The sequence below is a fragment of the Thamnophis sirtalis genome, unplaced genomic scaffold (genome assembly GCF_051295495.1).
Source record: "Thamnophis sirtalis isolate CommonGarterSnake01/CBP01778 unplaced genomic scaffold, rThaSir2_p1.2 scaffold_13, whole genome shotgun sequence".
In the NCBI taxonomy this organism is placed as follows: Eukaryota; Metazoa; Chordata; class Lepidosauria; order Squamata; family Natricidae; genus Thamnophis; species Thamnophis sirtalis.
In genome coordinates this window covers 22,283,307-22,418,076 of record NW_028261393.1, presented here as the reverse complement: position 1 = coordinate 22,418,076, position 134,770 = coordinate 22,283,307, and the positions used below count along the sequence as shown (strand labels likewise).

Here is a 134,770-nt window from a genome sequence, read left to right as displayed (position 1 = left end):
CTTTGTGGCAGCCCCTGAGATATTGGGACACTGCTATCATGTCTCCCCTGGTCCTTATTTTAATCAAATTAGACATACCCAGTTCTTGCAACCGTTCTTCATATGTTTTAGCATATAACATAACATGTTAAACATAATAACATATAAGAAACTTGGGCAATAGAAATAGCGCTTAGACTTATATACTGCTTCACAGTGCTTTTACAGCCCTCTGTAAGCAGTTGACAGAGTCAACATATTGCCCCCAACAATAATCCTTAATATTTGCATTTACATCAAGACTTATGGTCTCAAAGTAGGAAGTCTTACCTGAATGTCAGCTCCCTTAAAGTCAATTGGACCACCCAATTCAATTTCTATGATGGTTGCTCAGCTTTCAGCAGCATCTAGGAGACCTGGAGTTCAGACCTGTTTGAATGCTTGGATGGGAAGCTTACTCACCTGGAAATCCCAACTTGTAGGCTAGGAAAGTAAAGAAACTTTCCAGAAAAAGGATAGGACAAACCATCTGCACAGTTGCCAAAAAAAAATCCTATGCGGGCCTTTCATGTAGGATTTGAGTTTGACTGGAGGAATTTAAACAAAATTCGGCTTCATTTTTAAAAGTAGTGCAATTTATGGTCCAGATTCTCAGAAGCTGTTGAAACCCACACCTGAAATACTGAGGACAAAAAGTGCCATTTCATCACTATCCTACTCTCAACTGCTGTAGGGTTTGGAATAAAAAAAGAGAATACCATAAATCACTTACACCTTCCAACCACACTCTTATTTCATAAAGTGGATATTTGCCTAAGCGTAGCTTCCAAATCCCAGCAGTTCCTATGGAAGGTGGTGCTGCAGAGCTGCCAAGCCTCCTTTCTTCTTAAAAGACCCTGGAATCAACTGAGTTATGAATGATGAATTATGACTGCAATTGAACCCAAAATTTCTGTTGCTAAGTAAGATAGTTGTTGAGCTCCATTTTGCAACCTTTCTTGACACAGTCATTAAATGAATCACTGCTATTGTTAAGTTAGTAACACGGTTGTTAAGTGAATCTGACTTTGCTTATCAAAAGGTTGCAAAATCTTTGACCTCAGGACACTGCAATTGTCATAAATATCAGCCAGTTGCTAAGTGTTCTAATTTTGATCCCATGGCTGTTGGGATGTTGCAACAGACATTAAATGTGAAAAATAGTCATAAGTTGAGACTACTAGTAATGTTAATTGATTTGGGTTTGGTTCATAATGTATTTGTAAATCCTACCGTTCTGGTTTGTAAATCAGATTTATGATTGATGTTTGCTCTTTGGGTGGCTAACTGTTAATAAAATGCCATTTATTCCAATTCAATTTAATTGCTGTCATAGACCAGTACAGATAATAAACAAATTAAACTTAAGATAGAATTAAAACACATTTGTAAAATAATCTAACATCTACATGTGAGGTCCAGGATATAGCCTCTATTCAATTACAATGAAAAAGTAAAATTATATTAAGTATGATAACATCTAAAGTTACAATGGAGTAATAGTATCGAAAACTATTAGTGTCAACAAAGTAAAAGGGCTTCAAATTTAAACAAATTATAGTTACAAAGAAAGCATGAAAGGTAAAGATAAAGATTCCTCTCGCACATATGTGCTAGTCGTTCCCAATTCTAGGGGGCAGTGTTCGTTTCTGTTTCAAGGCCAGAGAGCCAGCACTGTCCAAAGATTTCTCCGTGGTCATGTGGCCGGCATGACTAAATGCCAAAGGCGCACAGAGCGCTGTTACTTTCCTACCAAAGGTGGTCCCTATTTTTCTACTTGCATTTTTGCATGCTTTCGAACTGCTAGGTTGGCAGAAGCTGGGACAAGTAATGGGAGCTCACTCTGTTATTTGGCGCTAGGGATTTGAACCGCCAAACTGCCAACCTTTCTGATCAACAAGCTCAGCATCTTAGCCACCGAGTCACCGCGACCCTCTAAAGAATGCATTGGGGGAGATTAAATGCCAAATAAAATAATCCTCTGCCAAACAATTAAGATGTAAAACCTATACTAACCACACATCTGATAAATGAACAACATCCCAAGGGTTCCTGCTAATCTTGTAACCCTATGCCTGGAAACAGAGTGTTGTCTGAATGCATTCAGTTATGGCTTTTTCATCAAACCATAGTTTAGGGCAAAGGGTGAAGCCAGCCATTCTGTACTTATGACACACTGCATGAAAATAACACTGTGCAAATATCTTAAACTGAAAGACTTTCCATTTGAAATTTGATTTCTAAATTGCATTCTTTGAGTACGATCTGTTTACTTAAAAAAATGTTTTAAAGCAAAGCCAAAAACACTCTTCTTTCCTGCAAAGGTCAATCTGGACTTATTAATTCCAGTAAATATTTATGGCTCCAGCCCATGGAATTTCATATGGGTTGGCCTTCCCTTCCTTCCTTGTTTCTTCTTTCTTTACTCAAGAAAATTGCAGACTTTTTGGCCTGGGGAAATGACATCTAGTTTAGTCATGCCTGGCTTATTTTTTTAATCTTAATTATAGGGAAAAGAAGAGATCCAGGTTCAACCCATTCAGGAGTATTTGGAACAATAGTTTTTTTTTTTTTTTTAAACAACCAAGATGGTACCCATGAGTGGGTGACCAAAGCCCTACCATATGTTATTGGACACAGAAAAAAGGGTGGGGCTTTCCATTGAGCAGCCAAAGGCATCATCTTGACTTCTATTTCCATCCATGGATGCTCCTGAATTCCACATTTAATCATGGAAATTTACTGGTGACTTTGAGTCAATCACTGTCTCTAGAAGAGATGTTCTGAATCCAGCCTTAAATTCTTGGAAGAACCATCAATTATAAATTATACAATCCCTCCAAGCTGGATGCCCTCAGATCAGGGGTGAAATTCAGCAGGTTCTAACAGGTTCTGGAGAACCTGGAAATTTTGAGTACCATATTTTTCAGAGTATAAGACGCACCAAGATTTTGAAGAAGTAAATTAAAAAAAAAGTTTTTGCACTCTGCAGACCTCCCAAAAAGGGCCCGTTTTTTGTGAAAAAAGGGCATGCATAGCCTTTAGGAGGATTGTAGAGTGCTTCTGGGGGCTGTGGGGGGGGAAACAAGCAAAAAAGGCCCATTTTCACTCATTTTGCCCTCCCCAGCCCCCAGGAGCACTCTGGAAGCCTCCTAAAGGCTATGCATAGCCATTTTGGTGAAGGGCTCAGGGTTTCGGGAGGCCAAAAATGATGTATTCAGTGTATAAGATGCACCCAGATTTTCACCCTCTTTTTTGAGGGAAAATGGTGCATCTTTTACTCCGAAAAATACGGTAGCTTGGAGAACCTGCAAATACCACCTCTGACTGGTGGGGTGGGAATGGAGATTTCGCAATACCCTTCTCTGGCCACACCCATAGAACCACTAGGGAAAAATTTGAATTTCACCACTGCCTCAGATGTCTTAACAGTGAACTTCCAACAGTGTGGAAGTTTCACATCCCCAAAGGTCACAGTTTACTCTCCCAATAACCCTTGCATTTCCCTACTACCAAATATTGGATAAGAGATAATGAGGACCCAAACTCCTAAAATTATTCCTGGACCAGGTGGCTCAGGTTAAGAAACAGACACTGCCAGGTTTCCAATAATGCTACTTTATTATTGTTATTCAGGATTAACATACTGTAACCACGAATGCCTGTCCAGTTTTCTCTTATTCCATCTAATATTGAACAATATCAAGATAACATTATGTATTTGTTTGTTTTGTTTGCTTGTCAAACATGTACAAGATAACAATATAGGTATGAACATAAACATGAACAAAGGAAGTAAATACAGATAAAGGGGGACAGTAGGATAGGGACGGTAGGCACGCTGGTGCGCTTATGCATGCCCTCTTTACAGCCCTCTTAGGAATGGGGTGAGGTTCACGGTAGACAGTTTGAGGTTGAATCTGTGAGGATTTGAGGATGTAACAATGAAGTCGGGTAGAGCATTCCATGTGTTGACCACTGTTACTGAAGTCGTATTTTCTGCAATCGAATTTGGAGTGGTTTACCTTGAGTTTGTATCTATTGTTTGCCTGTGAATTATTGAGGTTGAAGCTGAAGTAGTCATTGACAGGTAGGATGTTGTAGCAGACAATTTTGCACCCTATGCTTAGAATTATGAGTGTCTTTCTCATGCCTGATTTGGATTGTCTAAAGGTAATTCTCGACTTACAACGTTTACGTTGCTCATGACCAGTCCTCACACTTACAAACTGTTGCAGCATCTCCACTGATCAGAATTCGGTCGCTTGGCCCTGGCATGAATGTATGATGGAGTGTTGCAGTGTTCTGAGGTCATGTGATCACCCTTTGGGACCTTCCCAGCCATCTTCTGACAAACGAAGTCAATGGGGGAAGTTGGATTTGCTTAACAACTATATGATTCACTTAACAGCTGCAGTGATTTGCTTAACAACCATGGCAAAAAAGTCATAAAATCAAATGCAACTTATTTAGCACCACCAATTATGGTCATAAGCCAAGACTATCTGTAATTGCTTCTCCGACTATTTCAATGGTTTCTTCCTTCCTTCCTTCTCTTAATGGCTCTTTCAGATTTTGCCCAAGGACACCTCCAAAGTATTTTATAGATTACAGGGTACTGTTGCCAGCTACACATCTTTCATCAGTACCTCTTGGCATTGGTGAGATCCAGGATCTAGTCCCCACTCAACCCTGTAGTTATTGGGTGATTGGTATTGAAGTTGATGATTGTACAGTAATGGTATGTTTGAAGGGGGTCTGTAGGTGCGGGGACAAATTCAAGATGAGATCATAAGATCTTGGTCACCACCTTGATTTTTTTTGACCCTCCTCCTGTTGATGTCCTTGGAGTCATTTTTCCAGAAGAAATTGCTGCTTTCTGCAGCTCTTGGTTCTTGGCCCTTGTGAGATCATTCCATACAATTCATCTTTTTCTTTTGTAGTTTTGATTTTGGAAAGCCTGCCCTTACCACTCTTCATCTCAAGCCAAAATCTGGGGAAACGCCGAAGGCTTCAAGTACACAAAGAACCTTGTTGACTTGGGTGGACTCTAAAAAAAGGAGAGGGGGTGGAATGGAATTTTAATTTTAAACCAAACGACAGGCAAGGTCTACCTTTTGACAAGGGCTAAACCCCAAGGCCAAGTAGTGTGAGAAATCTATGCTTTGTATCTGGATCTATTCAGACCGGGGGATTTTCAATGTTGTGATGTATGTGAGGTGTGCTGAACTAAAGGATGGTTGGAACATAGTATGCATATTGTCTTCTATTCAATCAGGCCCAATTCTTGAAGACTGCGGGAAATATCCCTGTAGTTTTCTTGGCAAGATTTCAGAAGTGGTTTGCCATTTTCTGCTTCCTGGGGCTGAGAGAGAGAGAAAGTGACTGGTCCAAGGTCACTCTGCCGTCTTTATGCCTTAAGGCAAAGCTAGAAATTATGCTCTCCTGATTTCTGGCCTGATGCCTTTTTCACGGCACCAAATTAGCTCTCTCGTATTAATTACACAGTATTAATTATAGAACAGGGGTGTTGTAAGTGTGTCATGCCAGTGGCCTGCAAAAGATTACTTATTCCTCACAAGCTTCACAACCATCAGCTATGACATAGCAATGTTTAATTGAATAGCTCAACAGCATGACATATACTGTATCTCTGAGAGTTGGTTGTCAATGACTTACAGATACAGGCTGTCCTATTTTTCCAAAGAAGCAGGCATCCCACAGAGGAGGAGGAGGAGGAGGAGGAGGAGGAGGAGGAGGAGGAGGAGGAGGAGGAGGAGGAGGAAGAGGAGGAGGAAGAGCAGCAGAAGCAGCAGAAGAAGAAAGAAGAAAAGGAGGAGGAGATTTGAGTTCAGCTCACGGGCAGCCTATTTTTTTCCTTACATTTGTGTGCACATTGAAATGGTCACCAGTTACTAGATGGGAAGAAGATTCAGATCAACCCCAAAAGCACTGTTTGGTTTGTTTTTCAATATTTTCCTCCAGCTTTTCAAAATCGCCTCCCACAGTGTCTTGTATAAAGCAAAGCATGCAACGTTGCAATTTTTTTCCACTTTAAAAACAACAGTAAAACTATCTCACAAATCAGGCTGACAGTTATAGAAAACCATTTTTTTTAAAAAAATCAACAATAAGCCAGCCATTCAAACCAGAACATTGGCTCCACATTCAAAATAATAACTCAGCTCCAAGTAATTGGAATTCAAACTGATGAGGAAAATCTTATCCAACTTTCCATTAAGCGTAACTTCCATACGTGTTGTGCTGCAGTTGACCTTAAAGCAATCGGTTTTAGATATGAAAATGGCACGAAATGGAAATAGGCTCAAGTGAGAAAAATAACCAGTGTGATACCTCTGCCATTGAGGATCTGAGAGAGGCAGGGTTCAAATGCTATCTTTGTTCTCATCATTCTGTGTGACACACAATAAAAAAAGGATAGAACTTCATTACACTATCACAGCAATCTGACTGACTTCTTTTTTAAAATCATACAGTTAGTCCTTGACTTTTGACTGGTAGGCAGGCGATTATAAAAAGAGTCACACATGACTGGATCCAATTTTACAATCTTTTTCATGGTGGTCATTAAGCAAATTCCGTAGTCATTAAGCAAACCCATAGTTTGTGATGGGCTGGTTTTGCTGGAACACAGAACTAAAAACTGGTTTCCAGCAACACTTGTGTAAATTGGAGTCATGTGACACAGGGCACTGCAAATGGTCATAAATATGGGCCGATTGAAACGTGCCTTACATCACCTTGGGAGAGGGGACATTGGAACATCAAAACTGGGATATAAGTAGCTTTTGGAGGGTCCATCATAATTTTGAACAGTTGCTACGCGACTGGTCAGAACTCAAAAACTTTCTGTGCTCTTCCTTCATCTCTGTTCGGAATTATTTTCACAGTGTCCACAATCTATGGGGGATCCCATTAGCCTTAAAGATATGGAGTATTTAGACATGGATTTCATAGGACAGGCCATTCTCATAAGTGAGAAGAAGCTGCAATACTTTCTTCCTCTAACGATTAACATTGGGACATGTATTTTGTTGATTACCATAATGAAAATGCTTGGGATTGGTGATTCATGTCCCTATTTAGGAAGAGAGGCATTCCTGTAAAAGAGATAAGCTATGAAAGGAAGTCCCAAAGATGCTTTTTCAAAAGGCAACTGGACTTCATTTTTCCTTGAAGATTTCTCGCTTCTCATCCAAGAAGCTTCTTCAATTCAGAACTGAAGAAGGTTCTTGGCAGAGAAACAAAATGTCTTCAAGGAAAAACAAAATCCAGTTACCTTTTGAAAAAGCATATTTGGGACAACCATGATCTGGATGGCTGAGAATGTCCATAGACACTAAGAAATGAAGGCTACTAAAAGATGAACTTTTGCTATGATTTCCTTGCAATGACAAAGGAGCTTGCATATCCCAATGTCTCTATAAGTTCCACTGTTGGGATGATGGATCACAGAAGGAAATAAAATCCCCCCACCGGTAGAGTGGCAAACAAACCTAATGGGGCTTTGAAATCAGGTCTCTGTCAAGATGATATCTAAAGATAAGGGCGGACGGGGGATAGTATGCAATGAGCTGGTGAAGAAGTGCAGAGGGAAAACATATATAGAGGTAATGCTTGTGATGTCCTCAAAAGTGAAAGTGACATCCTAAAAGCAGAAGGACTAGTTTGATCTTGCAAGGAATGTATCCTTGGCACCTGAAATCTTTGAACAGTAAACATTGGCCAAATTGGTGTGATAGGACAGAAATGTGAAGAGTGAAATCAGATTGTCTAGCAACACGCAAACTGGAATGGGAAGGAATGGATCACTTCAAAGGAGAAAATTATAGATGAGAAAATTATAAAAGAAATGGGGAAGCCTCCGTTATTCACTTTGTGCCTTCGTAAGTGCTTGGATTCAATGTTCCAAATCATGGAATGATCTTGAGTCCAATCCAAGGAAAGCCAATCAAGAATAGAACGATTCAAGTCTACATAGATTCAAAGAAAGCAAAAGATGGACTATTCTATGGAGACCTGCAACGTATTGGAAATACAGATTAGAACAAGGACCTTCATACTAATTATAGGAGCCTGGAATATAAAAGCTGAACATAAAATAACATCTGGAATAATGAGAAAGTTTTCCCTCAATGTACGAAGCAAAACAGGAGTGAAATGAGTAGAGTTCAGCCAAGAAAAGTCAATGTTTACAGCAAGCACTGCCTTCCAACAGTCTAAAAAAAGTTCTACACATGGACAACACTGGATGAACTTCAAAATTAAATTGACAGTGTACTCTGCATTCAGAAATGGAGAAACTCTGTTTATTCAAGCTACATCTTGGGTTTTTTTTGACACTCCCACTCCCACATCCACACCAGTGGTGGGATTCAAAATTTTTTACTACCAGTTCTTTGGGCGTGGCTTGGTGGGTGTGACATGGCTTGGCAGGTGTGGCAGGAGAAGAATACTGTAAAATCCCCATTTCCTCCTGATCAGCTGGGACTCAGGAGGCAGAGAATAGATGGGGGCGGGGCCAGTCAGAGATGGTATTTGCCGGTTCTCCAAACTACTCAAAATTTCCTCTACTGGTTCTTCAGAAGTGGTCAGAACCTGCTGAATACCACCTCTGATCCACACCAACACTGTGGCTGTCCAAGGCCCATTTCATACATTGCATGGTTGAAAAGTGAAGATTCCAGAAGAAAATCATTCTCTCAGCTGAATAGTATCTGTGACCAAGGGTTTATCTAGAAGAAGAGCTTCAAGGGCCCAGTGGGCACCTAAAATGTGATGGGTGAAGTCACTCCATCAGATTGCCACAGAAGCTTCCTGGGTGACTCTGGACAATTTCCTATCTCTCTCACTCCAAACTTCCTCATTGAGATGCTGTTGTGAGGATAAATGGAAAGAGAATATTCCATGTACATAAATATAGATATAAATAAGGAAATAAAGGAGGGGGGAGAGAGGAGAGGAGAGGAAGAGTAGGAAAAGTAGGGTAAGCTAAGCTAAGGTAATGTAAGGTAAGGTAAGAAAGGAAAGGAAATTAAAGGAAAGGAAAGGAATGGAAGAAACTGTAAAATAAACTTGCCCATTTCAATAGTAGTGTAACTAGGAATGCTGCACAATTGTATTTTCTCTTTATTCGTTGATTGATTGATTACATATTATTCTTTCCCTCTGGAAGTTAAGGGCAATGCATGTGTGGGGAAATGTTTGGTTACCCTTCTATAAATACATAGCTTGGGACGTGGTGGCTCAGTGGCTAACACGCTGAGCTTGTTCATCAGAAAGGTTGGCAGTTCAGTAGTTCGAATTCCTAGCGCCGCGTAATGGAGTGAGCTCCCCTTACTTGTCCCAGCTTCTGCCAACCTAGCAGTTCAAAAGCATGTAAAAATGCAAGTAGAAAAATAGGAACCACCTTTGGTGGGAAGGTAACAGCTTTCCGTGAGCCTTCAGCGTTTAGTCATGCCGGCCATATGACCACGGGGACGTCTTCAGACAACGCTGGTTCTTTGGCTTTGAAACGGAGATGAGCACCGCACCCTAGAGTCAGGAACGACTAGCACATATGTGCGAGGAGAACCTTTACCTTTACAATAAATAGCTTGTATTTCCTTCCTTCCTTCCTTCCTTCCTTCCTTCCTTCCTTCCTTCCTTCCTTCCTTCCTTCCTTCCTTCCTTCCTGTTTTACTGGAATTCTACTCTCCAAACCCCTGAAGCCACTCTCTGATCGAGGCAGTTGCAGATAAATAAATGCAACAAAAACAAGGATCTCCTTTGATGCTATCTTCTGGGTAGCAACCTTGTGAAGGAGGCTAAGCTGAGAGAGATTGTGACTGTCTAACAGTGTACCATGAAATTCTAGGATCCAAAGATGGGTCTCTCCACTTGTGGTAAAGGTAATGTAGGAGATCAGTAGACAAGAGTATGATGAGCCAACCCTTTTGTCCTTGGAAAGAGCAAAAAATGAAGTTTCTAACCTTTTTTTTTTTTATATTGTGGATCATTTTCAAAATGTTCACAAGGAGCAACTTCTGTCCAGATAAGGATACTCCCTCCTTAAAAATCTGTCAAGATGCAGTGAATTCTTACTCCAGTGACCTCTAAATTTTGGCGATTACACTCGCCAAAATATTTGTATTTCGAGGATTTTAATGAGCACTCCCGTCGGGAAAAATTAAAAATATGCAGAGGCCAATGGTCTAGATGGGAAGGAGCAATTTTGCAAGATTTTTCACCCTGCAGAGGGGAAGCTTCTTCATGTCTGACTGAATGCTGGGGAATGGAAGAATGGAAGCCTAACCCTAACTCACTCTACAGTGAGAACTGAAGAAGCTTCCTGGATGAGAAGTGAAATGTCTTCAAGAAAAACAACAACAAGGAAGTCCAGTTTCCTTTTGAAAAGGCACCTCTGGGGACAACCATGACTCGGATGAGTGAGAATCATCATAAGACATTTAGTTTATGACATAATACAAAATGCCACAAAGGATTTCCTGGGCTGATGGGCTGATGTTTGACTGTACTGGACAGTTCAACATGAGCTGTTTTCAAGGCATAAACACCTCTGAATGTATTCCAACTGTTCCAATAAAGGCAAGTAGATTAGAAGCCGTCTCTCTGTTAAAGGCAGCAAGGAATTTGGTTGTCTAGTTGTCTATCAAATTATGTGTACAAAGCAGGGCAATTACACAGAGAAACCTTATTTAGGAACATGAGGAAATTCACAATGGATGAGATGAAGAAGAAAAATTGTTGTTAGCTGCGAAGTCGTGTCCAACCCATCATGACCCCATGGACAATGTTCCTCAAGGCCTTCCTATCCTCTACCATCCTCCGGAGTCCATTTAAGCTCACACCAACTGCTTCTGTGACTCCATTCAGCCACCTCATTCTCTGCCATCCCCTTCTTCTTTTGCCCTCCATTTTTCCCAGCATGAGGCTCTTTTCCAGGGAATCCTTGCTTCTCATTAGGTGGCCAAAGGATTTGAGTTTCCTCTTCAGGTCTGGCTTTCTAAGGAGCAGTCAGGGTTGATCTCCTCTAGGACTGACTGGTTGGATCACCTTGCAGTCCAAGGGACTCGCAGGAGTCTTCTCCAGCACCAGAGTTCTTTGGCCCTCAGCCTTTCTATGGTCCAACCTTCATAGCCATACATTGCAACTTGGAAAATAGTATAGGAATTATATGTTGACAAATTAAATCCTTGTGTGGGTTTCTTTTTCCTTCTTTTTCCCACCCCTTCCCTTATTCCTTGTAGGTTGTTTCTTTTCAACTGTGAGCTTAGAAACTGGGATTCATGCAGATAGTCCTTGACTTGCAACTATAATTAGGGACAGGATTTTCATTGCTAAGCAAGGTGATTGTCAATAAAGTCATGCTGGATTTTGTGATCCTTTTTGCCATGGTTGTTAAGTGAATCTTTGCAGTTGTGAAGTGAATCCTGCAGTCATTAAGTGAATTTGGCTTCCTTCATTGACTTTTCTCTGTAGCTGTCTGAGAAGGTGGCAAATGGTGATTATGTGACCCCAGGACACTGCAACCATCATAAACACAGGTCAGTTACCAGGCGCCCAAATTTTGGTTGTAAGTCATTTTTTCAATGCCATTATAACTTCACATGGTCCAGTGGTGGGTTTCAAACATTTTTAGAACTTCTTCTGTAGGTGTGGCCTGCTTTGTGGGAGTGGCTTGCTGGCCATGTGACCAGGTGGGAGTGGCTTGCCAGTCATGTGACTGGGTGGGCATGGCCAACTTGTAAGCTCACTTAACAACGCTCTTCCTTAGCAACCAAAATTTTGGCTCAGAAACTCTGGCATTTGAAGCACGCAATTCTTAAAGCTGTCAAGTTACAAGATCCTTGCACCCCTAACCCTTTAGAAAGAAACCCCCCAGGGGTGTTCAAACTTGACAGCTTTAAGACTTGTGGACTTCACCTCCAGAATTCCTCCTCTTGCTCTTCATCTTGATGATGTGCAGACAGGCAGGGGGAGGGAGCTGGAACCGGTTCTAAACGGCACTGTAGATTTGTGGAACCTCTTCTATAGAAGAGGTTAGAACTGGCAGGAACCCACCCCATACATGGTCACTATTGGAATGGTTGTAAGTAAAGAAACTACCTGTATTCAGCTGATCTGGGTAAGCCACTCTGAGAGATTCTTAGCCCCTCTTTTTTTTATAGCCCAAATGGGCTCAGAGGTTTTGGCTAAGCAATCACAAATGCCATGAAAAGCAAGCAAAACTATAAGAAAAAAATGTATCAGTCCGATTTATGCATTGCACGAATCTATAGTTTGTTTGAACAAGCAATTCATTGGTGGGTTGCTGCGGGTACGGCCCGGTACAACTGTACCAGTAGTGGCTGGGAGCAGCTGAGAGTATACCGGTATGGTGGCTCATTTGGCCCACCTGCCCGCCTGCACTCTATAGCTGTTTTGTGGGAAATGGCAAAGTGTGCACATGCGCACAGCGTACAATGCCTGCGCGAGCCCCAAGAAGCAGCTGGTTGCCCCAGGAGCGGCGGATGAGTGCCTAGCACATGTCCGGTGCATGCATGAACAGACTGCAAGCAGCGTACTGGTAGCGATGGGAAGAGCAACCCACCACTGAAGCAATTGAATAAGTCACAACTGGTCAGAATTATGTGATCGGCCATGCCGACAATTCAAGATGGCAGACAGGGCTTTATGGCATTGTGTCTGCCATCTTGCTGGTTTTAACACCCTCTTTGGCTGCTGCTGCACCAGGGATGGTATTCAGCAGGTTCTGACCAGTTCTGGAGAACCGGTAGCAGAAATTTTGAGTAGTTCGGAGAAGCGGTAAAAACCACCTCTGACTGGCCCTGCCCCCATCTATTCTCTGCCTCGTGAGTCGCAGCTGATCAGGAGGAACTGGGGATTTTGCAGTATCCTTCCCCTGCCACACCCACCAAGCTACACCCACCAAGCCATGCCCACTGAACCAGTAGTTAAAAAAAATAATCCCACCACTGTGCTGCACACATGTTAAAATATAAATAATGGTTTAAAAATGCTCAGGACTTTAGACTGATGCTCAAATTATATCCCTGTGGATTCTAACCACATTTTATGGCTCAGGACAATATTTCTTAATCTTGGCAACTTTACGATCAGAGAATCTTCCAACAGGCAAAATTCTCCATCCATCTTCAAGTTGCCGAGGTTGAAAAACATTGGCTTAGAGTGATGCATGAACTCAGCCACTGAGATTCATTTAACCAACCTTATCTAAAATATATCTTGGCTTAGTTCAACATGTGAATCCTGCCAAGGCCTTTTCCCAGGTTAATTTCAAGGCAAACTTCATCCTTCAAAGTTTGGGTTTTCAATTAGTCCATCCTCTCTTGGCACATTAAACATCTCCTGGACACAAGCCCCATAATCCCCAGCGATGTTGCCTAGCCAGCATGACAGAGTGGTGGGATGCCATTTGGAGAAAGATGAATGTCAGCATATCCAGCCCAGCAGTTAGGTGGCTTTCCCATGGCTATCCTTAATATACCAAATCCAGCTGTTTATTAGAAACTGAAACAATGATGGTCAACTTCAGGGATTATGTCATGCATGTTAACTGTACATATTTTCCGCATGGTTGACCTTCCCCGCTTAATTTGGAAAGCAGTGTTGCCTATGATGGATTGGTATTGGTTGAGATACAGGGCCAAGGTTGGCTCACTGCTCTGGACCTCAACCTTGGCAGCCTTGAGTTGTGTGGACTTCAACTCCCAGAATATCCCCAGGCAGAATGAGTGGCAGCCATGTCATTCTGCAAGGTCTGCTGGGATTGTAATTGCAACCAAAGATTGGGAAGATGCCAACCTGGGAGCTGAACTGGAAAAAGCTGGAAGCCAAGAGCAAGGAAGCCACACTTCGAATAATGCATTCAGTTTTGGTCACCACGATGTAGAAAAGATTTGGAGACTTTAGAAAGAGCACAAAGAAGAGCAACAAAGATGATTAGGGGACTGGAGGCTAAAACATATGAAGAATGGTGGCAGGAACCGGGTATGTCTAGTTTAATGAAAAGAAGGACTAGGGGAGACATGATAGCAGTCTTCCAATATCTCAGGGGTTGCCACAAAGACGAGGGAATCAAATTATTCTCCAAAGCACCTGAGGGTAGAAGAAGAAGCAATGGGTGGAAACTAATCAAGGAGAGAAGCAACTTAGAACTAAGGAGAGATTTCCTGACAGTTAGAACAATTAATCAGTGGAACAACTTGCCTCCAGAAGTTGTGAATGCCCTGACACTGGAAGTCTTTAAGAAGATGTTTGCTAGCTGGTGCTCTTATGCACGCCCTTTAAGGGACCTCTTAAGAAACACGTAAAGTCCATGGTAGACAGTTTAAGGTAAAAGGTATGGGGGTTAGAGGAACTAACAACAGGATCGGGTAGGGTGTTCCACACATTTACTACTCTATTGCTGAAATTATTTTTCCTGCAATAAAGATTAGAACGGATTATATTTAGTGTGTATCTATTGTTAGCCCTTGTGTTATAGAAGTTGAAATAAAAGTAGTCATTAACAGGTAGGACGTTATGGCAGATTATCTTGTGCACTAAGCTCAAATCGGAAGGTAGACAGCATAGTTCAAGGTTATCCAGGCCTAAAATTTCAATATACGAAATTTTATGACGAGCAGAGGCGTTGAGGCCTCTTCTTGTAAAATACCTCTGGACCCTCTCTAATGTTTTAATGTCCGAAACGGAGTGTGGGTTCCATGCAGGTGAGCAGCATTCAAGGATAGGTCTGGCAAAGGTTTTGAATGCCCTAGTTAGCAGCATAGCGTTACCAGAGAGAAAACTACGTAGAATAAGGTTGATAAGTCTGAATGCTTTTTGTCAATGTTGTTACAGTGAGCTCTGGGGCTTAGATGTTTTGAAATGAGTACTCCTAGGTCTTTGACAGAGTGTGGCTCATCTTTTAGATCGTTTCTGCCCAGCTTGTATTTGATGTTCTTATGTAGTTCAGAGAACCGGTAAATACCACCTGCCCCCAGCTGATCGGGAGGAAATGGGGATTTTGCAGTATCCTTCCCCTGCCAGGCCTACCAAGCCACATCCACAGAAACAATAGTAAAAATGTTTGAATCCCACCACTGACTTGCGGGGCCAGTGCGACGTGCAATAAATTCACATGGTGCAATAGGACTGCGTGTTTGTTAGTAGGATTCACTGGGCTAGGGATTTTGTTTTGTCTTTCACTGTGAGTTGTCTTGTGTTGGGAGTGTGTGCACGAAGGGAGGCTCAGCCAAGCTCATTGTACACATGTTTGCTTTGACAATAAAGGTTTGAATTGAATTAAATGACCTCACAAGATTCCATTTAAATCATTTACTTCTGCTGTTTTGAATGAAATGTCTCGATCTCTCTGATTGTTCAAAATACCAGAGCTGGGATGAAGTCCGCTCTGCGTGGCCCTGGGAACCACTGTCTTCATTGGCACTGATGTTCCCCCCAACCTCATTTGTTTAACTGGGGAGTGTCTGGATGGACAGGGCCCAACGCTACAGGCTGCGATGAAATCCAGATCCCATTCTCCTCTCTCTCATCTCCTGGTTCAAAGAAGCAGCTGGATCAGATCAAGTCTGATGGGTCCTTGGTGCCTTGTCTTGTTTTTCTTGGCACCAGACACCAGGCCCAGGGATGCAAGGATGGATAGATGGATGGGCTAAAAGCAATAGGTGGACATTTATTTTGGATCCCCCTGGGACGAGCTGCGACTGACTTCATTGGATGCAATCGAGTAGCTAAATTGTTGTGGGCTTAAGTTAGGATGAGGCAGTGAGGATGGGCAAAAGGAGGACATGGCATGTTGGTTAGGCAGGTGCAGGTGAGGCAGACCACAAGTATGTTCTCAGTGAACAATTGTAAAGTGTTAAAAACCCATTGTGTTTCTTGAAGTAGCCTGAGATTGCCTGAAATCTAGATAGCTCACAAAAGCTTGTGCCATTTATTTATTTATTTCTTTGCTTGTTTGTTTGTCAAACATGTACAAGATAACAAGTATAGGTATGAACATAAACATGAACAAAGGAAGTAAATACAGATAAATGGGGGCAGTGAGACAGGGATGGAAGGCCCGCTGGTGCGCTTATGCACGCCCCCTTTCAGGATCTCTTAGGAATGGAGGGAGGTGCACAGTAGTCAGTTTGAGATTGAAGCTGTGAGGGTTTGAGGATGTGACAACGGAGTCAGGTAGAGCATTCCAGACGTTGACCATTCTGTTGCTGAAGTCGTATTTTCTGCAATCGAGTTTGGAGCGGTTTATCTTGAGTTTGTATCAATTGTTTGCTTGAGTATTATTGAGGTTGAAGCTGATGAAGTCGTTAACAGGCAAGACATTATAGCAGACAGTTTTGTGTACAATGCTTAGATCGAACCGCAGGCGCCACAGTTCCAGATTGACCAAGCCTGGTGGCATAAGGGATTCTATTGTGAGCAGTACTCTTCTGGTGAAGTACCCCTGGACCCGCTCAATCATGTTAATGTCTGATATACAGTATGGGTTCCAGGCAGATGAGCTGTATTCAAGAACTGGTCTGGCAAAGGTTTTGTATGTCTTAGTTAGCAATACAATATTACCAGAGACAAAGCTTTGCAAAATTAAGTTAACAACTCTTAATGCCTTTTTGGCAGTGCTGTTACAGTGAGCTCTGGGGCTTAGATCGTTTGAGATGAGTACTCCTAGGTCTTTGACAGAGTGAGGGTCATCTACGAGATCGTTTTGGCCCAACTTGTATTTGGTGTTCTGATTTTTATTTCCAATGTGTAGGACAGAGCATTTATTAGGTGCTTTATTATCAGACTCCTGAGAATTTCATGGACAGGCAAGAAAACAAACCAATCAATCATTGAAGAAATGAATCCACTCAAGGCCCAAAAGACCAGTCTCAAATTAACCTACTTTAGACATGTAATACAAACACCTAGGTCTCTGGAGAAGGCTCAATTTCTGGGAATGGTGGCAGGAAAGAGAAGAAGAAGGTGACCAGGAGCAAGGTGAGTGGATGGGCTCAATTACAGTGCTATGGGCATAGCATTGTAAGAGCTGAAAGATCAGGTTAGGGACAGATCCTCATGGAGAAAATCTATCTCCCTGGTTGCTAGGAGAACAACTTGATGGCACATCAATCAATCAGTCATCCAAAAGTTTTCTTTTGGCAGTGGATGAATGCAGCTGCTTGGCTTACAAATAATGCAATGAGACATATTGCATGAAGAGAGATGCACTCCCCTTTGTTTTTAGTATGCCCCATCCTCCATGAAAAAAACACGCCAACACATTAACCCTGTTGAAATTTAGTCTTCAGCCAAAACAGCTCACACTGTTTCCTGATGTGTTATATTTCTTCTGGTGTAGGATATCTACGACCTAATTTGCCAAAGACCACACTAGCGGTGGCGTGGGCAGTCCCGAGGGGCTTCCCCCACCACAACACTCCTATCTGTGGAGGCCAAAATCTGAATTTTTCAGTTTGCAAAGCTTCTTCCATCTGCAAAATCTATTCCGTTAGCTAGCAACGCTATTATTTCTTCTTGGTTCAGAATCCCGATTCTACTGATGCTTGTCTTTGTTACAAATCAACACTCAACTTGAGTCCCTTGGTTTGGACAAGTACTTGGTAACCTTATGAAGTGCAGGCTGAGGATGAATTTGCAACCTCTCACTTTTATTAATAGAGGCAGCGTCACTTCGCCTATCTGTAGGAACCAGCTACGCTCCCAACCAGCCTTCCATGACAGCCAAAGTGCTGTCATGGAAGGCTGTAGCCCGTGTCATCCATCAACTGCTTGGTGATAGCTTTTCCTGAATAGAGCAAGAGGCATGTCATCACCAGGTTCCTCAAAATAGCCCAGCTGTTCTAAGTTGAATATAGCTCAGGCCTTTGATGATTGATGATATATTCGCAGTGGGTCACATAACACGTTAAGTCAAAACGCATCTGGTTCTGGTATTGGCTTGACCTACTTGATGAGCTGAGCTATTCTGGGTTGGAAACCATGGCTTACAGCAGGAACAGGAAACATTTTTTGAGCCCAGAACTGTACTTGGACTGAGTGGTACACCAGAATATGCTGAAATAGGTAGATTCAGCATGTGTCCTGGATTTGATTTCAGTTTGCTTTCACTTACGTTTAACAATAGTGGACCATACGTATACCTCAGAGTTGAATTGTTGGAGTCTAAGTATGTATGCGTTTATTATTAGAATGTAAATGTTCTGACTTAGGCTTCCCAAGAGCATGAAGCAAACTCCTTGTCCCGACAAAAAAACCCTTTTATTAATTGATTGTGAATTCTGCTCATTCACAGCCAGCAAAGTCTTTCATGGGAGTCACAGACCTTATCTGACTTGGAGAACTTCCAGACCGCTATCTGCAAAACTTGCCAAGGAGCCTTGGAGGGTCATGAACCAATTAATCGAACTAATTGTCTCCTGCAAACTCCACTCCCCTTTCACTCCTCTTTTATTTCCTCTGGGAGGGGCCATTCATCTGTGGCCTTACTCCCAAGTCGATCTCTGTTCTTTAGCTGTTCCCTTCATCTGGCAACTCTGCGCATGCGCACACTGAGAACAGGCTCCTGCTGTTCTTCTGCCTCACTGATGTCTGACTCTGAAGGTAGCTGATAACTGCCAGACGGCCCTGGCCCCCTCTCTGCCTCTGACACAGAGCCCTTGTCAGAGCCTTCCCCAGACTCCAGGACTGGCCCATGTTCCTCCCCAGCCTCCTCACTGTCCAAATCTGCTGTCAGCTCTGCACAATAGTATAATGACTATATGAATGTATATTACACATTATTCTGGGCAACTAATAAAGAATTATTAGCAGACTAAATCAATTGAAACAACAACCCAATCGACCATCACCGAGCAACACCTAAACTCAAACAACCTAATGGGCTCACCATAAAATATATCTTTTTCCTGGGGGGAAGAGCCAGATTTTCACCACTTTAAGAAAGACCAATCAAGCTGGGCCATTCAAATCTTGGGTGGTGTGATGGTTCCTGCAGCTGACACATTGACAGAGAAGACCTACTTCCTGGGATACATCAGATGTCATTGCTTAATGGATGGGATTGCATTACCATGAGCAATGAAACAGGACTATTTGTATAGATTGCATTTTCCCACAATTCTTTCCAGAATTCAACTGTGGCCTGCTTTTCTGGTTTTTCACTTTTGGTGTCACTATTCACATTAAGACTTTGATAAAAATGCCGTTGGTCTGATCGAAATTGCTGATTTTGTTTATATTGGATGATTCGTGCCTCATATCTTTCAATTTTTCTAGCTGTTGCTGTTATCCGCTGTTTTACAATCTCTACAGCTTCATTGATGTTTCTTGTATCCAATCTATATCTTCTGATTAGCCGATCTATGGTTTTGTTGTTTTTAAACGATATATTCAGGTCTATATACAAGAATCTGCTCAACTAATAGGAAGCACTAAATTGGCAGTAGATAAAGGTCAGTGGAATTCAAGTGGGATTGAACATGGATCTCTTGTGGCAATGCAAGGATTCTAAACTGATGGTGTGTTTTACTCCGCCCCGCCCCAGCCTCTCCTACACAATGCCATTTCTATGAGAACAGAGATGACAGAGAGAAACCATGGAAGACAGACAGCCCTTCAAATAACCTGACATGCCTTGAAATAATTTACAGCACTATAAATGATACCCAGACATCCACAGGAAGCCACTGCATAATGGACAGTAATTCTGACACCTTGTAGAAGATCTGCATTAGTCTAAAATCTAAAATGCAGCGGTGAAATTTATTTATTTTTTACTACCAGCTCTGTGGACATGGCTTGATGGGCATGGCAGGGGAAGGATACTGCAAAATCTCCATTTCCACCCCATTCTGAGGCCAGCCAGAGGTGATATTTGCCAGTTCTCTGAACTACTCAAAATTACTGTTTGGTGGATTATGATCCCACAATTCAATGTGAATGGGAATACAATATGATGTGTTGAACATACTGTCCCTGGTGGCTCACTGAGATATTGCATATTCATTGGGAAACAGAACAATGTAGCGAACCTATTTCCCCCTGGTGGCTGAATTGGGTATTGCAGGCTCAATTTCAAAAATATGCATTAAAGCTGTACTGTATAATTGACTGTACTAAGGAGTTGAACCTATACACTTTACTGTCTATTGATGGTTCACTGAGGTATTGCAAGATGATTAGGAAAATAGGACAATGTAATACAATTAATAGGATGTACAGTCTTGCCCCCCATCTTATTAAAGTATTGCCAATTCATAGAGCAATATAAGTCCATGGACACCAACTGACTGTCAGAGCATATGATGAAAACTCCTTACTTTCACAACACAAGGACAGACTTAACCATATTTTTCATTGGGAAACTGTAAGAATCCTAAGCCAAGCTAATTCCAAAAATGCTAGAGAATTTCTGGAAGCCTGGAATTCAAAGAAATCAACAAGCACGTAGAGATAAACAACATTGACAGATCATTCAAAAAGCTAAAAAGGAAACAAAAAGACCAAAACACCACCTTGTCAGTAGTCAACATGCAGATAATCAGAGATTAACATCAAGATTAATACTAGACCAATAGTCAAGCAGCAAACAATACCTTAACCAAGGAATTATCAGCCCAGACAAAAAAGCGAACAGTCAAGAAGAGCCTAATTAAACCAGTGTTTCTCAACCTTGGCAACTTGAAGACGTCTGGACTTCAACTCCCAGAATTCCCCAGCCAGCTGGCTGGGGAATTCTGGGAGTTGAAGTCCAGACGTCTTCAAGTTGCCAAGGTTGAGAAACACTGAATTAAACAACCAAGAACATTTCCACTACCAGTGACAGGGTAAGTCACTTGTATATAAACAGAGAGTGAATCCCATTCTGTACAGCTACCACAGGTTAATTTAAGGAAAATACACATGCAAAATACGCTCTGCTCATGGATAATACAGGACAAAGTGAAAATCACCGATATGGATTGGAAAACTGTCAATAGAAGAAAATATTTATATTAGCTCAGGGTTGAACTGTGAAGCACAAAAGTTATACATTTTTAAAAACCAGGATCAATCAAGAGTTCGTATGGCAATGCATTTTTTTTGTCATTTAGCATTTTCTTTTTAAAAAGTCTCTTGCTTCTTATTGCGAAAGATTTATACGATCTGAAGAGAAACCAGAGTATTTAATTTGGGAAAAGCTTTAATAAGATTATATCTTAACTAAGCCTATATATGTTTACTTTTCACTACTATATCTTAACCAGATATAAGCTTTAAAGTAATTGTGCATTAGAATGTACTTGCTGATAAACAGTTTGAGTAAATAAGGTTCTTTAAACTATTTTTGCTAATTTCAATCATGATAATTGGGGATCACCAATTATACATATGTAATATTGATGGAGTGTTTTACTGATGGGATACAAAATGTGTTGTGGGTGGATTTTTTTAATGACAATGTTGAGATATATACCTCCAGGATTGGATTGGCACTGAAATTCTTATTGCAACCTTCCCACTTGAAATAAATTATCCTTCAAAAAAAAATTGCCCTAAGAGCAGTTCCCATTATTTGAAGCCTTTCCATACCATCTCACCGTTGCCATGGTCCCCTGCTCCTCCTTTGTAAACAGTTGCAGGGGATGCTTTCTGATTGGCTCCTGGAGAGTGTGGTTGCCTGGCAACCTCCTCAAGTGTGCTTAGCAAACTTACTGATAACAGAGGAAAGCTGCAGGAAGCAGAGGCCAAGTGGAACAGAGGCGGTGAGTTGAGGGTGCCAATTTAGGGGAAGAAAAGCTTTCCCCCTTTTACCCCAATAATGCCAGATCTTAGAGTTATTGTTCCTTCGTCAGCAGAATGTAAGTGTAAGAACTTTTCTAACCAAGAGTTTCTCTATCTTAGCCACATTAAGATGGGTGAATGATGGTTGCAACCCCATTGGTGTAGTGAATGTAGGCACTTCAATGTCGGAATGCATAGCAAAGAAAAATTAATGTCCCTTGGATATTACATATCAATCATGTGAATCTGTGGAATCTACAATCCAAGAGTACGTCTTCGATTAAAGCTGAAAGATGTTCCTTAAAGTGGCTTGCTAACCAAATGAACTTTCTCTAGAGAAGGGCAGAAACGGTTCGCATCCCATTACTGGTAATGTTACCTGCTGTGGCTTTCATTATTTTTGCTACACAATTTATTTGTATTTAAATGGTTTAGGCAACCTAAGAACAAATGTACAAGTAAAGATGCAGTAAAAAAATGAAATGCTTGATATTCACACTGTATATTGAGCACAGCAGTAAAACAAACCCATATATTTAACTTTTGTAGGGTTTTGCTTTTGTGATTTTTTTTGATACTTTGCCTAATATGCATGTGCTGTCAAAATAGTTAACAGGGAAATAAATTGAGATGATGGCTAACTTTGTTTAATGTCTCCTGAAAATTTTCATGAACAATCTAAACATAACTGTTAAACATGTGTATTAAGTTGATGTAAGTGGAATAAAATTTTTTATGAATGGACTTTTCAAAAAAAAAAGATGGGTGGACTTCAACTCCCAGAATTCTCCCAACTTTATGCTTGCTGGGGACTTCTGGGAGTTGCAGATCACCCAATCTTAAAGTCACCAGGGTTGAGCCTTGCTGTTTTAATCTGACTGATTTTATGTTTTTAGATCTTTTAATATATTTTTTCTAGCTTTGTATGCCACACAAACTCAACTGGAGTTGGATGCCTAGTAAATTAATAACAACAACAACAACAACAACATCATCATCATTATTATTATTATTATTATTATTATTATTATTATTATTATTATTATTATTATACAATTGTATCACAGCGGCCAGTTATTTTGCCGGATTTGGCATTGATTACTAGTCGGGCCCCACCCAGGGGCCTAGGACGTCGTAACGTATTTTCGTAATATGTGTGCAGATCCAAGCAGTGCGGCTTTTTGCATTTGACTGAAGGTGATTTTGTCAATTTTAACTGTTTTAAATGTAATTCCAGTGCTTTTGGAATAGCACCCAGTGTGCCGATCACCACTGGAATTACTACTGCTGGTTTGTGCCATAATAGTTGAATTTCGATTTTTAAGTCCTGGTATTTCGCATTTTTTTCATATTCCTTCTTGTCGACCCTGCTATCACCTGGTATGTTCTTGATACTTAGGCATTCTGCAGTTGGATAACATCAAGCATGGAGAAGTAAAAACTATTGTCAGGCGAGAGTACACCAACAGAGTTAGGAAAATTTTGAAATCTAAATTGAATGGTGGAAATACAATCAAGGCCATAAATACCTGGGCAATACCAGTTATAAGATACACAGCTGGTATAGTTAACTGGACACAAGCTGATTTGGACATTTTGGACTGAAAAACCAGGAAACTAATGACAATGCACTACAGTTTACATCCACATGGTGATACTGATAGACTATATCTGCCCCGAAAATCAGGTGGCAGAGGATTATTACAAGTGAAGCAAACAGTTGAAGAAGAAAAACATGCACTGGCTGATTATTTAAAGGAAAGTCAAGAACATCTATTAATCGAAGTAAAGAACAAAAATCTACTGAAGGCCCAACAGATGAAACAAGAATACAGAAAAGATGTGATAAAATCAAGAATGGAGAGTTGTCAGAACAAAGCACTGCATGGCCAATTTCTGGAAAAAATAAAAGATAAAGTGGACAGTGAAAAAACTTGGTTATGGTTAACAACAGGTACATTAAAGAAAGAAACAGAGTCACTAATCCTGGCTGTGCAAGATCAAGCTATCCGCACAAATGCCATTAAGGCCAAAATCGAAAAATCCTCTGATGATGCCAAATGCAGACTTTGCAAATAAGCTGATGAAACTGTTGATCACATACTCAGCTGCTGTAAAAAAATCGCGCAGACTGACTATAAATTGCAGCACAATTCAGTAGCACAAATGATCCATTGGAATTTGTGCAAAAAATATAATATTAAAACAGCAACAAACTGGTGGGAACATCAGCCTGAAAAAGTCACCGAAAATCAGATGGTCAAGATCTTGCGGGATTTCCGCATACAAACGGACAAAATACTGGCGCATAATACACTAGACATCACACTGGTTGAGAAAAATAAGGTCACAATCATAGACATCGCAATACCAGGTGACAGCAGGGTCGCCGAGAAGGAACATGAAAAAATCGCAAAATACCAGGACTTAAAAATCGAAATTCAATGACTATGGCACAAACCAGCCGTGGTAATTCCAGTGGTAATTGGCACACTAGGTGCTATTCCAAAAGCACTGGAATTACATTTAAAACAGTTAAAAATTGACAAAATCACCATCAGTCAAATGCAAAAAGCCGCACTGCTTGGATCTGCACGCATATTACGAAAATACGTTATGACGTCCTAGGCCCCTGGGTGGGGCCCGACTAGTCACCAATGCCAAATCCAGCAAAACAAGTGGCCGCTGTGATACAATTGTATAATATCAATGGATAATTTTCATGAGCTCTGTTTGTGGCATCACTGAATTTATGAGATGGCTATATCTATTTATATTGCATCCCCCCATTTCTTTCTGTTTTTAAAAAATAACTTTTATAGAAGTTTTTCAACAGAATGAAAAAACTTTGAATTAAAGAAGAATAAAGAAAAGTAACTGGAAGGTGGAAAGAAATTTAGAAAAAGGAAAAGAAAAGTAAGATTCTACAGAAGAGACTTCTGAACTTCTTAGCAGCTGTTATAAATAGATTTATATTTTATCTTCTCTCTTCACGGTTAGCTCATAATGTCCTTCTTTCCCTAAGCTGCCCTTTCTAATCATCGGACCCATAAATCACAACTTCATTTTTCTCTCTTTTTTCAGTCAAACGTCCGTAAGAGGTTTCCAGTCACAAATAAATATGGTTACTGATCTTTCTCTAACCAAGCAAGTTAATTTTGCCATCTATGTCACTTTCACTATGCATTGTTGTGGGCATCTCAGAATCTTTCCATTTTTACTCATATAGAAATCTCGCAGCAGGGATCATATTAAAAATAAACAGTAATATGTGACTCATTTTTAATTGACTGTCCAGTAATCCCAGGGTTTGGCTTCAGTTGAAAATTGATGTTTAAAATTCTTTATTATCTTTCTATATATTTGAACCCAAAGTTTTCTGGCTGTTTTAGAAGTCCACTGGGTATGATCAAATGACCATTTGTGTGATGTTTCCGACATACATTTGAAATACCTATACGCTTTCTAGAGAATTTTTCTGATTTCCTGTCCCTTAAATTCATTTCATCCTGATTTTTGCATGAAGTTTTCCCCCAGTGTCAATAGATTTTTGCCTGCTTTTCTCCATACACACATAGCTATATACCCGCACAATCGCACATGGACACACACATACATAGACACAAAGAGGAGAGAGAGAGAGAGAGAGAGACTTTTGGTTTTGCATACTGCATTCCTGAATTAATGCATGTTTAGACATTCTTTTTACTAATCTGCTGATCTTTTGATAAGAGAACTGAACTTGCAAAATATAGAAAATAAACAGATTTCTCTTCCATTATTCCAACTGAGCATGCCAAATTTGACCTGATGATTAACAACAGCTTTGTCTTGAATATACTACTTGCCATTAAGTTGATACGTTGAAGAATATTGGCATGCCACCAGTTTCACATACGTACTTAAACAAGGCAAGTTTCATGTCTGTGAAAACAAGGTTTCATATTTTCCTTATGCGAAATATTTAAAAATGCCTTTAAATAATGCTTGCCCAGGAAGCAGGAGGAGAAGCAGCAGGAGGACAACGAACAATTTGTTCATTTGCAAAATGGGTTTGTTCAACAAACTAAAGTTTGAATAAACCCATTTTAGCTACAAACCATAATGTAAACAATGTAGTTTGACTGTAATCAATATGCTTTTTTTTAATAGCAGGGAACCGTCATGGCCACTCTGAGTTTAAAGCCAGGCCAGAGGTTCACACTGCCAGATTGGCATGTCAATTCTGACCTCCTCTCGACCAATGCTGAGCGCCAACGGTCTGCTTCCCACCAGATCAGGCAAGAGGCTCGGATCCTTCGCAATGAAACAAATAACCAGGTGGGCAAATGCTGGCAGGGGAATTCTGGGAGTTGAAATCCACATGTCTTGGAGAAACAATACAGTAATTGTTCAAGGGTATCTGTGAAGATCTGCATGAAATGAGTATGCTGCCCAAAATCTACTCATTTGTGAATTGGGCAGTATATAGATTGAGAATAAAAAACAGAATAAGAATAAGAACAGAACAGAATAAGAAATATAACAGAACAAAACAGAACAGAATAGAATAAGGAATAGAATGGAATGAAATGGAATGAAATGGAATGAAATGGAATGAAATGGAATGAAATGGAACGAAATGGAACGAAATGGAACGGAACAGAACAGAATAAGGAACAGAACGGAATAGAATAGAATAAGGAATAGAATAGAATGGAATGGAACAGAACAGAATAATTTATTGGATACTGTAAAACCCCCATTCCTTCCTCACTCCAGGGGAAGGTTACTACAAAATCCCCATTCCCTCCCGATCAGCTGGGACTTGGGAGGCAGAGAATAGATGGGGGCAGGGCCAACCAGAGGTGGTATTTGCCAGTTCTCCGAACTACTCAAAATTTCCGCTACCAGTTCTCCAGAACTGGTCAGAACCTGCTAAATTTCACCTCTGGCTTGTTAAGAACTCTACCATTTAGAGAGTGTCAATGAGCCACGGTGACGCAGTAGTTAGAGTGCAACACTGCAGGCTACTTCTGCTGACTGCCTGCTGCCTGCAATTTGGCAGCTCAAATCTCACCAGGCTCAAGGTTGACTCAGCTTTCCATCCTTCCGAGGTGTGTAAAATGAGGACCCAGATTGTTGGGGCAATATGCTGATACTCTGTAAACTGCTTAGAGAGGGCTGTAAACCACTGAGAAGCAGTATATAAGTCTAAGTGCTATTGCTATCTTCAAGCATTTGACTGTGGAGTTAGGACATTGTATCTTTAGAGGCCACATTCCCTCTTTAATACATTTCTTTGGTTATTTCCTGTCACTTTCTCAAGAACTGAGCTATCTGAATAGTGATTTGAGTTTTTTTTCTTCCTTTCCCAGACCAAATGGGATGAGTTCGACAACCGCACACGTCTTAATGAGCGTCTTGACATTGTCAATCGATGGAAAGAAACTCTGGATAAATGCCTCACCGATTTGGACACTGAAATCAATAGCTTGATTCAAGTACGTGAAGGTCTCGTGTCTTCCTCACCCCATCCCATTCTCTAGGAAACTAATAGCAAACCTCCCATATTCTGAAGTTCATTCTAAAGTCACAACACCAAACCAGATCATGTATTCCTTTGGAATAGGGTCATACGGGAAGTTTCATGCTGAAAACTACTGATGTGAACCATTGCTTTCTCAGAAGTGGCCACTTTAAGTTCAGAGCATTTGCACACTTCTGTGTGATGACCCAGGGCGTGGCACAAAGGCAACACAGCCAGAGAACTGGTATGAGTCCCTTGATTAACACCATCCGTGCCCCCAATGTCCCTTTCAACTCTTCCACAAACCTGTAACAGTCTTTGGCTGAAAATACTCCAGTCCCAAACTTTGTAAGCAGAAAACTTCCAATGATAAATCCAACAAGGCAAGATAAGGTAATTAATCCAGCAGGGCAAGCAAGATAAGGAGTTCCAGAAGTGAAGTAGCAGGGCAGTAAATCAAACCATTTGGGAGGATGCCAGGAACTCAGATAAGCAGTTAAACTCTGTTCCCAACAACCGCCCCTCCCATTTGCCTTTCCTTTAAACTCCATCCCCAGGTGTGCCTTGCAAAGGGAATCGGGGCCCTTTCCTCCCTCATAAGCCATGCAACCCACATTGCTCTCTTCTGCGTTCTTCCCTGTGCACTCTAGGATGAGGAGGAGGTGGGCCTTGGTCTTCATCTGAACCCCCTCTCCCTTGTTCTACCTCTCCCCTGTTCTGCCCAACCTGACTTTGCCCTTCCCCGGTTTCTTCCACAGTCAACAGAGCCACTCTCCCGCTCTCTGTCAGATGTTCATCTTCCTCTTCGGATTCAGACTCTGATGGGGGCATGACACTTCTGGTAGGAAGTGTTGTCTACAACTCCCTCTTTGCTTCTGATGCAGAGCACTCGTCTGAGCTTTCCTCAGCCCCCAGGACTGCCCCTCCCCAACCTCCTCACTGTCCAAGTCTGCTGCCAGCTCCGCTGGCCACCGGTGGGCCACAACAATGCATTGTATTAGAATGTTGTTCCTAATATTGAGCTTCATTGTGCAGTGAACTAATTGATGAGACTTATCTACAAGTGTAAGCTGAGCCTCAGCAGATACTGTATTTTTCGGAGTATAAGACGCACCAAGGTTTTGAAGAGGCAAATTAAAAAAAATAGATTTTGCACTCTGCAAACCTCCCAAAAAAGGGCATGAATAACCGTTAGGAGGCTTGTAGAGTGTTCCTGGGAGGTGGTGGCAAAAATGAGCAAAAAATGGCCCATTTTTCGCAAAAACAGGCCCATTTTTTGTCACAAAAAGGGCATTAGGACACTTATAAAATGCTCCTGGGGGCTGTGGGGGGCAAAATTGAGTAAAAAATTGGCCATTTTTTGCTCATTTCTGCCCTCCCCAGCCCTCAGGAGCTCTTTGAAAGCCTCCTACAAGCTATGCATGACCATTTTGGTGAAGGGGCGGGGTTTCAGGAGGCAAAAATGCTGTATTCAGTGTATAAGATGCACCCAGATTTTCAGCCTCTTTTTTGAGGAGAAACGGTGCGTCTTATGCTCCGAAAAATATGGTAATTCCCACAGAAACGTTTATGAGTCTATTGTCTCCTACTGTTTCTCTCCAACCTTGTTCTGGCTGATCCTCGGAGGGCTGCCTGTTTCTCCTGCTTATTCTATCTATGGTGACCTCCCTTTTCAGATGAAGGAGGCAGCAGAACATGCCCTCCAAGCTAAAAACCTGCCGTTGGACGTGGCCATTGAAAACCTCACTTACCGTGAGAGTCGTCGGGCCATTGATGTAGTGAAGGACCATGTGGAGGATGAGCTGCACAAGGAAGTGGAAGTGATTGATGCCACCAAGAGAGACCTTCAGCAGAAAGTCAGCGAGGCTTTTGAACAGCTCTGGTAAGTCAAAAAATTCTAGGGGGCAAGCAGAAAGTAGTTATGGGGATCTTAAGGTAGTTTCATGGACTGTGTCTCATGAAGACAAAGATTGTCTTTGTTCTAATGCAGTCTTGGTTGATTGGTTCTCAGCCTCTTGCAGGAGGCCCGGCAGCAGTTAAATTTTGATCACCGAGGGAAGAAGGAAGCTCTGGAGATCGACAACACCTGTGTTTCTCTCAGTGTCAACTCTCCCAATATCTCCTACAAAGTCAACCCCACTCGGCTGCCAAATGGGTAAGATTAAATGTCTAGAACAGAGGTCTTCAAACTTGGCAACTTGGCGGCTATGCTAGCTGGAGAATTCTGGGAATTGAAGTCCATAAGTCTTAAAGTTCCCAAGTTTGGAGACCCCCAGTCTAGAAAAAAGAGATGGAAAGCCTGACCAATAAGAAATGAATGAATGAATGAATGAACCATTCTGGTGAATTAATCTGACTTCCTTTTGGTTCCATTCAAATGGCAAATGGGATTTCTACATTTATGGTACCTGGTGGAAATCCATCCATTCTTCTAACAGTGTGTTTTAGGCAGCTTCTCTTCTGTGCTATTTTAAGTCTTTGGGTATTTTTATGACTCTATTTTATTTCCAGCCGCGAATCACACTAGCAACACACACAGCAACATACCCCTCATCGGTTAAAACCCATAAAAGTAGTTTATAAGTGGGTGAGATTTTCACACCGTGCATAATAAATGCCTTAGTTATATTCATTCAGACTTTTATGGCCTTGAGCAAAAATTCCTTCAACCTGGAAGTTCTGTCTCTCATTCCACTTTGATAGGATTTGCATGGGAAAGTATAAAAGGATGCAGGTCTGCCCTGTTTCCAGTTCAACAGATTTCCCATACTTTCCCAATTAGTCAAATCTTATATATTTGTGTATTTGGATTTATATGGCCACCCAACTCAAATAATGCCACTTTGGGCAATTTACCCAAAATGGCATAAATAAAAACAACGACCAACAATCAAATCAATAACAGATGATCTGGCTCACACTACCTGCTGTCTGCTGAGAACTTAATTCATCCATATCCAAACAATGAGCGAATAGTTATGTTTTTAAGACTTTCTTCAAGGCCAGCTCAATCTGAGCCAGCTGAGCACTAGAGAGATTACTCAAAGTCACTGAAAAGCCACCCCATGTAGTTCCCAGGAGGGGACCCCATCTCGGTCCACCCTATCAGAGGCAGTTCCAGAAGTAAGCCATGTAGGGTTTACAGCAGTGATGGGTTTCAAATTTTTTTTAGAACCTATTCTGTAGGTGTGGCTTGGCAGTCATATGACCGGGTGGGAGTGGCCAACTTGTAAAATGTGGTGAAACTCATTTAACAACGCTTTGCTTAGCAACCAAAACTTTGAGCTCAATTGTGATCATAAGTTTTCTTTCTTTTTCCTTTCTTTCTTTCTTTCTTTCTTTCTTTTTTTCTTTCTTTCTTTCTTTCTTTCTTTCTTTCTTTCTTTCTTTCTTTCTTTCTTTCCTTCCTTCAATTTTATATATCTCTCTCCCTTTTTCTTTCTTTCCTTCCTTTCTTTTTCTCCCTTCCTTCCATTCTTTCTTTCCTGTGTGTCTATCTCCCTCTTTCTTTCTTTCTTTCCTTCCTTTCTCTTCCTTCCTTCCTTCTTTCTTTCTTGTCTCTCTCTCCCCCACCTACTTTTTCTTCTTTCTCTTTCTTTCTTTCTCTCGCTCTTTCTCTCTTTGTCTCTCTCTTTCTCTCTTTGTCTCTCTTTTTTCTCTTTCTCCCTCTTTCCCTCCTTTTATTCTCTCTTACTCTTTCTCTTACTTTCTCTCTCTCTCTCTCTCTCTCTCTCTCTCTCCCCCCATCTCTCTCACTCACACACACATATCTTCCAGTTGATGAAAATTTCTGTTTTGCCAGCTGGGAAGCTGACAAAGAAGCCATGTTTTCCCTGCCGCCTGCAGCCCTCGGAGGAAGGAGGCAGGGAAGTGAGCCCCGGACCTCATCTCTGCCTCCTTCTTTGAGAGCTGGCTTTGGGAACAGCCAGCTTCTCCCATCACTGTGCCATTCACTAGCCTTTCACCCAGAGGCTCTACCAGTGGGGCGCCTGCCATTTCACCTCCCGAGAGAAGCTCGGGAGAGACGCGCAAATGGCCGCAACTCGAGGCTCCCGAGGAGGACGCTGGACACCGGGGGTGGTGGTAGCACCTGCTGCTGCTCCTTCTGCTGCTCCCGGTAATGCAGGCTTCTTGGAGAGCATTAAGCTGCAGGCACAGTGGTGCACCAATTCCAGCAGTTGCATTTTGCCTTGAAATTTGCTGTTCCAGCAACCTGAAGGGGACATTCTCCAAGCGGCGCTCCCACCCTTAGCTGGGAGCGAGTGAGGATGGCTGGGCACAGTTTGGCACCTCCTGGCTCCCCTCAGATCATTGAGGGGCCTCACACACCTGCTCGCTCGCATGGCCTGTGTGCTTCCAGCAGGAATGGGAAGTGCGGGGATCTTAATGTAGTAGGGCGGGAGAGGCTGGAGTGGAAGGTTAAATAAACACATTTGGCTTCGCTTCCTTGCGTGGCAAGAGAGAAAGTTGCCTGAGACGCCGCTGGGAGAATGTCCCCTTTGGGTTGCTGGAACAGCAAGTTTCAAGGCAAAATGCAGCTGCATCTCAGGCAACTTTCTCTCTTGCCGCACAAGGAAACAAAGACAACTATATTTATTTGGTTGGTTGGTTCCCGGATCATGGGAGGCGATCTGACAGCGTTTTTTATGCCCATGGTGACCCATTTTGTTGCTTGCATCTCGCTGTGTGGCTCTCGCTCGAGATTTCAGCTGATTTTTTTCCAAGCAGCGGTCGCGGCTGCGGGCACCGTGGAACCTCCCACTTCAGCCTCCCTTGCCCTACTACATTAAGATCACCGTGCTTCCCATTCCTGTTGGAAGCATGCAGGCCACGCGAGCGAGCAGGCGCACGGGCCCCCCAATGATTTGAGAGGAGCCAGGAGGCACCAAACTGTGCCCAGCTGTCCTCACTCCCTCCGGGCTAAGGGTGGGAGCACCTGAGATGCCACTGGGAGAATGTCCCCTTCGGGTTGCCAGGACAGCAAATTTCAAGGCAAAACGCAGCTGCTGGAATCGGTGCGCCTGCAACTTAATGCTCTCCAAGAAGCCTGCGTTACTGGGAGCAGCAGGCACCACCACCACCCCCTGGTGTCCAACGTCCTCCTCGGGAGCCTCGAGTTGCGGCCATTTGCGCATCTCTCCTGAGCTTCTCTCGGGAGATGAAATGGGATGTGCCCCGCTGGCAGAGCCTCCGGGTGGAAGGTGAGTGAAGGGCACAGTGACGGGAGAGGCTGGCCTTCCTCGAAGCCAGCTCTTGAGGAAAGAGGCAGATATGAGACCTACGGTTCACTTCCCTGCTGGGCAATGGGTGGGGGCTTTCTCGCACACCTTCAGAGAAAGAACGAAGGCATGCGAGAACCCCCCCTCCCCTGCCCACTTCCTGAATGTGTGAAGGAAGGAAGCTTCAAGCTCATTTGCCCTCGGTTACGCGACCTCTTTTCGTTCTCTGCTGCCTGAACGAGTGAAGGAGGCAGACAGAGAACGAAAGGAGGTCGCGTAGCTGAGGCAAAGGAGACTGCAGCTTCCTTCCTTCACACGTTTGGGCAATGGGGGGGGCTTTCTCACACGCCTTTGGAGAAAGAAAGAAGGCGTGCGAGAAGGCCCCTTCTACTGCCTCTCAGGGGGGGGGGCGATTGGTGAGCCAGCCGATTAGTGAGCAGCGGGTGGAGAAAGCATGGTGCGGATGGGCGGGGTGAGCAAGCAAGCAAGCGGTGACCGATGGACGGGGGAGGAAGCGAGGGGGGCAGGTGGGAGGGAGCGTTCTTGTACTGTGCCACCAGATGAATGGGTTCCAAAAGGTATGCTAAATTTCACGAACAGGTTCTAGCGTACCGGTGAGAACCTGCTGAAACCCACCCCTGGTTTACAGATAGTGACTGATAACTTGAATGAAACTCAGAAGGTGACACAGAGTTAGTGAATCTTGCAAAGAAGTGATGTTACGTGTGTTCTGACCTAGGCTTCCTGAGAAAGCATAAATCACACTCTTAGTCCCCCAAACCCTCTTTTATTTATACAGCTGTGAATTGTGGTCATTCACAGACTGTAATGATTCACAAACAGAGAGTCCAACTCTTGTGAAGAGTCCTACAGATGTTGCCACAGTCTTTCAGGATAATGTTGATAAGCACCCACCTTTATCTCCCTTGAAACGCTGCCAGAGACCTAATTGCCAATTAGTTTTGCAAGGTCAAATGGAACTTCTCAGAGCTTGAACCAACCAGGTAAACTAATTGCTTCCTAAAAAGGCTCACATCCGTTTGCTCCTCTTTTGTGTCTTAAGGGAGGGACCAATCATTTCCAAGCCTTACTCCCAAGTCACCCCTTTTTTCTTAATTGTTCTTGCCTTCTGGCAGCTCTGCGCATGCACACCCTGGCAACAGGCTCACACTGTTCTTCTGCCTCGCTGATTTCAGACTCCAGAGGCAGCACATCATAACCAGATGGCCCTGGCCCCCTCTCTGCATCCGACACAGAGCCCTCGTCCGAGTCTTCCCCAGACTTCAGGACTGGCCCATGTTCCTCCCCAACCTCTTCACTGCCTGACTCTGCTGCCAGCTCCGCAGGCGACTGGTGGACCACAACAATGTGGCTAGGGTCTAAGTCAACCCATCACAGCCAATTGGTCATGTCCAACTTCCATGGGACAACTAGCCATAGCCAACTCGTAGTGGGACAACTCTCTGCAGGTCAATTCAGTGCTATATTAATCATTTCATTCAGTTACTTTTAACTATTGTAATTCTTGTATTTCTGTCTTGATTTTATTTTTGTTATTATTGGCCATGGTTCCATCAAAATTAATGTAACTTTTGTATTGGTTGAGTTGTCCATAGCAAGTTGGCTGTGGTGAGAGGTCCTGTGGCGAGTTGTCCATGGTGAGTTGTCCCATTCCGACATGGCTGTGCTGATTTTGCACACGGACACACTTTCTTGTCACATGTCGAATCTTGGGAATTTTGAGTGAGGGAAAGAGGGTGTCTGCTTGAAAGTGGCATGACTTTGAATGAAATAACCAAACCAATAGAACATGTTTGGCTTTTGTAGAACAATCACCCCAGAGCAGTGGGACCAGTTCAGCCAATACAACAAGGATCGGGCAGAGGCAGAAATGAAAGCTGCCACAGAGTTGAGAGAGGCCATCGCTCTCACCATTGCACAGGTTAATAATAGTTTTGCTTCTAGATAACTTAACAGCAAGCAAATTGTTTCAACCACTTCATAATAGTAATAATAATAAGAGCTTGTTGATTAGTCACTAGGTCACATCAGAATACAACATACAGAACAATAATAAGACCATGTGTAGCAAAGTAGAGTAAAAGCAGAAGTAAAAGGAAATACAAATCTTATTTAGAAGAAGTCACTTAGAATAACAGAGTTGGAAGGTCTTCTAGTCCAACATAGATATCCAACATCTTCTTTAAAACTTCCAGTGTTGGAGCATTTACAACTTCTGGAGGCAAGTTGTTCCACTGATTAATTGTTCTAATTGTCAGGAAATTTTTCCTTAGTTCTAAGTTGCTTCTCTCCTTCATTAGTTTCAACCCATTGCTTCTTGGCCTGTTTTCAAGTGCTTTGGAGAATGGTTTAACTCCCTCTTCTTTGTGACAACCCCTGAGATATCAGAATATATTTCTGTGTCCTCCTCCTGCAATTCACTCCAATCAGATTCATACTTGCAGATCTTAGTTGTACTGTTTTGCTCAGAAAAAGGGTCGCGTTATGGATAACATTTAGGTTCTGATTAGACATGAAATACAGGTAGTCCTCAAGTTATGACCAGAATTGGGGATCAGAATTTCCATTGCTAAGAAAGATACTTATGCAATGAGTTACACCCGATTTTACAATTTTTTTTGCCACAGTTAACTGAATTTCTAGAGTTATTAAGTGACTTGGTTGTTAACTGAATCTGTTTTCTCCCATTGACTTTTCTTGCCTGAAACCAGCTGGTGGCAACAATTTTAAGTACATGATGCCAACTGCCCAAGTTTTGTTCACGTGACCAGGGGGATGCTATGCTTGTAAGTAGGAGGACCGGTTGCAAGTCGCTTTTTTCAGTGCTGCTGTAACTTGGAATGGTCCATACATGAATGGTTGTAAGCTGAGGACTACCTGTATGTTGCTTTACTATATGGATCCCCAAAAGTTTTCATTTAATACAGTATTTATCAAATTTGACTACTTTAAGACTCCCAGAATCCCCCAGCCAGCATGAGCTGAAGTCTACGCATCTTAAAATGGCCAAGCATCAGAAACACCAATCTAATCTGCCATCCTACCTCTACTTCTATCTCCTCCCTCCCTCCCTCCCTCCCTCCCTCCCTCCTCCTCCTCCTCCTCCTCCTCTCTCTCTCTATCCCCCCTCCTCCCTCCTTCTCCCTCTCTCTCCAATTCAGTTGGCATTCAAATAAAATACAAGCTATATCAGTGATAGCAAATCTTTTTGGTACCAAGTGCCCAAACCGGAAGGCAGGTGCATGTGCATGCATGTACATGTGCCAGAGCACCGGAACCTATAGACCAGCTGGTTAGCGCATATATGCCTGTTTTTTGGGTGGCTTTGGCCATTTTCCGGGCTGTGTTCAGACTGTTTTCAGACCATTTTCTGGGCCATTTTCAGGCTGTTTTTTGGCCTGAAAAATGGCTTGAAAAACAGTCTGAAAATTGGCCTGAAAATGATCCCAAAATGGTCTGTCTTTTGGCCATTTTTCAGGCCATTTTCAGGCTGTTTTCCAACACTCCAGTGCCTGCAAAAACCAGCCGGGTGGCATGCATGTGTGCACGGGAAACCAGAAGAACAGCTAGTGACGGTGCATGTAGCCCCAGAGAGGGCTCTGTGTGCCACCTCTGGCACGCATGCCCTAGGTTCACCATCAGGGAGCTATATCCTCTGTCTGTAAGAGGAGCAGTGTCTAAAGTTTAGACACCCTTTCAGAGAGACCCTTTTTCTTCATTTCATTTCACAAGCCTTCCCGGTTAAAGATAAAATGTTAAAACACCAACCTATGAGGATAGAACGATATGCTGAGATGTGGGATTGGGCAGCATTAAATTATACATTTGGAATTCACCTTTAGAAAAAACAGAATAAGAAAGTTTTGGAGGGGCATTAGAGAAACCTTTCTGAAAATTTCAGGAAAAAAAATGCTAACAGGGATGCATTATCTCATAGTCTACTATTTGGGAATAAGAAGGATTGTGGTTTTTTCACCTGTTCTTGATGTGTGATTTTTGATAATAACTGAATAATAATTGAAACTGAAAGACTTTGGGCCAGTCACTCTTTCTCAGCCCAACCTACCTCACAGGGTTATTGTTGTGGGGGAAAATGTAGAATCCAAATCAAATAAATAGTATACATAAATATTGTCATTGGTGTACTAGTTCTATGTCTTGAGAAATAATCCAGAAAATGACAAATTACTCTGTCTGTGTGTGTGTGTGTGTGTGTGTGTGTGTGTGTTTTCTTTCTGAATTCTCCCCAATGTTTAAATGGATATAGCATTATTCCAGCAGTCAATGCTTTAAAAAGAACAGTGGTAGGTATAGCGATATGTGCATTTAGGACATATATAATTCTTAATTTAAATATAAAAGCCCACATCTAAATTTTAATCCATTGAATGATTTCAGTCAGTTCTCGTTCTCTGCCAAATTCATTTCACAGAACTGGAAATTAAATGTGGATGTGGTAGGAAAAAAACCCTCCACATGGCAGCTGTACTGCTGCAAAGCAGACTCCACCCATTTCTAATGTGTATTTACATAACAATAGGCGGAGTTTCAATTGCATCATTGCAATTTCCGTCTTGACTTTCTGACCACACCAGAGGAAGACGGTTGCGGATGAGCGAAATGGCTGTTTAGCCCTATAAGGAGAAGAATCTCCCACACTTCTTTAATTACAGTTTCTTTGTCTACCTCTTTTGACCTGAGTTTTTCCTTTCTAGACTGACAATGAGTTAGAAGCTCAACGTGTTGCTACCGAATTTGCTTTCCGGAAGAGGATCCATGAACTGGAAAAAGCTCTTGACGAGCTAAGATGGCAAGAAAAAAACGTTAGTCTTCATCTCGGGCAGGAGACCAATCAAATTTGTAAAAAGATCCTTCAGAGTTGGCATGTGTTTAATGAATTTGGGTCAAGATGAGGTTCTCCCAGGATGGTAACATGGATTAATTTCAGAGAGATGACCAGGGGATTAAACAAAATATTGTCAATTCACATAATTTCCCATAACATTTCCTCTTCCTTCTTGAGAGAATAATACAGGAAAGAGGGAAGTTGAATTTGAGAACCTGTTGCACTTCTGGTCCTTCTTTTCAATAGGAAGGGAGCAGATTCTTCTTGATTTGCACATTCCCTTCCCCAAGGAATACAGAATTGAAGAATTACAGGCAGTCCTCGATTTATGGCTACAGTTAGGATTGAAATTTCAGTAATTAAGTGATGCATTTGTTAAATAAGTCATCATGTCATCATCAGACACGATTTTGTGACCGCTTTTACCATAGTCACGTTAAGCGAGTCACGTGGTTGTTCAGTGAATTGAGCTTTCCCAATTCATTTTGCTTGTTGGGAGCTGGCCTTGCCAATCGTGAACATGTGACTGCAAGAAAACGCAAGTATCGGAAATGCAACCTGGATTGCTAAGTGCCCATATTGTGATATTGTAACAAGCGTGGTGTAATGCTCTTTTGTTTGAGCATGGGTTTGCAAAGGCTATTGTAACTTGCAACCATCATTAAATAAGTGGTCGTAAGTCAAGGACTACCTGTACTTGGAGCCTCTGAAGATAGGCTAGGAATATGTCAGGACATACTCCAAAGCAAGAGATGGACCAGTGTCCATATAATATATGTGGGTAGAATAGAATAGAATAAAATAACAGAGTTGGAAGGGACTTTGGAGATCTTCTAGTCCAACCCCCCTGCTTAGGCAGGAAACCCTACACCACTTCAGAAAAATGGTTATCAAATATCTTCTTGAAAACTTCCAGTGTTTGAGCATTCACAACTTCTGGAGGTAAGTTGTTCCACTGATTAATTGTTCTAATTGTCATGAAATTTCTCCTTAGTTCTAGGTCGCTTCTCTCCTTGATTAGTTTCCACCCATTGCTTCTTATCCTGCCTTCAGGTGCTTTGGAGAATATCTTGATTTCCTCTTCTTTGTGGCAGCCCCTGAGATATTGGAACACTGCTATCATGTCTCCCCTGGTCCTTCTTTTCATTAAACTAGACCAGTGTTTTTCAACCACTGTGCCGCGGCACACTAGTGTGCCGTGACATATTGTAAGGTGTGCCGTGGGAAAAACACTTTATATATAGTCAATATAGGCACAGAGTTAAATTTTTTAAACATTTTCTAATGGTGGTGTGCCTCGTGATTTTTTTCATGAAAAAAGTGTGCCTTTGCACAAAAAAGGTTGAAAAACACTGAACTAGACATACCCAGTTCCTGCAACTGTTTTTCATATGTTTTAGCCTCCAGTCCCCTAATCATCTTTGTTGCTCTTCTCTGCACTCTTTCTAAAGTCTCCACATCTTTTTTACATCGTGGCAACCAAAACTGGATGCCGTATTCCAAGTGTGGCCTTATTAAGGCATTATAAAGTGGTATTAACACTTATTGATTCTATCCCTCTGTTCATACAACCAAGAACTTTGTTGGCTTTTTTGGCAGCTGCTGCACACAGCTGGCTCCTATTTAAATGGTTGTCCACTAGGACTCCAAGATCCTTCTCACAGTTACTACTATTTAGCAAGGTACCACCTATACTGTACCTGTGCATTTCGTTTTTCTTGCCTAAATGTAGAACCTTACTCTTTTCACCAAGCTTCTTGGATGAGAAGTGAAACATCTCCAAAGAAAAACAAGAGTGTCCAATTGCCTCTTGAAAAGGCACCTTTGGGACAACCATGACCTGGATGACTGAGAATCTCCATAGGCCTGCAGAGGTGTGAATATCAACTCCCAGAATTTCCCAGCCACCATACATAATCATTGCTGAGAATTCTGGGACTTGAAGTGTCCCAGAAGAATTGCCATATGTACGTAGTATTAGTTTCTCCTGAAGAAAGGAGGACCAAATCTTTCTTGGTCCTACCATAGGAGCTCCTGCATGCAAAATTCACCCTAACATGAGCTGTAATCCCATTCCTATGCCTGCCTTTTACATGGAGTTGGCAGCATTTTTGAATCGCCAGGAAAAACTCTAGGGAATTGGTCACCATGCTATGCTCTATGCTCTTATTTGTATGGTGTTTCTGAAAGCAAACCGTGATTGTGTCTCTTCCAGACCTTGGAAGAAATTGCTGAGATGGAGGAGGACATTCGACGTCTGGAAGAAGATCTCCAAAGGAAAATGGCCAGTCTGAAATTGGCTCACACTCGCCTAGAGACTCGGACTTACCGTCCCAACATGGAGCTTTGCCGTGACCAGGTACAGAATGCTTTTAAAGCTAGAAAGGCAACAGTGGGGGCCAGAAATAACAATTGCTCTGGGTCTCCGATTATGCACAAAGGTGGAAAGAAAGCATAACATTTCCATGAAAGAGATGCAGATCCCGGTAGAAGAGACTGTTTGTAGCTCAGGTTTGAACCGTGCGGTCCTTCGTGCTTTCTGACCTGGGTTGTTTTCTTGATGTTCACTGATGACGCTACATAGTTTGGTAATGAAATGTCTGCAATGAAACAACCCAGCTCAGAGAGCACCGAAGACTTCCCGAGGGCTTTTGTGGAGGATTCTAGTTTGGCTGAATCCTAGCATCCACTTAATTTAGATGCAAGAAGATTGAGGGTGGCTGTTTTCTGCACAGGTAATCTTCACTTAATAATCGGTTGTTTAACAACTATTTGAAGTTACAACCACCATGGAAAATGAGCCATGATGGCGCAGTGGCTAGAATGTAGTACTGCAGGCTCTTTCTGCTGCCTGCCAGCTGCCTGCAATTTGGCAGTTCGAATCTCACCAGGCTCAAGGTTGACTCAGCCTTCCATCCTTCCAAGGTGGGTAAAATGAGGACCCAGATTGTTGGGGGCAAGAGGCTGAGTCTGTAAACTGCTTAGAGAGGGCTGTAAAAGCACTGTGACGAGGTATATAAGTCTAAGTGCTATTGCTATTTCTCCCTTCCTTTCCTTGGCCCTGGTGGTGCAATGGTTAGAATGCAGTATTGCAGGCTGACTCTGCTGACTGCCAGCAGTTCGGTTCTCACAGGGTCAAAGTTGACTCAGACTTCCATCCTTCTGAGGTGGCTAAAATGAGGACCCAGATTGTTGGGGGAAAGAGGCTGACTCTGTAAACCGCTTAGAGAGGGCTGTAAGGCCCTGTGAAGTGGTATATAAGTCTAAGTACCATTGCTATTGCTACTTTATGGCCCCTGAAACACCCCTGGCCATTGTAAGTTCCCTCCCCCTGGTCATGTGACTACATGTCAGGTGGGTCAGCTTTCAGACTGGTCACAGTGTTCTGTGGTCATATGACCATGTTTGTGATTTTTTTTTTGCCACTTTCTTGCATGTTTGCCATTTTGTGGGGGGGGGGGGAACACCCAGAAATAAATGGGTTTGCTTAATGACTGCTGTGTTCACTATGATTGCCACAAAAAAGGCTGTAAAATTACTTCCAGTCATGTGGCCACCTAGACTTGTGATGGCAGTTTAGGTGAAGACTACTTGAGAGACAAAGTTCTTTATAGCAGGAGGTGGTACTGTGCAAAAAGTTATATTTCTCTGATCAGCCTGGCCGTTGCTATTTCTGAAATCTGAATTGCTTGCTTTCTGTCTCCTTAATTCTAGGCTCAACATGGATTAACAGATGAAGTTCATCAACTAGAAGGCACAATAGCTGCATTAAAGCAGAAAATGGCACAGTCACAGTAAGTTGTAGTGTGTATTTTGGTTCTAGTTGCACCTTAGGCGCAAAGTCTGTTCCGTGACCTTGGGCCAGTCACTCGCTCTCATCCCAAAGAAGACATTAATGGCAAGCCACTTCTGAAATCTTGCCAAAATAATTCTAGGCAGTCCTGAGGAATAAAAAAACCCACAAAGGAATACAACATAATTCCTGTGTATATACCCATTCGTGCATAAGCCAACTTTCGAATTTTTAACCAAAATACCGTGAAAAATGCACCACCTGTAGAGAAGCCAATGGTGAAAATTAAAACATGAAAAAGGTGGGAATCATATTATCTGCAGGTGGTGGTATTTTGGTTAAAATTCAAGGCTCAGGTTATGCATGGCCTTATCCACAAATACAAACGGTAAGTATGATTAACTTGATGAGTTTTAACATCTTTGCATGCAACATACTTTAAAAAGATGGAGAACCCCAACCGTTTATGTAGTTGCAAACACGTAGGAATTTTCGACCAAAGTAAGAAGATTGTGTAAGGGTCAGAAGTAGGTTCCTACCATTTCGGACCTGTCCAGCCGAACCGGTAACGCAGGCCTGCCACGCCCCTGAACCGGTTCTCATATGGCGGCACCATCTTTGATTTTAGGTTCTGCACATGCGCAGAACAATTTTCATTGCACAAATTTAATTTTTTTCTTTTTTTAACATTTTGCGCATGCAGAGACCTATTTTTGTGCAAATGCGCATGTGCACGGAGCAAATTTTTTGTGCCACCGAACTGGCAGTAATACTGACAGCAACCCACTTCTGGTAAGGGTACAGCACAGTGGTGAGATTCAAATTTTTGGCTTGGTGGGTGTGGCTTGGTGGGCGTGGCAGGGGAATTCCACTCCAGAAGAAGGATACTGTAAAATCTCGATTCCTATCCCACTCTGGGGAAGGTTAGTCCAAAATCTCCATTCCCTCCCGATCCGCTGGGACTCGAGAGGCAGAGAATAGATGAGGGCGGGGCCAGTCAAAGGTGGTATTTAACGGTTCTCCAAACTGCTCAGAATTTCCGCTACCGGTTCTCCAGAACTGGTCAGAACCTGCTGAATATCACCTCTGGTACAGTCGTCTGAGAGAATGTTAAAACATCAGCTGAACTGAAGTCATGACAGATCTATAATGGTATTAATTCAAAGCCAATTATATGTTAATTTGGCTTTAGCTTCCAAATAGAGGTGGGGGGCTGTGATTTGGTGATTTGGCTTGTGTCATGCTACAATTTACACCACGTCTGACTTTGCCTTGTTTTTGTAATGTAGTAGGATAAAAGGTATGTAAGCTGTGGTTCTGTTTTTGCTCAGGGCTGCTCAGGAAGCTGCCAATGCTTTTCTGGGAACCTGATCTACCCTGTAATTATTTGCTTGCTTAATAAATTTATGTTGTGTCTTCAAAGTGATTTTGATAGCTTTAGACGATTCAAGTTTTAGCCACAACATGGCCAAAGCTCAACAAGGGAAGGAGGGAAAGGAAGGAGGAGGCTGAGGGCCTCAAAGGAAACTGGATTATATAAAATAAATCAGTGAGATTGGAGGGCTTGGATTTTATTTCCACTTTATTTTTCAACTGCGATATAGTTAAGGGTTTTAGTGCACCTTTAGTGCATTTTCTTCTGAGCATGGCAGGAAGTTGTGAGTTCAGTTTTCAGCAAAGGTCAGAGGGGATGCCTAAGGCTGCAAAAGGAAGATGTGTGGGCTGTATGCGACCCTGCGGCTGCAATTGCCCACCTCTGCAATAATTACCTGTGAAATAATTAAATCTGATTGCCATTCAAATCAATACACATCTTGTTTCTATGATTGTGGGCCATCTAGAGGTTCCTCTAGGTAAGACGGGTGACATAAAAGATAAACAAAAAGAAACAAACAAATAAATATTTATTAGCATATGCAGTGTTGAAATTCAAAATTTTTTTTTACTACCGGTTCTGTGGGCATGGCTTGGTGGGCATGACAGGGGAAGGATACTGCAAAATCTCCATTCCCTTCCACTCCTGGGGAAGGTTACTGTAAAATTCCCATTCCCTCCTGATCAGCTGGAACTCGGGAGGCAGAGAATAGATGGGGGCGGGGCCAGTCAGAGGTGGTATTTGCCGGTTCTCAAAATTTCCACTACTAGTTCTCCAGAACCTGTCAGAACCAACTGAATATCACTCCTGAGTATATGGCATTATTACAATAGACAGAAGACCACAATGCTATTGCAGAGTAGCAGTTTGGCTTGCCAAGGTACCATCCCTGTTATAGGACACATTTGCATGCTTCCAAGGTGTCCCACTTCTAATACAGTATTTATCAAGCTTGACTACTTTAATATGTGTGTACTTCAACTCCCAGAATGCTCCAGAAGCATGAGTTGAAAAGTGTATGCATCTTAGGTGAGCTGGCTTTGCACCAGAGAGAAAGATGAGCAGTTCTTCCTACAGTGTCAACCAAGGCCCCCTCCCTTCCTAGGAGCTGCTTCACAAATGCGCACTGTAAGCAGGAAGGTTCAGAGCTGTTAGGAAACTGACTGCCTGCACAGAGCACCAGCTCACCTCCTTATCACTGAACTGGTACTTATTTATCTACTTGCATAGAACATGTTTTCAAACTGTTAGGTGGACAGAAGCCGAGGAGAGTTATGGAAGCTCACCCTGCCACACAGTCCTAGGACTCGAACCGCCAGAGCAGAAATCATCTCCAGTGTCATAAAGCCACCGTGCCTCAAACTAACAAACGAACAAATTAAATAATTTCATTTGGTCTATTTTGAGAGATGTATAAAAGCCTGTCCTACTGTCTCTAGATCAGTGTTTTTCAACCTTGGCAACTTGAAGATGTCCGGACTTCAACTCCCAGAATTCCCCAGCCAGCGAATGCTGGCTGGGGAATTCTGGGAGTTGAAGTCCGGACATCTTCAAGTTGCCAAGGTTGAAAAACACTGCTCTAGATCCATGGTAAACAATAGCTAGCAGTGTGTTCACAGACATCATGTTGTCTTCAACTTTTCTCTTTAAGGGGAAGTGTTTTTTTTGGTGGTGGTGGGAAGGGAAGATCTTGCAATATCATTTTGGAAATCGTGTTTCTCACTCCCTTTACTAGTTTCAGATGTTTTCCGTTTCCCTCCCTTGGCAGTAAATATTAGAATAAGATTAAAATGGGAAGATTTACAATGTTTAGTTCACCTGGAATGAAGCTGCAACCATCCTCTCTTCATTTTTGCAGGGATGCTCTAGATGCCCTCTATAAGCACCTGTACCGCATCCAGACAGATATTTCCTACAAGATGAACTCTCTGGTGCTGGATAACAAATGCATGGATGGCAGGCGAAAGCTGACGGTTCCAGCTGAGAAATTTGTGCCAGAGGTGGACACTTTCAACCGCACGACCAACCGTACTCTCTCGCCCCTCAAAAGCCGGCAACTGGAGCTGGCCTAGGATAACTGAGAACATAGTAGACCTTCCCAGGATTGACCTCCAACCAAGCCAGGCTACGGTCTGCATTGGGTTATAATGACTCAAGTCATCTTATCTTTGCCCCTTCCCAGAGTTGTGTATTTGCCCTTTATTTGAGTCTCACAGCTTTGGTATATTGCATGAAAAAAAAGTTGGATAACTAATTAAAAAGGCTGCCCTTGGTGCTGTCAAGCCATTAAGATTCATGAGTGGTTTTTGATGTAACTTGAGATTTCTGACAAGCTTGCTTCAACTTGTGCACAGCTAGACATTTCATCAGTGCCAGGGGGCTGGAGAAAAATCTGTAGGAGGGGAGCTCCTGAATTTCCATCCCATTTATTTTCTCTCCCTTCTAAAGAGGAGGTTAATTTCATCTACTTAATTAAGCAGGATACTGAAGTACTTCAGTGTCCAAATTTTACAATGGGTTTGCAAGAAAGCTCCAACGATCACAGGGACCTGGGTTGAAGTGGTTGGTTGGAATCAGGAAATAAATTAATTCATTTCCCTTACTTTCAAGGGAAAGTAAGGAGGAAGGAAACAATTTACGAGGTAAGAATACACAGGAGTTTGACTGATGAGTGTTATACAAAGAGAAGACGAAACCAGATTGAATCTAGAAAGATCATGTAAAGCTCAAAAAAATGGAAAATACAGGTAGTCCTCAACTTACAACCATAAAGGTAAAAGGTAAATGTTCCCCTCGCATATATGTACTAGTCATTCCCAATTCTAGAGGGCAATCCTCATCTCCGTTTCAAAGCCGAAGAGCCAGTGCTGTCCGAAGACGTCTTCATGGTCATGTGGCTGGCATAACTAAATGTGAAAGGCGCACGGAACGCTGTTACTTTCCCATCAAAGGTGGTTCCTATTTTTCTACTTGCATTTTTACATGCTTTCGAACTGCTAGGTTGGCAGAAGCTGGGACAAGTAACGGGAGCTAACTCTGTTACACGGCGCTAGGGATTTGAACCACCGAACTGCCAACCTTCTGATTGACAAGGTCACATTTTAGCCACTGAGCCACCACGTCCCTTTTTACAACCATAATTGAGGCCAAAATGTATGCTGCCAAGTGAGTTTTATCCTATTCCACGACTTTTTTTGCCACAGTTGTTAAGCAAATCATTGCAGTTGTTAATAACCAGGCTGTTAAGTGAATCTGGCTCCCTCAACTGACTTTGCTTGTCCGAAGGTTGCAAAAGATGCTCACAAATGATCTGAGGTCACTGCAACCCTCACCAATATGAATCAATTACCAAGCACCCTAACTTTGGTCCCATGACCTCGAGGATGCTGCAATGGTTGTAAGTGTGAAAAATGGTCTGAAGTCACTTTTTCAGTCAGGTATAACTTCAAATGGTCACTAAATGAACAATTGTAAATGGAGGACTACCTGTAATAATTTATAGAATAGAATATGGAATGGAATATGAGTTATGAATAGAATAGAATAAGAAGAGGAATAGGAGATAGGGGAGACTAGACTAGAACAGAACAGAATTAAGAATAGCAATTAGAATAGAATGGAATAGCAAATAGAGTAGAGTAGAATAGGAAAAGAGGAATAGGAGATAGAATAAATATGAATTATGAATAGGACAGAACAGAACAGGAGAAGAGGAATAGGACATAGAAGAGAAGATAGACTAGACTAGAAAAATAGGAGATAGCATAGCATAGCATAGAACAGAATAGAATTCTTTATTGGCCAAGTGCGATTGGACGCACAAGGAATTTGTCTTTGGTGCAGATGCTTGGTACTAAATACTAAACACTTGGGACTATACTAAAATACCAATTTTAGTAGTAATAAGAATTGCAATAATAATTTCAGTTAACGGAGGAGAAAAAGGAGAGCGCGCCTTCTAATCCCTATTTTCCCTCATTCCCATCTGGAGGCCGGAGGGGCAGCAGGTAGACGAGAGTTGGGGGAAGGGGCGGGGCTTCGTGGGACTGCGCGGCTCACCTGGCGCCGCCGAGGGCGGAAGAGGAGGAGGAAAGGGGCGGGGCCTCTGCCTCAGCGGCCCCGCCCCCTCGCGCAACATGGCGGCCAAGGTATCTCAGCTGACGCGGAGCCGCTGCCGGGGCTGCCTTCTCGGGGCTCTGCTGGGCGACTGCCTGGGCGGCGACTTCGAGGCGCGGGAGTCGGTCAGCGCGGCCGAGCTGCTCCGCTTCGTGGTTGCCCTGCGGCCGTTGCAAGGACCTGCTGCCGAACCCGGCGAGGAGAGCGGCGGCGGCAGCAGCGGGGGCAAGTTGGAGGGCAGCCGTGTTTCGAGTGAGCAGGGCGGGGCGGTGTGGGGGTCGCTGCTTCGCGGTCTGGCCTGGATCCTTGAGGGGAGCCGCCCGCAAAGGTGGCACGAGGATCCCCCGCCCCCAGTTAGGACGCTGTGCTTGGATTCCTCCCTGCGGGAGACCCCCGCCCCCAATAACATTTTATTTTATTTATTGTGTCATTTCTTTAGTTTACTTTTACATTTCCATTGTTTTCCATTTATTATTTCATTTCCTTATTTTGTTTTTCATATTTTAATAAACTTATTATAATACTTATAATAAATATAAGTATACACAACACACATACACACACAGTATATATTTATTGTAAGTATTATAATAACTGCATACATATAAATTATCTGACTATCATCTATTGGTCGGTCTGTCTATCATCTATCTGTCATCTCTTTGTCTATTTATTTATCGTCTATCGTCTGTCTGTATCTATTGTCTGTCTGTCTATCATCTGTCTGTCTACCTTTCTATAATTGTCTGTCTGTCTGTCTGTCTGTCTATCTCTATCTATCTATCTATCTATCTATCTATCTATCTATCTATCTATCTATCTATCTATCTATCTATCTATCTTCTATCTAAATAGATAAATATAATATAATAATCTGCGGGATGCCATCAGTTTGGCAGTTTGATTCTCACAGACTCAAGGTTGACTCAGCATTCCGTCCTTCCGAGGTCGGTAAAATGAGGACCCAGATCATTGGGGGGCAATAGGCTGACTGGCAACCCTGAAGCCTCCAAAATGACCCCAGTCAGGTTGGATTCAGAGTTGACAATGACTCTAGCAGTAGCAATAACACTTATATACCGCTTCATAGTGCTTTTACAGCCCTCTCTAAGCGGTTTACAGAGTCAGCCTATTGGTCCCAACAATCTGGCTCCTCATTTTACCAACCTCGGAAGGATGGAAGGCTGAGTCAACCTTGAGCCTGGTGTGAGATTCGAACTGCCAAATTGCAGGCAGCCGGCAGTCAGCTGAAGTAGCCTGCAGTACTGCACTCTAACCACTGCACCACCTTGACTCTGTAAACCGCTTAGAGAGGGCTCTAAAGCACTGTGAAGCGGTATATAAGTCTTAAGTACTATTGCTATTTCTTTATTATTGTGGTTAGGCCTAAAACTGCTGCTTTAATTCTTGTTCCCTTCATAGGACGGGAAGGGCAAGGTGAGAGGGGGACCCTTCCAGATAAAAGGTTCAGGCTGCTTTGGCTGGCTTCTCCACTGTTCTTGTAATTACAGCTAACTAAAAAGGATAAAAGTGTGGTGTGGTTACATGTGTGGCAACATTGCATCACCAATAGGGCAGGAATCACTGCATAGATTTGCAAAGCGGAACAATTAATTGCTGTGGTTTCTATCTTACCAAATAAATGTTTCATAAAAGCTTGCTTAAATTAGTAATGTAGTACTGCATGTTAAATAATTTTGACTACTGTTACAATATTCACGTCAGTTTGCCAAATTTATATTCATTAAACAAATTGGTAGACTTATCAATGTGAAAACCACCTCTTTATCGACAAGGAGAAAGTATTATATCACTATTATTGGTGACATTACCATTATGTTATTTAATCACGTTTTGTTTGAAAATTAGGTTGCAGTTAATATTAATGCAGTATTTCCAGATTGCATTTAATAAAAAAATGTTTCTTAAATATCAGCCAAACTTCTGAAAGCATTATTAAATTTTATTTAAATTATTGAATTTTTTAAAAATTATAATTAAAATTTTTATATTATGATAATTCAAATATTAAAATTCTGTATTTTTAAAATCAAGTAAAACATAACATAATTAGGACTATGGTGGCGCAGTGGTTAAAATGCAGGACTGCAGGCTAATTCTGCTGACTGCCGGCTGCCGGCTGCCAGCAGTTTAACAGTTTGACTCTCCCGGGCTCAAGGTTGACTCTGCCTTCCATCCTTCCGAGTTTGGTAAAATGAGAACCCAGTTTGTTGAGGGCAATATCCTAACTCTGTAAACCACTTAGAGAGGGCTGTAAACCACTCTGAAGCAATAAATAAGTCTTAAGTGCTCTTCATTTTGCTATAATTAAAATTGATTATATTTTATTAAACTTCCAATGTTTAACATGGCAAAATTGTAGCCTAGGAAGAGATGAATTGAGTCACTTTGTGACCACAATGCTAGAAATAATTTACCCTCTTTCACTTTGTTCAGTTTTTTTTCCCCTGTGATTTACTTTACGGCAAAATTATAGCAACATTGCTGTTTACTTTTAAGGTGAGGTAAGGAGTGAACATGGAGTTTATGGACTGTTTTTCAAGATTCTCCGTTTTGGTTAATGTATGTTTGATTCAAAGCCTGTAAGGTTCCCTTTGAATCTTCATATTAAATTCAGGAAGATTTTTTTCCCCCGTGTCCAGACATGCAGAGGCATAGCGATGGAGTTACATATTTACTCGTGCCTCTGCATAGGTAGTCCTTATCCCCAGTTGCTTTCCAACCATTATAAATTATGGCAAGCCTTCCTGGGGTTGGAAGTTCCAATGACACCACCTCACACAGTCATGTGACTGCATTTCAGATGCTAGGCAACTGGGTTACATTTATAATATAGCAACAGCAATAGTATGGTATGGTATAGTATAGCCTTTATTATCATTGTACATGTATACAACGAAATTGGTTTTAGCCTCACTGGTGCAATCCATGGCAACAAATACAAACAACATAAATAGTATAAAGAATAATCCCTATGCAAGTAATTAGGAAAAGAAAAAGAAAGAAAAAAACTAGTCACACGTTTCCGTATGTGTATGGAGTGATTGTGGTGGTGTTTGAATCCTTAACTCCACAAGGTTAGAAACTATTTTAAAACCTATTTGTTCGGCCGGCTATGCTTCGATGTCTTCTGACCGATGGTAGAAGTGTGAAGAGAGACTGACCAGGGTGTGAATCTATTTATGACCATTTGCAGCAATCTTTGAAAAAAGAAACAAAATATGTGAGTTTGCATATATACTCTCCATGCATAATATATATTGCTTTATTGTTTGCTCCTCAGACATCCTCTATTACAGCGATGACACAGCCATGGCCCACTCCATAGTTAGGTCCCTGTTGGCCAAGCAAAATTTTGATGAAGTGGATATGGCAAAGAGGTAAGGCATGTGGCTGTTTTCAGACAGAGGAAATACTATTGGATTAGGTAGAAGTATGAATTTGATAATGGCATGAAAACTTAAGTTTGTGCAATCTGGCCTTATTCAACTTTGAATATAAATGAGGTTTGCCTTAGAGAGGTTTGCTTGGTATGATTGAGAAAATGAAACAGGCCTCTCTAATCTCAAGGAATAAGCAGAATCGCATTCCCGTAGACCTCCTTTGCATAGGCAGAAAACAGAGGAATATTCCAGATACTCTTGAATTCTCTTCAGCTCAAGTCCCATCTATTGCTGTGCCTGTATTTTATGAATCCAGGTGGAAAATAATGTTGGAATAGCTGTAAAATACTCACCAGGAGTAGAGTAAAAAAGGTAAAAGTAAAGGTTCCCCTCGCACATATGTACTGGTCGTTCCCGATTCTAGGGGGCAGTGCTCATCTCCATTTCAAAGCCGAAGAATCAGCGCTGTCCGAAGACATCACATGTGGCTGGCATGACTAAACACTGAAGGTGCACAGAACGTTGTTACCTTCTCACCAAATATAGTTTCTATTTTTCTACTTGCATTTTTACATGCTTTCAAACTGCTCGGTGGGCAGAAGCTGGGACAAGTAACGGGAGCTCACTCTGCTAAGCGGCACTAGGGATTCGAACTGCTGAACTGCTGATCTTTCTGATCAACAAGCTCAGCATCTAAATCCAATACTCTATTAGTATTTTACTAATGAGCATTGGCTTTATCCCCACACAACACGCTTAAACATGAACTGCCAAGTGCCAGGGAAATCAGAAGAGACTCATGACTGATGATGCATTTAATTCCACTTTCAGGCTTAGCCTGGTCAACTACATGAGAAAGCTGCTTTTTAACCTTATTTATTAATTTTTTATGCTGCCCAGTCTTGTGTGTTATTCAAATCCAGGTGATTTTAAACTATCAAAATACTAGAATTAATTACAGAGCCGTGGACATTGCCTTGATGAGTTAGTATGATCAATTAATATTCCCCTATGTGGATAACATCCTTAGGGCTTGATCTATACCCGTGATGGCGAACCAATGGTACGCGTGCCACAAGTGGCATGTGGAGCCATTTGTCAGGGCACGCAAGGCATGCCCTGTTATCTGGCCAGCGCACATGCATTGGCCAGTGACTTCCGGTTTGCTTGTAGGGTCGGTTTTAGCCCTCCAGAGCTTTCAGGGAAGCCTCCTGAAGGCCCCTGAAAGCTCCAGAGGATGAAAAACGGCCCTACGGACAAACCGGAAGTCACTTCCGATTTGCTCGTAGGGTTGTTTTTTGCTTTCCGAAGCCTTCAGGGAAGCCTGAAGGCTCCGGAGGGCTAAAACTGGCCATACGAACAAATTGGAAATCCATTCCCGAACATCCGGTTTGCCCGTAGGGCTTGGTTTTTCGTGCTCTGGAGGGCCCCCAGGGGGGGGGGGTCATGGGGGAGGCTGTTTTTGCCCTCCCCAGGCTCCTATAAAGCCTCTGGAGCCTGGGGAGGGCCAAAAAACCAAGCCAAAAAGGGGGGGAGCGCTGGTTGTGCACGCATGCATGCTGGGGTTGTGCGCATAGCATTATGGGTGTGGCATGCCCGCACACGACCCCCCCCCGCGCTCCCCTTGCTTTTGGCACACGAGCCAAAAAAGGTTCGCCATCAATGATCTATCCTCTTTCATAAAGCCCTCTTCTTAGTGTCTTTCCAAGCAGATGAATGCAAATGGGACTATTTTGTAACCAAAGTCTTCTCCCGGCAGGTTTGCTGAAGAATATAAGAAGGATCCTGACCGATCCTATGGAGGTGGTGTGGTGACTGTATTCAAGAAACTGCTTAGTCCTAAATGCAGAGATGTGTTTGAGCCAGCAAGGCAGCAGTTTAATGGGAAAGGTTCCTATGGGAATGGTGGCGCCATGAGAGTGGCTGGCATTTCATTAGCTTACTCTGACGTTCAAGATGTAAAGAAGGTGAGTTAATTGTTTTTTTGATGCCACACCAACTATTTACACAGCATTTGAAAGCATTTACATACAGCAATCCTGTTTGATGCAGCAAGCTAAGATAGGCCTTGGTGCTGGAGTTGTCTCTCGATTTATATCCCCAAATTACATACAGGTAGTCCTCGACTTACAGCCTCAATTTCTGTTGGTACATGAGCCATTTGTTTAGTGAGGTTTGCCCCATTTTACGACCTTTCTTGCTGTTAAATGAATTACCACAGTTGTTAAATTAGTTGCTAATTAAGTGACTGTGCCTTCTCCATTGACTTCTTTTGTCAGAAGTCACAAAAGGTGATCACATGACGTCAGGACACTGCAACCATCATAAATATGAGTCAGTTGCCAAGCATCCCAATTTTGATCACATGACTGTGGGGCTGCTGCAACAGTCGTGTGTGAAAAACTGTCTTAAGGCATTTTTTTCAGTGCCGTTGAATGGTCAACTAAAGGAATGTTGTAGGCCAAGGACTATCTGTAGTTTGGAACCACATATAAGGGGCAGTGCAGGAATTGTATTCTTTTTGGTTTGTTGGTTTCAGTTTTTCCTACTACCTGAGCTTGGTGGTTTTCTATTAAAGTCCTATACTTAGATAAGAAAAACCAAAAGGACACATATAAACTGGGTGAAACCAGGTTTAATAGTGGTGACTGTGAGAAGGATCTTGGAGTTTAAGTGGACAACCAGCTAAATGTGAGCCAGCAGTGTGCAGCGGCAGCCAGAAAAGCCAATGCAATCCTAAGTTGCATTAACAGAGGTATACAATCAAGTTCAAATGAGGTACTAATACCACTCTATAAAGCCCTAGTAAGACCACACCTAGAGTAATGCATCCAGTTTTGGTCATCACACTATGAAATTTTTTTGAGACACTTAAAAAAAAAGTGCAGAGGAGAGCAACCAGGACGATTAGGGGACTGGAGGCTAAAACGTATGAAGAACGGTTGCAGGAATTGGGCATGGCTAGTCTAGTGAAGAGAAGGACCAGGGGAGACATGATAGCAGTGTTCCGATATTTAGGGGCTGCCACAGAGAGGAGGGTCAAGTTATTTTCCAAAGCACCTGAAGGCCAGGCAAGGAATAATGGATGGAAACTGATCGAGGAGAGATTTAATCTAGAAATAAGGAGGAACTTTCTGACAGTGAGGACAATCAACCCATGGAACAGAAGTTGCATTCAGAAGTTGTGGCATTCATCGCTGGAGGCTTTCACCCTGGACTGCCATTTGTCAGAAATGCTGCTTGAGCGTCTCTCTCTCTCTCTCTCTCTCTCTCTCTCTCTCTCTCTCTCCCTCCCTCCCTCCCTCCCTCCCTCCCTCCCTCCCTCCCTCCCTCCCTCCCTCCCTCCCTCCCTCCCTCTCTCTCTCTCTCTCTCTCTCTCTCTCTCTCTCTCTCTCTCTGTCTCTCTCTGTCTCTCTCTGTCTCTCTGTCTCTGTCTGTCTCTGTCTCTGTGTGTGTTGGACTACATGACCTATAAGATCCCTTCCAACTCTGTTAATCTCTTAAACCTAAACTTGGTAACATCATCAATAAGAAAACAATCGAGCTCAGAGAGCACCAAGTCCTCTTCATTTAACCTTGAGCTACAAACATTCTCCTTTATTGGACTACTACTACCATCATGGATGGTCTACCAATATTTCTGGGAAACTGAATGCCTTTGTAGCTACCATTAGGTGTGCTTGATGTGGAAATTCTCAAGGAATGCAGTCTTGTGAAGGGTATGTCAACGATCCTTTTCCTAGCAAATCCTCTCAGAGAAGGAATAACATTAAAACAGTTGACTTCTAATGCCAAGAAGTCTAGCAATGGCATCAGATGTAAACATTAGGGAGCAGTATTAGAACAGGACACAGATTTTCTGTTTCAGAAGAGGCATAAAATTAGCCGTTAAGGAATGCTGTGAAAATCAACAGTGTGTTAAGTTACGAAGGAAATTTAGACACGTTTATGAAGGTGTTCATCCCAGATGTCCAACAAATTAAGTCATATTTTGGACATTGCACTTTTCCTTAAGTGCGCATTCTGCATATCTGGCCTTGTTTTTAGGTGTCCATCTGACAACCAGCAAGTTAAACATGCTTAACAGATGTACATAACAAGTAGAAACTCTTCAGATCTGTTCCTTACATACTTATAGTCTGTTTGGAGCTGTTTCGTTCAGATAAGAAAACAGAGCTACTTTTATCTATATGCCTCCCATAAATGGATTCCATCCTTTATTTTTGGTTGAATTAATTTTCATCAGATATCATAGCCTTTCACAGTAGGATGACCAACACAGAAGTTCTCGAATGAAAATCTGTTTATTTATTGATTTGTAATTCATTTTCCCTGCAAGGTCAGGCAGACAAATATAAGACATATCTCCTTAATGAGGCCTATTCACCAAGCTTTGATTAAGACTTTACTGTCTTGACTAGTTAGCTTGTACTTGGTATACAGAGGTGGGCTGCACTTACTTTAACAACCGGTTTGCCAAAAACGTGAGCGCGCGCACACACTTTGCACCTGCGCCATCTGCGCTTGCCCGCAGCACTGAAAGCAAGTTTTTACCGATGGGGGAGGCTTCTTGCACACCTATAAGGTCAACCACGGTTAGTAGAACGGGTGAGGCACACAAATCAGCTTGGCTGCAGGCGGGGCGAGTGAGCCGGAAAGTGAGATATCTAGGACCGGATAGCGTTGGGGCAAGGGGCGGGGCCAAACGGTGCTGCGAACTATCAGTTCAGGTGAACTGGTATGAAGTGGTAGCAGCCCACCATTGTTGGTATATGTGGAAAAATCATTGGTATGTTAGAACCAATGAAGCTGGAAAAGAGAAATTTAGAAAGCAGTTGCCACAAGATATGATAGCAACCATCTCCAGGGGGATTGGACATACTCATAAAGGATGCATCTCCACTTAGTTATTAGTCTTTCCTCAGAGGAATGGCGCCAGGAGAAGGAACTTTTGTGTGTTGCCAGTGGGTTTTTCTCATTCCTTGGGTCACTTAAGATTAAATACAACATGTCCCATTTATTCAAAGATAGAAAAAAAAAATCTTTGGACCCAGTACATGTTTCCCTAATAGCTCTGTTACTGCTTCCTTAAACAAAGATTATGCTTATAAATTTATTTAAAACATTTAAAGAATAAAATTAATCACTATATTGTACAGAAATAAAAAATGATAAAAGAGGATAATGGATGGGAAATAAAATATCAGTAAACAAATAGTACAATTATAAAACCAAAACCGCCTTTTGTTGATTAAAGTATTAACTGAATATGTAAAACTATATCATCTTGAGTGAAAGTTGTAAATTGCTGTGAAAATCTAAATCTTAATACAGGTAGCCCTCGATTTCCCACCATAGTTGAACCCAAAATTTCTGTTACTAAGTGGGACAGTTCTTAAGTGAGTTCCCCCCCCCTCCATTTCACCACCTTTCTTGCCACAGTTGTTAAGGGAATCACTGCAGGTCTTAAGTTAGTAACACGACTATGAAGTGAATCTGGCTTTCCAATTAACTTTGCTGGTCAGAAGGTCGCAAAAGGGGGTCACATGACCTCTGGACACAACAATGATCCTTAGTGTGAGTCAGTTGCCAATAATCTGAATTTTGATCACATGATCATGGGGATGCTACAAAGGTAGTAAGTGTAAAAAATGGTCGTTCGTCACTGTTTTCAGTGCCATTGTAACTTTGGTCAATAAACGAACTGTTGTTAGATGAGGACTATCTGTAGTTGTATGGATGTCAGCCTTGTTTGTCATGATCTAAAAGAAATGCACATGATCTCATGAAAAACAAAGAAAATTTAAAAAGACTTTTAAAAAATCAGCAAAAACATATTTAATTCTAGACTCGCTCCCATTGTCCCTGACTGGTGATTGCAACAAATTATTTACAAAATTTAAAATTGCTTCTGATGATTATCTTTATAGGAAATATTCACCTGTAAAAATCATACTTGACGTATCTGAGTTTTATGCGATTGTCACTACTTCCTATGTGCTGCCAACAGCAGCCAAAACAAATACAGGCCGTCCTCAACTTATGGCTACAATTGGTAAGAGAGCTTCTGTTGCTAAACAAAGCAATCACAGCTGCACCCGCTTTTATGATCTTTTTTGCCTCTGTTTTTAAGCGAACTTTACAGTTGTTAAACGAATCTGATTTTTCCTATTGACTTTGCTTGTTGGAAGGCAACAAATGGTGATCATGTGACCCTCTGGGATGCTGCGACAATCATAAGTACAAGGACTGCTCATAAGTCACTTTTTTCAGCGGTGTTGAAACTTCACCTAGTCACTAAAAGAATGGTTGTAAGTTGAGGACTTATTATAAAGTTTTCCTAGTTCTTCTAAAACAGTTGTTTCCTCCCTCCCTCCCTCCCTCCCTCCCTCCCTCCCTCTCTCTCTCTCTCTCTCTCTCTCTCTCTCTCTCTCTCTCCAGTTTGCTAAACTGAGTGCTGAGCTGACCCACGCAAACTCCTTGGGTTACAACGGAGCCATCTTGCAAGCCTTGGCAGTCCATTATGCTCTCCGCGGGGAGTCAAATCGGGACAAGTTTTTGGATCAGCTGATAGGCCAAATGGAAGACGTAGAGGCTGATGACAAGTCTGTGGCTGATGCACAAATGTAAGAACAGTTGTATCAACCTTATCGCACGAGGAGGCAGCACACAGAAATATTTCACCTCTGTGTCTTCTCTTCAGGCTGGGCTACGAGGACCGTCCCTTCTCAAAGCGTTTAAAGAAGATCAGAGAGTTTCTGGAACAGGGTTCTGTGTCCAGATCGGATGTGTTACTAGAATTAGGTAAGTGCATTCCTTAATAGCATGAAATTCATGAAATTCTCCATGGTATCGACGGGAGAATCCAGGATGGATAGGATGGGTTATTCTAGCCTGCTAACTCCTTGACTGAATTGAAAGTCAGAAGACACGCCTCCCTGGTAACGCTCCTCAGTCTTTCAATTCAGTCTCAGCCCGCAGGATTGTTTCTCATGAGCTCTGTGTGCAGATAAGTGTATTTTTGATCAAACCTCACTCCTTTTTTTTCTGAATAGAAAGATTTTGGACAACTTAGCCAAGCGTGTTTGCGCTGCGGGCGCTTAGAATGACTTTCAGAGCAGCATTTGACAGCTTCGGTGCTTCTCTCTGTTGACAACTCTTGCTGCAGGTTATATTGGGCAGCGGCGAGACTTTTTGGCACCCTTTTACTTCAGAGCTAGTTTTGATCGCTCCGACACTTTTCGCTGTGACAGCTGTCGCCCCAGTTCATTCGGGTGCAGGCAAGACTTTTTAGCTTATTGTCTTGGGAGCCGAGTTTGGCGATCAGCAGAGGCTGCCTTTAGAGAACCAGAGCCTCTCTTGCTTGTGCCTGCTGCCTTTTATATATGTAGCAGCAAGGAAATTTGGCAGTTTACAACTTGCCTAATTTTCTTGAGGAGTCGCTGGCGCTGAAGACTTATTATAAAAGATCAATTATTGAGCATTCCTTAATAGCAGAGAATCATGAAATTACCGTATTTTTCGGAGTATAAGTCAAACCTTTTTCCCTCAAAAAAGAGGCTGAAAATCTGGGTGCGTCTTATGCACTGAATACAGCATTTTTGGCCTCCCGAAATCCCGCCCCTTCACCAAAATGGCTGTGCATAGCTTTTAGGAGGCTTCCAGAGTGCTCCTGGGGGCTGGGGAGGGCAGGAATAAGTGAGAAATTTGTGAAAAATGGGCCGTTTTTTGCTTGTTTGGGGGGGGCTCCCGCAAGGAGCACTCTGCAAGCCCCTAAAGGCTATTCATGCCTTTTCTTTTGGAAAAAAAACAGGCCCATTTTTGCAAAAAATGGGCCATTTTTGGGAGGTTTGCAGAGTGCAAAATCTTTTTTTTTTAATTTGCCTCTTCAAAATCTTGGTGCGTCTTATACTCCAGTGCGTCTTATACTCCAAAAAATACGGTATAAGAAATAACAAGCTCTTCATAGAAGAAGGGCGGTAGCATCTTCAATGGAAAATAACTTAGATGTGATACCATCAGTCAGCAGCATGATGGACTAAGGAACAAAACCTTAATTCCTGCTCATTATGCAGTGATTGCTGCAACATTTATGTGCCTGTGAGAAAGATGAGATAGAATGTAATTAGGAGGCATGAAGTTTGAGATACATAATAACGATATAGTGTGCTTATTTAGCCTACTGAAGCTCACAATAGCAGGGTGTTGCAATAGTTCTAGGGAAAAAGTGTTTTAAGATTCACATAAGTTCCTCATTTATGTATTAAATTTATATGCCACCCGTCTCCACAGTAAGGTGACTCTGGGTAGCATAAGTTCTGCATTTAGAGGAGGTTTATCTCCTGTTATGTTTGGAACATAATAATATCTGTGTAACATTGGCTTAATAGACAGCCAGTTTGATCTAGTGGTTTAAGGTATCAGGCTAAAAACCGGGAGTCTGTGAGTTCTAGTTCCATTTTGGGCTAGCTGGGTGACTTTGGGCCAGTTTCCTTCTTTCAGCCCCAGGAACGAGGCAATGACAAACCACTTATGCCAAATATTGTTAAGAAAAACTGCAGGGATTTGTCCATGCAGTCTCTTGAGAATCAGACACGATTGAATGGGAGAAAAATAATGTCATAAATATACTTTTGGACTTCTCCAGAGCTTTGGTTACGTTGATTGGACCTTTTTGTAGATACTTTTAATGGGCCCCATTCCTAGTGTTTGGCTTTTTCTTTACAATTCCTGTGAAGGTGGCATTTTCACCCCAGTACAAACAGTTGTGGACCTCTTGCCTGGCATTAAAATTGCTGCTGCTGAGGGAAGAGCATAGAGGGCCAAGTCTTAGAAGTTTATTTCTGTTGTACAGAACAGAAACGACTCACAATAGTTTGTTAGTCCTTGACTTACAACAATTTGTTCAGTGACAGTTTGAAATTACAATATCACTGAAAAAAGGGACTTATTGTTCTGACTTAGGCTTCCCAAGATCATGAAGCCGACTCCTCATCCCAATAAAAACTCTTTATTTAGGTTAAAGGGAATTCCTTTCCAGCAAAGTCCCAGCAAACAGTTTTTCATGGGATTTCACAATTACAGACCTTTATCAGGCTTAGAGAGCTGCCAGACCGATATCTTCCACGCTGTAGCAGCAATTACTTGGCAAGAAGTCAGGAACAGATCTTCACCCTAATGAACTGAACTCATTGTCTCCTGCAAACTCCCCTCCTCTTCGCTCATCTTTATTCCCTATGGGAGAGGACATTCACTGTCCACTGTAGTTTTACTCCTGAGTCGACCCTTGTTCCTTAGCTGTTCCCTTCTCCTGGCAGCTCTGCGCAGGCGCACATCGGGAACAGGGTTCAGCTGTTCTTCTACCCCACTGATCTCCGACTCCAAAAGCAGCTGATAACTGTTGGACGGCCCTGGCCCCATCTCTGCCTCTGACACATAGCATTCGTCAGAGCCTTCCCCAGACTCCAGGACTGGCCCATGTTCCTCCCCAAACTCCTCACTATCTGAGTCTGCCACACAGCTCCACTGGCTGCTGGTGGGCCACAACACTTATTGCAGCATTCCCCTGGTCACATGATCAAAATTCAGACATTTGACAACTGACCCATATTTATGACGGTTACAGCATCCCAAGTCATGTGATCCCCTTTTGCAAATCTTACGACAAGCAGTTGGGAAGCCAGTTTCACTTGACAACCATATTACTAACTTAACTGCAGTGATTCACCCAACTCTGGCAAGAAAGATCATAAAATGGGGCAAAACTCATTTTAACAAATGTTTCACTGAGCAACAGAAATTTTGGGCTCAGGTGTGGCTGTAAGTTGAGGACTACCTGTACTTCCATTCTTTCAGTAGTCTTGGAGGATTTATTTCCAGGTCATTCCTGGGAAGGTAAACAAGACTCAATGGGCATTGGTGCATATATAATATTTCTTTTTATATGTCTTTTGGTTCACTTTTCATTCACTTGTGGCAGAAAACTAGATAGCAATAGCATGTAGACTTCTATATCACTTCACAATGCTTTTGTCAACTCGCAAAGCATCCCTGGCCTGCTCTCAATAGGCAGAGGAGGGGGAACTGATAGAGCAGCATGGCAGCCACAACCAGAAGCACATTCCTTGCATACCTTTCTCAAAGCTGTCTCCCACGTTACCTGCAACAGCCGGAGGGGTGTGTTCTCTACTGCCGGTGAAAGTATTCCATTGGACAATGCGATTTATGACACACCCTGGGGTCAGATGGGTGGGAAACAGGGTCATAATTGGGCCGTAAATTACGTGTTGTCAGAGTTGGCTTCACTTGGGTACCTGCGGACATGTTGCTTCTAATAAATAATTTGGATTTCTGTTGAAGCTTGGGTCGAGGCTTACCTAAGTGGTTTAGAGTCAACCTATTGCCCCCAACAATCTGGGTCCTCATTTTACCAACCTTGGCAGGATAGAAAGCTCATTCAGCCTTGAGCCTGGTGAGATTTGAACTGCCAAATTGCAGAAGTAGCCTGCAGTACTGCATTCCAACCACTGTGCCACCATGGCTCTGTTCTCTAAAAGTAATTGGAACCTTTTGATTCAATGCAGGCAACGGCATCCAAGCCCTGCATTCTGTCCCCACTGCAATCTACTCGTTCCTGCGTTGCATGGAATCTCACCCTGATGTTCCTGATAGCTACAACTCTCTGCAGCGGACCATTATGTACTGCATCCTACTGGGTGGGGACACGGATACGATCGCAACCATGGCAGGAGCCATTGCAGGGGCGTTTTATGGGGAAGAGCAGGTGCCCCAAAGTTGGAAAGAGAGCTGTGAAGCCTACGAGGAGACAGAGAAGCTGGCCGATGGCTTGTACGAACTCTACCACCAGCCAGCTTTGAGCCATGAATGAGGATTTGACACCCAGTAATCAGGTCTGTGGTTTTGCATCCAATATTCCAAAGGAAGCAAACCGTGTCCACAATAGGAGAGTCTCTGTTCCTCCGAAGAGTGTCCAGGCCATGGCGATTGGCTCCCTGCCAAAGGTTTCTGCTGTAGGTGCATGTTCAGAAGTGCCCATTCTTTTCAGCCGCATAGTCACTGTTCACCCATCCTTCTCTCCTTTTTGCTTTTTTGTTTCCTAATTATGAAAATGTTGTAATAACATCGTAATAACATCTTGGTTAGAATCTCTGCAGCCGATTGGCTTCATGACAGTTTCCCAAGCAGATCCTCACTCCAGAAGACTTGAGATTGGACTACCGTATTTTTTGGAGTATAAGACGCACTTTTTCTCCCCTAAAAGAGGGTGAAAATTTGGGTGGGTTTTATACACCGAGTACAGCCCCGCCCACCTGTTGGCCCCCACCCTTTGGCCTCTGCCTCCCAGCAATTTACCTCCTTGCAGCAAACGGGGAAATGGGGCTTGCGGAGGCGGCAATAGGCTATATGGCAATTCCTGCAGCCTGAAACGGGTGATCATCGGGAGCCCTGTGCTTAAACTGAAAGTGAAATGGGTTGTTTGTTGTAAGGAGGCAAATTGCTGGGAGGCAGAGACAGATTTTTTTTCTTGTAATCAAGCTAAACTGAAACAGGCTGTTTGCTGTTTACTGCAAGGAGGTAAGTCTATAAATGCCTATAGAATGTTCAAATTTTTGGACTTATTTTTTAAAGACTGCTTTATTATTGTTCTAGACAACTTAACAAAATGAAAAAGCTTTTTAAAATAAACGCTTGATCTGAAGAGGCCCAGTGCTACTGTGTCTTCTTTTAAATAGCAGAGAATAACGTATACTTCCAGAAAGCCACGTTAATTTTAACAGCATCTGTACAAGTATAGTCTGAAATGTAACATCACAAACAGTCTGTACTGTTTGCTGCAAAGAGGAAAATTGCTGGGAGGCAGAGGCAGGTTTTTCCCCCCTTGTTTTTCTCCCCAAAAGCTAGGTGTGTCTTATACTTCGGAGCATCTTATACTCTGGAAAAATACGATAAGTTTGGACAAAGTCAAAGGACAAATATGTAAGTTTGCAGTTCATCTAGTTATTAGATTGAGAGTTATCAGGCCCAGCTGCTTCTAAAGGCAATTGGAACATGTGTCTTTAATACCAGAAATGTATTAAATGTAATGCTGGCCTTAACAAATTTTACCGCTTTTTTAAAAAACTAAAAACGGATCGATGTGTCTCTGCTGACTTAATGAGTAGAGTAAGTAACAAGTTGAGTCGGGGTATTTTGTAACACTACTTCCTGGCCAATCAGTCCACCTCTGGTAGTACCAGGTATATGGGATGGTAGTGTTAATAGAGGTATTAATCCCATTTCTGCAAACTCTCAAAGTCACTTCAATAGTGAAATGGGCAGCATATACATTTAATAAATAAATAAATTGAGGTACTAAGGAATTTACTACAGTCTACCTAAAAATGCATTGGATGGGCTGATAATGGAAGCCAGGAAAGGAATACTGGGTTGATCAGGTACACACTGTTAACTACATAGGCAGATTTGGGGCCTCCTAGAGTGCCAGTTTTGTTAGGACATATCAGTTGTTAATCAAGCTTAAGCATTTTGGCAGCTGGAAAGTGAAAGTCTAATTTGTAATCAGTTCTACTTAAGGTTAATAATCAGGCAGGGCAATCAAATTAATAAGCAGTTAACAAACTATGGGGACTTTAACAAAAGTAATTGAGGCTAATGGCACACAAGGCAATCAAATTAACAGTTAATAGTCTATGGGGAGTCTAGTAGAGTCATTTCCATTAGGGAAAGGTGAAGGATTCTCAAGGGGAGGAGTGGAGAAGTGATTTATTTTACCCAGTCTTCAATTACTGAAGAAGAAGGGGAAAAAAGGATAAAAACTCCCAATTGTCACAAAGGAAACAAATCATATCGCTAAGATAGACGTGCACAATTTGGCATTCATATATAGTATGAATGTATGTATGCTCTAAGCATGCTAAATTGGGCCATTAATACAGAAGCATTTTAAAAACAGAAAACAAGAAATTCTGAACTAAAGATAGAAAGGAAAACAAACCGACCCCATTCCCATCATCCACTGATCATGTTAACTGGTTTGGTAAAGAAACGTCTCCAAGAAAACAAGCTCAGAGAACACCAAGGACACCACAAAGTCAAGGTGATGAGAGATTCAAAGCGATATTTTTCTCTTAACAAAGTACTCCTTTTATAGAAGACTTCGGGCAAAAGTATTATTAGCCCATGTAGACTCACTGTGGGACAAAATAATAATAAAAAGCTGGTCAAGAGATCATAATCCTAAAGAGATTTTTTAAAAATTGGGAAAAGCCAGGCCAGGTGTGTAGATTTGGCTTTCTCCTGGCCTGAACAAACTAATTGACAAAATGATGACTTCCCCAGAATTCTTTTCACTCCTTGTTTTGATGAACCAAAATAAGGACTGTCCCAAGTGTGTAGGCCATCTGGTCCTTAACCAGAGGCAATTGCATGCATGTTGGCTTATAAACCATCTGCTTTTCTTTGTTTTTTTTCCCCTTTCACAATGTACACCTGAAGATGGGTTGCTCTGTAGATAAGATGCCAATATGTGTACATGTATTTGCAGGGGATTACTGGAAATAAAAATAAATCTCTGTAAAATAAGATTTATTGAAGTTGGATCAATACAATCAAGTACTGTAGTTTCAGTTCAGAAGTGAAGGCCAGTTTCTGATCACAAAACAAGAGTGCATTTCAAAACAAAATTTACTATGAACAGTGCATGTAACATAAGTATTTACAAAATTTGAAAAAAAAATCCTCTATATAGTAGAAACAAAGATACTAGCACAATTTTTTTTAAGGATATCCCAATGGTATATGAAGATGCACATTGTAAGGATTTTCCAGGCCTGCCTTTTTGGCTGACTGACACACTTTGTACAAGTTCTCCCAAATGCCCAAACCCCAATCTTTTCTGACAAAAAGATTACATGCTGTGTATGTCTACAAAGATAAGCTGAAGGTGGTTTGCTGAGTAGCCTCTTCAGCCCACGCTTCATCGTCCTGAATGTGATCGCTGCTTTTTTGTGACCTTTATAATGCATTAACATACAGAAGGGTCCTGCTTTGTATGAGAAAAGAATAATCGGGGTGTAAAACTTCCGAATTTTTTTCCCTGTTTTTTGAAAGTGGAGAAAATGTGGTCTACTGACTTTGTTTTGTGCCTTGTCAGCACACAAATGACCAATACAGGGAGTCCTCAACTTACAGCCATTCATTTAGTGACCATTCAAAGTTACAACAGCAGTGGAAAAAGTGACTTATGAGTTTTTCACACGACCGCTGCAGCCTTCCCATGGTCATGTGATCCAAACTCAGAGGCTTGGTGACTGACTCATATTTATGACGGTTGCTGTGTCCCGGGGTCACATGATCCTCCTTTTGAGACCCTTGGGCAAGCAAAGTCAACGGGGAAGCCCGATTCACTTAACAGCCACGCTACCAACTTACTGTAACAAATGTGGTGGTTCACTTAACAACTGCGGCAAGGAAGGTTGTAAAAGGGGGCAAAACTCCCTTAACAACTGTCTTACCATTAGAACATTTTGGGCTCAATTGTGGCCGTACGTTGAGGACTACCTGTGTACACAGAAAGAGGGGGAAAAAAGGTTTTATGTGCAGTAGAGCATGCTCTGGGCACCTAGAGCAAAAACCTGGATTTATGTGATTCTCTCTTAGAATAGTTCAATTTTTTTCCCCCACTCCAAATTTTGCTAAATGATAACATATTTTCTCTGAACGAATAGCGTGATGAGTAGGACCAAAAGGCTGTTCTCCACAAGAAAATACACTTGAAACAAGAACACGAGCCTCTAAAATTGGCCTTTTGAGTATCAGGCACACAGAAAATGTGCCCTCCCATGGCTCCTTCAATTTTAGCCTGAGGGAAACCAAGGTGAAAATAAAAAAATATTTTGCGAGTGTGCCATTAGGATTACTGTCATCTTCAGGAATTTAGAAAACCACCAGATGGAATTAGAATCATTAGCCTGTTCTTTTGTTGTACTTAAATCAGACAAATCAAATCACATTTTTTTTTAAAGGAAGGAAACAAAAAGGCAGTTGGTAGAATATTTGTAATAACAGATGACCCAAATATTTTTTTCCCCAGCAGTTTTCTTTTGCTGCCCTTTTTACAGTGTGGAGTTTTTCACTCGTGTCAACCTAGAATCTTTGTCACAAAGTGTTGATTGCAATTGTTGTTCTAGTTGAGTTGTTTGAATGTATATATGTTTACAATAAATTTGAAAAAAACATACTAAGCTGCTCTAGCCATTTCAGGATCTATAAAAAGAAGTTAATAAAATCCATCTATGTTCTCCACAATTTATGCAGAAAAGGAATCCTTAGCATATTTTTCATGTGCTATTATTTCTTCGGATGACAGAAACCTCTTTTTTGTATGTAAGGGGTACAAATGGCTATTTAAAAAAAAACTGCAAAAACCCGACTCCCAAACTTTTCTGTTTCTTTCTTTTTAAAAAAAAAATATTGCACTACTCGAAATGTCTTTTAAAGGAGCTAATATTAAGAAAATATTACTTAGCACCATTGTGGAAATTACACTGAAGGGAAACCAGGAATGTTACTTAAAGAAAAGATATCAAATATTGTATGGAGTTTGGTACGGCCACCTTCGTCAACAGTCTGCAGATCCTGAGGAAACACGGAAACAAGGTGTTTGAACAACACAATTCAGTCTTTTATATATCTATCTATATATATATATGTATAAAATTAGCAATATCTGCAGTGATTTAATACTCAGATATTCATAGAAGTATATTTATTTCTTTAAACTACTGCCTTGCACCTGATGGACATTTGACTGGTTTATATAACCCTGGGCTATTAAACTCATGATTTACGGAGTCCGGCTTTTTCCAGCTGATTTCGGAAGTCTCTCTGTATGGCTTTGAAATGAAGAGTTCCTTTGTCATCCCTTTTCTCACAAACACCGAACGGGATGCTTTAAAGATACACAGAGCCTTGCGTAAAAGATGCTCAAAGCAAAGCATTTCACCATTTCAGAATTCACCCTTCTGGGTCTTCGTTATGCCTCAGGCGTCGACCGAAATCACATTTTAAAAGAGCGAAACAAAGAAAGGTGGTGCCTTAAGCTGATTTTTTTTAAAAAAAACAAACCCCAAACCCCACAACGTTAAAAGTGACTTTTGTTGGCACAGGTTCCCCAACCCTTTCAGACTTTCGAGGGCCCCCAAAGATGTGACGGGCAGCATCGGTGGGCTTGCCAGGCCATGCCGTCATAAGGATAAATCAAATTCCGAATCCCCAGGCGGTCCAGCAACAATGCTTCTCTTTCTCGAATGCTCTCCTTGGCTGGGTCAAAGCGATCGTAGCTCACACATCCTTCCCAGTGACTTTCCTATATATTTTTTTTGTTTTTCAAAAAAAAAGACAAGTTTATGACTCAAAGGGAGAAAAGGGCAACTCCCAAACGGCCGTTATGTGGGGCAGAGAAGGAATCCGGAAAAAGAAGAATGGATGTATTCGGTGGAGTAAAGACCGTTGGCTTGGTCTGAGGGCATCTGGATCCAGACTTGGTCGTTTTCCTTGAGTTCAAGCACGGCGCTGCCCGACGCTTGGTCTAAATACCCTTTTTTGTACTCGTCGTAAGTGTAGGTGGCCGGCACGTTGTTTTTGTAAAGGGCCACCCAGACATTGGTTCCTTTCACATGGACGTGATAGGCGAAGTAATAGATGCCAGAAATGGGGCACGTGAAGATGCCTGTTCCTGGGTTATAGCCGTTCTGCCCGTTGTACAAAGTCCTGTCAAATTTGACGGGCATTCCTGAGGCTGGGAAGGGTGAGCTCAGAATGGCGGTGAAAGCTGGCAACATTTGGGCAGAGAGTTCCCCTCGGCCGAACTGGGGTTTCCCTGACTTGCCGTTCCCCAACACTGCTCCATCAACATTTCCGTCGGGCAAATGGTGGCCCTCGAAATCAGGTGACATTCCTGGGACCCCAGGTGGACCCGGTGGCCCTGGGGCTCCTGGGAGCCCAGTGATTCCAGGGTTGCCAGGAACTCCTGGAGGGCCAGAGGGGCCTATCATGCCTGGCTCTCCAACTCTGCTGATTCCAGGGGCCCCCGGGGGCCCAGGTTCACCTTTCAAGCCTGTCAAACCTTGGGGGCCCATGGGACCCGAGGGGCCTTGCAAACCTGGTATTCCTGAAGGGCCTCTGAGGCCTGGCTGGCCTGGGATCCCAGCGTCTCCCTTGGTCCCATGGAGTCCAGAAGAGCCTGGGGCCCCGGGAAGTCCCATGAAGCCACCTTCCCCCTTGGGACCCATTGGGCCAGGCATCCCTGTGGCACCGGGGAGCCCTCTCTCCCCAGGAATCCCCGGCTTGCCCGCAAAACCACTGGGCCCCTGGTCTCCCCGCAGACCTGGGGGTCCTATAGGCCCACTTGGCCCTACTTCACCTTTTGCGCCCGGGAGCCCATGCTTGCCCGGCAAACCCATGACACCCTGAGGGCCAGGGACCCCAACCAGCCCATGGGGCCCCATCTCCCCTGGCTCTCCATCCATCCCAGGCTCCCCTTTGTCACCGATTATTCCTGGCACTCCCGGTTGCCCACGGTCCCCCTTTAAGCCAGGGAGCCCTGGTTTCCCATACCCTGTAGCGCCAGGCAGCCCTGGAAGGCCACGCAGGCCAGGTTCGCCCTTGGGCCCCAAATGGCCTGGCAGACCCGGCATGCCAGCTATGCCAGGTAGTCCAGTGCCATCCACACCTGGAGGGCCACGAGGGCCCATAGGCCCAGGTTGCCCACTGAGCCCTGGCTCACCCGGAAGCCCCAAGTCCCCTTTGTTCCCCGGAGCCCCGGGCAACCCATCCAGGCCAGGTTTTCCAAGGCCGGAAGGCCCTGGAGGCCCTGCAGGGCCAGGCGGTCCCCCATTCCCTCGGGGGCCTGTCAGTCCGGGCTTTCCCACGCCATTCTCGCCCTTTGCTCCACGCTCGCCTCGCAGGCCGGGTTCTCCTTTTGGCCCAGGTTCTCCTCGAAATCCAGGGAGCCCCGGGCTCCCATTTGGGCCTGGTTTTCCATTCACAGAGAGTCCAGCAGGCCCAGGCAATCCCGGTGGCCCTGGCCAGCCCCGCTGTCCTTGGTCTCCTCGTGGGCCGATCTCCCCTGCCGGCCCTGGCATCCCCTTCATGCCAGCCTTGCCTGGAAGTCCCGGAAGACCAGGTTTGCCGATGCCGGAAAAGCCAGGGGGCCCAGCAGGGCCAGGTTGCCCATGAAGTCCTGGTTTCCCAGTGCCTGGTTTCCCCGGATAGCCGGGCGGCCCAGGTGGTCCTCTCGGGCCCGGCTTTCCCTGTGGTCCAGGTTCCCCCTTGAGGTCCATCGGCAGCAGTGGAGGCATATCTGTGAAGACATGAAGGACACGTCACTCAAGACAGGCAGAGCATCTTGGCAGAGGCCAAACAAAACAAGCTTTGACTTGTAGAGAGAGGCAGTCCTCAACTCTTTTCCTGACACAGGGGCAGAGGTGGGATTCAGGCCCTTCAGACCAGTTCAGACGTTAATTTTAATCTGGTTTGCCGAACTGGTAGTTGCAAGGACTGGCTGACCCTGCCCCCCCCCCTGCCCTGCCCTCCCAGGAGTCTCCGTGCAGCCTGTTTTGGATGCCAGGTAAATGCAGGGACCGCATGGAGGCTCTGGCAGGGCGAAAAGCGGACCTACCGGAAGTCCGGAAATGGGCCCATTTCAAGCCTCCAGTGAATCTCTGAGCCGGGACAGGCCATTTTTGCCCACCTCTGGAGCTTGGGGAGAGCAAACCCCCCACACTGCAGTACGGGAAGCCAAATAGGCCACGCCCCCATGGCTACGCCAACCCAGCAACCAGACAGAGAACTGGTTGCTAACATTTTTCAATCCCATCCCTGCCCAGAAGGGCCCTTTGCTGCAAGTCCTGAGGGAACTTGCTGCCAAAGCAAAACTCTCTAAAGCAAGAAGACTCTTCAAAAAGGTCTTCTGGATTGTGGGAAATATTTGGAACCCTTTTGAGCTCAAAATCACTTCGATCATGTCAGAAGGTCCAACGGGAGAGAAGATATGTAGCTCAAGGTTGATCAGCTGAATTCTTGATTGTCTCTGAACTCAATTGTTTGTTTTGTTTTGACCTAATGTGGTAGTGGTAGGAAAACAACCAAGCTCTGAGAGAACATCAACAACATATTGGAAATTTTCTGACACGGTTCTGATTTCAAAGCAGCTTAGCTTTAAACTGAGAATAATCTTTCGAATTTGAGATGTTTCACACACATCTCAAACCTTTGCTAAACCTATTTTCGAATACAGCTCATCTGTCTGGAATCCACACAACATATCAGACATTAATACAATCAAGCGAGTCCAGCAGTACTTCACAAGAAGAGTCCTCCACTCCTCTGCTCACAATAGAATCCCTTATGCCACCAGGCTTGAAATTTTGGGCTTAGACAACTTAGAACTATGCCGCCTTCAGTTTGATCTGAGTGTAGTACACAAAATTACCTACTACAATGTCTTACCTATCAACGACTACTTCAGCTTCAACCACAACAATACACAAGCACACAATAGATACAAACTCAAGGTGAACTGCTCCAAACTCGATTGCAGAAAATACGACTTCAGCAACAGAGAGTGGTCAATTCCTGGAATGCTCTACCCGACTCCATTGTTATGTCCTCTAACCCCCACAACTTTAACCTTAAACTGTCTACTGTTGATCTCACCCTATTCCTAAGAGTTCTGTAAGGGGCGTGCATAAGTGCACCAGCGTGCCTAATGTCCCTGTCCTACTGTCCCCACTTATCCATAGCCATTTCATGTATTCATAATCATGTTTATACTTACATCTGTTATCTTATGCATGCTTGACAAAATAAAATAAATAAATTCATCACACTGAATTTGACATATCTATAGACTTGAATCTCTCTGAGACAATTTGACAATTGTCTCTCTGAGACAATTTGACAATTTCGCAAGATTTCTATATGGTGACAGGACAATTTTAACATTATTGGTATCTCCATTTGCAAATAACAAAATCCAGGAGTATCATAATTTAGCTGTAAAAATCAAAGTCTCTTAAAAACAACAATTAGCAAGCTGGACAAGGGTGTCCGCAGGAGTATGCTTTGTATTTCTGTTCAATAGTGCAAAACTGAAACTCATTTACTATAATGGCTTCTGTCTAAGAAAATTTTTAAATATAAAAAAAAATCACAGAGGAATTGGTAAAAGTTTCATTAGCTCTGGGGAGATAGGCAGGCTAGGCACCCCAACAATAATAATAGCAACAATAATAAGTTTGTTTTTCCCTTTCCTTCATCTCTGTATTCCTATCTTAATCCAGGTCTAAGATCCAGCATCACTTCATAATGTTTTCAAAAGTTTGGCCCATGCTAATTTTTTTCCCTTCAAACCACTTAAGCAAATCAAATGCCAGCAGAAGGAGACAGATGCCATTGGTGGAATTAACTCCAAATTGGCATGGAAGAGCTAAGAATACTTTAAAAAATATTTTTACATAGGAAAAAAAGCCCAAATGGTTTTTTTGAATGATGATTCTTATTAGTGGAAATTTTGAGTTGAACTGTACATCAAACATTTGCCCCAGTTACAGCTCTAATGAAGATCACATAAATATCCCCCCCCCCTCAAATCTTTGTTCATTTAACTTCTTGCACTATAATAACACAGCCAAAACTTGTATGCTTAAGCAAGTTTTTTTTTCCCTTTTCATTTTGTGTTTGGAAAAAGACCTTTCCAAACAAAATGATTTCAATATGTTCTTACGCTTTTTGATACCTTAGAAAAGAATGAGCTTTCGAGATCATCTGAACAAGGCAGCTTTGTCAAGGTGATGTGAGATGAAGGAGAAAAACATGTCACTTTCTCTGGATACCCCTGTGTTCTGAAAAAGCATGGTAGACTTGCAAGGGCCACAGCCCAGAGCTATCAGCCAATTCTGGCCAAAGAAAGAGGGGGAGGAGCAAAATCTGAATTTAGAATCTTCTAAATGTACAGGTGCAGTTTGGTGACTCAGACGTGGTATCCTTCAAACGTGTTGGGCTCTTAGATTCACTAGCTCTCAGTTACCTCAGTTTGAGGAAAGGGTGAGTAGGCAATATGGAGCTAGCTTCCTATGTATCATTCTCATCTCTGGGGAGCTGTTCATGTCAAAGAGAAAAGTTATCAATGCTTCAAATTAAAAACCCAGTCGCTTACAGGTACCGTATTTTTCGGAGTATAAGACGCACCCCCTTATAGATTTTTTTCATGAAACAGAAAAAAATGAAATTAATTACAGTCTGGTTAGTTAAAAAAAGTTACTACCAAAAAAAACTTTTTAAAACCATAGAAGAGGAGGTAATTTTGTGTTTGTATTTATATTTGCTGTAAAGAAAATCTAGAAAATCTAGCTGCTACTTTTTATTTCTTTTCCTTTTTTTTGCACTCTGGGCTTTTTCTTTGTCTTATTTTTTCTCTATTTATATTAATTCATGTTAACTTTTGTTTCCTTTTTAGCATTAATTTTTAAAAAATTGAAAGCTAGTCTGTTTCCATAGCATCCGCCAGGTGGCAGTGTTACTCCAAGACAAAGACTGCATTGCCTTCTTCAAAACCTCTGAATTGGGAAAAGATGCCCAAATACAGCAAAAAGTATTTTCTACCCTCCATCCCAAATAATATCCTTTATTTTATTGTATGAGAAGTCACTGTCCGTGCTTCTCCTCAACAAACTGGACATCACTTGGATATGACATGATAGAGATTTTTTTTTAATTAGACATTTTAAGAAAAGAAATAAAAGTGACAGGAATAAAAGATAAGCAAAAAGAATAAAAGCGTAAAATACAAATGAGGTTACGAATAACACAATATGTTTCATCATTTTAAAAGATTACAAATCACTATTAAGCTTGTAACTAAGAATAAATAGCAGGAGCCGAGCTCCATACAATATAAATCACCAAATGAATGAGAATTAAATCCTTGGGCATTTAGGAACATAAAGGTAAATGTTCCCCTTGCACATATGTGCTAGTCGTTCCTGACTCTAGGGGGCGGTGCTCATCTCCATTTCAAAGCCGAAGAGCCAGCGCTGTCCGAAGACGTCTCCGTGGTCATGTGGCCGGCATGACTAAACACCAAAGGCTCATGGAGCGTTATTACCTTCCCACCAAAGGTGGTCCCTATTTTTCTACTTGCATTTTTATGTGCTTTCGAACTGCTAGGTTGGCAGAAGCTGGGACAAGTAGCGGGAACTCACTCTCTTACGCTTAGAATTTTCCCTCTGTTGCCACTGCTAGGATCTGCCAAGGTGTGTGCTACTGTTCAGTGAGAAAAACCTAACAGAAAATATAAACACCCTGGCATGGACAGATTCTCCAATCCTAGGGCAGCATCAGGCATTTTTTTCTTCTTCTCAATCCTGCAGCTCTGTAAGTTTGTGCTGCCTTTAAGTGTCCTTGGATAAGCATCGGATAAGAACCGTGCCAAAACTGGCCCATCAGCGCTTGTCTTCTATAAAAGAGAAATGGTCTCCTTTCATTATGTTTCAACCTTGATTTTTCTATTCTTTTGTTTAGATTGGCCTATTGGGACTCTCTCAGGCCTTTTAAATGGGATTTTGTTACAGCTAAGAGTTGAGAGGCAGAATGTTGAATTTTATATGTGTTAAGTAAAGTTAACATTTTAACATTCAAGCGGACCCTGCCATCGTGCAGGGATAATACTGGGCAGGAAGTAATGAAATATGATTTTTATCCTATTTTATTTATCCATATATTAAATCATTGTTTTTTATTTCAACCTCATTTTAAATGACATATTTATTCCAATTTCATTTTAAATTGTATTTTATTCCGATATCGTTTGAACTGTATTTTATTCCAATATCATTTTAAATGGTTTTTATCGGATTTTAGTAAGAATTTGTGTTTGGAACTCTGCACTTTGACATGGCCCATGGGATAATCAATAAAGTAAACTAACTAACTAGGAAGGAGTAAGGTTAATATTTTAGTGTTTTGCTGATAATTGGGTTGGAAATGATGTTACTTATATGCCTATTGTTGAGAGATGGAAGATGAAGGGAAGAGAGTGCAATTCAGAGGGGGTATTCAGCGGGTTCTGACCAGCTCTGGAGAACCGGTAGAGGAAATTTTGAGTAGTTCGGAGAACCGGTAAATACCACCTGTGACTGGCCCCGACCCCATCTATTCTCTGCCTCCTGAGTCCCAGCTGATCGGGAAGGAATGGGGATTTTGCAGGCTCCTTCCTCTGCCACGCCACCCAAGCCATGCCCATCAAGCAACGCCCATAGAACCGGTAGTAAAAAAAATTGAATCCCACCACTGATGCAATTGCTTATAGGTAATGCCAGGGATGGGATTCAAAATTTTTAGCAACCAGTTCTCTGCCTGATTGCTGGGTGAGTGTGGGCATGGTGGGTATGGTACCGCCTCCTGCCAATTACCTCCTCGCGACCAATTCGATCACACAGATTAGGCCTCCTCCGAATCCCATCTGCCAGTCAGTGTCGACTGGCGACTACACGGAGGAGAGCCTTCTCGGTAGTAGCTCCGACCCTGTGGAACGATCTCCCCGTGGAGATCCGTACCCTCACCACCCTCCAGACCTTCCGCACAGCCCTTAAGATCTGGCTATCCCATCAGGCCTGGGGTTAGATTGTAATCCGTCCCCACCCGAATGAATGAATGTTGTGCTTTATTTTTAATTATGTATTGTTATATGTTTCACTGTTTGTGTTCCCCCCCCCTATGGATTGTAAGCCGCCCTGAGTTCCCCCAGGGAAAAGGGCGGCCTATAAATAAACTTTCCTATTCCTATTCCTATTCCTATGGTCTACTCGGCCTCCTGCATTATGCTGCGGGAGGCCTTTTTGCCCTACCCAAGCTCCAGAGGCCAGAAACGGGCCTGTTTCTAGACTTCTGGAGCTTCTGGGAGGCCCATCTTTTGCCCTCCCAGAGTCTCCGTGCAGGCCCTGCATTTACCTGCATCCAAAAGGGGCTGCGTGGAGACTCCTGGGGGGGGGGGGAGGGCCAGCCAGTCGTTGCAACTACAGGTTCGGCGAGCCACATGACGAAGGTGGCAAGTCACTCTCATGGGAGGAAAGATTGTGTATTTGCATATGTGTGTGTATAGAAAAATCTTGTACAGGAAGTCCTCAACTTAAGACTGCAGTTGAACCCAACATTTCTGTGGCTAAGTGAGACATTTGTTAAGGCAGTTTTGCCCCATTTTTACAACCTTTCTTCCCACAGTTGTTAAGTGAATCTGGCTTCCCCATTGACTTTGCTTGTCAGAAGGTCGCAAAGGTGGATCCCATGACCCTGGGACGTTGCAACCATCATCACTACGTGCCGGTTTTTTCCCAATTTTCATCCCTGGGAATGCTGCAATGGTCATAAGTGTGAAAAACGGTCATAAGTGTGAAAAACGGTCATAAGTCACTTTTTTCAGTGCGGTTGTAACTTTGAACAATCACTAAATGAAGTGCTGCACGTAGAGGGCTACCTGTACTTTTTTTTTTTGTTTCTACTATTTTTTTAATCTGTCTTTTCCAAACTTTAAAATAAAATTATTTTCAAGAGAAGGAAGAAAGAAAAAACTTGCTAACACTGGAAAACATGGTGCTGGTAGGAAATACACAAAATCCGTTTTGTGTTTAAACATGCTTTGATTCCAGATGCAGGTTTTAAATGCCAGCTAAGCCATTTGGTAGTTAGTTAGCACTATATATCCTGCACAGTGGAGTTTTCACTTATTAGATTACGCGATAAGGGAAGAGAGTGCTTCTCTACCCTGTTACAGCTCTATAAACAGTCATTCCATTCTCAGGAACTCTTTGCCAAACATAGAATTTCTCAGATTATCAAGTTGCTAAAACAGGGAACGCCTCCAAAGTCCCATAAATCAGAAGGAGTCTGGTAGCATCCTATCCAACTAACTTATTTTATGAAAAGGTGTCACGTCCTCACCTTTTAATCTCATTTATCCTTTGGAGACGTTGCCACAAGAACCTCGTGATCTCAAGCATCCAAATTTAACCTTCATCTCTGCAAATGCACAGTCTACACAAGGTGTATGTCAGATTGCTAGATCAGCAGTCACCAACTGGTGGTCCGTGGACCACTGGTGTTCTGTGAGAAAATTTTGGTGGTCCGCCGAAAAATTATTTGCATTTTTATATTGCACTAAGTCAGGGATCCTCAAACTACGCCCCCTGGGCTGTACACGTGCAATGAAGGTTTATTTTGCTGCAGAGAGTAACCCCTTTGGAGTCTTTTTGTGTGGGTTGAAGGGGGCCAGAAATCTGACTTGGGGTCTGCTTCAGCTTCCTGGGGTGGGGCTTTGGGCGAAGACTGGAGGAAAGCACTGCTGGTGGCAAAGAGCTGGAGGGCCTCATTTCATTGGGACTACATCGTGGCCTGGAACTGGCTGACCATCTCAGCCCGTTGAGCCTCCAGGCGCCGTACCTGGCCTTGCACTCCCACAGGTCTTTCCTCTGCTTGGAAAGCCTATGTTCGTAGTCCTCAGTGAGGTGCTTCTTCTGAGCTTCTTTCTCGGTCAGATCCAATTTGAACTGAGCTGTTTTGCCAACTTTTTCTCATGGGGGCTACTTAGCCTCATGCCACTCATGTCGAGGGATGCCTTGCTGGCCTCTACTCTCCCCTCCCCTCCCAGCCACTCCTCCCCTCCCTGCCTGGGCTCCTTAGGGCTCCAACAGGAAGCAGTGTTGGAGCAACTAGGGTGATTTAGGGGACTGGAGGCTAAAACATACAATTAAGGGTTGCAGGAACTGGCCATGGCTAGTCTAGTGAAGAGAAGGACCAGGGGAGACAGGATAGTAGTTTGTTACTATTTGAGGGGCTGCCACAGAGAGGAGGGGTCAAGCTATTTTCCAAAGGACCTGGAGGCCACACAAGGAATAATGGATGGAAACTGATCAAGGAGAGATTCAACCTGGAAATAAGGAGAAATTTCTTGACAGTGAGAACAATCAACCCATGGAACAGAAGTTGCCTTTGGAAGTTGTGGGAGCTTCATTACTGGAAGTTTTCAAGAAGAGACTGGACTGCCATCTGTCAGAAATGGTGTAGGGTCTCCTGCTTGGGCAGGGGGTTGGACTATATGACCTACAAGGTCCCTTCCAACTCTGTTAATCTATATCTAAAGTCATCTTTCAGGATCAATTTGCTTGTGTTTTAATTCTGTTTCAGCCTAATTAGGCCTCCCAAATAGCTTAAACCAATTTAACCCAAAGTAACTACTGAAATCCTTAAAGAGGGTGAAAAAAAAAGAGAGAAGTCTAAAGTCATCCAAACACTTTAGAGAAGGGAATGAAAACTTGGAGCAGGTTGACACTTTGGCAAAACAAAATAAATATATTTGAGAATAAATATATTTGATGATTCAGCAAAAGGCCATGCAGGGAACTGGCCGTACAAAGACAACAAGCTGCTTTGGACAGAGATTTCCACCGTCTGGTGCCACGTGGAAATCCTCTTGTCCTACTATTCAACCACAGGCGACCAGATGGAGAACTTGAGAATGGAAAGTAGCATAAATAATGGCTCTGCACATCATTGGGTTGCGCAAAGGAAACTTTTGGGAAGATGCTATCATGTGAAGATCTTAACGGGGTCGTTTAGGATTAACCTCACTTTTACCTTACTTTTCCTGGTGCACAAATGGTTCACGATTTGATGTGCAATAAAACATTTCCTCGACATCACGGGGACCCACATAGATTGGAAACCGGAGACATTTCTATTAGGTCTAACTACAATGAAGTACAGTAAGGAAATGCTTCACCTAATTTTACTTGTTATCACAGTGGCCAGAATATCATATGCGCAAAAAATGGAAAAACAACACAGTATCGAATGAAGACGAGGGAATAAGGAAGATCTTAGAATGCGCGGAGATGGACAAATTGACTAAGGAAATTCAGGGAAAGGAGGAATCAGAATACTATTTAGTTTTGGAGAAAATGGTACAAATGGTTAGACGATAGAAATAAGAAATCGGGAAATGTAAAATGTATAGTAGAAGATTTCAGATAACAGCGAAAAGAGGGTAGGAAAAATAAGATATACAAATGTAAGAAAAAGGTACACAATATAACAAAGGGAATATAATAGTCTGATGCAAATGATTAAACATAAACAACTAAGCAAAGGAGTAAAAAACAAGGTGACCACAAAGGTAAAATTAGAATGTATAAGAAGGGGAAACAATAACTGTAAAGTTGCACTGATAGGTATCTGCTGTGAGAAGGAACATTCAGTTCCGGGACATTTTACATTTCCCGATTTCTTATTTCTATCGTCTAACCATTTGTACCTTTTTCTCCAAAACTAAATAGCATTCTGATTCCTCCTTTCCCTGTAAGTTAGGTGTATGTTTTTGTTGGTGTGTTTAAGTGTTTAAAATTAAAAATAAAAAAAAACATTTCCTCTTGGTGCTGTTTCTAGTCTTGGAATTGTCCAAGTGGAAAGGATTTCTTTTCACTGGCTATAACAGCATTCAAGAAACACCAAACTTCCTCTACTATTAAATACAATCTGGTGGTTATGACAGCAAGCTACAAAGAGGAAGACAACTCAGTCTGCGAGTTTGTCCCACCTTAGCTAGGAAAGGCAGGTGGGTGATTTTGGGCCAGTCCCTCTCTCAGTCCAAGCCACCTCACAAGGCTGTTGTTGGGGGGGGGCAGGAAAGAGGGGGAAGTGTTGGATATGTTTGCCGCCTGGAGTTATTTATAAAAGTAATAAAGGTGGGATACAAATAAACAGAGCAAACAGATCGGTGAAAACTCTGGGTTCTTATGTCCCTCTCTCCAAATTATGAATACGATGATAGTGTTGCCATTTCCAAAGTCTAATTATACAGCTACTGCCAGAGCTCAGCTCTCGTCTGTGAATCCTGGTGACTGAGAAAAACACAGTCCACATTCTGAAATCGCTCATGGTTCTTTCTCACTGTACGACAGAGGAATCCTATTTCTTAAGTACATGTATCTCTGGTGCAGTGGTGGGTTGCAGGCAGTACGTCCCGGTATGGGCACACCGGATCCTGCCCGGAGCACCGGGTACTGTACCGGTACGGTGCTCCAGAGGGCCCATCTGCACTACGTACTGTGTTTTAAAGCTGTCGGCGCTTACAGGGCCTGCACAACACACTGCTGAGCAGCTGGAGCATCGCGGAGGCTTGCGGAAACGTCATTTGACACTACAACACATGCGAGCACCGCACGTGCATGTGGGTGACGCCGGGGGCCATTCCAACCCTACTGGTTGGAACGGAATCCGGAACCCACCACTGTTCTGGTGCCAAGTTATGCCACTTCATCCTTATACCACCAGCGAACTCATTTTCAAGCTCAGAGACTTCTATTTTTTTTAAAAATCAACAGCTTTATTTCCAGATAGCGGAATTAATGGCAGGAATCAGCTTCCATCTTAAAGAGATACCATATTTTTCAGACTACAAGTCGCTCCAGACTATAAGACACACCTAGCTTTTGGGGAGGAAAACAAGAAAAAAAATCTGCCTCTGCCTCCCAGCAATTTGCCTCCTTGCAGCAAACAGCAAACAGCCGGGTCAGTTTCAGCACAGCCTAATTTAGCATGAGGAGCTGATTGGCCGGTCCTGGTGGTATTCCAGGACCGGCCTCCTGGAATACCACCTATCAGCTCTTCCAGGCTGCGGGGATCGCTGCCACCCATCACTGTTCTTCTCCTCTATGCCTACTTCCTCAATAAATTAACCAAGTGCCTTTCTGCAAGATCTTTGAAGGCAGAAACAGTGAAAAAGGTCAGCATGGGTGAAGACAAACTTTGGTCCTTCCATCTTGAAGGTCCACCAGATGTTAGATCCGATGGTCAACCTTGACCGTATCGTTTTAGATGAAAAGTTCATCTAAAGTTCATCGTCAAGAGGAGGGAAATGGCTAAATTCCAGAAAATAGTAGGTCAAAATTTTCCTGTGCAAGAAGTGAATAGCCACTATAGAGTTTAGTAGCTAAGGCAGCACGTCTGTAAGCCGTGATTGTATGAGAGACGCATGGTGCTTGGCTGGTACGGTTTTACTATGTTTAACCTGTAAGATCCTATTCAAATGCAGAACTGTTGAGGCTTGTCCCTGGGCTCCAGAGCTGAGTATTTTAATACTCAAATGCAGCTCTTTTGTGAGGTAACCAATTCTCTGCTTGCGGATTAGAGGGTAAGTTATATTTTTAAATTTGACTTATTTTCTTCTTATTTAAAAGTAAGTAAAATCTGGGAATTATCCAAACTGGGTGGGGATCCTTTTGAGCATCACAATGCCTTCTAAACCCTCTCCATTCTTTTAAAACATGCAGCCACATTCTACCCAATTAGCAACGTTCTCCCATTGGACGCTACTTGTTTAGAGGGTCCCCCCCTCCACTGGCTTATTACATCCACGAAGAAGGCCTTCATCTCTCTCATTTCCATTTATGCCCCAGACTCCCCCCCCCCGCCCCCGGGCAACTGTCAAGGGAGAACAACGTAACTTCACACCAGACACTTGTCATTCCTGGATAATCACTGTAGTGAGAGACACACTTGTCTATGTTCGCAAGATAGATTTTAACCAATTACTTTAAATGGCCCATTTCCTGGATTTGCACAAGCCTAACCAAACTTGATATTTGGCAGGTATGCTCCTCTCGGCTTCTCGGTGTTTGCTAAGGAAGGATTTTTCAAAATGACCATCAGATCATTAGTATTTCTTATATTATTATTAACACGCTGTGATGCTAAGGAGTTAGATGTTCTACTCCCCCTCCCAACCTGAAAAGAACTCTGTTCCAACTGCCACTTGGGCATGGGTGTGGCCAGCGCATGACTCATCCGGCCTGCGGGCTGGGAATTTAGACATTCTACTCCCCCTCCCCACCTGAAAAACGCTGTGATGCCAAGGAGTTAGATATTCTACTACCCCTCCCCACCTGAAAGGGAGAGAAGGGGATAAGCTAGGAGAGGCTTGTGTGGGGCAAGCCTGAGGGAGAGAAGGGGATAGGAGAGGATCAATTGGGCCAACCTGAGGCAGAGAAGGGGAATAGGGAGGAGAGGCTTCTGTGAGGAGAGGGCGATTGTAACTACTCTTTAATGTTCAAGCTTTAACTGTCAATTCATCAAGCCTGATCATATAGTGCCATAGCAAAGCAAGGGTATACAACTGACAAGTATGTTAATCAACAATTAGACATGTGTTTCAATTCTCATTCGGTGAAGTCTGAAATGGCATAGGGTCTCCTGTTTGAGCAGGGGGTTGGACTAGAAGACCTCCAAGGTTCCTTCCAACTCTGTTACCCTGTTAAGTGAGCAACCCAAGAAATGAGTTAATCCAGTAAATGTACTGCATGAATCTGACCCGTCCAATTTCCTCCTGTGCTTTGCTAATTCACAGTTGGGCCCCAAACCGTCTCTTGGTTAACATTGGTTCCCATTGTAAAAAGGAAGGGGTTGTGGGAATCAGACAGCTGAGGCTAGATAAAGATATTATTTTATCTATCCTTTATCTTGCTGGGGAAAGCCAGACAGACATCTTTAAATGTAATTAATATATCTCAGGCATTTGTTCAGCATCTGGCAAGCTTTTCAGAGAGGCTGACTGTAACACACGCTCAAACGAGAAACGCAAAAGCCATAAAAGGTCATTGAAACCACAAAGCCAACATAAACAAGGCTAAGATGATAGGCTGAATGTCTTCCCAAAGCAAACTCTTTTGTCCCCTCTCAAATTTGGCCTCCCTGCACACCACGGGGTGCCACTTACCTACGTACTGGCCTTTACCTTCTCGGAAGGGAGGGCCGAGGGGCCCTTTCACCACCGGCTGCATGTATTTCATCTGCGCATAACCTCCTCCAGGGCCCCCTCCAGCGACTGCAGAGATGCCCACCAGCAGCCACAGAGCCGCCTCACGGAACATGGTGCCTCGCTGAGTCTCTCCCTGTAACCAAAAAAAGGAGGGAGGGCAAAGTTATTTGAGGAAACCTCCAAGCTATTCTCAAAGGCCCATGAGCCAGAATAAAAGCGGGGAGAGGTGTGTGGGGAGAGGGAAGCTCTGTAGGAAGTTAGCACCCACCCCTCTCCTAGAAAATGAAATATTTTAGGAAATATTAAAAAGGCAGAATATTCCCCCTAAAAAGAGAAGTAGAAACTCAAAGAGGCTGAAACTCTGCCCTCCCCACCTTTGTCAATGGGCCATTAAGGCCTGAGCCAGAGAAACATGTTTTAAGGCAGGAAACAGGTTCACTCTTAATAGCTCCCCCCACCTTTGTCAATGGGCCATTAAGGCCTGAGCCAGCCCATTCTACATAACCAAGATCTACCCCATCTCATTGCCCTTCATTGCACCATCCACCAAGTTTCAACCAAACTTAGTACCGTATTTTCACGACTATAAGCCGCACTAAAAATCCTAAATTTTGATCCAAAATCGGCAGTGCGGCTTATAACCCGGTGCGCTTTATATGTGGAAAAAGATCTCCTAGCTGCTTTGCTCCTCGCGACTGCAATAGATGTCCAGAGGCGGCTTTTGGGGCTGGTGGGGATTGGATTTCCGGCTCGGTGGCCCCTGTCGCTTCTGGACGTCTGTTGCGGTTGTGGGGAGCCGAGGAGAGTGTGGGGGGGAGCGCGCGGCGGTTCTTGGCGCTCCGGGAGGCGGGAGAGGCGCGCGGTTTGGTTTCTCCTCCCTGGGCGTCGCGGCGGCGGCCCCGGGCGCGCCGATCCCTGTGTTTTTCGCATCGGGGTGTGCTGCAAGAGCATGCCCCGATGCGAGGGGCACGGGGATCGGTGCGCTTGGGGCTGCTGCTGCGGCGTCCAGGGAGGAGAGACCGGGCTGCGCGCCTCTCCCGCTTCCCGGAGCGCCGGGGGCCGCCGCGCGCTCTTCTCCGCACTCTCCTCGGCTCCTCACAACTGCGGTGGACGTCCAGGGGCGACAGGGGCTGTCGAGCTGGAGGTCCGGTCCCCATTGGCCCCAGGAGCCGCTTCTGGACATCTGTTGCAGTCGCGAGGAGCGGCGCGGGGGTTCTTGGCGCTCCGGGGGGCCCCGGGGGCAGTTGGGAGAGGCGCGCGGTTTGGTTTCTCCTCCCTGGATGTCGCAGTGGCGGCCCCGGGCTCACCGATCTCGGTGTTTTTCGCATCGGGGTGTGCTGCAAGAGCATGCCCCGATGCGAAAAACGCGGAGATCGGTGAGCCCGAGGCCGCCACTGCGACATCCAGGGAGGAGAAACCAAACCGCGCGCCTCTCCCAACTGCCCCCGGGGCCCCCCGGAGCGCCAAGAACCCCCGCGCCGCTCCTCGCGACTGCAACAGATGTCCAGAAGCGTCGGGAAACGTGCGGCTTATAACCCGGTGCGCTTTATATGTGGGAAAAGTTTAAAAAATTAACGTTAATTGATACTGCGGCTTTTAATCCGGTGCGGCTTTTGGTCGTGAAATATACAACCTACAAAGCTAGCTATGATCCCTGACAGCAACCAATCAGAATACATTTCTTACACAGAAACAGGAAAGAGAGGTGGGGTCTCAGAGGGGGCATAAAACCAGGGACTCTCAACATCTCTGCCCCTTTTCTGCTCAGGAACTCAAGCCATGTGACCCTGTCCACAATTAAACCATCTTTCCAAACAGCTTCCATGTTTCCAGTGTCTTTTTCCCCACTTGAAACTGAACCCAGATGGAGATTTCTTCCAACAGTCCTTCTGAGAGCAAAGCTTGGCTTTGGTGCCCCGTCTTGGCTTTTCCTCAGCTGTCTAAGCATTGTCAACCTAGTTCTTTTCCTGTCCAATCATAGGCCACAACTTTCAACTTACCAGATTTATCCTCCAGGCAGGTAATTTTGATCTAGCAAGAATTTTGGAGTTTTGAGAGCATGACATGAATGTTGCACCAAAATGACTACCATGAGAAGGTTTATAGATTCACAAAATGGTGCTTTGGGAGGGGTATGAATACCCCATATCCAACAACATGAAGGGTCTCTACTATCTCAACTTTCTCCTTGCTTTCTGGACACACTTTCAAAATCAGGGCTGGGCTGCAGTAAATTATCATGCTATCAATGGAAGCTTTACAGTGGAAGCTTTACAGGAGATCCAAGTTGAAAATAAGAAGAAATGTCTTCCAAGAGATCTTAAGCAGTGGAAGAACTAGTGGGAGAGCCTAAGCAGGGCTTTGGATGAGAAACAACAAAGGCCCCTTCTACCCCTATGATGTTAGGGTTTTCTAAAAACTTTTATGGGACCCATCCATCCATCTATCCATCTATCAGAAGGAACAAAATAAAAACATATATAGCAAAAAGACCATTTAAACCAATAAACAATGGTTAAGGCCCCTATACAACTTCTGCTTATCCACTAAATGTCTGTCTGTCTATCATCTATCTATATCTTCTGTCTGTCTGTCTATCTATCTGTCTGTCTGTCTATCTTCTGTCTGTCTGTCTGTCCAGCTATCTATCTATCTATCTATCTATCTATCTATCTATCTATCTATCTATCTATCTATCTATCTATCTATCTTTCTTTCTATCTTTCTATCTTTCTATCTTTCTATCTTTCTATCTTTCTATCTTTCTATCTTTCTATCTATCTAGCTCTCCATCCATCCATCCATCCATCCATCCATCCATCCATCTATCTGTATCTATCTTCTGTCTGTCTGCCTGCCTGCCATCCGTCATCCATCCATCATCTATCTATCTATCTATCTATCTATCTATCTATCTATCTATCTATCTATCTATCTATCTATCTATCTATCTACCTACCTACCTACCTACCTACCTACCTACCTACCTACCTACCTACCTATCTATCTATCCTTTATTGCCATTGTACAAAATAAATACATCGAAATGGATTTTAGCCCACTGGTGCAATCCATGGCAACAAATACAAACAACATAAATAGTATGAAGACTATCCCATGCCAGATCCATCAATCTCCTGGTTCCAGTGCTTGGAGGAAAAGCTAGACTTTCACTATTTTCCCGAAGGCCAATAGGATCAGGGCCCGGGAAGCTGTTTCATAAGGCTGGCACCATGACAGAGAAGATAGACCTCCAAGCATGCCTCTTCTGCTAGATCTGGTAGGATAGGCAGAAGCCACGGAGGATAGGTGATCCCACAAGTAACCCAATCCCATTCCATGTAGCATATTAAAGATCACAGCCAGCACCTTCAATTGCATTTGGAAGTCTACTGGGAGGCCTCGTGCAGTACCAAACTCCTGCTGTATTTTGAACCAGCAGCTGCAGCTTCCAGATGCTCTTCAGTAGCAGCTCCATGTAAATCCCATGGCAGTAGACCAAGCAAGGGGCAACTAAGGCATGAGTGACCAAGAGCCCTTATGGAAATCATCTAAACTTATGGAAATGCTGAAAGTGCATGGAAATATCCAACTTCCCAATTCTTCTTCTTCTTGAAATTTCAATAAAGAAGATAGATTCTTTGATCCAAAAAATAAAATAAAAAATCAATAAGGCTTAGAAGAACTTCTGAGAGTTCTGGGAACTCCTGTATTGCTTTGCTCACTTCATACCCATTGTCAGATCACTCCCATCAAGAGGGCAAAGAAGGGAGTAGATTCAAAACAGGGGCATCTGCCCTCTCCTGCCCACCAGCTTCTCTTTTTATCTATCTTCTGACGATTTGAGGACCCACCCATCTCTTGCCTTCCTTTGCAGAAGGCGCTCAAAGGATGAATAGAAGCTCATAATTTCAGCACATTTCTCTCCCTCCCTCCCCTCCAGTTGCAATGGACCATAACTCCCATTATATCTCAATCAACATATCCCTGGCACACCCAGTCGGATGATTATAGGAGCGGGAGCCAAGAACATCTGGGGAGCACCTGTTTGGGCAAGGCTGCGAGCAGTTGGGATACAACTTGAGTGCACAGCAAAACTCTAGAAGATGTGGCAAGAAAGGAAGCATGTAAAAGCAATGTTGAATCAGGGGTCCTTCATGTTCTCTTGCAGACCTTTCACTACCCAAACTAGGTAACAACATCAGCAGTGATGTTATCTAGTTTGGGTAGTGAAAGGCCTGCAAGAAAACAGCCAAATTCGGAGCCTTCATTTCAATACCAAGCTACAAATATTCTCCTTATTGACTATGGGGATTCTCAGTCATCCAGATCATGGTTGTCCCAAAGGTGCTTTTTTCAAGAGGCAACTGGACTTTCTTGTTTTTCTTTGAAGATGTTTCACTTCTCATCCAAGAAGCTTCTTCAGCTCTGACTGGATGGTGGGGAAAGGAAGGACTATTTTTTGGAGTATAAGATACACTTCCTCACCCTAAAAAAGGCTGAAAATTTGCGTGTGTCTTATACTCCAAATGTAGCTTTTTTGAAGCTTTTTTTCAGTCCTAATGAGGCGCTAACTTCCATGCTTTGCCTGCTTTTGCTGCTCCCTCCAATGATCAGCTGTGCTTTAGAAGCTGTTTGTCAGCCCTAATGAGGCGCTAGCAAGTGAAGCCATCTTCTGGGCTTCCCCTGCTATTTTCATTGCTTCTCTCTCCAATGATCAGCTGTGCTTCAGAAGCTGTTTTTTATCCACAACCAGGGGATAAAAAGTGTGTGTGCATGCGTGCAAAACCAACAAACCTATGTGCTGAAGCTGACCAGACTAATCAGATGAATACGTGGTAGGCAGAATCCCCCCCGCCCCTATTTTTCTCCCCAAAACCTAAAGTGCGTCTTATACGCCAAAAAATATGGTATATTCCTTGCAGACATTTGCATCCTTCCAGAGAGTCCTTGAGGCCACTTGGAAGTTTATCTGTGCCCCCAGGGTCACCTGAGTAGTGCAAATGGGTGTCTTGGCTGCAGGATGTTTTCTGTCCTGTGTGTCCCATCACTAGGGATTCTCTTTGATAGGTAACTTTGAATCAGGCCATTTTTTTTAAATGAGGCTATAGCACGGACGCCTTCAAAGCTTTGTCTCCAAAACACATCCTTAATGCAGGTGTCCACCTTGATCGGAGAATTCTCTGAAAACTCCTCTGTGAATCCCTTACGCCACCAGGCTTGAAATTTTGGGCTTAGGCAACTTAGAATTACGCTGCCTTCAGTCTGACCTGAGTGTAACACCCAAAATTATCTGCTACAATGGCCTACCTGTCAATGACTACTTCAGCTTCAACCTCAATAATACATGGGCAAACAATAAATACAAACTTAAGGTAAATCACTTCAAACTCGATTGCAAAAAATACGACTTCAGCAACAGAATGGTCAATGCCTGGAATGCTCTACCTGACTCTATGGTTTCACCCCCAAACCCCCATAACTTTAACCGTAGACTGCCTACTGTTGACCTCACCCCATTCCTAAGAGGTCTGTAAAGGGGACGTGCATAGGCGCACCAATGTGCCTACCATCCCTGTCCTAACGACCCCATTTATTGGTATCCATTTCATGTATTGAGAATCATGTTCATACTTATATATGTTATCTAATACATGCTTGACAAATAAATAAATAAACTAAATAAAAAAATTAAGTCGTCAAGGAAAGGTAAGAGATGCTAAACAAATGATGCCATCGTCTCTCTGACTCTTATTTTTCTCAACTTCGGAAGATTTCTTGGCGATCTGGCTCTTGAAAACGTCTCCCCTTCCAAAACTCAGAACTCACTCTGCTGCCTTTGGAAACCTTTGGCTCAAAGGACGGGTGTGAAGAAAATCCCCCGTTGCGTTTGGCGGCTTAAAAAATGGATATGTCAGAGGCTTAATTCTCTGGCTTGGAGTCCTGCCAGAGGCAGTAACTCTTCAATGTGGTGCTTCTTGAAACGTCAGTGGAAGGCTTGTTTGGTCAAGTGCTTATGAGGAATCTTGATGGTTTATGATGCTTCATAAGACGAGCTAAAGGGCCCACTTGTGTAAAATTAAAAGGCTTTCCATAAACACCGTTTTCCCCTCAAACAACATTTTCCGAAGCAGGGCTTCAAACAAGGGTCTGTGTGAAGCAAAGGAGGGATTATTTTCTGACAGGTTTAATGACACAGAACACCAAAAAGTGCTGCGGCCTAATTGAACCGCAATCGCCATTAATAAAAAAATTAAAGACTCTGGTCCTTTCCTGCTTGGGGGGGGAGGAGGGAAGGGAGCAAGTTCTCCAGGAACTGGATTGGAATTTCCTGAGTTGCTTTTCCTTGAAATAGCAGTGAGGTGGAGAGAGAATATGAGAGAAAGAGAGACAGGGAGGAAGGGAGGGAGGGAGGGAGGAAGAGAGAGAGGGGGGGATGAAGGGGACAGGAGAGAAGGTCAAGAGCGCAAAAGGAAAGTTTGAGTTGGGGTGGAATGCAGTGGAAAAAAACCTCTACAACAGGAGTGTCAAACTCGCGGCCCTGGGCCGGATGCATCATGCACTGGCCACGCCCAATTTAACGAAGGGGGGAAGTTCTGATACATCATGTGACGACTCCATGATGATGCTAGTTTGACATCCCTGATCTACAAGAAAGGGATTTGAACATTGCCTGAGTTTGGCAGGTCCTTAAATGGGTGTAAGTAATGTATCGTTTCTTTTATGTTAGGTTACATCTGAGAACAAGACTTTTCCCCGTCTCTGGATTTTCAGTACTTATGACTGACATCACCCAGGACAGCATTAAATAGAATAGAATAACAGTTGGAAGGGACATTGAAGGTCTTCTAGTCCAACCCCCTGCTTAGGCAGAAAACCCTACATCACTTCAGAGAAATGGATATCCAACATCTTCTTCAAAATGTCCAGTGTTGGGGCATTCACAACTTCTGGATGCATGTTGTTCCATTGCTTAATTATTCTGTCAGGAAATTTCTCCTCAGTTCTAAGTTGCTTCTCTCCTTGATTAGTTTCCACCCATTGCTTCTTATCCTGCCCTCAGGTGCTTTGGAGAATAGTTTGACTCCCTCTTCTTTATGTCAGCTCCTGAGATATTGGGAGACTGCTACCATGTCTCCCCCAGTCCTTTTTATTAAACTAGACATACCCAGTTCCTGCAACTGTTCTTCATATGTTTTAGCCTCCAGTCCCCTAATCCTCTTTGTTGTTCTTCTCTGAATTCTTTCTAGAGTCGCAACATCTTTTCTACATCGTGGAGACCAAAACTGGATGCAGTATTCCAAGGGTGGCCTTACCAACGCATTATAAAGTGGTATTCACACTTCACGTGATTTTGATTCTATCCATTGATTCTATTATTAAACTTACAGATAGTGTGACATGATTATTTTTAGTGATCATTTGAAGCTACAATGGCACTGAAAAAATTGACATACTTATGATCATTGCAGCATCCCCATGATAACATGATTAAAATTTGGATGTTAGGCAGCTGGCATGTATTTATGGTAGTTGCAGTGTCCTGGGGTCATGGGATCACAATTTTTGACTTTTCCAGTCAGTTTCCAACAAGCAAAGTCAATGGGGCAAGCCAGATTTGCTTTACAACCATGTGATCCATTTAACCACAGTGATTCATTTAATAACCATTCAGCAGCATGGTGGCCTGGTGATGAAGATGCTCATCTCCCATTCAGAAGATTGAGAGTTCAATTCTAGGGAGTGGCAGATGTTTCTCTCTTAAGGGCGCAAAGAAAAAAAAAATCTGCTGTGAACTCCACGTGGTGCTAGGAAGGGCATCCGGCCAGTAAATGTTTAGCTCCATCCAGTCGCCCCGATACAACCTTGCATTAAGGGATTACAGGGTCATAAAAAGGGAGGTTTTTATGTTCACTTAATGACCATAACAAAAGCAAAGGCTGTAAAATAAGGCTTGACTCAAATGTCTAATTTAGTGTTGGAACTTTCAAACCCAATTGCAGTTATAAATCAAAGACTTCCTGTAGTAGAATCAATTTTCCAAGCTTCCATCGGACCTACCCTCTTGGTCAACATCAGACGAAGCAAATGCTGGCACAAGACAGAAAGCAAGTAGAACAGAAGATGGAAATCTCAATGATTTCTCAGCTGGGTTGTTTGCTTGCAGATGTTTTGTTACCTGACCAGGTAATGAAATGCCTGCAAGCAAACAGCCAAGCACAGAGAGCCCTGTGAAGGATGAAGGATGCCCAAAGAAATTCAGCGACCTCTATTTTTTTCACAAAACATCAAAATCAATTTTTCTATATTAATTTATTTTTCAGGAAAACTCTGTACGGTACAGTCCCGAAACTGTCTTCTTCAGCTTAGCATTCTCCACAAATTCTGGACTATGGATAGACTTGGGGATAATGGAGATGTGGTTTTGCAAATCTGGAAAGCATCAGCAGCTCTGAAAAGATACTACTCTGTCTTTGGACAAGTCAAAATGACCCGCTCAGAGGAGAAGTTTATGTCAAGACCATTCTGGCTCTGAAGAAATGGCCAACTGCTTAGGACAAAGGAGAACATGCTGAACTTCCTGAGTAGCGCCAATTCTCTTACACATCTGTCCACACCTGGCAAGAAAGAGAGAGGTTGTACTTCTCTACAGTAATCACTTGGGTGGAATCTACCTGCAGAGTAGATTTCTCTTCTACTCTACATCCCCATCAGTCTGTTACCACTTACTGTATTTTTCAGATTATAAGATACACTGGAGTATAAGATGCACCATGATTTTGAAGAGGTAATTTTTTTTTTTTAAAAAAAGGGTTTTGCACTCTGCAGGTCTCCCAAATCCTCTTCATGCCTCGTTTTTTGCCAAAAAAAGGGGGGCATGCAGAGGCTTTGGGAGGCTTGTAGAGGGCTCCTGGAGACAGGGGGAGAGCAAAAATGGGCAAAAACGGTCTGTTTTTTTGCTTGTTTTTGCCCTCCCCAGCCCCCAGGAGCACTTTGCAAGCCTCCCAAACCATCTGCATGTCTATTTTTGGAAAGGGGGCAGGGTCTCAGTAGGACAAAATGCTGTATTCAGTATATAAGATGCATCTAGATTTTCATTCCCTTTTTGGGGGACAAAGATGTGTCTTATACTCCAAAAATAAGGGTACATTATCTTTCTGGCAGGCAAAAGCCTTCAGTTCTGCTGGACAGGTAGGCTATCCCTCGGTCACAGCACTTTTTTTTCTCCTTTTCTTTTTAAAAATATTTTATTTAACAAAATGACAGAGTTGGAAGGGACTTTGGAGGTCTTCTACTCCAACCCCTTGCACAAAGAGATAACCCTACACCATTTCAGACAAATGGTTGTTCATTCTCTTCTTAAAAATCTCCAGTGTTGGAGCATCCACAACCTCTGGAGGCAAATCATTGCACTGATTCATTGTTCTCACGGTCGGGAAATTTCTCCTTAGTTCTATGTTACGGCTCTCAATACTAAAGCATTTCTCTCAACACTAGAGCAAATGTGGAGCTCTCTGAGTTTGGTTGTTTGCAGATATTTCATTACCCAACTAGGCAACAGCATCAAGGCTGTGCACTGAGGCTGAGCACTGATGAAGTTACCTAGGTGGGTAATGAAATGCCTGCAGGCCAGCAACCAAGCTCAGAGAGCACCAAGGACTCCATAATCCCTGAGCTAATATATTCTCTGCTATCGGTATTAAAGCAAATATCCATCTATTCCTCCCTCTATCCTAAGCGATGGGAAAGGGAGCAGCCTACCGAGAGAACTGACAGCCCACCATCCCGAGTTCTTCAGGTCAAGCCAGGTGAAAGAAATTAAAACGGCTGATTCAAGCTATTCCCAAAATCAATCGGACCACCCTCTGTACTTCTTTAATATAGATGTAGCAAAAAAAAAAAAAAAAAAAAGCTATTTCTACAGCTGAGATCTCTTAATATCCACTTCTTGGCTCTATTTAAACAAAACCCCATTAAACAATCTTTTCTAAAAACTAGAATTCCTTTTCCAAATCCAATAGAGATCCAACCAAGTAGGGCCTCGGCAAGGAGGGAATTGCACTGAATCCGACTTGCTGCTCCATGAAATAGAGCTTGTATAAGAACTGGCCAGCTTTTCAAAAACAATCCAGCCTGGCCAACTACAGTAGAGATGCTATTCCTCTTCCTTCTTCCACAGAAGAGTTTGCAAGAATTTAAACAGCTGCATATTCTTTTGCTTTGCAGCACCCATGCTGGGATTTGTATTGAATTGGGTTTGTCTAGTATAGTGAAGACTCCTTCACTATACTAGGTGCTGGAGAAGACTCCTGCGAGTCCCTTGGACTGCAAGGCGATCCAACCGGTCAGTCCTAGAGGAGATCAAGCCTGACTGCTCTTTAGAAGGCCGGATCCTGAAGAGGAAACTCAAATACTTTGGCCACCTAATGAGAAGGAAGGACTCCCTGGAGAAGAGCCTCATGCTGGGAAAGATGGAGGGCAAAAGAAGCAGAGAATAAGGTGGCTGGATGGAGTTACCAAAGCAGTAGGCATAAGCTTGAATGGACTCCAGAGTATGGTAGAGGACAGGAAGGCCTGGAGGAACGTTATCCATGGCATCATGATGGGTCGGACACAACTAACAACAACAACAGGTATAGTGAAAAGAAGGACTAGGGGTGACATGATAGCAAGGTTCCAATAGCTGAGGGGCTGGCACAAAAAGAGGGGGGTTAGCTTATTTTCCAATGCACCAGAAGATAAGACGAAACAAATAATGGATGGAAACTAATGAAGGAAAGATACAACTTAGAATTAAGAAATTTCCTATGAGTGAGAGCAATTAATCAGTGGAACGGCTTGCCTTCTGAAGTTGTGAATGCTCCAACACTTGAGGTTTTTAAGAAGAGATTGGACAGCCATTTGTGGGAAATGATATAGGGTCTCCTGCTTGAGCAGGAGGTTGGAACAGAAGACTTCCAAAGTCTCTTCCAACTCTGGTATTCTGTTATTCTGGGAAACCACTCTCACTCTCGGTCACCATGGAAACAGGATGTTGGGTTAGATGGGCTACTTTTATTTTTATTTTTTTGCCTGATCCAAGAGAGGATTTTTTTAATTCCCTGAATTGCTATGGCAAGATATCCACTTGGAAGGGGCAGTTTTGAGACAGGCCAGATCAGAAAACAGGCAGAGCAAGGATTACAGTCTTGCTTATTTAATATTGTAGGATATAATTTATTTACTAGGTTTTTAATGTATAAGGTAAAAGTTCCCCTTGCACATAGGTATAGTTCAGTGTTTCTCAACCTTGGCAACTTGAAGATGTCTGGACTTCAAATCCCAGAATTCCCCAGCCAGCGAATGCTGGCTGGGGAATTCTGGGAGTTGAAGTCCGGACATCTTCAAGTTGCCAAGGTTGAGAAACACTGTACTATTATATTACAATATAATGATTACATTAGTATTGGAATTGTTACAAACTACAAGAAGGCAATTATTGAGCAGTAAACTGCAAAAGCAGAATATACATGCTGATACGGGAAGCTGTAAAATCATATCCTATTGTTATGTTGTTTGTGACTTTATCTGTTTTGTATTTGTGTTTTGTATTTTTTTCTTGGTTTTTTTTTCTGTTCTTTTTTTTATTCGTGGTTTTTGAACTTGAAAATGTTCAATAAAAGCTATTTTTATAAAAAGAATAACAGAAATGTTATTTATGGGATATAGCAACATAAATGTTCTTTCATAGAGTACAACAGAAGTGTTATTTTACAGAGCAGGGGGTCTCCAAGCTTGGCGACTTTAAGATTTATGGAACCTCAACTCCCAGAATTCCCCAGCCAGGATGCTGTTTAGCTTTCCTGCCAAACCCGAACATGCTGAAATTATCATCGAAATGTGCATGGCAGCCACAGGGTTTTTTTCTGGATTTCTTTCCCGGGGCTACTGGGTTTTGCCCGATGGGCCACTTCCTTCTTTGGGAGCAGGGCTTTCCCATCTGCGGAAATAGGAGACTCAGCCAAAGACATCAACGCCAAGGCAACCTGGAAAAGGGTCAGATGGGAACCTGGCAACCGACTCGGTCTCTGGGACGCCAAGCCGTAGCTCTGTGGAAGTTCATGAAAGGAAGAGGTAGAAAGACGAGGTCCGTCTTGAGCCCTGGCAGTTTCCTGACGTATCCCGGATCCCCAATAAATCCTCCTCAATTGACTCCAAATAAATAAGACTTGACTTTCATGGACTAACTTCCTGAGTAGCTTGGACTAGACACAAGAGCTTTAACCTTCTATTCTCTCTCTCTTCTATGTCCGTGTGTGTGTGTGTGTGTGTGTGTGTGTGTGTGTGTGTGTCCTTGTGGTGTCAACTTACCACAATTTAGGAAAGCAAAAGAGGGCAACTGCAGCTGCCAACAGCAAAGCAAACTCTATTTTGCTCATGGGGATAGATAACCAAGGATAAAGTAGAAAGGGTAAAAGAATAAGAACTCGGAGTTCATTAAGCATCATGGTAGAACCAGATCCCACGGCCTCCTTCTTCTCTTTTTCTTTTTGCAGCTTTCTTTGGTTCAGTCATCTCCAAGGCTACAGTTTTCAACACAGGGGTGCCCGAAGGGGATGCAACACATAGACTGTGGAATTTTGTGACAAGAAAATATTATTATTTTTTATAGAATAAAAGGCTAATTGGAAGGAAGGAAGGAAAGAAGGAAATATGAAAGAAAATCAAAAGGGAAGGAAGCAAAAGTGAAAGACAGATAATGATGGGAATTATAGTCCATTATACCTAGAGGTTTTCCCAGTTGCAATGAATGGCTTTGAAAGATGGACCATAAGAAAGGCTGAGGGCCAAAGAATGGAGGCCTTTGAACTCTGGTGCTGGAGAAGATTCCTGCAAGTCCCTTGGACTTCAAGGCAATCCAACCGGTCAGTCCTAGAGGAGATCAACCCTGACTGCTCTTTAGAAGGCCAGATCCTGAAGAGGAAACTTAAATACTTTGGCCACCTAATGAGAAGGAAGGATTCAATGGAGAAGAGCCTCATGCTGGGAACGATGGAGGGCAAAAGAAGAAGGGGAGGACAGAGAATGAGGTGGCTGGATGGAGTCACTGAAGCCGTCGGCGTGAGCTTAAATGGACTCTAGTAGAGGACAGGAAGGCCTGGAGGAACGTTGTACATGGGGTTGCGATGGGTCAGACACGACTTCACAACTAACAACAACAACAAATACCTAGAAGACATGGGGAATGGAGATGGATGGGTGGATGGATGGATGGAAAGATGGAAGGAAGGAAAATGAGAAAGAGAGGGAAATCCTAAAGTGAAGAATTATACGAATGACTTCCAGTCTTCTTTTCAACAGATAATTACAATCTTTTTATCCTTTCTCCCTCTTAGATATTATACATCCCACCAGCCCCTCATTTAATCTACATCTTTCTTGGTTCATAAATCATCCTTTCATCCCTTCCTTCTTTCAGCCAATATCGATATAAAGTTTCCAGTCTTTCAGAAAAGACTTTGTTGTTGTTTTTTTCTTTGATCAAATAGATCAACGTTGTCATTTCTGCAAATTCTGACATCTTCACCATTCATTTCTCCATCCTGGCAATTTCTTCATCATCTGGACTTTTTTTACAACACATCCTCTGGACACCCATTCAGCTTCAGTGGCTGAGTGAAAAGCCTCCCTGCCTGAACCAACTCCCTGGCTTACAGCTACAGGTAGTCCTCGACTTATGAAAACGATTGAGCCCAAAAGTTCTCTTGCTAAGCACAACGGTTGTTAAATGAACGTTGTCCCATTTTACGACCTTTCTTGCCACAGTTAAGTCAATCACTGCAGTCGTTAAATTAGTAACTTAGTTCTCAAGTGAACCTGACTTCCTCATTGACTTTATTTGTCAGAAGTTCACAAAAGCGAATTAGTTGATCCTGGGACACTGCAACCGTCATTAGAGCCAAGGTGACGCAGTGGTTAGAGTACAGTACTGTAGGATACTTCAGCTGACTGCTAGCTGTAGCAGTTCAAATCTCACCGGCTCATTGTTGACTCAGCCTTCCATCCTTCCGAGGTCAATAAAATGAGAACTCAGATTGTTGGGGGCAAAAAGCTGACTCTGTAAACTATTTAGAGAGGGCTGTAAAAGCACTATGAAGCTGTATATAAGTCTAAGTGCTATTGCTAAGTGCTATTAATATGAGTCAGTTGCCAAGTGTCCGAATTTTGATTACTGTATTTTTCAGAGTTTGAAGCACACCTTCCCCCCCCCAAAAAGGTGAAAATCTGGGTGTGTCTTATACATTATTTTTTATACAATACAGCATTTTTGGCTTCCCAAAATTCATCCCCTTTGCAAAAATGGACATGCAGAGGGTTTGGAAGGCTTACAAAGTGCTACTGGAGAGGACAAAAATGAGCAAAAAACGGATCATTTTTGCTCCTTTTTGCCCCCCCCCCAGCCCCCAAGGGGCACTCTACCAGCCTTCCAAAGCCTCTGCGTGCCTCTTTTTATGTTGCAAAAAATGGCCCGTTTTTGCGAAAAACAGGCCATGTTTTGATTGTTTTTGCCCCCCCCAGCTCCCAGGAGTACTTCACCAGCCTCGCAAAGCTCTGCATGCCCCCCCTTTTTTCAAAAAACGAGGTGTGCAGAGGGTTTGGGAGGCTTGCAGAGTGCAAACCTTTTTTTTTTTTAAATGACCTCTTCAAAATCATGGTGTGTCTTATATGCCAGTGCGTCTTATAGGCCAAAAAATATGGTATGTGACCAAGGGGATGCTGCAATTGTCGTAAGTATGAAAATGGGTCATAAGTCTTTTTTCAGTGCCGTTGTAATTTCAAACAGTCACTGTGAATTGTTGTAAGTTGAGGATTACCTGTAGGTACGCTCATTATTTGAAACTGGCTCACCTTCTCTGATTTTTTCTTTCTGTTAATATTACTGCGTTCTTAAACTTTTTTTAAAAAAAAGTATATTTGAGGAATTGTGTACCATCCTCAATATCACAACTACTGCCACTTATGTAATTGGTAACTGACAAATGTTGCAAACAAAAGTGGCCATCATTCACATGTTTATCAATAACTTTTCCCAATAGCCACTGGCAGCTGTCTCCTAAAATGCTTCTGAATTGACTCATTTTCTTGATGTGCATTTAGCCGCTAAAAGTGACGTCCAAGGATAGAACTCTCTGCAATGCTGCAATGAAGTGATTTAATCCTCTTTTTAAAAAGGAGATAAGTTCATAGTCCATATGATCTCTTATATCAGTGATTCCATAAGTTGACTCATTCAGGTGCTGATTAGGATTTCCTGCCTAATAGAAATTAGCATTGGTTTACAATTACAATACATACAAGATACAATAGCAGAGTTGGAAGGGACCTTGGAGGTCTCCTAGTCCAAACCCCTGCTTAGGCAGAAAACCCTGTACTGTTTCAGACAAATAGCTATCCAACATCTTCTTAAAGACTTCCAGTGTTCGGGCATTCACAACTTGAAAATTAAATTACAATACACAACATTACATATATTAACTGCAAGTAGAATCGTACTAGCACAGAACTGGAGACAGCCTGACATCCACCCTGATTATAAGAAGGAAAATCTATGAATGTGCAGAGATGGATAGATTGTCTATGGAAATGAAGAAGAGGGAAGAAACCAACCATTATCAAATTTAGAATAGATGGTATTCCTGGCTTGAGAATAAACATAAAACTTAAGGCATAAAGAGAATGAATAAATGTATAGAGAGTATCTAAATAAGGACATAACAGGATAATGATATAGAAATAGAACTTTTTGTAAATATGATTGTTACAAAAAATATGGATACCAATATGGAAAAGCTGTAACAAGTGTAAATTTGTGTTTTGTGTTTTGTCTTTTAAATGTTGCAAAATGTAATAAATATTATAAAAGAAAGAAATTAGCATTGGTTATCTATGATTTCTTTATTATCTTCCAATCAACAATCTTGTGTTTACTTTTTTTAAAAGATGAGCAAGATGAAAGAAACAACCCATAGGCTCATATAACAAGACAAACACCAAACAAGCCTATTTCGCTAGTTGCAACTGAAATTTACATGACTTTGGGGGATATTTTGTTGGCTCTGTGCTGAATCTATGGTGGTTTATCTCCAGTCATTAAATGTAATTAAATCATGGCTCCATCCTTCTCTCCCCTTCAAAAAGTAAGCATAAAATGAAATTTAATACAGAAATGCAGGGCCTCCCCAGCCATACAATAACAATACAATTATTCTGCTGAAACCCAGAGCTGGATGGAACACAAAGGGAGATGTGGAAAATTAAAGAGTTAAGAAAATTGACCAAGGGTCAAACGTCTTGGCAACCTTTCCTTGAAACAATGAAGATTTAAGAGGCTAAAAGATTGCAGCCAATTTACTATCTTATAACACAGATTCTCTTGTTCTTACAAAGTCTCAAAGCTGCCTCAAATCAGATCTTCAGACAAAACACACAAAGCAAATCTCATCCCAATGGAAAGGATAAATAACACAAAGGCACTAAATTGGCTGTATTCCACAACAGGCCTTAACTAGGGCAGCTCAATGCACAGCTGTTGTATTCATACATCTCCACATTTTGATTCACGTGTAAACTTTCTGTATTTGCATGTCTTAAGTCATTTTCACATCACCATTGTTCCCAGTTCCCTTTTTCATCCCCAAAACTCTCTGAAAGGACCACAGATCATCTTTACTTCTGCTGACTTTGAAATGCCAAGAAATGCAGAAACCCGCATGGACCATTGAATAGAATAGAATGAAATGGAATGGGAATGGAATAGGAATAGGAGTGGGAATGGCATGGCATGGCATAGCATAGCATGGAATGGAATAGGAATAGGAATAGGAATGACATGGCATGGGACGGGACAAGATGGGACGGCACAGAACAGAATAGAATAGAATTCTTTATTGGCCAAGTGTGACTGGACACACAAGGAATTTGTCTTTGGTGCATATGCTCTCAGTGTACATTAGAAGATACATTCATCAAGAATCATAAGACACAACACTTAATGATAGTCATAGGGGACAAATAAGCAATCAGGAAACAATCAATATTGATCTAAATCATAAGGATATAAGCAACAAAGTTACAGTCATGCAGTCATCAGTGGGGGGGGATGGGTGATAGGAATGATGAGAAGACTAATAGTAATAGTAATGCAGCCTTGGTGAATAGTTTGGTTGGAATGCAATAAACAAACAAACATCCAATCAGTGTCCTACTTCCTGAACTACCATAGATCCGGTAACAACAAAAATCTTCCCATTGCCCTTCACAGAAAAAGAAAGAAAACAAATTTATTGGCGCCTGCCCATTCTCATGTTTTGTTTGGGTTGGGTATGTTGCATTTTCTGTCGACCAGAGAAATCTGAGGCCCAAGGCTGCCTCCCTTTCTGGAGCTGCCTCACAAACAAACACTGTAACTGGGAAGGTTCGGATCTATCAGAAATCTGACTGCCTGCACAGAGAACCAGGTCGTCTCCTCACCAAAGTGGTACCTATCTATCTACTTGCATAGAACATGCTTTCGAACTGTTAGGTGGACAGAAGCTGAGGCGGGTGACAGGAGCTTACGCTCTCATGCGGAGCTAGGACTCAAACCTCCAGAACTGGATGTTTGATAACCATTTGTCTGAAGTGGTGTAGGGTTTCCTGCCTAAGCAGTGGATTGAACCAGAAAACCTCCAAGGTCCCTTCCAACTCTGCTATTCTAAATTCTAAATTTTGTAGCTGAGATCATCTCCTGCATCATTAAGCAGCTGAGCCACTGCGCCTCTTCAAAATCAACAGGTACAGAGCCAAAAAAAGAAAGAAAGAAAGAAAAACCCAACCAAACCAACAAACTTCAGTTTTTGGTAGGATTTGTGCCAAGTCTGAATTGGCATAAAGACCCATACAAAATGACCCCTAGAGCTCTGTTTCTCATCGTTGGCAACATTAGTATATGTGGACTTCCATTACCCAGAATTGGGAGTTGGCTGGTGAATTCTGGAACTTGGAGTCCACATATGTTAAAATTGCCAAGGTTGAGAAACACCATCTCAGAGCATTTTGTCCCAGGAAGAATAAACTGAGAATGTTTTCTAAGGACACCCCAGTAGTGGGTTGCTCCCGGTTCGGCCCAGTTCGGAACCAGCAGCAACCCAGGCTTGCCATGCCCCTGAACTGGTTCCCCGATCTCTTATGCCATTGCTGGCATGTTTCTGCGCATGCGCAGAACAATATTTAGTCAACTGTGCATGTGCCAGCAACATGTGGTGGGCATGCATGTGAATGAAGCAAACCGGTACCGACAAGCATAAGAACCCACCCTTGGGACACCCCCAATACTCCCAAGTTATACCTTAAGACAGCTGGGTCCATCTCTCTCCTAGTGGCTAAAAGTAAAATATCAGTTTCTGCAAAAGCCAAGTCGTCTTTCTCTTTAAAAAGAGCTAAGAGCTAAGCCTCTCTATTTAATATCCATATGCTGGCCACCAAGAAAGGAGAAATTATGTTTTCCAGCAAAGAAGCCAAAAGCCTTTTTGCATTTTACCTTTCCTCTGCCAATCCCAGTAAATTGGTGCTGACAAAAATTGCTCTTCAGAGAATGAATTCCTGCAGCTCTTCCAAACAGGGCTAGCAATTTAATGATGTTATTATCCTCCTTAATAATGGAGGGAGGACGAAGAAGAAGGAGAAACAGAGAAGAGTTATAAGCAGTGACCAGATCTGAAGCTCCCATAAAATTCCAAGAATTAAAAAGGGCTATTACACAAAGGACTTGGATGACCACAAGAAAAGGCAGGCATGTTATTAAAGCTCCATCCATTCCCATTAATCTTGCAAGATTTCATTAAAGGACAGCTGGATGAAGTACTTTACTTTATTGTCCTCCACACAACTTCAATCAATACATATATACATATAATAAAGGTAAAGGTTCCCCTTGGACATATGTGCTAGTCGTTCCCGACTCTAGGGGGCGGTGTGCATCTCTGTTTCAAAGCTGAAGAGCCAGCGCTATCCGAAGACGTCTCCGTCATCATGTGGCCAGCATGACTAAATGCCAAAGGCACATGGAATGCTCTTACCTTCCCACCAAAGATGGTCCCTATTTTTCTACTTGCATTTTTACATGCTTTCGAACTGCTAGGTTGGCAGAAGCTGGGACAAGTCACATGAGCTCACTCTGTTACGCAGCACTAGGGATTCAAACTACTGAACTGCTGATCTTCTGATCGACAAGCTGGGTGTCTTAGCCACTGAGGTACCGTGTCCCATACACATACACATACACACACACACCAGAGGTGGGTGCTACCAGTTCACACCAGTTTGTGTGAATCGGTAGTGGAAATTGGGACTGGGTTGCTGAACCGGTAGGGACAGCAGGCTGGCCACACCCCTGAACCAGTCCCCCAGTCGCCCATGCCTTTGCCAGAATGTTTTTTAGCCATTTTTTAATGTGCTGCCCATGCGCTGAACAGTTTACACACAACTGTAAAGTTTCCCAAAGCACGCGTGAAGCAAACCGGCAGTAACCCACCCCTGATACACACACAACCACAACCACCACCACCACCACCACCAGGACAAAACCAGAAACTGACTTTATACAACTTCCACGTCAATCAATTTCAAATGCGTTTCATTAATACTCCCCAGAAAGTTAGCAATTTCCTCCTGCATTCTGGAAGATTTCTGGAAACAAGGTTTGACATGGCTCTCAGAGCTACTTCCAACCCTTTTTGGGTCCACACAGTTTTGGAGTCCTAACCTGCAGATGTCCAATGTCTCCTCTGATCAAGGATCACCTCAGCTCAGGTGACATTTCCCTAGCAAGCACGGTTTTCGATAGCCGTGCAATGAAGATGTACAAGTCCAAGATTTTGCATTCCCTCAAACTTGTAGCTTTCATCCTACAAGTTGAGTTCCCCTCCTCTTCTCCCAATGCCAAGTCTCTTTCCCTCACTTCTACCTTCAGGCATGCAGGATATTGACACAACTCAGGCTCCCTTGAATTATAACACTCCTCCTCCTGATGGTTCTTCAGGGGACAAGGAAATTGAAGGAAATTCCATGATCACTTCGGATTTTTTTTACCCCCCTGGAAAAATATCTTGTAAGAAAAAGTGTGCTTTTTATTTTTGCCTTCCTCTTTATCAAGGCACAAAGAAACACAACTTCCTAAACAATCCTGAAGCTCGTCTTTCACTCACCTGCCTGTCTTTCAAATGCCTGTTCCTTCAAGTTCCAGTGTCTCTTCCACTTTTCTTTCCGAAAGTCATGAGCTCAGCCTGAACACTCTCAATTGTGTTTTGCCAAAGTGTGACGTACACACCCACTTACACATCCCTTTTAAAGCATCCAGGGGACCCATCCCAAGACCAAGGGGTCAATTTATGCCTTTCTTGAGGCTCTCTAGAAGCGAATGAGGGCAGCATGAACCACGCACTTCACCTTTTTCCTTTCGCCATACGGACTGTGGCAGATTCACGGTTTTTTTGTCTCACCCTGAAATGAGTTTCCTTCACGTGCTTTGCATGTTGAGCCAGCAAGAACCATTCACAGGGACTGGAGTGAGGAACGGCAGTTGGCAAGCGATGAATGAAATGTATAATCTCTGAACACTCAGTTTTCTTGCCAGTACACAAAAACTACTTGTAAACTTTTTAATCCCAGTCAAAGAGCTGTATACAGAAGTGCAGAAAAGCGAAAACGGGATTCTAGCCACAGAAAGAAGTCACTATTTTGTTTTGGTTTTTTATTAAAGGAAGGAGCAAGCGTCTAGTCCTCATGGGTGCAGAAAAATCCTTCGATGATCGTGGCAACAGCTGGTAGAATAGATAAGGCATTGCAAATTCATATTTAACCAAGCATTTATCTTGCATAAAATTCTCCAGTAACAAAGCAATTATTTTTCCAAGTCAGGCTTCTGAAAGGAGACAGGGATTGCATCGCAGAGTACTGAATAAAGTAGTAAGGTAAAGCTAAAGGTTCCCCTTGTACATATGTTCTAGCCATTCCTGACTCTAGGTGGCGGTGCTCATTTCCGTTTCAAAGCAGAAGCGTCAGCGCTGTCCAAAGATGTCTCCGTGGTCATGTGGCCGGCATGACTAAATGATGAAGGTCCACAGAACACTGTTACCTTCCCACCAAAGGTGGTCCCTATTTTTCTACTTGCATTTTACGTGCTTTCAAACTGCTAGGTTGGCAGAAGCTGGGGAAGTAATGGGAGCTCACTCCATTACGTGGTGCTAGGGATTCGAACCGCCAAATTACTGACCTTTGACAAGCTCAGTATCTTAGCCACTGAGCCATCGTGTCCCTCTGAATAAACTAGTACAAACTTGATTTAATTCCATAGGCATTCCCATTCAACTGTTCATTCAAGAGTATTCATATTAAATGCAATTCACTTATTCCAGGGGTCGGCAAACTTAAACACTCAAAGAGCCACAAAGATCCTAACTGGAAGCCCCCTGTTTAATTCTGGAGCCAACCAGAAGTCCGGTTCCCCTACCATAGAGTCTCCTCCTAGTGTGGCATCCTTTTTCCTCTGCTGACTGGAAGTCTGGTTCTCCCCACCATAGAGTCTCCTCTTAGCACGTCGTCCTTTTTCCTCTACCTGTCCTAACCAAAAGCCCTATCAATTGTGGAGCCGACTGGCAATAGGTAGCCGCAGCAGAGGGATGAAAGAGCCACATGTGGCTCCAGAGCCGTAGGTTGCTCACCCCTGACTTATCCTATCAGGAATTCAATCATTTCCCCCGCCTACACACACCTGCCAATGAAAACTACAATTTTGTAATAAACTTTTGGAGATCTCAGGGGTCTGGCCCAAGATTTGGGGGCGCTACATGCCATTCCAGAACAGGGTGCTTGGAGGTGGGGGAGGTATTTGACCCCATTGGGGAAAATATAGAGTCCTGCAGTCAGGTCAGTATCTTGGATAAGTGTATATTCAGCCTATTTCAATAAGAAAAATGACTACATTTGGGGCAATCAGCAATTAGCCCACATTTACATCAGTTTGCAGGATCCCATGGTCACGTGATTATGATTTGCATTTTTTTCCCCCAGGAAAACCAGCACTTACTTTCCGGTTTCCAGCAAAAAACACCCCCTCCCCCTTAGCAAACAGTGGGTTCACTTAATGTCCATGGCATTTGCTTCGCCCATAGCATTTATTTAATGAGGACTGCAAAAAGGTCCTAAAATAAGTCTTTTTTTGTGTTGACCAGATTAACAGCCACGACAACTTATGATCACAATTGTCTGCTTACGTATGGGCATAAATTGAGGACTGCCTGTAAGCTCTCTAGGACAGTGATGGTGAATCTTTTAGGCACAGAGTGCCCAAACTGGAAATTGTGTGTACACTAGAGTGCCGAAATTAGAATCATAATCATAATTATTTATTTGTCAGCGCAAAACATATGTGCAATGAGATTGGTTGAGCACCCTCAGTGCACACCTCCCCGCAACACAATACAACTCACAGTGAAGGTAGAAAATCCCTAACCCAATAAATCATATTAGATTTATTTATTAAATTTAGTTCTAGAGTGGCTGAGAAGCATAGCCAAGGATGCAGGGGTGGGATTCAGTCTGTTCCGACTGGTTCAGGAGAATCGGATGTTAATTTTACATCCGGTTCACCCAACCAGTAGTTCCAAGGACTGGCTGGCCATGCCCACCCCACTCCACCCCTCCCCAGTCCTATTGCACCAGTGTGAACATGTTACACATTGCGTTGGCCCGCAAGTCCATTGTACTACGTGATTAGGATATTATTTCACATTCAGGAGTTTGACAGCCCACCCAATAACCATATTCATGCCTTGGAAACCCGACAACCAGCTGGCCAGTGCACATATGTACCATGGAAACCTGATGACCAGCTGGCTGAGCTGGGGTGACAGTGTGCGTGCCCACAGAGAGGGCCATACATTTGCCATCACGGCTCTAGGAGATTCTTCCAGGAACCATGATTGCTTCTGCCTCTACTGCAGTTTGCATACACAAATATTTCCGAGAGCAACACTTTGAAGGGCCAGGAAAAATGGTCAAAATGCAGAGTAGGAGAAGTCAGCAGGAGGAGTGATTTAACCATTGCTACGACATGCCACAGACTCCCATCACTCTGCCTTGTGCTTGGCCTAGGAGAGAAAATGTACCTCACTGCAGGTAGTCCTCGACTTACGACCACAACTGAGTGCAGGATTTATGTCATCAAGTAAGGCATTAGTTAAGTAAATATTGCCCCATTTTACGACGTTTCTTGCCACGTCTGTTAAGTGAATCCCTGCAGTTGTTAAATTAGGAGCACCGTTGTTGAGTGACTTTGGCTTCCCCATCGACTCTGCTTGTCAGAAGGTCACAAAAAGGGATCACAAGACCCCGGGACACTGCAACTGTCAGAAGTATAAAACCAGTTGTCAAGCATCTGGATGTAAATTGCGTGACCCTCGGGACAGGGCAATGGTCATAAGTGTGAACAACGGTCATCCGTCACTTTTCTTTCAGTGTGGTTGTTAACTCTGAATGGTCACTCAATAAACTGTTGTAAGTTGAGGACTAACTGTTACACACAATGTAGCCTTTTGCTAGCGGTTTTTAAAACATAGGCTGGCTGGGAATCAGTCAGAGATGCTCCGATGTTGCACTGACTGGACTAGATGACCTCTAAGAACACCTCTCCAAGTCTATGACTCCGTAAGAGGCAGTAGTAGCAGTCATCTGGGATTGTTGTTTGCGTGTGCATGAACTCGGATCCCCTGTGGGTCATTTTTCTTGACTGTTGGGGTTCAAGGGATGCCTGCATCAGGCAGTGAAGGCAGGCTGGCCTTCAGCACCCTGGAGAGCTCCAAATACAACAAAAACCCCAATGCAACTGAGTCTTTTACCTCCTTTGGGCCAGGTTTTCTGTTCTTTGACTCCACCCCATTCAGAGAGAGCTTTACAGCAGGGGAGTCCAACCTTGGCAACTTTAAGACTTGTGGACTTCAACTCCCAGAGCTCCTCAGTCAGCGAAGCTGACTGGCCCCTCCCCATCTATTATCTGCCTCCCGAGTCCCAGCTGATCGGGAGGGAATGGGGATTTTGCAGTATCCTTCCCCTGCCATGCCCACCAAGCCAAGCCAAGCCCACCAAGCCACACCACGCCCACAGAACCGGTAGTAAACAATTTTGGATCCCACTACTGAGGAGGCATTATAGGAAAAGCAAGTAGCTTTGTGTCTCTTGACTGTTTCTTCCCATCATTAACTGCCCATGACCATGTCTTCATCACTGTCAAGGTAACAAAAAAGCCCTTGTTTTGTATAATTTCTCCTGATCTTATTTTGATCCCTGCTACTGTATTGTGATGTCATTCTTAAGCTGAGAAAGAAAGAAAAAAATCTGACTAAGAGCCAGCTAGTTTTCTCCATGGTTGAGCATGAAAGCACAAAACTCACGATCCATCCGTGACCTTGTACCTGGAAAATTGCACTCACCTGAAACCATTTGCCCTGGAGGAAGGTACTCCAAACTGCAGTTCTCAAGACTCAGAACAAAGAAGGATGCCAACCAGCAGCTCTGTCGTGAGCTTAGCCTGATTAAAAACTGGCTGGGTTCCAAGCTCGTGAGATGCACAAGGAGCATTGCTACTTCCACCACTTAGCAACATGGCCAACCCTTGTAGGGGACTCTTTAAACAGCCTTGTTGCTTGAGGTGGAACTCATCTTGGACTCCTGATGGAAGTTTCAGAGGTGGAATCACAGAGTTGGATTGGAAGAGATTCTAGAGCAGGGGTGTCAAACTGGATTTCTTTGAGGGCCAGATCAGCATTATAGTTCTCCTCCATGGGCCGCCTGGGGGTGGGTGGGTTTGGAGATGGGATGGACACCTCCTTCAGCATCCTGCTCGCCAGCAATCCCTGCAGCCTGAAACAGCTGATGATCGGGAGAAATTGAAAGTGAAACTTGCTGTTTGCTCCAGGAGGCAAATTGCTGGGAGGCAGAGGCAGATTTTTTTTCTTGTGCTAATCAGGCTGTTTGCTGCAAGGAGGCAAGTCAATAACTATAAATGCCTATAGAATGTTCACATTATTAGACTTATTTTTTAAAGACTGCTTTATTGTTGTTCTAGACAGCTTAACAAAATGAAGAAGCTTTTTAAAATAAATGTTTGATCTGAAGAGGCCCAGTGCTATTGCATCTTCTTTTAAATAGCAGAGAATAACGTATACTTCCAGAAAGCCACATCAATTTTAACATCTGTACAAGTATAGTCTGAAATGTAATACCACAAACAGTATATATTGTCTGTATTGTTTGCTGTTTGTTACAAGGAGGCAAATTGCTGGGAGGCAAAAGCAGATTTCCCCCCCTTGTTTTCCTCCCCCAAACCCAGGTGCGTCTTATATTTCGGAGTGTCTTATACTCCAAAAAAATCAGTAGTTACTGGAGCTTTTATAAGAAGGGGTGACCCATGCAAAAAAGGACATATAGGCAGCTTTAGAGATTGGTTTAGTAGTTTCCTGGAGACCTTTGTGTGGCATGGGTGTAGGTCACAAAGGTGGAGGAGCAGGTGACCTTTGATAGGTGGATAAGGGAGGCAAGTCATCTCCTTGGAAAATCTCATGGCTTTGTGACTTCATCCCTGCAGGCTAAAGTGTCAGTTACTGTCAGATGTCAGTCATCAGAGTGAAGATGCCTTCCTAGAGGTAAGCTGCTTTCCAGTAGAGCTCCTGGATTCTGGGGAAGCTTTCCTCTTTTTGCAGCCAACTGTTAAGAGGAGTAAGTGAGGGTCTGAGTTTGGGTTAGATTTAGGGTGACGGAGAGATGAATAGGGTGAGAGGGAGGGTGAAAGGGTGAGGGTTGGGGACAGGCTGGGAGGGAGGGTGACATTGAGAGGGTCGGGAGGGGGACAGGGAGGGGAATGGGCATGGGGAGTAGGAGGAAGAGAAGAAAAAGTAAAAAGAGAAGGGAGAGGGGAAGGGAGAAGGAAGATACTTGTAGGATGTTATACAAAGAGACACTTTTCTGCCATAATGGTTCAGATCAACATCTTTATGGTGTGCTCACTATAGCTGAAGGCCCCCTGCAAGGCTTACCAAGCCGAGGTGGTATTCAGCCGGTTCTGATCAGTAATGGAAATTTTCAGTAGTTTGGAGAACCAGCAAATACCATCTCTGGCTGGCCCCGCCCCCATCTATTCTCTGCCTCCTGAGTCCCAGCTTATCGGCTGGGTCTTCTTTTGTTGCCCTGTACAGGAGAACGGAGCTGGAAAGCAGGTTAGTGGGGTGGGAGGGAATGAGGATTTTGCAGTATCCTTGCCCTGCCACGCCCACCAAGCCACGCCCACAGAACCAGTAGTTAAAAAATTTGAATCTCACCACTGTTATCAAGTTAATTATTTGGAGCATGGGTCTCCCTGGATCAGCTAGGGAGAACATCAGCTCACTATGTGCTTCCAGGACTTAATATACCTCCCACAGTCACCAGAAGAAGAACCCTCTTCATTTTACAGTCCTGGAGCTGTGAAAAAAGGTCTCCTTCAATTATCTTCTCCCCACAAAAAGGGAACCATTTATTCAGCCCCTGGAAGTTAGTCACTAAAGACTAGAAGAGAAAAGATGGCCGTCATTTTCCCAGATGTTCAGGAGGGCATCCATAGCATTCCTTCCTCCTATTTTTCTCCACCATAATAATCCCCCAAGGAAACGTTGGCTGAGAAAGAGAGTTTGGCTCCAAATCACCCAGGGAGCTTCCATGGCTGGGAGGCAGGGTGGGAAACTGCAACCTGGAACTATCTGCTCCTAATCCAGCCCCATCATCACTCTGCCATAATGACTGCTATTATTCTTTATTATTCAGCATACGATGAGAACATGACAGAAGAGAAGAAAACATACGCACACACAATCCATGTAATTATATACAAAACTTCTACAGGGCTACTTCAGTGGCCTGTCATAATAATCAGACTATTCTCCAAAGCATCTGAGGGCAGGACAAGAAGCAATGGGTGGAAACTAATCAAGGAGAAAAGCAACTTAGAACTGAGGAGTAATTTCCTGACAGTGAGAACAATTAATCAGTGGAACAACTTGCCTCCAGAAGACGTGAATGCAGACAATAGGCTGATCCAAAAGCAAACAAATCATGGTGTGGTATAATGTGTGAATCTGGTCACTGAAGGTAACTCAGACCAGAATTACAAATATATGTAGAAATCACTAGGATAAAACATATGAAGAATGGTTGCAGGAACTGGATATGTCTAATTTAATGAAAAGAAGGACTAGGGGAGATGTGATAGCAGTGCTCCAATATCTCAGGGACTGCCACAAAGAAGAGGGAGTCAAGCTATTCTCCAAAGCACCTGAGGGCAGAACAAGAAGCAATGGGTGGAAACTAATCAAGGAGAGAAGTAAGCAACATAAGGAGAAATTTCCTGACAGTTAGAACAATTAATCTGTGGAACAACTTGCCTCCAGAGGTTGTGAATGCTCCAACACTGGAAGTTTTTAAGAAGATGTCAGATAACCATTTGTCTGAAGTGATGTAGGGTTTTCTGCCTAGGCAGGGGGTTGGACTAGAAGACCTCTAAGGTCCCTTCCAATTCTGTTATTCTATTCTATTCTATTCTATTCTATCCTATTCTAATAGTTGCCCACGTGCCTAGCATTCATTAAGCTGCAGGATCCAATCAGGATCGTTCACTGGAACCAGAGGTTTAGTCTTCCAAGCTTTCAGACTCGTGCTGGAGCCCATCCTTAGGGAACATCTCTCTACATGGAGTAAGACACGCACTTTGCTAGAGAGAAGTTCCCTGAGGATGGGCTCCAGCATGTTTGAAAGCTGCAAAGACTAAACCGCTATTCACGGTGACAGATCCAGATTGGATCCTGCAACATTATCCTGAGAGATGGATATTCAAATCCCTTAAGCTACACATGATCTTAGGTAAAGGTAAACATATGTGCTAGTCGTTCCTGACTCTAGGGGGCAGTGCTCATCTCCGTTTCAAAGCCAAAGAGCCAGCACTGTCTGAAGATGTCTGCGTGGTCATGTGGCTGGCATTACTCAATGCTGAAGGCGCACAGAGCGCTGCTACCTTCCCACCAAAGGTGGTTCCTATTTTTCTACTTGCATTTTTTACATGCTTTCGAACTGCTAGGTGGCAGAATCTGGGACAAGTAACATGTCGCTCGGGATTTGAACTGCCGAACATGATCCTTGGGTAGTGTTAAATAGGTGACAATTATCAGATGTAGCCATATTGCCTTCTTGGGCATCATGGCCATGACAAACAAAAGTATACAAATGTTTGCCATAGCTGCCATGGAGAACTTCCCATATTCATGAAGGAGCTGCTATGCTGGGTATAGAATAATAATAATGACAGAGTAGAAAGGTCGTCTCCCAGCTCTTCTAGTTCCCCAGGTTGTTTTCTACATCGCCATCTACCTCCGTCTTTTCTTGGGAAAGCAAAACATTTCCCGAGAAATGACAAACTCATTTTTAATTTTCTTGCAATGACTGTGGGATCCATGCAGGTTACAGAGATGCCTTTGAAATAAAGACGGATCTGGGAAATGAATGCTATGCTTTGCAATATGCTGGGTTTTCACTGCTTCCTACACTTTTAGTGATTTCTTCACTTACTTCAGCAAACAAACTTTCCATTCAGCTTCCTTGCTTAATGTTCTCCAGATAGGTTTGGTTTCCATTGCCAGAATTCTCTAATCAAGTTGGGGGGAGCCTGGTGTATGTCTTTTGGGAGACTGGGAAGGAAATCACCCTGAGATCCTAATGAGATTAGGAAAAACAACTTTCCCTCAGTGATTGAACAGGCACTTGTGTTACCCGCCCAACAGAAACCACACTGTCTCTGTTTTCAGCATTTCAAAGTGTTTTGCCATTTAGTTTGAAACCCAGAAAATGCACATAGCGTTCTGCGTGTCTGTGTATAATCGTACTGCACTGAAGAGCAAATGCACGTCAACAGGAATCTATCAGCACACGGGGGCACAAAGGACGTGCACATTTTCCTGAAAACTTTCAGTGTCATTTTTTTCAAAAAAATCATGAAACTGAAATATAGGAATGAAAGGAAAGTCTACGTAAAGACATGTGCAGCAAACTGCCATGATTTCAGTAGCTGTTTACCTTTTAACCTATTATCTCACCTAATTAGCAGAGCCAGATGTAAGTAGAGAGGAAAGGTCACCTACAGACATGCGCAGCAAGTCTCCATGATCTCAGTGACCGATGAACTCAACTGTTTATTAGAACCAGGTAGTACCAGGAACTTTTAGATATATGAAGCCTCTACTCTGGCTGGGATGGTTGGTGTTGGAGACTGACAAGTAAAATGTACCAATAAGATGCTGTTGCTACCCCTGCTTTTGCTTTGCTTGTTAAAACTGTATAAAAGCCAAATAAACTCTGCGTAAGGCAGACAGACATTTTGGACACCACTGTGTGATGGATTTCTGAGATGTACACTGAAAAACCTGTCTGAACAAATGAACGAATGGGAATATATGCTGTTTAGCCTTAGCAAATGGCTCAGGGGTGGGCTTCAAAATTTTTAGCAAGGGGTTCTCTGCCTGGTTGCTTGGTGGGCGTGGACATGTTGGGCATTGCCTAGTTGACCTCCTGCATCATGGCGGAGGGGGGTTGCCCTCCCCAGGCTCCAGAGCCCCTCTGGAGGATGGAAATGGGCCTGTTTCCAGCCTTCCAGAACTTCCGGTAGGCCTGTTTTTCACCCTCCTCAAGCCTCTGCGTGTGCCCTGCACTTACCTGTATCCAAAATGGGCCATGTGGGGACTCCTGGGAGGGGCAGGATGGGCGGGGCCAGCCAGGAGTGGGATTTGGGGGTTCTCTGAACTGCACAGAATCTTTTCTAGAGGTTCTCCTGAACCCCTGTGAAGCCGTAGCAGCTCACCCCTGAAATGGCTACATCAGACCAGGCTATTCAGCAATCCACCGAAATTAAAAACAAAACCCATTTCTGTATTGCTGCTAATCCAGTTGTATGGATGTAGACATTCTCAGTCCTTTTACCTGCAGAATGGCTGAGATACAAGGATCAAACCCAGCTTCATACAGAGTTAGATCAATGGGTCAAACCATCTAGATTAATCTCTCTACTTCGATAAATGGCATTTTTCTAAAATCAAGCTTGGATTTCTTGTAGGTTAAACACAAATGTGTAACCCTCCAAGTGAAGTGTCCTCCTGATAAATACCAGCTAAGCAAGTGGCTTTACCTGAAGCCTTGGTACAGCAAGTCCACGTGCAAATGTTTCGCAGACACTCGAAGCTGAGTTTCACAGCATCTGTAAGGCTCTTTCTGGAAGCCTGTTAAAGATCATGAGACCAAGGCCATAGAGTCATCATCCTAGAAGGGAGCAAAAGAGGTATCACATGGCAGACCTGAATGAATTATGAGTCTCTGTGAGACTTTTACAGGAGGTTAAAATCAGTGGTGAAATTCATTTTTTTTTACTAACGGTTCTGTGGGCGTGGCTTGGTGGGCATGGCAGGGGAAGGATACTGTAAAATCTACATTTCCTCCCAATCAGCTGGTACTCAGGAGGCAAAGAATAGATGAGGGCAGGGCCAGCCAGAGGTGGTATTTGCCGGTTCTCTGAACTACTGAAAATTTCCGCTAACCGGTTCTCCAGAACTGGCCAGAACCTGCTGAATTTCACCCTTGGTTAAAATAATGGGTTATGCCCCATTCTACTGCAATCACAGGAGACATTTCTTAATGACACCTTCCAATTCTTTCTTGAGACCATGCAGAGTATGGTAATGAAAACATTCCTTATATTATTCCATGTACACTCAAATTTAGTCTAAAGGACCAACGATGCTGCCTCTACTTTTCCCCAAGAAAGCATCCCAAATATAAATATACCTCATTCAGAAAAATCCACTGAGCTCCATGCCAGAGACAAAGTCTCAATGAATAGTTTGGACTACAACTGCCATCACGCTTGCCAGTTGCTACGCTGACTAGAGTTGATCAGTCTAAGAGCATCTGACTGGCACCATGTTACCAGTTATAGCCTTTATAGAATAGAACATAATTCTTTATTGGCCATGTGCGATCAGACACACAAGGAAATTGTCTCCGGTGCAGAAGCTCTCAGTGAACATATAAACAACAAGTAACAGTTCACAGTTCTTAATCTTAGTTACAATCATAATTATTACAATCATAAGTTACAAATGACAACTGATAAGTCATAAGAAACAAATAAGGGAAGATAGTAGGAAAGATAAGAAGATGAGAAATGAGACAGTGCTATGGGAATTAAATGTTCAGAAGAGTGATGGCATGAGGGGGAATAAAACTATCTGTCATGGTTCCTAGTAATACACCCATAGCAAACAGAACTCCAAGACAAGCAGTTTCCTCAAACACAGGCTGGTGAAAACCAACTCTAAAGGTTCCCGCAGTTTTCACCTAATTAAAAGTAAATGTTTTTCCCCTTTTCCCAAAAAGTCACATGGTCCAATCAAAGTGCTGCCCGGTTGCTTGGAAATTCACTCCACCTCTCTTCAGCTACCTGTGGGAATGTCCTTGGTTCTCAGGGGAATCTATTTTGTTTTGGCTACAAAACCCCAGCTATCTCCATTCCTCCTTCCCTATCCCTCAGCACCAATGTGGCAACACTGAAGCCTCCAAGATGGCCTCGGTCACGCTAGCTTCAGAGTCGACACTATTTTTATGTCTAGTTGTTTTGGCATACAGTGCTCTATAGCAGCATCCTGAGGGGAAAAGTTGGAATAGATTATATCCAGGATATGAGGGCTCTGCAGATATTTTCTCAGCCTTCTTTCTGGTTTGTGCAATACCAAACTGGTCTTATCTATGGACACTTCTGTTTTTCATGAATTTTGTTAATGGTAACATCAATATACATGTGTCCAGAAAGAGGGGGTGAAGAAGAGGGGGTCAACCTATTCTCCAAAGCACCCAAAGGCAGGACCAGAAACAATGGATGGAAACTAATCAAGGAGAGAGAAGCATCCTGGAATTAAGGAGAAACTTCCTAACAGTGAGACAATCAACCAGAATAGCTTGCCTTCAGTAGTTGTGAAGTTGCTTCAACATTGGAGGTATTTAAGAAAGACACTGGACAACCATTTGCCTGAAGTGATATAGGGTTTCCTGCTTGAGCAGAGGGTTGGACTAGAAGACTTCCAAGGTCCCTTCCAACTCTGTTATTCCGTTATTAAGAATCTAGAAGGGCTGATCGATGTGTCTGCTTTTGATTGAAAGATTCAACAAGAACAGAATCAATCTGGGTTAGAAAGCTAAGCAGGATCAGATCTGGTTAGTGCTTGGATGGGAGCCTATCTAGAAATGGAGGCTGGATGGAGATGATCAAACCATTTGTGGTGAACTATTTCTATACTATTACAATGAAAGCGATCAAGACATGTCCTTGGGGGATAAGGCTCACTGGTGCCCTAAGCACTGACAAATCCTAGTGTCCTCCTTTGTACGTACTGTACAAAATCTTCATTGTCTTTTTTCTTTCTCAAAGTTGTGATGCCCCCTTTGGGCCTGCTACCCTCAGCACGTGCTTAGTCTGATTAATGGTTAATACACTAGTGACAGTCACCAAGGGCTAAACTCAGCTTCAAGGAAACTTGATTTTAAACAAGCAAAATGGGGATTCAAAACAGCATTGAACAACCCTCTGGGGGGAAAAATGGAGAATAGACTATTGTTAAATTGTGAACCATTTGTCTCATTAATGCAAACACCACCAAGATGTACAGAAAGCTATATTTGATCACAAATAGGCTGGAGTACTGCAACGTGCTCTACATGGGGCTGCCCTTGAAGAGTATTCGGCGACTTCAGCTTGTCCAGAATGTGGCCACGCGAGCGATCGTGGGTGCGCCTCGATTCACCCACGTAACACCTATCCTCCGCGAGCTGCACTGGCTGCCTGTTGGTCTCCGGATTCGCTTCAAGGTGCTAGTTGTTACCTACAAAGCCCTTCATGGTATTGGATCTGGGTACTTGAGAGACCGCCTACTGCCAATTACCTCCACTAGACCAATAAGATCCCACAGACTAGGCCTCCTCCGAATTCCATCAGCCGCCCAGTGTCGACTGGCGACTACCCGGAGGAGGGCCTTCTCTGTGGCTGCTCCGACCCTGTGGAACGAACTCCCCGTGGAGATTCGTACCCTCACCACCCTCCAGGCCTTCCGCATAGCCCTTAAAACCTGGCTGTTCCGACAGGCCTGGGGCTAAAGACTTCGAATAGTATGATTGTTGTGTTTTTTTAACTGTGTATGGTCTTTATATTTTGTAATTTTGTTTGTTTCCCCCTCGAATTGTGAGCCGCCCTGAGTCCCTTTCAGGGAAATGGACGGCATACAAATAAAGTAAATTCAAATTCAAAAAATTCAAAGTCCTTATAATGACCAGGATGATGTATTTGGTGAAAGCTACTTGAAAACAACCAACACCAGATATTTCTGATCTGAATTTAGCCAGGACGGACAATGGTGAAGTTAATAATGCTGGGATCCTGAACTGGACACTGCAATCAATATCTGATTCCTAAGACATGGATCAATCTGAATAGCATAGGTATAGGTAAAGGTTCCCCTCGCACATATATGCTAGTCATTCCCGTCTCTAGGGGGCAGTGCTCATCTCTGTTTCAAAGCCAAAGAGCCAGAGCTGTCCAAAGATGTCTCGGTGGTCATGTGGCCAGCATGACTAAACACCAAAGGTGCACAGAACATTGTTACCTTCCCACCAAAGGTGGTCCCTATTTTTCTACTTGCATTTTTACATGCTTTGAAACTGCTAGGTTGGCAGAAGCTGGGACAAGTAATGGGAGCTCACTCCATTATGCGGAGCTAGGGATTTGAACCACCAAACTGCCGACCTATCAATCGACAAGCTCAGCATCTTAGCCACTGAGCCACCGCGTCCCCTCTCTAAAAGCGCATATATAGCTAAATAAACATATATGCTAACTAAATAGCTGCTGTGCCGTGTAGACATCCCTGCAAGAAACATTTCTTCCTTATCAGGGTATTGGGTTTCTATCTGATAGATCCTAATATAGATAAGTGACTTCCTTTTCACCAAATCTTATTGCCCAATGTATGAATTTGTTGCTTTGGAAGACTCAAAAATATCTGACACTGTCTGATGGCCTTGAATCTCTTAAAAGAGATTCTCTTAACTTGGTGAGCTTTCTGTTATTGTCTGGCAGCTGTGAAAACAACTTGTAATGGACACTGGTTGTAGTGTCAGCAAACTCACAGGAGTACATCAAACCTACTTACTTGTTACTTGAAATACTCAGCAGTTCTGATTTGAGGAGCAGAAGCACAGGAGACACACCCAGAGGCACACGGGGCCTTAGTCTAATTTCCTGCTGTTCTCTGTAACCAAATTGACTCAGACATTTTCTGGCAGGCTGCGTGAAAAAGAAAGGAGAGAGAAATGGAGACGTCAAAAAAGTGTAAAGTGGCTAGAATTTGAGCAAATGTGACAATAAAGGAGAATATTTGTAGCTCAGGGTTGAACTGTGGGGTCCTTGGTGTTCTCTGAGCTTGTGTTGCAGACATTTCATTACTCAAACAAGGTAACATCATCAGTGCAGAGAATGGAGATTTTGCAATATCCTTCCCCTGGAGTGCAAAATTGAGGCCTTTGAACTATGGTGCTGGAGAAGATTCCTGTGAGTCTCTTAGACTGCAAGGCGATCAAACCGATCACTCCTAGAGGAGAACAATCCTGACTGCTCTTTAGAAATCCAGATCCTGAAGCGGAAACTCAAATACTTTGGCCACCTAATGAGAAGGAAGGACTCCCTGGAAAAGAGCCTCATGCTGGGAAAGTTAGAGGGCAAAAGAAGAAAGGGACAGCAGAGAATGAGGTGGCTAGATGGAGTCACCGAAGCAGTCTGCATGAGCTTAAATGGACTCCAGAGGATGGTAGAGGAGGAACGTTGTCCATGGGGTCGCAATGGGTCAGACATGACTTTTCAACTAACAACAACAAGTAGTGTCTTCCCCGAGACCCCAGGGCTAAATGAGGCCCTCAGAAGTCTTGGCTGCAGCTTCCAGATTCCTCTCAAGGGTCTACCAAATGCTAATTATTCATAGATCAGCAGAAGAACACAACATTCAAAGACATTGTATTAATTAATTATAAGTAATTATATCCACCACGACTATAATTATTTCACATTTATATTTGATTGGAATTAAGTGAAGTCACATTCCCTCCTCGTCCTGTCACTTTTTGGCCAATTTCAATAGTATGAGAAAACTACTAAAACATCTGATGGAACAAATGAAACAGTCTGTTCTTTCTTGCTTGCTATTAATTCTGTTGGGTGGACCAGCAACAATTCTGAAATTATCCAAAAAGCAATTTTACATCATTACCACTACAATCACTTCCAGCAGTTTTCTCTAACCAAAAGATTGCACTTGAACTAAAGCTCACCATGATTCCCAGCCAGAAAATTTTTAGCCCACATTTGCCAGCAGTCATAGCACTGATCGACCAACATCTGAAGGATACCAGATGCTTTTGTTATTGACAAGAAGGTCTAGACTAGAGTCGCTTTGGGTAGTGAGATGAGCACCATACGCATTTCAGAGGTGGTATTCAGCAGGTTCTGATCAATTCTGGAGAACCAGTAGAGGAAAGTTTGAGTAGTTTGGAGAACCAGTAAATACCACCTCTGGCTGGCCCCATCCCCATCTATTCTCTGCCTCTCGAGTCCCAGCTGATAAGGAGGGAATGGGGATTTTGCAGTATCCTCCCCCAGGAGTGTGGAGGGAATGAGGAACCTTTCCCTGGAGTGGGGAGGGAATGGAGATTTTACAGTATCTTCCCCTGCAGTGGGGAGGGAATGCAGATTTTACAGTATCTTTCCCCTGCAGTGGGGAGGGAATGCAGATTTTACGGTATCCTTCCCCTGCAGTGGGGAGGGAATGCAGATTTTACAGTATCCTTCCCCTGCAGTGGGGAGGGAATGGAGATTTTACAGTATCCTTCCCCTGGAGTGGGAAGGGAATGCAGACTTTACAGTATCGTTCCCCCAGAAGTGGGGAGGGAATGGAGATTTTACAGTATCCTTCCCCTGCCATGCCCACCAAGCCATGCCCACAGAAGTGGTAGTAAAACAAATTGAATCCCACCACTGATACGTGTAACAAATAAATAAATACCCCAACTTCTGCATAAATTGTATCCCAAATGTCCAAAGAGAAGACGTAAGATACTTCTTGCTCTCTTAGTGATTCTGGAAACCATCTCCGTTTTGCAAAATCCCTTCTCTCCCCTCTTTCCGTTGCTCGTGGCATTTTCAAAGAAAAACTCTCAGCAATGTTTAAGTCAAAACTTTCCAGAAAATGCCACAGTACATTAAAGTTTCTGTGGTTTTGGCTGGTACCACACAGAGTAACTAGGCAACATCTTACGAGACCAAACCCAGCATATCCCTGTGAAATGGGAATGTGCTAACCAATTCCTTGACCTGGAACCTCTGTGGAATATTAAAGCTTTGGCAGGCACACTTGGTATTATGGACTGCAGAGAAGAATTGATGTCCAGAAACAAGCACGTGTCTGGCTATCAGATCCTCAACTACTGTCACAAGAAGAAGAAAAAAATGGTTTGTCATATTATTCTTGCTAAACCTCCACAGATCAAATCATCCACAGTAGATGATTTGATCCTACAGCATTTTATACCAGAGTGTTCTGACTGAGGCTTCCCAAGAGCATGAAACAAACTCCTTGTCCCGACAAAAAACCCTTTTATTAATTTGTTTTGAATTCTGCTCATTCATGTCCATCAAAGTCTTTAAAGGGAAGATTTATAGTCACAGACCTTATCTGGCCTGGAAAGCTGCCAGGCCGATATCTGCAAAACTTGGTAAGGAGCCTTGGAGAGTCACGAACCAATTAAGCGAACTAATGGTCTCCTTCAAACTCCACTCCCCTTTCACTCCTCTTTTATCTTCTCTGGGAGGGGCCATTCATCATCCACCTGTGGCCTTACTCCCAAGTTGCTCCCTGTTCTTTAGTTGTTCCCTTCGTCTGGCCACTCTGCACATGCGCACACTGGGAACAGGCCCCAGCTGTTTTGTCTGCCTCACTGATGTCTGCCTCTGAAGGCAGCTGATAACTGGCATTGGGCTCTGGCCCCCTCTCTGCCTTCAACACAGAGCCCTCATCTGAGCCTTCCCCAGACTCCAGGACTGCCCCATGTTCCTCCCCATCCTCCTCACTATCCGAATCTGCTGCCAGCTCCACTGGCCGCTGGCAGGCCATAACACAGGGCATGTACAATCTCAAGGCTCATGAAGTATACCCTCCAATATAAATACAAAAGGTTTATGTTTCATTTTATTTATATGCCGCCCTATTCCCTGCGGGACTCAGGGCAGCGCACAAACCCAAGGAGGGAAAGGGAAACACAAAACTACAAATACAAGGCATTTCAAAACAACTAACAGCCACATGATTCGAGAGGGGAAGGGAACTCATCAACCCCAGGCCTGCCGACACAGCCAGGTTTTAACGGCTTTTCGGAAGGCCTGGAGAGAGGTGAGGGTCCGAATCTCTGTGGGGAGTTCGTTCCAAAGGGCCGGAGCTGCCACAGAGAAGGCCCTCCCCCGGGTAGTAGCCAGATGACATTGGCTGGTAGATGGAACCCGGAGGAGGCCTGCCCTGTGTGATCTAATGGGTCTTTGGGAGGTAATTGGCAGTTGGTAATTGGCAATTGGAGTTGTTCACCATTGGGAAATAGAGAGGAGATAGGGGAAGAAACACATCAACTCAACATCAGGTTGAACAGCTGCTTTGTGATGGGTCAAGTCTACCTTGGTAGCTGTTTTATGAACAGGCAAGGTCTCCCACAGTCCAGGGACTTCTTGAATTACAACTGTAGTGGAGCCTATTCACCATGGCCATAACTCGTGATGGTTGGAAAGGGGGCCGATCTGTGGTTCACCATGGACATAGTTTGTTATGGATGCCAATAGCTCTCTATGGGTACCGTGTTTCCCCAAAAATAAGACATGGTCTTATTTCCTTTTAACCCCCAAAATAAGCACTTGGTCTTATTTTTGGGGAAGTCTTATTATTTTTGAGGTGCAGGAGGTGGCAAGTGTGGTCACCTCATGGCTGCCACTGTGTTGCAATATTTTCGAGGAGGGCTTATTTTTTGGGAGGACTTATTTTAGTGCATGTGCTCAAAAGCCTGATTAGGCTTATTATCTGGGGAGGTCTTATTTTGGGGAAAACAGGGTATTGTTTTGCTGAAAACTAGAAGTAAGGTTCCATTTTTGGCAAAACAGACATAAAACACAATCAAGAAATCATGAGATGCTGTAAACAGCCATAAATATGGTCTGGTTGCTGAGTGCCCCAAGTGCAGATATTTGACCAGGGGAGGTGACCATCAGAATTTCAAATCTGGGTCTTAAGTGCCCCAGGCAAGTCCATCAGATTTCTCAATGATCAATAAGCGACCAGTCATAAGTCAAGACTACCTGTAGCCACAGATAGTCCTAAAAATAAGCAATCTTGTTGGTTTGGTTTAGTTTGGTTTGGTTTATTGGATTTATATGCCGCCCTTCTCCCAAGGACTCAGGGCGGCGTACAACATTAAAAAAAACACATATTACAAAAGTTAAAAAAAATTAGATAGAATATCCAAAAAACAAACCCAATTAAGATTCACATTTAAAAAATTCAGTTAAAATTAACAGTAATCAATAATTTATTTTGTTTTGTTCAGGCCAGGCTGGCTTGCTGGAAAAGCCAACTTTTTAGGGCGTGTTGGAAGGACCAGAGGTTGGGGATTATACGAAGCTCCAGGGGCAGCTCATTCCAGAGGGAAGGCGCTCCCACAGAGAAGGCTCTCCCCCTGGGGGTCACCAGCCGACACTGTCTGGCCGACGGCACCCTGAGGAGGCCAACTCTGTGAAGCTTCATAAAATTCTGGATGGTCAATGCTTCTCTTAATCATGGTCTGGAAGATGTTTTCAGATAAGGAATGATAAGACTGTAAACCTAAGAAATGAATTCTGAATCTGGTCAAAGGAGGAAACTCAGAATATCAAGAAAGGGGAATATTTTTAGTTCAGGGTTGAGGTGAGGGGTCCTTGGTGCTCTCCGAGCTTATTTGTTTTCTTGCAGACGTTTCATTACCCTAATCAGGTAACATAATCAGTGCTAGTAAGGAGAGCACTGATGATGTTACCTACTCAAGGTAATGAAACATCTGCAAGAAACAAGCACATTAGTAGAGCACCAAGGACCCCTAAGTATCACAGCTCTAATCATCTATGGATATTTTTAGTCATCCACATTATAGTTGTCCCAGTGGGGCTTTTTCAAAACACAACTGAACTTTCTGCGTTTTTTTTCTCTTGGAGACATTTCAGTTCTCATCCAAGAAGCATCTTCAGTTCGAGCTGAAGCTGCTTCTTGGATGAGAAGCGAAACGTCTTCAAAAAAAGTCCAGTTGCCTTTTGAAAAAACACCTTTGAGTTACAATTCTGATCCAGAAAGAGATTTTTTTTAAAATCAATGATGTCAGCCTCTGCTTCGCTTACTTGCTATCAGCTGCCATAGAAATGGGGAGGGTGGGGGCATGGTATTTGGGATGGGAATAAATGGTACAGGAGGTGATATGGAAAAGGGAGTTTTCTTCTCACCATCTTCTGCGCATGCTGGTGGCCGGTATTTGGACCTGGTCAAGGCAACCGTCCTGCATACCAACATGATGATGCCTTTTGGAGATGCAACCCACATGACACCTAAGGGAGTTTGCAGATTGGACACTGGGGTGGGGTCGTTGGAGGGAGGGAGTTGGGTTATCATTTGATATGAACTTGTTTGAGCCTTTCTGGCTCAGATCTTGCTTTACTTTCACTGCTATCTTTTCATAACAGTAAAAGTATTTTAATTCCACAAACAATGGAGTTGGGAGTTTTCTTTCTTGGTTATTGATGGAGGCATGCCGGACAAATTATCTGATATTCCATATGCAGAAAATGCACTGGATTTGGCCCCAAAGTTTGAACTCCCACATCAATTGATGGCTGCAAGTTCTTAAAAAAATTAAATTGGTACTGACGGATTTGATACAATTAAATCATCCAAAAATGTATTTTGACTTGAGTTGGGCTTTTAAGTAGACTTCTCATACTAGTGAAGTTAGCCAAAAAGTGACAGGATCAGGAGTGAATGTAATTTCATTTAATCCCAATTACATATTGAGCTGAAATAATTGTAACAGTGGGGAATAAAATTATGTGCAACTATTTAATTATTCCTCTATATGATTCCTAAATCTTAATTAATTCAATGACTGCCCATAGTGTCTTCTTCTCCTGACAAAATAATCATTAGCAATTGGTAAACCCTTGGGAGGAGCTGCAGCCAAGACTTTTGACTCTTCCCCAAAAATATCTTCCAAAATATGAACATCACATTTTCTTTGTTGTAAGTGTTAAACATTTGAGGTTCCATATAATGGGTGGGTATACTGTTGGAACAGTATTTAAAGGGACATAAATAGTTGCATGATGAAGTCCCTAAAATATGCTAATATATTGTTGAATTGTATCCCAAAACTCTGGAATTTGTTTGAGGAATTATAATTGTATCAGGCATGGAAGGTGGCAAAAAGAGAAACTGGAAAAATGATATATAATTCCAGACGTTAAGGATAGGTTCTTTGAGATGGGTAATTTATCCATTTGGATATATTTTGTTTTGTTTTGTTTTTTTGTTTTTTTATTAGATTATAATGTAGCACACAAAGAAAATACAAAAGTAAATAATAGGAAAAATAGGGAAGAGAAAAGTTAAGAGAAAAATGGGGGAAAGAAAAGTGGGAAAGGCATTGACTTATGACTCGCTTCAGTGCAGTAGAATAAGGCATTAACATCATATCTCAACTTTTTACTTTACATAATAGTTTAAACTATTATTAAACTAATATAAATGGTGTATTTTCAACTAATCAGAGAATGAACCAATTCATTCTTCATTAATATGGATTTCATGATATGTTATAATAATTCAGTGGCATTTATAGATAGCTCTTGCTACAGTGGCGTGATGGCACAGTAGTTAAGATGCTGGGCTTGTTGGCTGGAAAGCTGGCAGCCCACGTTTGACACCTGAGCTCCAAACAAAGGGGTGAGCTCCTGCCCTTGCCAGCTGCTGATAACCTAGCAGTTTGAAAGCATGCAAATGCGAGTAGATAAATAGGTACCACTACAGTGGAAAGGTAAGAGTGCTACCTGGTGTCATTCTGGCCACATGACCATAGAAATATCTTTGGACAGAGATGGCTCAATGACCTTGAAACGGAGATAAGCAGCGCCCCCTATAATGGGCAACGACTAGTTGAGTAAAATCCACAAGGACTCACTCTTCTGTAGCTACAGTATAGATAATACTAGATTTTATTATAATATAGTATTAGGTGGCATATTTTATAAGCAGTGACACCTACCTACCTACCATATCTTAAATATTTAGTATTGCAAATGGTTAAATTTTGTTAGAATCTTTCAATATTTTGGAGGGTTTTTTTGTCTTTTTGATCTTTTTCTACTTGGTTTAGTTTTTACAATACAATAGCAGAGTTGGAAGGGACCTTGGAGGTCTTCTAGTCCAACCCCCTGCCTAGGCAGGAAACCCTATACTATTTCAGACAAATGGCTATCCAACATCTTCTTAAAGGCTTCCAGTGTCGGGGCATTCACAACTTCTGGAGGCAAGCTGTTCCACTGATTAATTGTTCTAACTGTCAGGAAATTTCTCCTCAGTTCTAAGTTGCTTCTCTCCTTGATTAGTTTCCTCCCATTGCTTCTTGTTCTGCCCTCAGGTGCTTTGGAGAATAGTTTGACTCCCTCTTCTTTGTGGCAACCCGGAGATATTGGAACATTCCTATCATGTCACCTAGTCCTTCTTTTCATTAAATTAGACATACTCAGTTCCTGCAATCGTTCTTCATATGTTTTGGCTTCCAGTCCCCTAATCATCTTTGTTGCTCTTCTCTGCACTCTTTCTAGAGTCTCCACATCTTTTTTACATCACAGTGACCAAAACTGGATGCAGTATTCCAATTGTGGCCTTACCAAGGCCTTATAAAGTGGTATTGACACTTCACGTGATCTTGATTCTATCCCTCTGTTTATGCAGCTTAGAACTGTGTTGCCTTTTTTGGCAGCTGCTGCACACGGCTGGCTCATATTTAAATGGTTGTCCACTAGGACTCCAAGATCCCTCTCACAGTTACTACTATTGAGCAAGGTACCACCTATATACTGTGCCTGTGCATTTTGTTTTTCTTGCCTAAATGTAGAACCTTACTTTTTTCACCATTGAATTTCATTTTGTTAGATAGTGCCCAATGTTCATAAATTTTGTTTTATTTTTGTGTTACATTATTAGTATAAAATGATACTAGTATTTTTTAAAATATTTCATGACCCTTTTTACTGCTTATGTTTTGAATTATTCTACCTTTTTATAATCTTGCTATATAATTCTTAAACATGCTAAAATTTAATTTCACTGCCAAATATATAAAAAATTGCTTGAAACATTAATCTTCTATGAAGCAGAAGAGCAACCACACCCCTTCTTTTGGCCACCTCTGTGCCCCCATATGTGGAGAAGACATCAGACTGCAAGTTAAGTAGCCAGATCTTCACATGATGGAAGGCACCACTTTTGTGTTGGATACTGGAGCAGAATAACAGAATACCGTATTTTTCGGAGTATAACACGGACCTTTTCCCCTCAAAAAAGAGGTTGAAAATCTGGCTGCGTCTTATATACTGAATACAGCATTTTTTTGCCTCCTGAACACATCCCCCCCTTCACCAAAATGGCCATGCATGGCTTGTAGGAAGTTTTCAGAGAGCTCCTGGGCGCTGGGGAGGGCGGAAACGAGCGAAAAATGGGTCGTTTGTTGCTCAATTTTGTCTCCCCTAGCCCCCAGGAGCACTCTATAAGGTTCCTAATGCTTTTTTTTGACAAAAACGGCCCGTTTTCGTGAAAAAAGGGCTGTTTTTGCTCATTTTTGCCCCCCCTGGAAGACTCTACAAGCCTCCTAAGGGATATTCATGCCCTTTTTTGAAAAAAAGGGGGCATTTTTGAGAGGTTTGTAGAGTGCAAAAACTTTTTTTTTTAATTTGCCTCTTCAAAACCTTGGTTCGTCTTATACTCCGGTGCATCTTATACTCCAAAAAATATGGTAATAAAGTTGGAACTGACCAAGGAGATCTTCTAGTCCAAACCCTGCTCAAACTGCTCAATCCAACCCCTGCTCAAACAGGAAACCCTACAGCTTTTTAGACAAATGTCTATTTCATCTCTTCTTGAAAACCTCTGTTGAAGCACCCACAACTTCTGGAAGCAAGTTCTTGAGTTGCCTTCAACTTCTTAGATGGCTCTACCTGCTTTGAGAGGAGATGTTTTGTGAAGGATACAAATCAGACTGCAGGAGGAAACATTTCTTCTCAATTGTTTCAATCCATCTCTCTTCATTGATTTTGCCATAAAAGGACCTTATTTTCCCTCCCTCTTTGGAGTGAATATGATCTCCCCATTCCAGTGGTTTCTTCTCCCCTCTGGATGTTGGCTACTGCTAAACACAAGTTCTCGGTAGACATTTTGGAGTCTTGTATTCCAAGCGTAATGGATTGCAAGAATTATAATCGGCTCACTATGGGGGAGAGTTCAAATTTTAGATGCATAAAGCAAAAGAATTGGATTGAGTCATGAAAAACCTACAATATATCTCTCTCTCTTTCTCTCTCATCTGTCTTTGTCTGTCTGTCTGTCTGTCTATCTATCTATCTATCTATCTATCTATCTTCTATCTATCTGTCTGCTATCTATATCTATATCTATCTATCTATCTATCTATCTATCTATCTATCTATCTATCTTCTATCTGTCTGTCTGCTATCCATCCATATCTATCTATCTATCTATCTATCTATCTATCTATCTATCTATCTATCTATCTATCTATCTTCTGTCTATCATCCATCCATCCATCCATCCATCCAATCTATCATCTATCTATATCTACCCATCTACCCCTGCAGCATAGATAGAAACCAGATTGAGCTGGTCTCCTCTTTCAAATGCCTGAGATGAGTCTCATTCATTCCGTTGGCAGTAAGAAAGCATGTGGGGCCCATGTTGCTGAAAATTCACAAGGGAGCTCCAATGTCCTCCTTAAACTCCTTAAGACAAGAGGCGGGCACTATATCCATGCAGCACTTAAGTTATCTGAAACCAAGTCAATAGCACAACATCTTTATGGTGCCCACCTCTTGTCTTAACCATTAAAACTTGTTCAATCCAAATGTCTAAAATAGAGTCTTCAGGTCTCAAATTGTGACTCTGATGCCATTCTGTGACAAGAGATCTCTTGGCTGGAGTTTGGATGACCATACTCAACTATTGGCTCAGACTGTCATCTTATTCCCTTGTCCTTGCCCCATTAAATATGAGTGATGACTTTCAATCCACATGAAAAAATGCAGTGGCAACTAAAATCTCATCCTCGGGCTTCTCTCCAGGTCTTCTACTCAGCATGGGACATGATGATCAGGCCAAAGCATTCATTAAACAGTATGTCGCCAACACCGAGTGCCAGTTGGAGCTAGCCTGACCTTGTTTCCCATGTGTCCTTAGGTTTTAATGTTTGATTTTAATTATGTTTTAATCAGGGGTGAAATTCAGCAGGTTCTGGAGAACCGGTACCGGAAATTTTGAGTAGTTTGAAGAACCGGCAAATACCACCTCTGGCTGGCCCCAGAGTGGGGAGGGAATGGGGATTTTGCAATATCCTTCCCCTGGCATGCCCACCAATCCATGCCCACAAAATGCCTGATAGTAAAAAAAATTGAATTTCACCACTGGTTTTAATTTTGTATGTATAGACATATTTTTATGATTGTAAGCTACCCAGAGTTACCCTATAATAAGATGGGTGGTCGATAAATTTTATAAATAAATAAATAAACATTTATCACCAGGGAAACCAAGAGGGACTGGAGACTAAAACATATGAGGAATGGTTGCAAGAACTGGGTATGTCCAGTTTGATGAAAAGAAGGACTAGGGGAGACATGATAGCAGTGTTCTAATACCTCAGGGGCTGCCACAAAGAAGAGGGAGTCAAGCTATTCTCCAAAGCACCCGAGGGCAGAACAAGAATCAATGGGTGGAAACTAATCGAGGAGAGAAGGAACTTAGAACTGAGGAGAAATTCCCTGACAGAACAATTAATCAGTGGAACAGAAGTTGCCTCCAGAAGTTGTGAATGCCCCAACACTGGAAGCCTTTAAGAAGATGTTGGATAGCCATTTGTCTGAAAAGGTATAGGGTTTCCTGCCTGGGCAGGGCGTTGGACTAGAAGACCTCCAAGGTCCCTTCCAACTCTGCTATTGTATGCCTCCCCCAGCATACTTAACTAAGCTTGAAATACCTACCATAAGTACCCCCAGTGCCTATATTACAGTGATGATCATAGCCTCATCTCACCATTAATGCATAAATACCCAGAATGCACAGGGCATTCCGAAACTTCCCTGTTCCTTACAGATATTAACCCTTCTGCAACATATAACATTGCCACGTTCTGGGCAGCACACGCAAAATTCATTGGATGATGACCTGTGCCATAAACTAGACTTAATATCTAGTTCACCACACTAGACTCATCTGTAATTTGACAGATATAGTCTTTCATATAAATGGTGACCTAGTGGTGAAGACTCTCGCCTCTCACTTGGGAGATTAAGAGGTCAATCCTAGGTAGCAGCAGATGTTTATTTCCTAGGGTGCAAAGAAAAAATATCTGCTGCCAACTCTGTATGGCATCAGGAAGGGCAGCCACCCAGTAAATGCTCAGCTCCCTCCAGTCATTCTACTCTGAATTAAAAGATTACAGGGATATAAAAAAGGAGTCTTCCATAACCACTTTCTGCTCCCCTCCTTTAAAATTCTTTTAAACTTGATTTTATATATACTTTATTTTGATTTTATATTTACTTTCTGCTTTAATATATCTTCTAGCGTTACATTTTAAAATTTAGGCATCAGTTGTGCTTTTTAATTGACTGAACTCCACCCTCCTTGTGTTGGTCTATGACCCTAATAAAGATTTGATTTGATTTGACTATATCTAGTTTAAAAATTTATCCCATTTAACAGTTATTCTTCCCCTCCAGAAAATTTCGGGACTGTAGTGGAAACTTTTTAAAAACAAAAGCAAAGCTCCCTTGGAAGTTTCTCAAATTACAACCCTTAAGCGTTTTGGAGAATGACAAAAAAAAAAAAAACAACCCACCAGATATCTTTTGAATATCTTCTGAAAGTGGTTTAAAGAAGGTTCTGAATTGGCTTTCAAGGACACCACTAAGCAGGAAATCAGCTGGTTCTTGCCGCATGAAATGAATAAGCCAGGGCGAGGCTGTGTGTACCCTCAACCATTTTGGCTGCGCTATGGAAAATCTCTCTGATCAGGCCTGTTAAAGATTTGGCAGCCCAAAGTTCCATCACTTGGCGGTAGGAACTACACAAAAACAGTATGGTAAAGCCCTAGCATAGGTGCAATAGGTTTTCCAAAAACACAAAATGCTCCCCAGTCCAAGAAAAACACAGAATATCCAACTCCTGCTCCATTTGTGGTCTCACCCACTTTGCCCTTGGTACCACAAAAGAGTTTATGGGTGGCCACTGGACACTAAAGGGTTGTCTTCTCCTCCCAAAGCCTATAATTTACCAGCCAGGATAGGGATTAGAAAACACATTAAGCAAAACCAAACAAACAAACAGCAAGAGTATATTGCATGTGCATTGACATCCTGAATGTAACCAGGGTTTGAATAAATTCACGATGGGCAATTTGAAGGACTTGTGGTCCTTGGAGATTTAGCATTAAATCTGGGTTATGGGCAGGAGGCCCATACTTGCCAGCTTTTGTCTCCACCATCTTCTTATGAGTGGCACCAGAGGCACGTGATTGGCCAATGTAAGCCTTGGCCTCATCCAGCAAGGACATTCTTAAATAAGTACCGTATTTTTCAAAGTATAAGACACACCTTTTTCCCTCAAAAAAGAGGGTGAAAATCTGGGTGCATCTTATACACTGAATACAGCATTTTGGCCTCCCAAAACCCCACCCCCTTCACAAAAATGGATGTGCATAGGCTTTGGGAGACTTCCAGAATGCTGCTGGGGGCTGGGGAAGGCATAAATGAACAAAAAATGGACCGTTTTTTGCTTGTTTTTGCCCTCCCCCCAACCCCCGGGAGCACTCTATAAGCCTCCTAAAGGCTATGCATGCCCTTTTTTGGGAGAAAAAAATGGGCCATTTTTGGGAGGTCTGCAGAGTGCAAAAACTTTTTCTGTTAATTTGCCTCTTCAAAATTGTGCTGCGTCTTATACTCCTGTGTGTCTTATACTCCAGAAAAATACGGTAATCCTTGACCCAAGCATGCTTTTTGAAGAGGCAAAGGGTGTTCTAAAAAACACCCCCGATTAAATAAAATTCCGAGTCTTGGGTTTCCTCAAAGTTCCACTTTATTAGAGGTGTCATGTTGGCACATTTGGGAAAACCCGAATCTGAAAGCTTCCAGGTTTTCCCACTCAGATGAAAGTTCAAGATCCTGCCCCAACACCCACAAGTCCATCACATGGTCCAATCTTTCACTGCCATGAAGAGAGATTCCTCCCATTCACATCCAGCCAGGTGCAGGAACGAAAGCGACCTTGACTTTCTGAGAAAGAATGTTATTATGGCTACACATCACCCAATTCTGTATAATTCTCCCCCTCCCATTTCCCCATAATGGAAAGTGTGGCAGGCCTGAAGTAAAAAAAAAAAAGTTGGCTTGCGGGTCTGACAGCAACTGGACTTCCTTGTTTTTCTTTGAAGATGTTTCTCTTCTCATCCAAGAAGCTTCTTCAGAAGAAAATGTCTTCAAAGAAAACCAATACAGTCCAACTGCCTCTTGAAAAAGCACCTTTGGGATAACCGTGACCTGGATCAGAGGTGGTATTCAGCAGGTTCTGGCCAGTTCTGCAGAACCGGTAGCGGAAACTTTGAGTAGTTCAGAGAACCGGCAAATGCCACCTCTGGCTGGCCCAACCCCCATCTATTCTTTGCTTCCTGAGTCCCAGCCGATCGGGAGGAAATGGGGATTTTGCAGTAACCTTCCCCTGGAGTGGGGAGGGAATGGGGTTTTTACAGTATCCTTTCCCTGGAGTGGGGAGGGAATGGAGATTTTGCAGTATCCTTTCCCTGGAATGGGGAGGGAATGGAGATTTTGCAGTATCCTTTCCCTGGAGTGGGGAAGGAATGGGGTTTTTACAGTATCCTTTCCCTGGAGTGGGGAGGGAATGGAGATTTTGCAGTATCCTTTCCCGGGAATGGGGAGGAAATGGGGATTTTGCAGTAACCTTCCCTTGGAGTGGGGAGGGAATGGGGTTTTTACAGTATCCTTTCCCTGGAGTGGGGAGGGAATGGAGATTTTGCAGTATCCTTTCCCTGGAGTGGGGAGGGAATGGAGATTTTGCAGTATCCTTTCCCTGAAGTGGAGAAGGAATGGGGATTTTACAGTATCCTTCCCCTAGAATATTTTTAGATTGTTAAAATCAGTCTAAATGTACCCCTCAAATCTTCATTTTCCACCAAATCTCTTACGTGAGAAACAAGGCACATGCATGTTTTCATGCATATTGAGGCTCTTAAACAGATTATTTTCCAGCTTTCCCTGAGTGTAATTACCATACAGATGTGTGAACCTCAGAATCCCCCAGCTGACATCACCACTACTGAGAATTTTAGCAGTTGAAATCCAGTAGTGGGTTTCTATTTTTTTTAACTGCCAATTCGCTTGTGTGTGTGATGTTTCTGTGCATGTGCAGAAGCATCTGGATGGGTGGGCAGAGCCCAGGGTGGGTTGCTACTGACATTGCTGCCAGTTCGGCATGCAAAAAATTCAGGCAAACCGGTAGTAAAAAAATTGCTTAAAAATTAAAAAAAAAAAAGTTCCGACGATCGGCTGTGTGACAATCAGCTGTGCCGTGTGATAGTTGGAACTTTAAAAAACTTTTTTAAAGCATTTTTTTTTACTACCGCTCGAACCGGTAGCATTTCACCCCTGAACCAGCAGTCCCTAATGCCCAAAAAGTTGGGGGCCACTGCTTTAGATGGTCCCCCTAACAGGCTGGAGATAAGAAGGAGGCAAGATTATGGAGCCCAACTAAGTATTTCCAAGGCATATTTCCACATAGTGAGCTGTAAGTGGAGAATGATGCCTGGGAATTGTGCCACTCCTCAATCCCATGATTGTTGGAGTTGCATTACTTTGAAAGACAGCCAGATCATTTAGCCACCAAGGTAAAATAATCACATGAAATAAAGGCCGGCTGCTGATTTGTCATCTGAACAATAAAAGTATTGTTTACTACCCTGTGTTTAAATAAGGATTGCTCTCTAGTAAATATGCTTCCGATTATAACCTCCTTGCGCATTGTTTGGGTCTGCTTTTAATGAACACTGATTTCTCCCTTTCAAGTCTTATGAATTGCAGTCATTTGTTGTTGTTGTTGTTTTTTAAAAAAGAGTTAAGTGACTCAACGCATATTTTTAAAAAATCATTTAGCATGCAGAAGAGCTGAACTCATTGTGAGCGGCTTTGATCTACTCGGCTCCGCTTTGGCAAAAGGCTTGTTTTTGTAATGCTTTGGAAAGCCAACATAGAGACCAATGTTTCAGAGAATGTCGGAAGAAAACTGGAGCAGGACAAATGTGGAGTTGATCAATGCTGTTTCCAAAAAAGCAGGAAAGGGCGCGCCCCTTAATAAACCGGTAGGCATTTCCCCAGAATGAGGAGCTTGGCATGCTGGCATTAAGGGGTGTCAAAAGGTTCATACGAGTGAGCTACCTGTTAGCCGAAGGAAATGAGATCAAAGATAGTTTGGATGGATGGGACTTTCTCAAAGGCCATTTCCAAGCATTTTTGCTTCCAAAGATCAACTTTTGCAAGTTTTTGCAAACATCACTGCCGCTCGTCTTCCTCCCCCTCTCCTCCCTCTTTCAGGATTTTTTGCTTTTGAAGATTTGACAAGCCCTTCTGCTCTTCTGTGGACACCCCTCACCCACCCATAATTTCAAGATCCATTGAAATACCAGAGGGTAGCATTAATCAGGGGGCAAGGCTGCCAGGTACATATTTTGGCCAGACCAACAATGAATGCCAAACCACAGGTATTTTCTGGGATGGTTCCTGTTATGAAAGCTCTTTTTCCCCCCATAAAGATTCTTTGTTGCTGTAGCCCCCGACTCCTTTTATTCTCTCTGCTTTTTCCTCCCCACTTTCTTCCCTTCCCTAGGGGGGGTTCTTCTTTTCCCAAGATGTCATTTGATTGGCTACTTAACCTTGTTTAGTTATAATCTTTTGTGATACGAGGAAATGCATCTGTACTTCCAACCTCAGCCAGGACACGGACCCTTTGATTCTAACAACTAACACAACCAGCAACCAACAAAGCCTGGAGCAATCAACAATCAACCAACAATCCACAAAACTTGAGTAATTTTTCAAGCGTTTAATGGGTCATGTTATAACTTGTAACAAGAGCACAGACATGAGCTGAATTAGATTGGTATTGTTATTCATCAAAGCAGCATTTCTCAACCGTGGCAACTTGAAGATGCGTGGACTTCAATTCCCAGAATTCTCCATCCAGCAGTTTCAACTTACCAAGGTTGAGAAACATTTCATTAAAAGGTGGACTGAATTGGGTCTGCTCCAGAGTTGGGTTCCGGCAGTCACTACTGAAGGGTTCGTTCGTGGCTGTGCCATGTGACGAGCCGAAGGACAGATGATGGAAGCAGTTAGCTTCCTCCCATAATTGGGGCTTACCAGGGGTTGTAAAAATCTAATAGATACCTTTCACCCTGGCTTCGCTGATAAACGGATAAGAGCCTGTGGCCTAATGGCTAAGATCTTTGCCTAGTGTGTCTAGTATGCCATATAGCCCAGGTTCAAATCCCAGTAAGGGTATGGCTAGCTGATGAGAGCTAAATAGCTTGAAATAGATCTATACTAGTCTCCCTTTATTTATTTATCAGCACAAATAAAAAAACACAAATATAACAAAGGCAACAGTAAAAATATTGGGTTTCTGTCGTGATGGACTCTTGTGACGAGCCGAAGGACAGATGATGGAAGCAGTTAGCTTCCTCCCATAATTGGGGCTTACCAGGGGTTGTAAAAATCTAATAGATACCTTTCACCCTGGCTTCGCTGATAAACGGATAAGAGCCTGTGGCCTAATGGCTAAGATCTTTGCCTAGTGTGCCTAGTATGCCATATAGCCCAGGTTCAAATCCCAGTAAGGGTATGGCTAGCTGATGAGAGCTAAATAGCTTGAAATAGATCTATACTAGTCTCCCTTTATTTATCAGCACAAATAAAACACACACACATATACATACATACATACATACATACATACATACATACATACATACATACATACGGAGGAAGAAGGAAGAAGGAAGAAGACGAAGAAGAAGAGGAGGAGGAGGAAGAGGAAGAGGAAGAAGAAGAGGAAGTAGTAGTAGTAGTAGTAGTAGTAGTGGTGGTAGTGGTAGTGGTAGTAGTAGTAGTAGTTTTGCTGCTTATTTCAAGCAGTTTCTTCAGTTGAGGTCATGTTGCCATGACCTAATTTCCAGTTCACCTAATAATGATCACATGGGATTTGAATGTGGGTCTCTCTGACCCAAGTTTTACATATTAACACTAAGATTCTTCCTAATACAGATCAAGGTCCAAACAGAAAGATTCATAATCCTTGGCTAACAAGGTTTGGGTCTTTAAATTGATTTGCAAACAGTCTTTTATTGCTGGTAAACAGCCGTTTCCAATTAGGAACTGGTCATAAACTGGCTCCCCACCTTCTCTCCCAGGCCAATTCATTTTTATGAGTTTCTTAAATGTGGGGAGAACATGGTGATTGGCAATTTACATAGCTGGGTGGCAGAAAGCAAGTTGAATTGCTCCATCGTATGATGAATGACCATTCAGAATTTCTAGGAACAAAGTTCACCCATCTATTGAATCTTCTACCATTGCAATATAGAGGATCCTGGCCGCATTTTGGTGATCCAACATCTGGCTAGATGGAGTCACTGAAGCAGTCGACATAAGCTTAAATGGGCTCCGGACGATGGTAGAAGACAGGAAGGCTTGGAGGAACATTGTCCATGGAGCTGCGATGGGTTGGATATGACTTTACAACTAACAACAACATCAAACATCAAACAGTCACTAAATGAACTGTTTAAGTTGAGGACTATCTGTACAGGACAATAAAGCTAAGATTTTTGGTTTCAATGTATCTATATTCATGTTGGGAAGGATTGCAAACTACTTTTTAGGTAGAATTATAGATTATGTAGAAAGTTAATTTTTAAGGAAATGCAGTCCTAACAGGTAGAAAAGGCATTAGATTGGAAGAAGGTACATTTAATAGCAGGCTACTTGAATCATTTGATTGTGGCTTGTAGACATTTTTTAAAAAAAGAATAAGAGAAGGGCCAATAGATTATATTTCACGTATTAAGAATAACATTTGCTTTTTGTACAACTCTGACTATGGTATGAAGAACAGGAAACAAACCTCAAAGTAAGGTTGGAGATTTATGGAGGTGCCTTTTTTATTGGGACTATTTTCTAAAAGCAGTTACAAGGAAATCCCAGTTTAGAAAAAGAATATGGCTTAGAATATGACATTGATCTGAGCGTGAAGTATAAATAATAATAAAAACATGCCTGCTAGAAAACTGGAATGTAGAATAACTGCTGTAAGCTAAAGACATGAACTTACAGCAAGAGAAATAGTTTTAAAATAGAGATCAGGGTAGCCTAGAGAGCAAGTTATGTACAAATTATAATTTTCAGCACATTCTGAAGCTCAGTTAGAAAAAACTGGCTGTATCTGATTGTGAGATAATACATACATGCTGTTATCATATTTTTGGGAGTACAAGACGTACTTCCCCCCCCCCAAAAGAGGGCGAGAATTTGGGTGCCTCTTATACACTGAATGTAGCCCCACCCACCTGCCAGCTCCCACCCTTTGGCCTCTGTGGCTCCTCTCAAACAGAGCTTTTGTAGTCTTTGGAGGCTGCAAACAATACTGATGGATGCTGGTAGGAAGTGGCAGATTTTTTTTCCTCCTATTTTCCTTCCCCAAAACTAAGTGTGTCTTATACTCCGGAACGTCTTATACTCCAAAAAATATGGTAATTTGCTCTACACCCTGAACCACCTCTAATACTATAGTGATGGTTGAGGCTGTAAAGTTTGTAAACTCAGAGGTCCTTTGAGTATCCTCCTTCTGCCATAGCCGCCTGTTGCTGCCACTTATCTTTCAGGGAGGATTTTGTCTGGTCTCCTAATCCCAGGACAACACCTAGTGCCATCTTTCTGACAACTAAATGGTAAACCTGCACAAAGTGCAATAATTACAGTTGCCCCACTTGCCGGCTACACAGCATATAAGCATAATGACTATATGTTTATTTCTTCCTTCCCCTTTTGGGAGAAAACCCAGTCTCACAAGAGATAAGCAAAATCAAACTTTATTTTTTTTTTAAAGAAAAGCTAATGTGTAAAAAA

At 42.9% G+C, this 134,770-nt stretch overlaps 3 protein-coding genes across 7 annotated transcripts; 2 read left to right on the top strand and 1 right to left on the bottom strand.

Moving 5' to 3' along the window:
- Positions 1-21,777: 21,777 nt before the first annotated feature.
- Positions 21,778-44,883, top strand: TEKT2 (tektin 2). Of its 3 annotated transcripts, none has more exons than XM_087727081.1 (11): positions 21,778-21,815; positions 24,657-24,750; positions 25,987-26,154; positions 27,192-27,317; positions 29,020-29,225; positions 29,355-29,498; positions 34,390-34,504; positions 37,299-37,406; positions 39,645-39,788; positions 41,144-41,223; positions 44,456-44,883. In XM_087727081.1, the coding sequence occupies exons 3-11, from the start codon at positions 25,999-26,001 to the stop codon at positions 44,667-44,669; spliced, it is 1,293 nt and encodes a 430-aa protein (XP_087583207.1). In that variant the 5' UTR covers positions 21,778-21,815; positions 24,657-24,750; positions 25,987-25,998; the 3' UTR covers positions 44,670-44,883. The 3 variants fall into 3 exon arrangements, with proteins under 3 accessions (XP_087583207.1, XP_087583208.1, XP_087583206.1); XM_087727080.1 differs by having other exon boundaries at positions 21,800-21,911; XM_087727082.1 differs by lacking the exon at positions 24,657-24,750 and having other exon boundaries at positions 21,793-21,815; positions 25,990-26,154.
- Positions 44,884-46,706: 1,823 nt separating this feature from the next.
- On the top strand, positions 46,707-63,719 carry ADPRS (ADP-ribosylserine hydrolase). 2 transcript variants are annotated; one of them, XM_014061480.2, is made up of 6 exons: positions 46,707-46,938; positions 50,018-50,114; positions 51,877-52,084; positions 56,559-56,743; positions 56,821-56,921; positions 60,701-63,719. In XM_014061480.2, exons 1-6 carry the CDS (start codon positions 46,734-46,736, stop codon positions 61,003-61,005), a joined length of 1,101 nt encoding a protein of 366 aa, XP_013916955.2. In that variant the 5' UTR covers positions 46,707-46,733; the 3' UTR covers positions 61,006-63,719. The 2 variants fall into 2 exon arrangements, with proteins under 2 accessions (XP_013916955.2, XP_013916954.2); XM_014061479.2 differs by having other exon boundaries at positions 46,707-46,965.
- Positions 63,720-65,437: 1,718 nt separating this feature from the next.
- COL8A2 (collagen type VIII alpha 2 chain) lies at positions 65,438-111,408 on the bottom strand. Of its 2 annotated transcripts, none has more exons than XM_087727841.1 (3): positions 111,278-111,408; positions 80,962-81,136; positions 65,438-68,499 (listed from the first exon to the last, which is right to left on the bottom strand). In XM_087727841.1, exons 2-3 carry the CDS (start codon positions 81,113-81,115, stop codon positions 66,584-66,586), a joined length of 2,070 nt encoding a protein of 689 aa, XP_087583967.1. In that variant the 5' UTR covers positions 81,116-81,136; positions 111,278-111,408; the 3' UTR covers positions 65,438-66,583. The 2 variants fall into 2 exon arrangements, with proteins under 2 accessions (XP_087583967.1, XP_087583968.1); XM_087727842.1 differs by having other exon boundaries at positions 80,980-81,136.
- Positions 111,409-134,770: the final 23,362 nt, after the last annotated feature.

Coding starts and splice junctions, on each gene's coding strand:
- COL8A2 (XM_087727841.1), bottom strand. CDS start 81,115: ATGTTCCGTGAGGCGGCTCTGTGGCTGCTGGTGGGCATCTCTGCAGTC. Junction 68,500..80,961: donor AGGTAAAGGCCAGTACGTAG/GTAAGTGGCACC, acceptor ATGTCTTCACAG/ATATGCCTCCACTGCTGCCG.
- TEKT2 (XM_087727081.1), top strand. CDS start 25,999: ATGGCCACTCTGAGTTTAAAGCCAGGCCAGAGGTTCACACTGCCAGAT. Junction 27,318..29,019: donor AAATCAATAGCTTGATTCAA/GTACGTGAAGGT, acceptor CTCCCTTTTCAG/ATGAAGGAGGCAGCAGAACA. Junction 37,407..39,644: donor TAAGATGGCAAGAAAAAAAC/GTTAGTCTTCAT, acceptor TGTCTCTTCCAG/ACCTTGGAAGAAATTGCTGA.
- ADPRS (XM_014061479.2), top strand. CDS start 46,734: ATGGCGGCCAAGGTATCTCAGCTGACGCGGAGCCGCTGCCGGGGCTGC. Junction 46,966..50,017: donor GGAGGGCAGCCGTGTTTCGA/GTGAGCAGGGCG, acceptor TTTGCTCCTCAG/ACATCCTCTATTACAGCGAT. Junction 56,744..56,820: donor TCTGTGGCTGATGCACAAAT/GTAAGAACAGTT, acceptor TCTTCTCTTCAG/GCTGGGCTACGAGGACCGTC.